At 40.7% G+C, this 106,252-nt stretch overlaps 4 protein-coding genes across 9 annotated transcripts; 3 read left to right on the top strand and 1 right to left on the bottom strand.

The window, feature by feature from the left end:
• Positions 1–5,754: 5,754 nt before the first annotated feature.
• On the top strand, positions 5,755–39,369 carry LOC135417906 (L-threonine ammonia-lyase-like). 4 transcript variants are annotated; one of them, XM_064662552.1, is made up of 12 exons: positions 5,755–5,976; positions 10,257–10,283; positions 13,498–13,840; positions 18,909–19,025; positions 19,928–20,169; positions 24,782–24,947; positions 25,403–25,499; positions 26,400–26,475; positions 27,184–27,309; positions 28,542–28,709; positions 29,020–29,077; positions 36,692–39,369. In XM_064662552.1, exons 1-12 carry the CDS (start codon positions 5,876–5,878, stop codon positions 36,788–36,790), a joined length of 1,620 nt encoding a protein of 539 aa, XP_064518622.1. In that variant the 5' UTR covers positions 5,755–5,875; the 3' UTR covers positions 36,791–39,369. The 4 variants fall into 4 exon arrangements, with proteins under 4 accessions (XP_064518622.1, XP_064518624.1, XP_064518623.1 ...); XM_064662554.1 differs by having other exon boundaries at positions 5,755–6,170; XM_064662553.1 differs by lacking the exon at positions 10,257–10,283.
• A 5,072-nt stretch (positions 39,370–44,441) lies between these two features.
• TMEM254 (transmembrane protein 254) lies at positions 44,442–51,358 on the bottom strand. Its single transcript, XM_064662558.1, has 4 exons — positions 51,224–51,358; positions 49,631–49,734; positions 48,368–48,427; positions 44,442–45,977 (listed from the first exon to the last, which is right to left on the bottom strand). Exons 1-4 carry the CDS (start codon positions 51,323–51,325, stop codon positions 45,857–45,859), a joined length of 387 nt encoding a protein of 128 aa, XP_064518628.1. The 5' UTR covers positions 51,326–51,358; the 3' UTR covers positions 44,442–45,856.
• Positions 51,211–65,119, top strand: LOC135417907 (diencephalon/mesencephalon homeobox protein 1-B-like). Of its 2 annotated transcripts, none has more exons than XM_064662556.1 (4): positions 51,211–51,331; positions 53,402–62,535; positions 62,748–62,932; positions 63,021–65,119. In XM_064662556.1, the coding sequence occupies exons 2-4, from the start codon at positions 62,493–62,495 to the stop codon at positions 63,960–63,962; spliced, it is 1,170 nt and encodes a 389-aa protein (XP_064518626.1). In that variant the 5' UTR covers positions 51,211–51,331; positions 53,402–62,492; the 3' UTR covers positions 63,963–65,119. The 2 variants fall into 2 exon arrangements, with proteins under 2 accessions (XP_064518626.1, XP_064518627.1); XM_064662557.1 differs by having other exon boundaries at positions 51,255–51,331; positions 53,448–62,535.
• Positions 65,120–67,615: 2,496 nt separating this feature from the next.
• BMS1 (BMS1 ribosome biogenesis factor) lies at positions 67,616–91,712 on the top strand. 2 transcript variants are annotated; one of them, XM_064662549.1, is made up of 23 exons: positions 67,616–67,724; positions 68,224–68,466; positions 68,830–69,020; positions 70,450–70,529; positions 72,047–72,235; positions 72,738–72,880; positions 74,107–74,228; positions 74,765–74,961; positions 75,672–75,808; positions 76,362–77,194; positions 77,975–78,076; positions 78,978–79,135; positions 79,675–79,756; positions 80,713–80,789; positions 81,830–82,012; positions 83,543–83,731; positions 84,378–84,558; positions 85,079–85,137; positions 87,468–87,590; positions 88,618–88,765; positions 89,637–89,812; positions 90,314–90,475; positions 91,183–91,712. In XM_064662549.1, exons 2-23 carry the CDS (start codon positions 68,291–68,293, stop codon positions 91,417–91,419), a joined length of 3,945 nt encoding a protein of 1,314 aa, XP_064518619.1. In that variant the 5' UTR covers positions 67,616–67,724; positions 68,224–68,290; the 3' UTR covers positions 91,420–91,712. The 2 variants fall into 2 exon arrangements, with proteins under 2 accessions (XP_064518619.1, XP_064518620.1); XM_064662550.1 differs by lacking the exon at positions 67,616–67,724 and adding an exon at positions 67,783–67,802.
• Positions 91,713–106,252: the final 14,540 nt, after the last annotated feature.

The following is a 106,252-nucleotide window of genomic DNA, read 5'->3' as shown; positions in this document are numbered from 1 at the left end:
ATAGGGAAATTGTGTAACCATAAGAAGGAAGAGAAGTGCCCATGAAAAGAGTTCTATTAAAAGTTGATCCAAGGTATGAAAAATCTTGTGAGAGTATGAACAAATTAACAGGTTAGCCTGATTAGCACACTCCACAAACTCTGGAGGCAGGGCATTAATTCTGATTGTTAGAAAACAGATGTGAACTCGACTACTGTGTTTTACCTATTATTTTTAACTTTTTTCTAATGAGATCCTTAAAGTGCAGTTGGCTCCATATTTAGGGGGGAGGCTGATAGTGGTTACACCTGCTATTAGTTTGCTGCATTTGCATGCATGATTTAGTTAGTGTTGGGATGAAACAAGTAGGAGAGAGAATTATCACCTGATAATTCTGAAGCAGCATCCTTGTAGGAAATCAGGATGGCATGGATGAAGTTTCTGATGTCAGATTTTAGGACATCCTTCCTTGCTTTAAGAGACCAGTTGGCTCTAAGGAAGTTAAAATATCTGTTAGAATATTCTGTCCAGATGTAGTAAAGTAAGCTTTCCATTATCTGTCCCAACCGTTCTTTAATTTAGACTCACCACTGCAACTCATTGTAATAACAGAAATCTTATGTCTTAATGCAGATCTGTGTAATTCTGTGTTTTTATTTCTGTAAATCCTATCTGTTTTTTCCTTCTGGATGACTACTTTTTTCCATCTACATAGTAATGAAGGGATGACTTTTTGTTTAATGTCTCTGCTTATTAACACTGAGAAAAGAGGAAATAGAAGACTAGAGGATACAAAACATGGAAGGGGAATAGAGGGCTCATTGCATGTGTTCGAAGAATGAGAAGCATCAGAGGTGAGGACAGAGGAGCCAATTGAATTGTAAGATGCTATAAATATTCCAAATTAATCTCTTTATCCCTAGGAAAGTGAATTAGGACAAGCCGATAGGGCAAAAGCTGGTGGTTTGAATTTAGAAGAAAATATAGCAGTCCAGGGTGCACAAAGTGTTCTGCTGGTGTTAGACACCAAGTCTGGGAAATGACTGCTGGGAGGGACTGATTGCACAGCTTTGATGGAGTTGGTGGAAGGAGAGCGTGGGAGCAGGCAGAGGGAGGCGAGATGGTGGGAGCAGCCCAGCAGAAGGGCGGGGGAATGGGCATGGGGAGCGGATTGAAGAACACGGGTAAATGTCCCCTCGTAGCTGGGGAGCCGCCTCTCAGGTGGCCAGTGAGGTGATCTATTTCTGGCCACCAGGTTACCCCAGGGGCCGCTCCGTCTTTGACTCAGGCGGCTTCTTCGCTTTCCTCTTCCCACAATAGCACTGGACAAAGCTGTGGGCAGGGCTGGGTACAGCCCAGGTGAGCTGATCTCCGGCACAGCGTGAACTGCAACCGAGAGTTCAGTGTTTTAATTAGGCTCAGCGGGAGGGGAGGGAAGAGGATTTAGATCAATGAATGTCTCGGACACAAGTAACAGAGCCCGACTGTTACGTACTTGACCTTGACGTGCTTAGTCTGTGGGGAGGCAGAGGAGTTCAGTCAGTGAGGATGCTGAGAGGGGCTGGGAGTGGCACCCTGGCAAAGCGGTCGTTTACGTTCAGCAGAAACCATCTTCTGTTCTTCACTGCTGTTGGATATCTAAGCAGTGACATGCCAAACACCTTTGAAAGTTTTTAAAGCCTCTGAAAGCATCATGGAGTAGTTATTTACAGATTGTGGTAAATCAGAATCTCTTTGGGAGTAAGTCTGTTTAAAAAAAAAAAAAAAGGTTGTGTTTCAGCTCACATTCACTTGCCATTTGAATGCTTGGTGATCTCTGTTAGTGAAAATAACTTCAATGATTACAGTAGTACTTTGGAATGATACGGTACCACTGTGATGTTCTAATGTGTCTGAAAGGGAGAAGTGAAGCTGCACAGTTGCTGTGCTCTGCACAGACAATGCAATATGGATTTTCAGTGACTCCCTGGGTGGGCTTTGGCTGACGCACTTTCACTCTATGTGAACACAACTGCGTGACAAATACTTTAGACCCAGATGGACAAAAAACACTGGAGTCAGTGATAACATAAGGTATCTCATGTTATTCAAAGGTATCTAGATACACTCTTTGCTCATTAATACAATTTTGTGAGGTGGGTTAGAATAGATTATTGGATACTTTCATGAATCTGCAATGCTAATCCACTGCCTCTGCATGTATTAAAAATGTTATCCTACCACTTGAAACTGAGATAAGCAGATGTCACAGAGTTAAATATCCCAAATAGCCACACAAAATGTTTTCATGGTCCTTATCAGTTATTTAGTCTCAGTAGTAGAGAATGAGAGTTTTTTTGGTAAGATAAAAACATAAGCTTTGTGCTGGAATTCCCAGTTTTTGCTCATCTGATGCTATTGGTCCAGCATCTTAGAATTAGATCTCTTACGGATATAAATACTGTTTTGAGGACATAATTTTTGGACCTCTAATGTAAACTTTTGCTCTTTGTCTTGTAAAGTATCTGCAAAATGTTTACCTGATAAACAGACACAGTCTGTCCCACATAGTAACTTTAGACAAAGCACACCCAGGCTTCCCTCTTCCCTTTTGCTCCAGCAAACATGTTCTTTGAATTGATGTGCCTGCCCTTTCTTTCAACCACCGCAAAATATAGCTTGAGGAAACTAAATCTGTTTCCACTGATTTCAATCTACCTTGTCAGCCTTTTCTCAGCTCCCTACAGATAACAAATGGGAATGTAAAATTCTGCTGCCATGGGTCAGCTGCTATCTGACAAATACAAACACTGGAGGCTGAAACTCTGGTCTGCTCTATAAATATTGATTTATGAAGAATCTGAGATGGAAGTTAAATTAGTATCCTAAATTAGAAGGAAATGTGAAGCTTTTTGGTGTCTATTCCTTTTTTCTTTTTTTTTTTTTTTTTTTAATTGGCAATTCTTTATGAATTGTCTGTATTTATTTATCCATACTGATTATCATAGTGGTTTACCACTGCATTTACATCAATACATTGCATAATCCTAAATGATCATTTTGGTTTTCTGAGTTGCTCTTCTCTGAGTAACTTTTATTGCTTTCCTTGGCTTAACTGCAGACTGTCTCCACCCTCTTTCCTTCTGCAAATGATCAAATTCTGTAAAGAATTCTCTGCTTTGGATAGACTATCGCTTCCCACCCATGCTGTTCTCACTGAGGTTGGAAATGTTATTAATCTAATTTAGTGTGGGGAAAAACTTGGCTAACCCTTCAAAATAGTCTTTCAAGTCCTGTAATTCAATAAAGTCCTTATTTACAATGGCAATAGCTATTTCTCCCGGTGCTGTCCAAGCTGAGTTCGCTCTTGTTACAAGAGAACGAAGCATTGTTTTCCATTTTCACAGCAAAATGGTGCTATTTTATTTTTCAGTTTGGGAAAAGTGCAGCATAACAGGTTTTCTAATGAAAGAAGCAGCTGTTATTTTCCACATTATGCTATCTTTTAACAACTTTTGCACCAGGGACCAAGAGAGGAAGGCAGGCAGTCATATACAACCTGATGAGTGTAAAACTGTTATTCTGAAACTTGGATTTTCCACTCCTTTCCAGTTCTAATCATGCTTGTTCTTACACACCAACACATGAACACTGAATTTCAGTTTTCTGCATTGATTAAAGTATGCGTTTTATTTCTTTCTTTGGACTCAAAATTCTAAGTACAAGATAATGTTTTGTGATGATGTGGATAAAAGCACTTCTCAAGAACTGCCATTTCAGATGTATACAGTGCTCCTGACCAAGGGTGGTTTTACTGAGGTCTCTGTTAGGTATGTCTAAAGCTGATTTCCTTACGCAAACATGCAAAGTGTGAGTGGTGGCAGTATGGAAGTTGTAAATGAAACTTTTGGAAAGCAATACAGCACTGAGGTGTTGACTGTCTTCCCTTAGGACCACCAAAGAGCAGGTGGGAGGAAGTAAGAAACTCTAGATTTGAAAAGAAATGTCATCTGGGGTGACCTGTAACTTAGTGCTGTCCTTGATGGTTTCATGGCAATTATCTTGGATATCACTTGACCATACCAGCAATGCAATTATATCTTACCTATCCCCTCCTTCCCTCCATATAAAAGAAAAAGTCAAAGCTGAAAGGTAGCTTTTCCTTCCTGTGGTGATTCTGGTGTTTTTCAAAGCACTGTGGACATGTTTGGAAGCGATAAGGGCTTTGAACGAGTGTTTGACATGGGCCTAAATCTGCAGCAGAAATTTCCAGATATCCTTTTTCCCTAGTGGGCTGCTTGTTTGGGGGTATTTTAGAAGGACAGCAATTCAGTGCTTCATATACTTCTGTCCTTCCCCTACTTGGTGAATTTTTTTCCAACTACTTGACGAAATGGTCCCCACAGTAATTTTCCTCATTCTGCATAGTCTATGAGTGTCAGTCACAGATCAGAGCCTCATTTGTGAGGAACTGAATTCATGTCAAGACTTGAGCACGTGCGTCTGGACTCCCAGACACCCAAAATCTAGGCTCTACCATTTTCAGTGCTTTTAGGTTCCACTTCCTGCCCACCATTGCAGTTCAGACATTTATGAACAAAGTGGTAGCTCCACTCACCTTCTCTCTGTGCTTCAAGGCACCAGTGACTTTGGCCTGAACTTAACTCAGGAGTAGGGCTGTAAGCGCTGGCAGCAATGTGCTGCTGGGCTGGGGACATTTATAGTACATGACACGACCACAACCTGTCCATCTACTGCCTGGAAAGGGAAGAATTAAAAGGGTTTTGGGTGGGAGAAAGTAGAAAAAATTGTCAATCTGGGGCTTCATCAGTACTGATGAAGTCAGGGGAACATGGGCCTGCCTCCCACACCAGCGTAGGGAAGGCTTCAGCAGCATAGCTCAGACTTTTCTAGAGATCCCAGGAGACTATTTGATCATTTATTCTGACTCCCCCATATAAATCAGATTACAGTATTTCTCACGATATCCTGTGGGGAGGGTTAGGTCACAGCTTGGGTTAGGTTTTATTACGTGTCTGTTCTCTGTCTTGGAGATTAAGATTTTGTACTGTACTGGCAGAAAGCAGAGGGTACTGAGGGTACACTCATTCCTGGAAAGGGACACCTGGTCCATCTTCAAGCAACCTGGAGCCTGTGTTCCATCAGGACTATATCCCTAAAGGAATAGTTACCACAGAAGGACCCCCTGCCTCATTCCCACTGCACAGCCATTCTGCAACTGGAACTGTGCCTTTTGCTAGTGCACTCTCAGGGCAAGGAAAAACAGATTTAGATGGGGTTTTACATACATATATATATACACACACACATACATATATATATATATATGTTGCTCCAGTCTTTTCCATAGATGGTCTTTTGTATCTGTATGATCTTGGTATCTATGTTTCTCTGCTACAAGGACTTGTGCCAAGAGAAGACCCAAAGGAATTAATCTGTTTCCTCTGTGCCTCAGTCATGAAGACCCGTGTCCCTTGGTGCTGCCTTACAGGACCCCTGCAGTGACTCAGCCATCACAAGCCTGGCATCCCTTTCCTGCCGCTTTGCCCATCCCGGTGCCTGCTGCTCGGTCGCGGGCCCTGCGGCAGGTCGGGATCATGCTCCACAGCTAAGCAGTAAGTAACTAAAGCTTCAAGTGCCCTGCTAACAGAGCGTCACCCAAGCATAATCCAGGCCCTGACTCAAATCGACAAGGACAGGTTGGGCTCTGAAATAATCTCTTTAAATAGCAGCAGCCATGTCTTTCAAAGGCACTTCCCCCCCAGCCAGCGCTGAGAGCTGCTTACAGCACGTCACCTGCTATTTCCCACCCAGCCAGTGCAGGGCTGACACTTCTCACAGGCAAGTGTGTCCCCTGCCAGCAGTCTCCCAGCTTTGCTTTGCACCAGGAATTACAATGAATTTTGCAGCACAGTTTCTCTACTCCAGGGTGTTAAAAAACAGAAGTCCCAGGGAACGCTTCAGGGAAGATGAAGACTACGACCCTTTCTGGCAAAGGTTGGAGAACATTGCTGTCTGACTTAGAGCTAGAGCTCTCCTTTATCCCCCTCAGGGGTCACGGTCAGCCCTTGGGGTCCACCCAGGGCCAGGCCAATGGACATGACAACCCCTGGACCCCTCCTGCCTCCTTATGGTGTCGTAGTTGGAGTTTTGCTTCGCCTCGTTGCTTATTTAGTCGCTCTGCTGTATAGGTAATGCTTTCTATTTCCTTTCCTTACTTTCTAAAAAAAAAAGAAAAAAAAAGCAAACAGGAAATTGTTTGTGATTTTCCAATATCTCCAAGGGTTCTGTGGGTATGAGTTGCTCTTGCAGTCATCCACTAGAAGAAGGGGAGATTTGAATACTTGTAGCCCATGGAGTTCAGCTTTTTTATTTCTTCATGAGCACAGTATCAGAAATAATCTTAGAGAGGCTAATGGACTGCTGAAAATTCATCTTGGGTTAGCCTGTGTCAGATCCTGTTATTACAGGTGTTCTGTGGTTGTCTTTGTTACGGTGCTTATGGTGGTCTTGAATTCCTGTTTTCAGGAGGATGCAGATGGAATTTAAGAGTCGTTTAGTGCCCTTGTGTAGCATGAACTGAGGGTGTTCATGCTACACAACCACATGGCATGGTTGTGTTGTGCAAACTCATTCTTAACCTTTTCTGTAGTTCTTTTCTCACCTAATTTTATTATCTGGACATCACTAGCAAGATTACAACCTGCTTTTGCCAGATGTAGTACAGATAAGAGACAATTCTTGTTTCCTGCATTTTCCCAATAGTCACAGATGTTGCTAATATTTAGAACACAAATTGTTTCAGTGGGTTCAATGCTGTTAATAAACCCTCATGGAACACCAAACGGGAAGACAAGACCACATTTCTGGACTGCCAAAATGGCTTGCCCAAAGTTGCACATGATGTGACCTGTTCTGCAGTGAACCGAGAATCTTAAACCAGTCCTTTCAGCATAGGACCACTCTTTTCTCTAGTTTGATTTATGCTTTTTGTTCTTTATTACAAGTGAATTATGGAGATGTGTTAGTCACCAGAAAAACCTCTAAACTCAGAACACATTCAGCTTAGGGAAAAAGTTTAATTACTGCCAAACCTTAGCTGCCAAACAGTGTGCAGTGTTTGATAGTGATCATTTGATATTCACAGCTGTGAATGTCCTTTAAGAACTTTCAGGAGGGACGGGTCTGTGTGAGGGATAGTTGGTTACCTCTGCTTCACCACCTTCTATGAGGGGTGGCCTTCTGATTTGTTCTTGCATTCAGATTACTTTTTCTAATGTTATGTATTTAGCAGCTGACACCCAGTTGCCATTGCCAGCAGTAAGCAATGACATTTATATAGCGTGTACAGAAGACTGGCAATGGATTATGACCACAGATGAAGGCAAATATAGTGCTAGGCTCAGGCTCAGGCTCTGCTAAATCTGACAAACTAAGGAGAGATTTTATCAGAGGTGATAATGCAGCTTGGTTATTTCTTGCATGAGCCTGAGCTTGTTTTGTTGCTGGTGTAGCATCACATGGTTTTGTCAGACCTGTGTACAGGGAGTAGAATTATAAAGGCCTGCTCAATCTCAAGGCTTGGTTATTATGCACCCATCAGTGCTGGATGGTCCCAGTGCACACACTTTTGTCATACAGGCTGGTTACTAAGCCCTGATCTCTTTGTCTTTAAGACACTCTAATAAGTCACCCTGCGGAAGTCTTAGGCAAGTCACTCGATCTGTCTGTGCCCCAGTTTCTGTCAATAAAGTTGAGCTAATGTTTGCTGAATTTGTCTCTCTGTTAGAGGAAGATGTTGGTGATTCCTGTGTGATTTAGGAACAACCACTTTGCACAGGATTTGGGGATATAAACGTCAGACACGCATTTTAAATTTCCATCCAGTTCGTGCCACTAGTTGGAGTGATACAGTCTCGAATGGGTGTTTCTAAGTACTAGTGTTACACAAAATACTGATAATTCAAGGAAGTAATGCTTGAGTGTAGTATTGCCTTTGATTTGTTTTAATTGTACTGTCAAAGAGAGATCTAGCATATTTCTTCCCTGTTCCTGCAGGGGTGTGCTTGTCACCCTGTAGTGCTGTGGAGGGTACTCAGACACTATACAGTGCAGTAACCTAGAATTCCTGGCAGTGAAGATGGTATCTGTTATGAAGCTCCTTGCCATTTTTATCTCAGCAAGCTTCAATTTTTCTACCGTTTCTCTTTCATAAAGCCCCACTTGCACAAGCTGCTGAGATGCTTCTAATAATTGCTGCTATTGCAGCATTTGAATGTGTTTGGGGACAGAGAGAAAGGTAGAAGTTAGTATGGAACACAAATGTTTAGGAGCTCTGGGGAAAGGGGATTGCAACAAACAAGGAAGGTACCAGAGGAGTGCTGGGACATGGAATTATAAGGATTAATGAAGCTGGGGAAGTTCTGGGTAAAAGGGATTTGGATGAGGGAAAGGGTCCTCTCTGTCATATCCTGGGATTACCTCTTCCTCACTCCTTTGAGAGGAGATCCCAGCTGCAGTCACATTGCAGTCAGAAGCTGAGCAGGCTGCTACCTGCAGCAGGCTGCTCCCCCTGCCTCACCCCCCCTACATGACACACCTCTGATCAACACATGGAGGAAAGAGCCAGAAGTGACTTTAAAGAGGTCACCTTTTGTTGTAATAAGTATTCTGAACTTGCAGGCATAAGACCTGAGCCCATTTATCCAGAAAGCAGATGACAAATATGTCTAAAACTCTATCTTACCAATGTCTGTTGGTCAGTGTGCTCCAGGAAGGTGTTCAGGGGGCCTGAAGATGACAGCAGCATATAGGTATGAGCTTCAGAAGCCCCTACACCCAAAACATAAAAGAAGAAGGAAATAAAAAATCCACATATAGAGAACATGCGTATATGTGTGCTGATGAGTTAATTACAGGCTAGCCCCTGTTCATTGAAACAGTTTGAAGGGGTATTCAAGCTTAACATTTTGCCACTGATCAGCCCAAGTCAGGCATTGAAGTTAGAAATTCTTGTAATTGCATATGGATAGATGGATGCTACAGAACTTGTACCATACTGTCAGTCCCTCTTAATGCTGCTGGAGAAATGACAAAGAAATGCCAAGTTTTCAGTCTTACACTAAAATTTGTTTCCTTTTGTGACAATTTCATTTCCATCTGCAAAGCAGTACAGTAACATGAGAATGTATGTCCATAATTCCAGCTCCATATCTGCCTGAAAATGTGTTGTTGTTTGAAAGAGGTACAGAGGCTGCCCAATGGGCCAAATGCTGACGTTGGGTTTATCTGCAGTCAAAATGGCAACACTGATCAGGCCAAAGAGCAATCTACCTCTGTGTACTCTCTAGCAGTGACCAGTAATGGGAGCTGGGAGAAAAACAAAAGCCACCTAAGATGCCTTCTCTCAGATGCTTTCGTGGAGTCTGCCAAGTGAGTGTTTAGGGGCTTCCTGAATCTCTGATTGATTCTTGAATGGTGTGTTTACTGGTCACTACTTCCATGTAGTTGCACAATTCTTTTAGGAGCCCATTTATATTGTTGTCCTTCATAGAATCCTCTGGCAATGAGTCCTGCAAGGTAATTATTTTCCCTAAGAAGGCAACTTTTAAGTCTTCTGCCTGATACTTTCAGGCATTCATATGATCTCCTCCCTAACATTTATATTGGGAGAAACAGTGACTAATCCTTCACATTTTGTTATTCCCTGGACGACTGTGACTGCCAGTTTTTTGCTGCTTCAGTTTTAGAAGTTGATGGGATCCTGTACATTAGTTTAACTTGTTTAGTCTGTGTCATGGATCCTGAGGAGGCAGTCTGCATGTGCTTCACTCAGTGGGGACAAGTAACTGTCCCTCATTGCAGGATAACTGCTTGGACACTTTTTTCTCTGTATAACAAAGGCAACAGTTGTGGTCTTTAGGTATAGCATGCACTACTGCTTTTTATCTTCCTAAATTATTTTTCCTGGGTTTATTATTTTCTTGATTTATTAATATTGTTATTTTTCAAAATTTGTTTTCCCTAGTGTTGTTTAACTTGATGAAAATTTTCAGTATGTTCAAAAAACCAAACTGGAAATAGAAAAATTATTCATTTCGAATTGTTGCTTTTTATCATTCTAAGAGCACGTTCCAGTACACACTGTCTTTGCATTGACTTTGAGACTTTAAAATATATAAAGCTATCTGCTTAAACAAATGATATTTTTTCCTGTGTCTTAATTATTTATGGAATGTCAGCATTTGGATCGTCTCTTTTTTTTTTTTTTTTTCCAGTTATGCTGAGCAGCTGTTCTCGAAAAAGTAGGTTTATAAACTGTATTTTCATGTTTGCTTTTACTAATCACTTTAAAGGTAAAATGTTGCAATTTATAACCACGTAACTAAGCTTACCAGCTGGGTATTTGTCTTATGGCTGGAAATAAACAGATTTTTTTAATGAAAACTTTCCTAGACAAACTCCAAAAAAGGAAAAGCTCCATTTGAAAGGAGCAATGTTTTATAACGCTGTGGTTTGTATTTATGTTGGCTCAGATCTTCATCTGGTGGGCATGATTGCTGGAATAGGGGCTATATTTTGTTACTGTGCATGGGAAGTCACATGCTGCCTTTTTGTGAGTACTTGCATGGTTTGCTGCCTGCTTTGGCTGTTCCTGCAAAATCTGAGTTAATCTCTGCCAAACATATGAGCTGCTTTTGAGGCAAGAAATTCTTTTGACCCAACAGGAGTTTTAGGGCTCTCGGAAGGTCTATGGCAGAGCCAGGTGGGCTCAATATGGAAAACCACCATTTACTAATGTCAATGAAAGATATGGGTGTAGAAGGAGAATCAAAATTATTCTGAAATAAATACATACAATACCTACATATACAGTAGCATGATGATATTCCCTTGGTAAAGAGGCTGCTGACCTTTCAGATGCAAATAGATGATGGTTTCCATATTAAATATTGAAATGGTAATATTTCAGATGTACTTTAAACCCAGCTCAAGCTTGAGAAGCTGTTGGACTTTTGTTCTTCTTCTCCAGTGGTCACAAGGTGTTGTCCCCATCAAGGTCCTGAGCAGATACTCACTGTTCATGAGAGTGGTGCTGCAGAGCAAAGACCAAGAATCTGATTTACTTCCCTCTATTTTTTTCTGTCCAAAAAAAAAAAAAAAAAAGAAATCCAAGAGTAGGACCAAAAAAATCAATATCCCATTTTGGTCTTTCTTTTCGCAGATAAAAATATTTGGTGGCACTAGGGTGGTGAGGCCTTACCCTGTTGTTTGTACTTTCTCACAGAATCCTGCTTCATCAGTAGAGCTATTGTGGTCATCTTTGGCTAGTGTTTTTTTAATGGGCTTTTTGTAGCTGTTGCAACAGATACAATGAAAAAGTGAGACTTTTTCTCTCATCTCAAGTGCTAGTCAATAAAATTAAGAACTGACCCAGAAAAATCATGATTTTTTGATCTGCCTATTTTTTTTTACCCTACAAACACCCTTTTAACCCATTTCCAGTGTAAGAAATATAATTCATTGCTAATGCTTGCTAAACATTTTAGATGAGATGTTCAGAAATAAGATGTATATGTTCTTTTTTTCGGAGTGGTTATGGGTTACTGTGATATGGAAAATGGGGTTTTTGGAGGGAGAGGTAGGGAATGAACTCTGACAGTGCTGTGGCCTCCTAGATGATGATGCTGTTGTTTATGCCAGGGGCTGTGCTGTAGCTGGTCTGTTACTTTACTGTGATCTTTACTGATCTTTACTGTGTAAAGCCGATCTGATTCTCAGCTTTGCATTAACCTGACTAATATGCACCAGAACTAACACTGGAAGCTTAACATCTTTATGAAATGTTTCAACCACCTAACCCCAGTGGAGCAGAAATGCAGAAAAGTATAGAGTATAGCTACCTGATAGTTATTTGTTTTGAAGATAGAATGCCTGCTGTTTGGGTGTGTCAGCTTGAAGATACAGTATGAGGAAAATATTTTAAATCACAAGTTTCAATATAAACAAGTTACGTGCATATACTTTATGTATCTAAGAATATTAGTGTTCTCATTAATTTTGGAGAGAGAAGACCTTGCCACGAATATTGTCTCCTGTGAGGGTATACAGAATGATTGATGCTACTTGGTATATTACTTGATTCAAATAACAAAACATTTTATGCTGCCCATATTGTTATGTGAATTCCTCTGTCGAACAATTGGAAGTGTAATAGGAAGCACAGCTACTGGCACAGATTATTCAGACCATTAAGAAAATGTATGATACTGCCCAAAGTGGGGCAATTGCTCAAAACCCAGCTGTTTCTAAATATTTAAAAATTCTCTTTGGAATTATAACAAAGGATATTACAGTACTGATCGCTGCTGTAAAACTAGGATAGCATTTGCTTTAGCCAGCTCTGCTGATAAATTTAACTGCATAACTTAAACATAAATTATTTTATGAAGAAGGTAAATATTTTTCTGTGGGAGATAATGGTGAAATCTCTGACATAATTCAACATGTTTGTTTTTTAGAAAACACTTTCTACCGGGTAGATTAATACTGAGTCATGTAGAGGGGCTTATACCATCTGTGTAATCATAGCCACAGACCAACAGTGGTATCAGCTCTTCTTCAAATCAGTGGTCTTCTGCTTAATGCTCCTTTTTCTCCACATTATTCTCCAAATTCCAAGAATTCCTAGAAGTTCTGCATTTATTTCTTAGTAAGGCTGCAATATCCTGCACTACAGTATACTGTACACTGTGGACCACAGAGTTAAGCATTTGAAGGTTGGAAAACTGGCAAGTTTTTGTAGCAGTGTTGTCTCTTCTAAGTTCCTTGGGGAAGGAGGTTTGTGTGGCATCACATTGCTGTCTTATCTACGTGTGTTTTTATCTATGAAGTGTTAACTCAGAGATCAGGACACCTTATTCTTCAGCTCTGTACTAGGATATAGCTGTTATCCCTTATCAAAGTAATTTCCTTCCCGCCATGAGGCGGCTGACGGCTGTCAAGAGCGTGCTCTGCAAGTATGCAAGGGCAGAGCAGCAGAACCTCTTGTGTACAACGTAGTGACATTTGTTACTGCTATTAATAGTTTATGGGAATGGTCTGCACAGCTATTTTGCCTTTTTTGAAAAAGATAGAGCTGCATACAGAAATTCCAGTTGGAATAATTCCAGTTATTCCAAAATTTCTGGAAGCACTGAACTAGGATCATTGCCAGTCGAGTGCTGAGTACTAAGGAAGGTCTGGCTGCCCAGACAACATAGAATATATATCTGTTATTTTCTTGGGTATGACAGTTTCCCAGTTTGTCCACACGTCAGGTTATCTGTGGCTTTTCTAACAGCTGGAAAGTTACAGTAGCTTTCAGTGTGCCTACAAGATAGGTAATATGGCAGTAATAAATTCAGTCTATTTAAGGCTTGCAAAGAGCAACTGAGATGTATATCCTTCTTAAATGCTAAATTGTCAAGCCTTTAATCGTCCAAGCTGTCCTAACAAGTTTCTTTAATTTGTTTTTAGGGATGACAATAAAATAAAGAAACAAGATGTCCCAGGACTTTGTGATCTTCACCGCTGTAAGGATGGGTTGATGAGAAATGGCCTTATTGCACAGAAACCACCCTCTATCAACCCTGAGAGACTGAAGGATTTTGGTGAGGAGGATTACCTGAACGGGGATGTGAAGACCTGGGAAATGAAGATAGTAAGCCGAAATGAGGAGTTACTTACGGATACCCTTTCCCGCATCCCTCCGTCAAGCAGTACAACCATCCTGTCAAGCTGTAACAAGCTGATTCGATTTGAAGATATCAGTGCAGCAGCCTTCAAAATCCAGTGTGGTGTTCAAAAAACCCCCTGCATGGTAGGGAGTCTTTATGGCTTTGCATTCTCTGTTTTCTTTTCTTGTTCCTTGTGAAAGCTGATCTGAAATGAAGGAAGAGCATGTGTGAGCTGCAGCAGATAGATCTGTGTAAGAAGACTCATGTTCATATTAGTTGTATTTAACTGTCAATTTTCTTCTTACCTGTTTACACTAACCTAAATCCTCAAAGATATCAACAACCTGTAAACAAAGGATAAACCACATTAGGCATAGACTTAATGCACTGTGGTATTATGCTCCCAGTGAAAAACTCCTGCTACAAGGAACCTGAGTTTGTGATGATGTTTGGTAAAGGTGTTTGGGTAAAGAGTCTTGTGGGAGGGTCTGCTTTGGAACCAGCCCTTATATTTGGAGATTTTGAAGGTACAGATTTCCCTTCTCAGCCTGGCCAACCTGGCGAGGCTGGATATGTTCTGTAATGAGGTGGTTCTGCCATGTGTGTCTTCAACAAAATAAGGGCGTGAAGATGGACACAGACAAATGTGTGCACCTGAGATCAGTCTAGGAATGAAAATGACTGAGGCACTCCTATCAATGTAAAGCTTTTGCTAAGGCATAAGAAAAGTACAGTGGCAAGCTATATAATTCATAGTGTATTTCTACTATTGGGAGCTCTTCAGAAAGTCTACTCTGGGCACTCTGTGGCTAATCTCTGTTCCCTTTGATGTGTGAAAAGAGTGTCTTTGCCAAATGGCAATTCCTAGCAGCAGCCCCAGATTGCTCTCCCAAATGAATTCTTCTCTGTTGCTGACCAGGACACCCCACCAGCATCAATAGCTGTGGATTGTTTTTCTGGCATGCACAGGGAAAGGACCTTGCAATCTTGGTCCCTGCTTGGGGTTAGCTGTCCCTGGAGTGAAGTGGTTGGGTCCTCAAGGTGCAGCAGTTTGCCCTGGTTCCCAGATAGTGCCTGCTGATCCAGAGATATCATAACTACTTTCAGTGTGATTTTTTTTTAGCCTAGAGTTCCCAAAATAAGGATAGCTGTGCTTTTTGTAGCACACTACTGATGAAATGTGTCTTGTGACAAAGGACATGACACAAGACCATTTGGGACAGTAAGGTGGCGTAAAAGGCTTGGCTGGAATGCAGGGAGTGAAAATGGAAGCATTTTGCATTCATATACTGCCTGTTTAGAGTGACACGAGAGTAAACAGTCCTGCCAGCTGCACCTGGGTTTCGTTTCAGATTGGAAAAGTTGGCTTGCTTGGAAAGGCAGCAAGGTGAGCGAGCAAACATATGCAGCAAAGGTGGTTGGGGGGTCAGTGCATGAGTGAACAGGGGGAGTGTACCAAACTCTTCATATTGCATCTTTTGTCACCAAAACTCTCACTATCATGCTTGAGAGTAAGACAGAAGTGTCAGTCTTCTCTTTTTGTGGAGAGACTTCCCAGGAAGAGAAGATTTGAACTTATATTGCACTGCCCTTCTCTCTATTTGGCAACTCTGGTCATATTTGTTAGATGAGTTTAATCATGCTGTAAAAAATCAGGTCTATGGGCAGGGAGCGGGAGAGTGTCATGGCTTAATTTGGAAAGCAGAACTATCCAACACTTTGCCCTTTGATAGCCATCTGTTCCCTGCACCTCATGGCATTGTGCACTTCTGCCAAGCAGTTACAGGATACTGCCTGAGTACATCTGCCAGTGTGAGACTGCAGCAGCCTTGGCCATGTGTACTGCTGAAGGACCACATTCACACCTTCAGCTCAGATGCATCACATCAATAGCTCAAAACTAGTAAAGTTTGTCTTGGCCCCATCCCTGAGCCATCTACTTGCTCCCAAGGTATGACATGAAAATGGTTGGTATGAAAATTAACCAACCAACACATCCTAATGCAGGCAAGACTGCACCATAGAGTCCAGTCCATCAGGTGTCTGTGTAACACGAAACTTTTCATAAACTGATGGTGCTCCTGCTCACAAATAGTTAAGCTCACTTTGGCCAGTTCACACCGTTTGTTCTCAGACAGCTTTGCCCCTTGTGCTGGTTTTTGGATAGGGTAGAGTTCATTTTCTTCACAGTAGCTGGTATGGGACTGTATTTCAGATTTTTTATGAAAATATTGTTGATAATTCAGGGATGTTTTTGTTACTGCTGAGCAGCTCTTACACAGAGTCAAGGCCTTTTTTGCTTCTCACCCCACTCCACCAGTGAGAAGGCTGGGGATGCACAAGGAGTTGGAGGGGACACAGCTGGAACAGCTGACTCCAACTGACTCAAGGGACATCCCATCCCATGTGACATTGTGTTCAGCAACAGAATTAGGGGGAAAATTTGCTGGGGGGCCTGCTGCTTGGTTGGTTGGTGGTGAGCAATTGTTTTCAACTGCATAAATTGTCTTTCTTGGGTCTTATTTACCTCTCTTTGTTATTGCTTTTAATGATGTTGTTGTTGTAGTTGTTAATACTGTTATTATTATTATTACTGTTATTACTGGGTTTATCTCAGCCCAAGAGATTTCTCGCTTTAACCCTTCCAATTCTCATCTCCCTAGCAGGACAGGGGGAGGGAAATGAGCAAGCAGCTGGGTGGGGTTTAGTTGCTGTCTGGATAAAACCGATGCCCCTCAACTTAAATAGTTCTTTTCTCTTGAGTGACCCTGGCAAATTTATGCAACTCATTTGTATCCCCTTTCTGCATTTACTGTGCCAAGCTAAATAGGCTCACTTTCTTTAGTCTCTTTTTATGAATATTGTTTTCTAAAATTATCAGAATAGTGGAAAACATATATCCCCCCCTTATTTTATTGTGAAAATAGCCCATGACTGTTGTTATTCAAAGTAATGTTCCTGCAGAAGTCATTAGTGCATTTCATGCATTGATTCAAAAGCACAGAGTGGTGTCAAGAAAAACACAAATAACCTTTATTTTAACTCACCGCTGAGAAGTAAGAGCCCCTTTCAGGGACATTTGTTCAGATTAAAAAAGTGAGTATGACTCTAACCCATTCAGTTAATTGACTGGAGAAACACATTGCAGGGTGATTCCTAATCTACGTGTAAGACCATGAATGCAGCATCCCGGTTCCTTATGCAGGAGTTTACCTGGAGATGAGATATGGCATCATGAGTGAATTGTAACATATCAAAGAGGTAGTGAGTATAGTAAAACAAGGAATTGACATTAATTTGGACACTTGGTTTGGTTACTGATTTAGGAACTTTAAGGGTTTTTTTATGTTAGCTTTGTGGATGCCAAATGGAGGCTGTGATGTGTGTTGTACCTTAGGCATGGTATCTGTAGTCCTTAGAAGATCACAGTGACAAAAGGGAGAACTTACAGGCTGGTTCAGTCAGTCTTACAAGGTCACACATGGGGGCAGTACAGCTGAATATAGCATTGACACCTGATTTGTTAGAAGTGATTGCTATATTTAGGCTATATGAAAAAAAGGCTCAGTTAAAGGAAGCAGAAAAGGATAACCTGAAGAGTTAAAACACTGAGTATCAAAATTAAAGAAAAATAACAATCTAAAGTACATCACCCCTGTGGTACAGAATGACTTAATGACACATTTTTAATTGTAGACTTAGCAACTTTATAAATTCACGGGATTCATCTTCTTAAATCCTTTTTCTTATAGTTCACTCTAGGATCCAAGATTCTGTACAAAAACAAGTACATGTGTGAAGAACTAGTAGTGTTTCTTGTATAGTGTTCTTGTTCTATTTTGCACAGGCATTCTCTGTAGATTAGGCTGTTTAGGGTATAAACTATTATCCTATTAGTGTACTAAGCACTTTCCATTGTTTCAGTTCTGCAGCCAGATCTGCAAAGGGGCAGCAAGTCGTAGCTCCTGCCAGGATTTTCAGAAGCAAAATAGAGAATTTGGCCCCACCTATGGGTGAGGAACTTAACACATGCTTGTAAATCCACTAAAAAGCCTTGAAACATTCACCTGAAATATTTAGTTTAACTGTATATTTTAAAGCAAATATCTGTTTCAGATATATTTAGTTTATATAAATTGACTTTGAAAGTCCCACAGTCTGAAAAATTTATTGGTACATATTACACTGTATGCCTGACACTGCCAGATACTGTTTGAGATAAATATTTTGTCATAGTGTCTTTTAATCTCTCTCTCTTTGTGACTTATCATAAATGAGTACTTGATCCCCTAAATCCCCAAGTCTTTGTTTGCTTTGGCAGCCAATAGAGGACATGGAGCCAATTAAGAAATAGAGATACAGTAAGCCCAGGGAGCTGGAACCCACAGGCTTACTGCAGCTCTATTTCATAAGTTATCTTGTTTAAAACTCTTGGCTTAGTGAATATGGTAATAGGAAATTAATATGTTGATGCATTCTGGGAGGATCTTATTATAAAACTTAATAAATATTTACCATTAAAAAAATATTTAAAAAATCATGCACTTGGGCACTGCTTCACATGTAATGTGCTTGCTAATTCCTCTCAGCTCAGGGATCCTTTCTGTTCCAAACAATAAGCTTTTTCAAACAGCTGCTGCTTACACTTGCAATCCCGGGAAATAATTTTTTAATTATTTCCATCATTCTTTGGGTAAGAAATGTCTGTACTAATGTTGTACTGGCCTTAGTGTGCAAAATAGGCAATAAGCAGTAGTGAATCAGTGGCAGAAAACATAGCAGAGCCATAGTGAGGTTCAAGGAGGAATTTTCTCATGGCTTTTCTATCTATTAGATGACAACCTTATTTTTTTGAGTATTCAACATCCAGTTCTGGCAAGTGCTGGAAGCACGGGCTTTTAAATAATTGAAAATACTTATTTTAATATCTGTATTTGAACAATAAGACCAAAACAAGTGCTCTTTTCAGAATTCATAGTGGCACGTGATCCATATTTCACTGCTGCAAGTTTGAATATGACTTCCATAAGCCAGAAGAACCTGGTAGGTAACAACACACTGCCATGTATTTCTAAAGAAACAGATGACAAATTTTACTTTTTAGAGCTCACATATAGCTGTGGAACACATGCCTCACCAGGCAGCTGATGAGGCGTGGAAGATTTTTCTTAATTTTAGCTACATTCCCATAATATTATTTATATCCTCCAGTATTCTAGGCTATCCAAGCAGTATGGAATGGACATCTACCTGAAGAAGGAGTACCTCCAATACACAGGATCTGTGAAGGAACGAGGCGTACTTTACCTTCTGACATCATTGCCTCAGGTATAACAAAATGCCAATGCTCAAAAAGAAATAGATTAGTTCTGCTTCACAAAAATGGAGCAGAGCTGAAGATAAATTTACATGTAATCTCCATGGAATCACAGTGTTTCTTGCCAGAAACCATTGTACTGAACACAGCGTGTAAACATAGATAGATCTGCAAGCATCTGAATGTAAAATACTACTTTAGTTATGACTGGCCAATCTGCTGGAGAAATGCTTGAGAATACTTGAAAGAAAATCTTGCAAAAAGCAAACACCAGCATTTTTCTGTGGCATTTATGCACAGGTGTTTCTGTGTGTACTGTGGTTCTGACATGTTGAAACCGCCAAACTCATGACTGATGATGAAATTGAGTTACAATGAGTGATGTGAAGGATCTAGATCACTGATTGATTTTGTAATGAATTTCAGTATCATTACAAAAATAGCTTGTTTATCATTTGTCATAGGAGGTTACTGAGTCTCTGCAGCAATAATAGTCATAACTGGCATGATACAGCAGCCCAGAAAAGTGACTATTCCTGCACTTTTATAATAATATAAACGAAATCTTCTGTTAAAAGGAAACCTGAAATGAAATAATGTCATACAGGCAGGGAAGAGTTATTGGTTCTAAAGGGACCAGATATCAGCTCTTCTGTGATCAGCTGGGTCAGCTATTCCCAACTGAACAAGAATTAAACCCAGAGGAATGCAGGAATGGGGATTGATTTTGTGCTATTTTAACTGTGTATGTAAATCTTGAAATCACACCAGACACGCATATAGTGTACCATAATATCATGATTTGATCAGCTAGTAGAGGGGAACAAAGGAAGTAAGATCATTAGAATGATCCATATTCATATGGGACAACTGCGTGACAATATAAAGTGCAATAAGCCACCCTCTTTTTTAGGATCAGCAAAGAAAAGGAGTGATCGTGGCTTCGGACAGTAACTTTTCCATGGCTGTTGCCTACCATGCCTCAGAGCTCCGTATTCCAGTCTTTGTCATCATGTCAACCAGCACATCTCCGGTCAGGGTGAAAATGTGCCGTGAGTACGGAGCCATGGTTATATCCTATGGAACCACAGCTAAGGACTCCCAGATACACGCAAGGAGGTTGGCGCAGGAGAATGGTTACCTCTACCTCGAAGAGTAAGTGGAAAGTCAGGCTGATTAGAAAGAATAGATTAGATGTTTGCACAGCTCTGCAAAAACAATTGGTTTTGTTAAATTGTGGTCACAGGTCATCAAAATGTTCCTATTACCAGGAATATGGACTGTTCCCAGGCACATGTGTCTTTCTGTTACAGCTGGGGATGGAAACCAAAATGAAACATTGTTCTCTTCCCCCAGATTAGGCAAACTTCCTTATTAGGAATTTCTATGGGCAAGTATGACACTGGATATATGTTAATTCTTTAGGAACTCTGTCAGAAAGCACTAAGGCTAGTGTTCATTTTTGGTCTCGCTGTTTGGAGTTAGGTGGGTAGAAGTTAATCTTTAATGCAAAGGGTTCAGTGGCATAATGTAGAGCAAGAGAAGGTTAATACTGTAAAATTTTCACATATCTGGTGTGAGAGACAAAACTGTGATTCTGCCTTTAAAAAAAGATGATTAAGAGGCTACTTCACACATATATTTAAAGTAATTAAGGATGAGCATAAGTCTAAGTTTGAACTATTTGAGGCCAGTGCACAAGTCAGATCTAATAAAAGCATGACTAGAATGAGATAAGACAGGCAAAAATATTTAGAACAGATAGATTTTCCCTTTTTTCTCTGCAGTCTCTTCTTCCTTCTCCTTTCCTTTTTCTTTTTTTCTTTTTTCTTTTTTCTTTTTTCTTTTTCTTTTTTCTTTTTTCTTTTTTCATTTTTTTTCTTTTTTCTCTTTTTTCTTTTTTCTTTTTCTCTTTTCTCTTTTTTCTTTTTTCTCTTTTTTCTTTTTTCATTTTTCTCTTTTTCTTTTTTCTTTTTCTCTTTTTTCTTTTTTTCTTTTTTCTTTTTCTCTTTTCTTTTTTCTCTTTTTTCTTTTTTCTTTCTTCTTTTTTCTTTTTTCTTTTTTCTTTTTTCTTTTTTTCTTTTTTCTTTTTTTCTTTTTTCTTTTTTTCTTTTTTCTTTTTTCTTTTTTCTTTTTTCTTTTTTCTTTTTTCTTTTTTTTTCTTTTTTCTTTTTTCTTTTTTTCTTTTTTTCTTTTTCTCTTTTTCTCTTTTTTCTCTTTTTTCTTTTTTTTCTCTTTTTTCTTTTTTTTTCTTTTCTTTTTTTATCTTTCTTCAAGTAACACTTCCTAAAGCACAGAGGATTGAATCATTAACATGAGGTAGCCAGCAGTCTCTCTGATGCACTGAGCAGGGATGTTATTCTCCCCCCACCATCACCACCTCTGTGCAGGCTTCATCCACCCCCTCATGTCTGTACAGCATCTCCTGCAGTGAGCGCCCGTTCCCCTTTGGCTCTTGGGCACTGCTGTCTTAAACATGGTAATAATGAGTAATGTTGCTTGGAAAGAGGATCCCGGAACGAGCAGAACAGAGGAAGTCCTCACTTCCTTCCCAGCTGGTGTATTGGGAAGGCCATATTAAAACCTGTGCTGTTCAAACAGTGCTGTTAGCTCTGCCAGTGACACACGGGGCTGGTTCGTGTGCCCTGTCTGTCACCATGGGCACAGCCTTGTCCCAGACTGGGACTTTCAAAGAAACACATGAATGAGGTGTCCTAGATCCCAATTAATTTTATATCCTTTTAGGCTCCCTTGAAAACCACAGCTTTCCATAACTTTGTGATGTCCAAATTCCTTGCAGCCATTTTTCAATGTGTTAACTCCCAGCTGGCTTCCATCAGCTATCACGTTTGCACATAAGAACTAAACTGTCTTATTGTAACTTCATCTTTAATCTTTCCCTCCTACCCAAATGATTATTTTTTACATAAGGTAGATATTCTTCAGTGTCCTGAAGCTCCAGGGACAACACATGTGAAGGACTTCAGCATCTAGCTCTGAGAAACTCTAAATGTACATGCTACCATTAATAATATTAAAGCACTATGATTTATTTCAGGTTTCAGATTGCAAGAAACAGAGTTATTCAGTCTGTTACTATGTTTAACTAAAACATAGTTTTAGTTGCAATTTTTCACATTTTGGATTAAAAAAAAAAAAATAAGAAAAAAAACCCCACAACAACTGCAAGCCTTTTCATGATGGGATGTCTGAAATGTATTTTGTTCGGTGTAGACTGGGAGAGATGTCCCAGAAAAATGTATGCCTATATGGATAGCCAGTCTTCTTCAGTGTTTGTCTGACACACACTCTTTGTCACTTGCCAAAGCTGTTTGTAAAACAACAGCTGATCTCCCATGCTTTAGAATGGAATTCTGAAATGTCACTTTGTTTCAGTGTGATTCTAGCTTCCATAAAATCCCTAGCAATTTGGTCTCTAGATCTCCTTACCCAATAATTCATTCTTCCCTTCCTGAAGTAGACATTATGTGACTGTCCTTGGTTGTACCTGCATGGGCAATGCCCTCTAGCTGGGTGTGTCATTGTCAGTTCTTCCCATTTCTTGAGTGCAATTAAAACACTGTGTTATGCAAATCACATGCAGTAGTTCAGTCAGACGTAGGGCACTTTTTATACAACTGCAACTTCCTGGGAAATTCCAGGAAGGGAATGTGATTTTTCAGATTGGAATTCAATCATTTAGTCTGCCTAATTGCTGCCTAGGTGACATGAAATTGTTCGTAAATATAGGAGTTCAGGACCTCATTATAAATGCAATGTGACTATAGCCAGTAGGTAACTCAGTACCTCTGCAATGATGTGAGAAAGATTCCTTTGTGAATCAGAGAGGTAAGAGTGCTGCAGATTGAATTACACACCTTCCTTCCTTGAGAGCCCATTTTTTTCTTGTTTAAGTCAATATTCAAATGCTGATCAGACCTGATTATTTGTGATTTGGTTAGTCTGTTGCTCTACCCGATGGCTTCTGAGCCCTTTACTTGGAACGGATGGGAACACTGCCTTCTAGCTGCCACACCGAGATTTTATTGGGAAACTGAAGCCTGACAGCCTGTCTTTGATTGCTGATATATCACACATTTCAGAAGACAAATATCCAAATTTCTAGCTCTGGCTCAAAATGCTTGTTTAAATTTACAGACTTTAGATTTATCTGCCCTTTTCCTTCATTTTGCTTCAATGGCATATGATACTCGAAGAGATATGTTAGCTTTCACAAAACAAAAGTAATCAGCCACAGTGCAAAGAAAATCACCCATTTTATTATGAAAACTGAAGGCTGATCAGTGAACTGGTGTTTTCACTGGATGTTCGCAAGGAACACGTTGTTATCTGAAACATTGATTCAAACTGCTAATAGTGCTCCATGCCCAGAGCAGTCTCCTCCAGACAGTTTTCAGTTGTTAGAGAAGCTTTACTCCTAAATTGAATATCCCAGATCCTCATTCATTTTTGCAGGTCCCTGTGGCTTTCCATATAACCACAGTAGAGGTAGCTCCACAAACTCGATTCTGAATCTTATTTGAGAATAAGACTCCAGAGTTGTTCAGGAAACCAGTGATATATCCGTCACATACAAGAAGGAGGAGAGAACTTCTTCAGTATCTTCATAGAGGCAATAAATTCTAAGGTTCAGTTACCCATCCCACTACTATTTCTTGCCTTTGTCTTTAGCTGTGCTACAGGAGTGAAAGTTCTTTACTCCCATCCTTACTTATGCAGTTATATAGTCTCTTGCCCTGAGGAATTTTCTCTGCTTTGATATATATGTGAGGTAACTTCACAAGGGCCTTGGTCTCTACCTTGCAGACATTCTGTGCTCCTGAGCTGAGCCTCTCTGTGCATGTCTAACAGTAATAAAAACACAGCTTCCTAGTACCCAAACATCCTTGGGTCAAATAAATCAAGTGAAGTCATTGGATCTATAATTCTGTTTGCATGTCTGTTTGCCTGAAAAAGCAGACCGTACAGAGAGCTCATATTTTTTTCTCATATATCATTCTACATTTACATCATTGCTAACTCATAAATAAAATGCAAAACAGCTTTTAGAAATAGATCCAAGTCAGTTGTGTGACTGTATAGTGGAGTTTTCTTCAATCTTTTGACTCTGTCCCTGTTCTGCTCATTATATTACCTTTGGCTGATAGTGTTTTACCAGTGAGTATTTTGGCACGACCAAATACTTCTCTTACCCTTCCACAGTCTTTCAGAGTAATGTGAAGATATCAGATATTGGCCCTGGACTGTGGAAAGACAACTCTGTAGCAATCTGTTTGGAATTTGTGAGGCTGAACACAGTGCTTAAATTTCATGAAAATTTCTATTTACCACAAACACTAAATGCACTAATAAATAAAGAGATTGAGATTTCCTTTTGAGACTTTGCTTTTAGTTTGGACTGCAACACTTAAAATTTGTGAAGCTGAAGGAAGTGACGGCAGTGGAAACATGACTTCTGCCCACCAGCTCTGTAATCACCTGATGCTGGTAACAACAGAGTTAAGTGCTCTTCAGCCTGAACTCTATTCGAGGGGCTTGTCAACAGCAGGAGTTTTCTCCCAGTAGGTAACAGCATGTGATGGCCCATCTGATGGCACCGTTCTGTTGTATCCCCTCCTCCCCTCATGTGCTGGTGATTTACTTTCACATATGTGTTCTGCTGAACAATGTTTTGAAAGTGGTGGATTGAATTATTATTGCATTGACAACTGTGACCCCTGCTGATCTGTGCCCTTCCTTCCCACAGGGAGGATAGTGCTGTGTACCTGTCAGGCCTGGGGACCGTGGGGCTGGAGGTGTATGAGCAGGTGCCAAAGCTGGATGCTGTGATTTTCCCTGCAGGAGGCCACTGTGGCTTGCTGGCAGGGTCGGCTGCTACACTCAAATACCTCAACCCACATATTTCTGTAATTGTAAGTTTCCTTTTACCTTTTAAGTGTTGCATTTGGGCAGCTTTCACCACAGATGCTTTCAAAAGACAGTAGTATCTAGTGATACACTTGCAGAGACTGCATATGTGGGGGACAGGAACTATCTGATCTTGTGGGGTTTGCCTAGGAGAGCCTCTGAGAGCCAGGGAAGCTCCTTTCTCTTGGCTACTTGGTTTGATTTCAGAAAAAAAAAAAATATGGGAAGATGTTTCCAAAACAAATGAAATCCAGCTCTGTGTTTTGAAATAATTTCTTACTGGAAAAATTTGGTCCTAAGTAAACTATGGAAAAAGTTTATTGGTAGCACAGTTGTTACGCAACTTGAAATTAATTGTTAATTTGAAGAGGAAACTTTCTGTAGGTTTTGGTGTCTACTTTGTTGGTGACCTCTATTATAACCGGTTCAATAAAAAAGTGACAATACTTGTCTTCCTCAGGGGGTTGAATCTGAAAGTTTCCCTGTATTGCAACATTCCCTAAAGGCTGGCCACCCAGCTGAAGACCAGGCCTGCAACAATCATCACTTTTATGGAGGTGAGAAAATGTGTTATTCTTTTGGAGGTAAAATAAAGGTTGTAATAGATTTCTTCAACTTTATTATTTTCTCCTTCAGTTCAAACATATTTTAAGAGAAATCTCTGAAAACTCAGAATTTAGTTCAAACTATGAGAGCAACTTCTGCCACAGTTTCCCCACCACCTCCCTGGAGTACAATGCTATTTCCAGTGCACACGAACACTTAGAAATATGAGAGTATTTGTCTGACCATTGTGCTCACAAGCAGTATCTAAAACAGTGAAATCAATGAGAAAGCTCTTGTGCAAAAGATTGAGTTGTGAAAAGGCAGGAAAATGGAGTGCTTAAATATTTAGACACACAGCGCTGTTCTCAGAACAACAGTGTTTATAAATGACACAGTTTTTTCCACATCATTTGCTCAAAAAAAATCTCAACTGTTAAGCAACTTAAGAACATTCTGTTTACCTGATGTTCAAATCCCTGGAAGTTCTGGGTTAAATGGGAATTTTATAAAAAACTTCTTATCCGTCTTGGTAAGCTCTGCCTGTGTCTGCACCCCTTTGCTAACTGTCCTGCTGTAGCTAACAAGCCCAGTGCCGTGCTTGGGTCTTCTCTCCTTCAAGCCTCATTGAACAGTGAAAAGCATTGGGCTGCAGGGTCACTCTCACAGTGCAACAGAGCCAGCGAAGTATCAGAATTTTCTTGGAGGGATCCAAAATGGCAAAATCTTCCTGTAAGATTTAGTCTTTCATTACCAAGCGAATTTTTGTCATATGAAAAAAAAATCAAGCAACTTAAGGTCATCTAACAGCAGTGTGCTGCATTCATTAAGGGCACAAACCAGCCAGGACTCCAAAAAATGTTGAATATGTCTAAAGCAGCCAGCTTCATAGTTTTTTCTTTTGAAATCTGCAGATGTGAGTGGAGTTTGCTTTGGCAGCAATTCTTTGCAGCTGACTGGGAAACTTGTGGATAAAGTTGTTGCTGTGAGGTAGGTGAAGAAAAACAGTGAAATGAATAGCATTAGATGAACATTGTTGTATATGAAAAATGCAGTGTACCACCAGGGTATGGTGGTTCTGCTTGGGCGATGGAGAGCAGGTTGGCAGGACATGCCACCTTGCATACACTGTGAGAACATGGGGATGGGGTGCCTTTCATTTCAAGAGGGGCACTGAAGACATTGAATCCAAACCCACATATCACAGAATCATTGAATATCTCATACTGGAAGATACCCATGAAGGATCATCAAATCCAACTCCCTGCTCCTCGCAGGATTACCTAAAACTAAATGATATGCTAAAAGCATTGTCCAGACTGGCCCTTTGGCCAACACTTCACCTGCTGCCAGTACCTGGCCATGCTCTGGGTGTAAAACTTGTCCTTGTTGTGTTCTACAACACTTGAAGGCAGCCCTTGGCAAAACTCTTTTAAATCTTCACAGAAAGGCCAAGTTTGTGGAATATACTTACTACTAGAATTCAGTTAATATTTATAGTAAAAAAACCCATCCTGTCTTTCAGTTAATAATGATTCTGAGATGTACATTCACCCCCAGCAGCACAGTGTTCTGTAATGCTACCTTGAGGTCATAGGTACCTGGGAAAATGGAAGGTACCTAGTTACACATAAATGTATTATCTTCTGATTTTGGTAGCTCTTTTGATTTGTTTTGACACAACTTTCCTGCTTTCAGGGAGGAGGACATCCTCATTTCCATGCTGAGATTGCTGGAGTATGAGCGAGCCACGGTTGATGCAGAAGGAGCCATTGGACTTGCAGCATTGGTGGCAGGGAAACTGCCTGAGTTGAAGGGTAAAAGGTACAGCAGCTGTTTCAAACAGGGAACCATGGCAGAAGCATGGGGCTGAGCACTTTGGTCCCAGGAAATGGTGAAAAGCTACTTGTTCTATGAGTGACAAGGCAGTTCCTGCCCCTGATCTGGCAATGGGCTTGTCAGTGGTGCATACTTCAGGCTGAATAGATCAGTCACAGGTCATAAGACTATGCTGAAGAAGACAAATGTCAGCCAGGAGACCTGAAAAATCTTGTAGTTTTCCTCTATTTTCAAATGGCTGGAGGAAAGGCAGTTACACACAGCTCCATGAGGCACGGCTGCTCCTGCCAGGACAGTAACCTGCTCTTGTCAGCCTGTTGCCTCCTCCCATTCCACTTGTGAAAACCAGCCCTGTCTGTGGTGAGACAGGAGCTAGGCTATCTTCTGCAGTCACCCAGTGGCATCTACCTTCCAGTCATGAGAACTGTCCGCATAGTCAGAGGGATTATCCTTGTGCTTGGTGTTGAACATGTGGGTAAGTGCTGCCTTGCCTCTCAGCTTAAGGATTCAGCACTTAAGTGGATTGAGCCTTGTCTCAGGACATAGTCCAGAATGTATTTAAACATACATGCCCTCAAGACAAAATTTCCAGTGCACAGCATGGTACACTAAAATACTGCTGAGGCAATTCTTCAGAAGAGGCTGACAGAGTACACACAGAGCAGCAGTGCATTCCAGTTCAGTACAGCTAAAATAAAAGGGAAAATGCAAAGATTCGGTTTTAAAGAGGTCAGGTTTGACTCTGCAGAGAGAGATTATCGTGGACTGACTATGTGGCTCTTCATTTGCTCTTCAAACATTTCTGCACTCATTTTTCAAGTTGAAGTGGATTTAATTAGTGGGTACGGAAAGCCTTGACATATATGTTGTCTGATCATTAAGAGGCCAAAACTTAGAACTTCCAGGGAAAAATTATGTCAGACTTCAAAACTTGAAACAGACCTAGAATTCTCCAGCTAATTACCTCTAGCAAATGTCAGATCTTCAGGAAATGCAAAATGAAAACATTTCAGACCAACTAATGTAGCCAGTTTCTAGGCTCCCCCTGCCTGCTCACAGATGATACTGAGCACCAGCAGCCCCTCTGACTTATAATACATATTTGTTGTGGTAGGTTCTAGCAGACCTTAAGCTGATATTGAATACAGTGTCTGTGATTTATGGTTCCTTTACAGACAAGTGCTAATCAAAACTCCTATTTTTCTCTCTGTTTTCAGAGTGGCAGTTGTTATATGCAGTGGAAACCTGGAATTACATTTGCTGCAACAGTGCATAGCTCGTGCCCTGACCCTTGACAACACGGTGTGCAGATTTTCCCTTGTGATTTCTGACTGCCCAGGAGACATGTCAAAGCTACTGGAAATTTTGGCTCGGGAAGAAGCAAGGTAAATCAGATTAGTAGTAGGGAAATATAATCACAGAATACCACAAAGATTATTAAAGGTTTGGAAACCTTTCTAAATGTCTCTGAAGGCAAGTGTGTAAGTAACTAATTAATCAAAGTTTTTTTCTTGTTATATTTCAGAAAGGTTTTATTTCCTTCATTTTTGTTCTGACCTGAAAGCACCTTTGTAGCATTGAATTGTGTCTAATTCAGAAAGAAGCAAAGACAGTTGCTGTCTAAACACTTACAGAAGCTATTTTGCAGTGACAGGGGATTGTTGTGATCTCTAATTTGTCCTTTATTTGATCTAGAGTTTTGGATATCAAACAAGAACGCACATTTGTGACGTCTGAGCTCTTCACTGTTGAGGTAAGATGAGATGCAATTTCAGTTTCTTTAGTAGTACTGGCCTCCCCTAGTTTACTCTGTTTTCCTATGTCTCTTTATGCTATGTTGAAGGAGTCTCATACAGTGTGCACAGTGATTTGGCGAGCAGTGTGAGAGACAGTTTCTTCTATGTTATACAGCACCCTGCCAAACACTTAGCAGGCATGTAAAGAACACAGGACCAGTTTTACCTGCTGTTGCAACACCCTGGGTGAAATACTCCAGCTGTTGTATTGCAATGTCTCTCTTGCAAACCCTCCTTGCTGGTGTGGCAGTGTGCCAGAGGTGGTGAGCAACCTGCAGCATCCGTCCAGAACCTGAAGAGCCAGCTATGTAGGCTGCTGTAATTGTCTGAGGTGTTCGCCTCAGAGATGTGGAGAACACCCTTACTCTTAAGGAACCCTCATTTTTAGCTAGGGCCTCAGTTTTATTCCTTATCCACAAAGAGCACAGAGCAAAATAATTATTCCTTTGTTGAGTGTTGGATATAGTAACAGTGAAGAGGTGTTAACACGACATCTCTTAAAAGGACCATTTTTCTCATGGCATATCTCTTACTTCAACTGGTTTGGCAAAGGTGTGGTCCTACTGATTTCATGCTACCCCTGTCCAAGTCCAACCTGACTCAGTTTGTGAAACCACAAGTCAAATTAAGGATCTTTGCTAAACAGTCTCATAGCTGAGATGCAGTAATGCTATTGAGTAAGCTAGTTCTTCGATTTTGGCCTTTATATCTAATTTCCTGCCTGGATACAGAAACCTGTTCTATATTTTCACTTGCGGATATAAAGAAGAGGTAGATTAAATTTCACTTTAACAAGAGTACAATAAAGTTCATGAACATTTTTCAGAACATGATATCATCAGTTCTCTCAAGTGTCTGGGACTAAAACTTCATTTTTCCCCAGTATGCCATAATGACAGGCCAGCTTACAGCTTTGGGTAACTTGGGGATAGCATGACACTGCAGGGGTAGATAAATCCCTCTGAGTGAGTGACTGACTTAGCTCTGAAAACCCTTTTCACTCAAGGTGAGTTTCAACAAACCCTGTAACTCTTCTAAAGTTGTCAGTGCAATTTTTTTGAAGTGAGGCTTGTAGTTTTTGTTACTGCTACTAAGTAAAATAAATGACATCCACTGTCTTGGTTTTCAACTGAGAATGTTAGAACAATTTTCCATTGCTCTTGCAGCCTCTCCCAACGAGGCAACTGTATCAGAACATGTAGTAAATACAGGCCCTGAATGAAAACAGTGCCATGTGCTATTCTCTGCCCTTTAAATACAATGTGCTTTCACTGATTGTCCACTTCGAGAATCTAAGTGTTGTACTACAGAAGGGTGAAAGGGAGGAATTTGCGTTCCTGAATATTTTAATTGGATGTTGGATTTGCATGATGTCTTTTAATCAGTCTGGGAGAGGCTATTGGATAATCAGATGTGAAGAACAAAGTAGTGACACAAATGTACAGACCTCAGTGCCTTTGGAGGCAGCTTCATCTGGTGACACCTAGTGAACTGGAAGGCTTTTCTTTGAAAACTAAAACAAGTGTAATCAAAAAGGACAAAATACAGGATTTATCTTTCAGCATCAAAATGAATTTGCTCTAACCAGACACAGAAAAAAATACTTATTTTCATAGTAAAGCTAATACACATGAGGGAGGTTTTGCTTTTTTCTTTGTTGTTTCTAAGAGCCAAAGCCCTGTGTCATCAAAGCATTTTAAACATTTGCTACTAAAGCAAACCTGAAATGAACTTTAGCATTTTTATCAGTGTAAATCTCAGCACATAAAATTAAGCATGCATTAAAATCTGAACCAAGAATCAAAATGACCATATATTGAACTGGTGGTAATAATAAGGCATTACAGCTATATCCACTCCATTCTAACTTTAATGCATACTTTTGACTGTGGATATAGATAAAGTGTTTGACAGAACAGAGCAGTAAGTGTAGTTGCTTATTCGAAGCACTAAATCAGTCCTGTCAAGATTGTCATCTCAGTATTTAATAATTTTTTTAGATTTACCCCTTCATTTCCAAAGAAGAGAAACTTGGCTTCTAGTCACTGCTTATCAGGAAGATAGAGCTGCTGGTTTTTTGTTTGTTTGTTTGTTTGTTTTTCATTCTAATGAAATGCCTTTCTCAGTTAGTGTTTATTCATCTAATTCATGCTTGGAACACTCTGTGGGAAGATCCTTGCTGATAGTCTGTCTTCATAGAGGAGTAAGGACTTTCCAAATGAAACTTTATGTTCAAATTGCACTTCTGGAAAAATAACTTTTGAAATGTTTTACTGGCAAAAATAAGAGATTTTTTTATTTAAAAAAAAGGAAGGAATATGGCTATATTAGATTAAACTGATTCTTAATGAAGTGCCTTATACAGTGGGATCAGCTGGTCATGTTCTTTGGAACAATATGAGAGTTTCTGTAGGATTCTACCTGCTCATTCCTCCAGTTTAGATTCTCTTCCGTTGTGACTTGTGGTGGATTTCTTTCTTTCAGAGGACTACACCCTACTTCACTCTTACCTGAGCAGTTAGGAAATTACTTTCAAAGTCCCTATATTGAAATAGATAACTCTTAGCAAATCATATAAATAATCAATCTGGTAGGCTTCATGTTTTATAGCTATTGAAGCAGGTTAGATGACTGGGAATATCTAGACACAAATAAAAATCAGAGCTAATGAAAAAAATCAGCTAGTGTCACCAGTTAACTGGATGCAGAGGTCTAAAGGACCTCCCAGTTCATGGGAGGAAGCTACAACTTGCCTCTGAGAACTTTCTCTATTCTCTATCAGTAATATTCCTCAGATTAAATTGGGACAATTGCTTCCATCTGTAAACCTCTTTATAACGTTTTCAATTCGTTTAATTTCATATTATTATTATTGACTCAGAGAGAAGTCAATGAGAAAAATCAATAAACACCTTAATGAGGTAAGGACAGTCTTTGCTATGAAGCCATGCGAGGCTCTGCTGTAGATCAGCATCTTGCCTGCTTAAGGGGTGTCTCATTTTTGGATTCAGGCAACCCAGTTGAAATAAAATATCTTTGAGCTCATCAATTTTCTAGAAAAGTCTCCTTCTCACCACAGAAACTGTAGTGTAATCAGACCGGCAGGTACAGGAGCATCCTGGAACAGAGCAGTGAAGGCCTGCAGGGTCTTGAAGTGCCCCAGGAGCTTTGTGGAGCAGCTTTGGTGGCAGTGCTCCCTCTGACCTCCCTTCTGTCTCATGCTGTGGGCTTGTCTGGTCTGTTCACTTCAAACCTCTAGGGAGCATCACTCTGCCATGGCTTTAAATAACTCAGAAGAGATTAGTTGTAAAAAGAAGATCCATCACATCACTCCTCCCTCTGACTGGGCAAGAAAATTCTAATTCATAAATCAAATGTTGCCTTTTCAGTAACACTGCTCATTATCCCAGTGGTGCTGGAGTTCCTGGCTTGCTCTGTGTGGTGTAATACCTTTTCTTTCCACATAGTTTATTCACCTCAGGCCAGAACTCAGTAAATTATTTTAGTCTGCTCTGGTCAATTTGAGTAAATTCCTTTGGGCCAACTTGTATTTTGTAAAAGGCTGGAGGGGAGTATTTTGGGCTAGAGTCCCCAGTTGCCAACATATTCCATGTTTTTGCCCTGAGAAGCAAATACAGAGGAGCAGGCAGCTGTACAGCTATGAGAAGAATGCTATCATTCCTAAAGCATTTCCTGCATGACCCTGGGCAAGGCTGTGTTTCCATGCTTCACTTCCCCAACTACGAAATGGAGACACTTGGAGTGGGAAGTTCAACAATGCATTTCTTCTGAGGCCTCCAAAAGAATTCGGTCATGGTCTTTAATGGCATTCCAGAGCAGACTAAACAAGGTACAGAATATCCTGCCCTAGTTGTAGAAATTAGAACCCTGCTCTGGGGAAGGTAAGAGCAGACCTGTTGGATTATTATCTGATTTACGTAATGTGTCAGTCGCTCGTTCGTGCTCCTGCTCACCAACCCCACTGCACCAATATGCCAAAAGATAAGGGCTCAGGTTGCACAACCAAGTGACAGCTGTTACATTCTTTCTCAAGCGTTCCATCGCTCTGACCTTGGGGACTATCTGGCAGCTGATCCCCAAACCATAAACTGAAGTGCTGTTCCCAAATAATCTGTAATGTTCAGTAACCTACACTGGGTGTTTACTGAATAAATCAGAAAATTGCCCAGTTGCTAATTTTTTCGAATAGAAATTAAACCCCTTGCTTTAAATATAAAACTGAAACTAGCCTATATAAATAAAGTTTTCATTCCTAACTCCAGTGATTTTCATTCAAACAAACCTATAATATTGCTAAATGTGGTGTATCATGAATATTAAGTTATGTGAATTCTCCAACAACAACATCTTAGAAAAAGATGATGAATATGGTGTCTAGGACTGAAGAAATTAAGGTTCAAAGGATGAGTCAAAGACATAAAGAACTGCACTAGCTAGTTAGGATCTACCTTTACATTTCTTCCCCTTGTGAAGTTATGAACTTTCCTCTCTGTGAAATCAATTTAATTCCTATAAGTATGTGAATTTATACATCTGGACTTTGGTGTTGCACAGTAATAACTTGTGATCAATTTTTTGCTTTATCTTTTTTTTTTTGCCTTTGTCCTACTCTCTCAATTATTCCTGGTCATTAAATAAAACCCACAAGCCATCAATATTCAGTGAAGTCTCTTCTGTCTTCAACTACTTGTAGGCTTGCTACAAAAAAATCCATCAGGCTACCTAAACCCTTAGGCTGGAATCAATCTTCAGATTACCTGACACAGAGAGTGGAACTCTAAATACAGTACAAGAACCATCTGGTTGGTTATTTTAGTGGTCTTACTGGACCAGACAATTTTATATTTATTTATTTAATCCAGCAGGGATATAATATATGGGAGAGAAATGCATAAAATGTACTCTGTTGTTGGTTTTGTGGGATTTTTTGATACACAGGAAAGAAAGGTCTACTGTGCATAGGTGACCCTGCAGCCAATAAGGGCTCTGCAGGATCAAAAATCCCATGTATAGTTCTGAGGGCTACTGAGTTTGAAGTAAAAGTGAATTTTAAAGTAATTTTTTCTCTAGTTGTCATAGGTTATCTTGCCTGGAGTACAAGAAACCTCAGGCAATAGGTTTTGTCATTTGTTCTTAAATAAGAGCGCTTTGGAGCCCTTACTCAGCTTGTCAACAGACAGACAACCTCCTGTAGCAAGTAGTACCTGGGTGACTCTTTATCCTAGATAGATATAAACTCATATACCTCCCCATGAATATGAGGATTGCCCTGTTGGTCACTCATGTAAATTATACGTCCCAGGTGAAGCAGGTAAGAGAGAGCAGTTCTGTGAAAATAAAACTGCAGTGTAAATTGGCTTAATCTGAGCAAGAAAATAAATTCTTGCCTTCCTTGCTGTTGAGATCTGTAGCTGCTGTGAGGTAGAGTGTGATTCTCTCTTCCCTCCTGCTGTGAGCAAATGTTCTCTGTTCCTCAATTTGACAAGTGTGAAAAATCGGGTAAATTTCTGGAGTTGTTTGTTGTCACTGCTCTTGCTGTTACTACTTTATGATAAACTACAAGGTATTATCTCCCAGATCACATGTTGGATGCAATGCATGCACAGAACAAAAGGACAGTATTTATCCAAACTGTTTACAAGGTCTCTGACTCTGATTTAGCCAAGGCTATCTGGCTTCAATCATTAGCAGAAAGGAAAGGGCAGAGAGGATAGTTAGTTCTATAAATCAAAATGCCTTCCCACGCTGGCACCCAGTGCAGAGCAACTGCTTGCTGCCAGACATTCAAGGTTGAACCTGGCAAGTTCAGACTGGTTCCAAGAGCAGCAATTGATTTACTCAGGACAAAGCAGGCATGATTGCTTTGGCAGAGGGAAAATGTTGCTTTTTTTAATTACAGACTCCATGAGAGATGAGTGTGTGCTCTTGAAGATATGGTTGCAAAGCTTTAGGGATTTTATGTGAACCAGGGAGTGGATAATGGGTATTGGTACATCGGTGCCTTTAGATATTTTTCCCGATCTTCGTGTTCTCTCATCTTCCCTCATTATTAATTGTCCTCTATGCCTGTCCTTCTCTTGAGACTAAATCCCACTTTTTTTGGAGGAGGAAGAAATTAGCATCCAATTTGCATTCCAAAGAACCAAAAGAATAGAACTATGTTCAGCACAAGAGGCAAAGAATTACAAGACCAGATCAGAAATGTGGCTTATTTCATGATGGATATTTAAGAAGCTGTAGCCAATTTTCTAATTAAGTGAGCTCATGGCTGTTTAGAACAACCTGGAGTGTTAGTGCTCTATCCTTTCATTCAACGGTTTTGCTAAAGATTTATTGTTATTTTAAGATCGTTCCAGGAAACATGAATTCACAAAGTTCTTATTTAGAAATCCGTTTGATTAGACAAAATTTCGGTTTTTGCCTTGTTACTTTCTGAAAAGGATGCAGCTCTGACAGCAGCATTATACAGGGCATCTGTCTCTAGCAGCCCACCATCAGTCGTTTCTCTATTCTCAGTAGATTTGCCTGTTATAATGAACTCTCTGTACTTGCACCATGACTCATCTTGGATCTTTCCTTGCTAGATTTCCATGTTTCTGTGAGGTCTTTTTTACCACGTGGTACTTTCAACATCAGTGATAATTCCAGTAGGACCAGCTGTGATGGAAGTTAGCAGTCTAAAATTGTGAGGTATAATTTTCCTTCTGCACCTTCACATTGGTGCCGCATCTTTGGTAGTGCCCAGATTTTCAAGTGATGTGGCAGAGATGTGAGTATGTAGAAAAGAGAGATTATAGAAGAATTGAAAAAATGACATTGAAGTTATTATCTTCAGTGGCTGCATGACAGGATTGTCAACAGTATTTGTGGAGGCAAGTGAAGAATTAAATAAACTTTCAAGATTAGTTTTGCCTGAGATTAGTTTGATTTAGCAGCAGAACACCCGTAACAGAAAACTAGAGGTGATGCAGTAAGCAAACAAAAATCAGAATAAAGCAAGAAGGTGCATGAGGAGATGAAACTAGTCAAAACATTGAAAAGATTAAAAAGTACAGGAGAATAACTCCATGAGTGAGACGAGGAGGAGGAGAATACAAAAAGCTTGAAGGATGGAGGCACTGGAACAAATACTTCCTAGAAATATGGAAATGTGGTGAGGTAAGAGTCAGAGGTGGTGAGGTGGCAGCAGTGCCACGTACATACCCCAGGGAACAGAAAAGAGAAGCTACTAACAGATGACTTCAGTGAGGCCAAGAGCAGACAAGCATTCTTGCCCAGGAGCCAGCAGAGGATCAGCCTGTCTTCTTTAAACTTTGAAGGCAATAAAGTAGGGCTTTTGGAAGGTTTTATGACCACGCAGAAGGACTGGATGAGCCCCAGATATCTGCAATGTCAGTTTTCTTACCTGCATAGACAGGAGATGTGAGGTCCAGAGGTTTTATGTTGAACTGATTGTTTTGTTTTTATGACTGTATTTTAGGATTAAGTTGGAAATGCCTTTGTCTGAGATTGCTGCCATGCATCAGGAATGGTCCTAATTCTTTTTCCAGGTCATCTGCACTGTAGAGACCAGAGACAAGATCCACACAGCCCAGCTGAGGAATGCGCTCCTGGAACGCTACCCCACAACTACCTGGACTCAGCGGTGATGGGCACAGCCCAAGGGAAGGGACCGGGGTCCTCTGACAAGTATTTTACAGAGCCCTAATCTTGAGGCTTTCAGAACACATGTTATCTTTCAAAGCTGAACAGTTAGCAAATAGTTTCAGGATATTTATTTCCTGCTCAAAAGGTAGTGAATGTCTTTGGGAAAAAAAGTTAAATGCAAGACTTTAGCTTAGCTAAGGGAAACTTCTAGTCTCTGCTGGTGTTGGAATTCAATAATTCTTTATCAGCTGGCTGGCTGGATTTTGGCTAGTGTGTAGAATCCAATGATACTCAGTAAATAAACAGGGAGAAGGCATTTCTCTTTACATCTGAATATAGATCTCTCAAAGGTCTTCTGATTTTGATGCTCCTAGTTAAAGTAATACAGCTCCTTCTGCTGGACTTTGCCATACTGCTAGTACAGAAATTTTCTGTTTCCAAGCCAGAAGCAGTTTTCCATTTGATGAATCTGCTTCAGGAGGTATATACATGTGTGTTTGAACACAATTCTGTTCTATCTTTGCTATCATGTGAGGAAAAATTATGCTAATAAAATGTGATTTAAACAAAAGCAAAAAAACTCATTGGAAGATAAAAGCCAATATTGTATTTTTTTTTCCCAAGGGAAAATGATCCAAATTACAAAATAAGATTCCAAAATATGTTGCAGAAATAAAAAAAAAAAAAAAGTGTTCTGAATACAATTAGACCTGATACACAGAACACAAATGTAATTCTCTCCTCAATTTTTGGAGACTCGGTATAAAAAGTAGCATATAAAATGGCTTGTGTTTCTATATAAAAAGGGATCTCTCCACCCATGTGAATTTTGTAACTAGCATTCTACTGATCATCTTAGTCCGTCTAAAACAGACTCTATCCATCTCACCTGATGGATTAAGTACACAGTTAAGAGTGAAATATATTTAAAGACCACATGTTAATAGCCAGAGGCAGTGCTGGGAAAAGAGGAAGCCTAAGTCTTAGGCACATGGCTAATACAATTAACAAAGAACACATTGACCTAAATACCATTTCATCACTACAGGCAGAGACCTACTGATAATATAACAGAGTGGGGTGGTAAGAAATGTAACAGAAATTCAGGCTCACTCCCAATTGTGTGTACAATGGTTGCTTTTCCATTTGGGCAAAATTTTATTTAAGCCCAGCTACAACAGAGCAAATATGCTGAATTTAATTGGGATTTACCAAAATTTTGGGTATAGGTATTTTAATGAGAGATCTTAATCCTGCTTCTAGCATCAAGTTTATAAATAGGTATATAAAATAAATATTATGTATTTAGCAGTGCCCTAGCAAAAGCTCAGGGGAAAATCCAGCAGAGTGAGCATCCTCACAGGCTGCAGGGGATCAATACTCTGTTCCTTCTTATTGTGGCTCATGAAGAAGCAGGAGTATAGAGTCTCACAGTGGTGGACAAAAAATAGAAGTTCACTGATTTGGTCTGGATTTGGAAGAACCATATTGGTTTGCACATGAAACTGAAAAGTATTGATGCCCCAAAGGTTAGTTTTGTTCCCTTCTTGCCATCCAGTATGATGGGTATAGGCTTTGGTCCTGCAAATCAAAGCCTGTCAGACACAGCTCCTCTCTTCATGGTCAGAAGAGTTTAAGAAATCTGTATGGAAATAGATGACAGACTATATATTACATAATTGCTACTTCCATTGAAACAAGCAACGAACAACATCATCAAAAATGTAAAATCACTATAAATAAGGGTATAATTACCCCCTCATGTCTTTTGCAAAAGTCTCGGGAAATTTTGAGGATGTCTCAGGTATCCACATGAGAAGAAAATGGGACTTAATAACCAATGTTCTCAGTAGTGACTTCTGCTGTCTGAGTACTTGGTTTATGGTCTTGTATTATCCTGGACTCTTTTTTAGAAGCTCAGAGCATTAACGACTTCCTTTCTAATCAGTCTTCACAAAACTGGGGCGAGAAGATGTAGCAGACAGAGGAACCAAAAATTGATGCGCTTGAAATCACCACAGGATTTTGAAAGTGTGTTGGGGGGTTGGAAGAAAGGAAAGTGATGTCTAGAAGCTACTTAAAATGTCAAACTTGATATGTGCAGTTTGGTTTTATTTTTATTGTTTTAAGCATGAACATACATAAAAGTCTAAATCACTCTCCAGTGATAAACACTTTATATGTGAATATAATGAAACAGAATTGATTATCATTCTGTATTGCCTTTATTCAAGTCCATTGGCTTCAAAGATAAAATTAATATCTTCCAAGGGGAAAAAAATATCAAAATTAAACGTTTAAAGGAACGTATGCAATTGGAAAGAGTAACGAAATAGCTGTGCTACTAACCTTTTTGCATTATAAAATATAATAAGATCTGTGGCATTTCAAAGATCTAATAATGTGTTTTTGAATGTTTTATTTAAAGAATTTTTATAGAATGTTCTTATGTACCTTGAAAAAATAACTTTAATGGCTATGTAAACATTTCTCAAATTATTAAATCAGCAAAACATAAATATAAGCATTGTATTTATTCGAAAAATAATTAAAATTGTGCTCTGCCACCTCAGCAAGGAAAGATTTGTCATTCTCTCGTGGTACTGACAGCAGTCTCATATTAAAAAAATCAGAGTTATTTTTTTTTCCTGTGTCTGTCCTTGACATTGACACAAAATCCCCATCGTTTGTGCACGGGGGGAGCTCTGAGCTGCCAAGGAGGTGAGCACAGCTGGGCAGTGTGGCTGCTCTTGCCCTGTGGAGTGCGATGGGAGATTTCTGGGGTGCTCCCCAGCATGGCTAGGTAAGGATCTCTCCTCACTGGCTTAGAAGGAGGTTCTGTTTCATGTATTAGCCCAGCTGCAAACACTGTCTTGCTTGTACCTGGCTGTGTTCCTGGGCAATGTGTAGAGTCTGGGAGCAGAGGTGTCTTGGGCTGGGCTTGTGTGCCTGAGTGAAGTCCGTGATGTCTGGTGAATTGGGCCTCAGGGATACTTATAGTAAGTATCATGAGCTTTGGTAAACCAGTCCCTCAATTTCAGGGTGCAGCAGACCACTAGCTAAAATGCATGTACTTATCTTCAGTGGAAGAAGATGCTTTCACCCAGGTAATTCCACCAGTGCTAAGCTTCTTAGCTTTGGGAGCTGCCCTATGCTTTCACAGTTTGCCAGAGGCACAGCATGACTTCTTCCAAGGACTGATGCAAACAAGGTGTACCTTTAATTGAAACAAAATCTCTTCCCACATTGATTCCTTAATTTCTTCAGCCAGGTCCTGTTAGCTCTGGATTAACATCTAAAGCTCTGCCAGTACGTTTGTGCAGCATCAGGAGCAGTTCATCTCCCAGTGCAGGTGGCATGTCCTCACAAGCAGCAACTTGCCTTCTAGAACACTGCTTATGCAAGATCCAGAAACATGTGTTAGATCTTCCCATCCTAAAATGCAGTAAGTGCATTTGAGGTGTTAGTATTAAACTTTTGCTAGACCCAAACCTAGGCATGTGGTTTAGTGACTGGAAAAGGAAACTGCAAGACTGTGAGGTTGGGCTGTAATTCCTGCCAGTCATTTATTTGATGGCCTTGGTTCTCCTGTCACCTTCTTTGCTGTTTGTTTACCAGCAGTCTGCCATGTATGGGATATTGAAGTTTGCAGAGTTTCCTTCTATTACAAACCTTTGCTTTCATATGCTTCCAACTTTTTGCTACATCTCAATGAAGGGGGAATCCTTCTGAATGCTGTACCCCTCTGAGCAGGTGAATTTCCCATGGTTCAAAAGCACTTATTTATTTTAAATAAAGCTACAGCAAAAATTGGTGGCTGTAGTTGGAAAATATTCTAACAAAATATGAATGTTTTGAAGTATGTCAACAGTGATCAACAGGGTCCCTAAGCCTGTACAGCTTTTCAGTCTGAAGAAAGGAAGAGTCCTTAAGGGGCAGAGCCGGATCAATCACACCTGAATGCATCCACCAAAAGCATACAAGGGGCTTGCCCTGTGCTGTTGATGTCTGAAAACTCTTCTAAATGCAGGTATTCTGATTTACTTGTTTGTGGGGGGATTTTTACAACTATGAAAAAACCCCTTTTTTTTTTACACTTTTGAAATTTTGGATAAGAATGTGGTTTCCCTTCTGATAAGAGGTCTAGAGAGTCTTTAGAAGGACATTTTACCTTGTATGGTTCTAGACTCGGTAAATTGGCTCCCTGTGTATTCCCTCAAGAAGCACCTAAGTGGTTTTTTTTTGTGAAATGGTCTCAAAGAACATTGATAAATGATACAATGATGTTCCTTATTCCTCTTTTCCTTCTCTCCTCTCCTTCTTCCCAGTCATGCATGTGCTGTAGTTATGTTTGGACTTGCAGAGGCTTTGTGAAGTCTAGTAGAGTATGTGAATTGTGCCATATTATTACTTCTCTTCTGAGGAGCAACAGTAAAGGAAATGCTGAGGGATTTTTTCTTTTGCTTTCAACAAATGATGGTAATTCCTTGAGCTGTTCATGCAGGTCTTGCATACAGGCACCAGTCTGAATAAACATCTTGCTTACAAGGTTTTGAATTACAATTGAATGTATAGGCTGTTGGCCATACAGCAAAAGTTTTCATTAAGTCCTCAAATGAGTGGAGTCACTAAAAAATCTCTAGAAATATCTCTTTATTTTATATGTGTATATCACCTACTGGGAGGCTGGGGAATAATTTTTATTTGTATGAAAAAATTTCTTTTGATCACCAATGCAGGTCAAGCTTGTAATGAACAAGTAAAAAAGCAAAGCATTTTTTAACTGGGTAGCCCTGTAAATAATGAAGTGAGACTGATAGCCTTGTTAACGAGGGCTTGTATACAGCAGTACTGTAATTAAAAAATGGAAATTGATGTTCCCCTCTCTTTATTCAAACATGCTGTATAAACAGAGAAGGAACCTACAGTTCAGATTCATTCATGGAAGCATTGCTGCATTGGTTAATTTTTTCTTTGTAAAGTTCATTTGCCTGGAAACCTTAAAATCAGTGAGCTAACAGTTGCTTTCCATAACTTTCCTCTAAAATCTATTGTATTTCTGTGGAAGGTTTGCAACTCTGACCCCCATCCCCTACCATCAAAGACATTGCCTATAGTGGTCAAATTTACTGCAGACTCTATGACAGTGACCATGGAGGCCCTTCCCTCAGCTTTAACTGGGCTCTGTTGCTCTTCAGGAGACCAGTGCCTGGCCCCAGAGGAAATTAAGTGTCCTTAACTAACCAACACTTGGGTATTTCCAAAGACTGGCTCATTTGACTCCTGTTGTGTTTAGAAAAGTCTAGGTCAGCATGGAATAGAGGCAAAGCAAGATAACATATTGTGATTCTGAGAAAGATTCCATCAGTCCCTCACAAAAATGAGCTACAGCCCTGAAGGCTTTGGAAATAGTTCTTGAAAACAGGTGGGAAACCTCCTACTGTCTCTGTTCAGACTCAGCAAAGTTTCTGAGCTGATGCTGCCTATCCTGATCCAGATTCTCCTCAACAGAGCTTGATTTGAGCAGTGATTTGCCAAACATGCTGATCCGGATTACCTGCCTTACTTTAAGGAGTACATTACACTTGTTTCCATGTATTCCCATATATTATGACTTAAGGGTGAAAAAGGACCTGGGTAGTTTCTTTGTGTTTTCTTCTTCAACAAAGCTACCAAGAAATCACAGTATAAAAGTACTGTTTTAAGTGAGGTGGTTATTTTGTGACTTGTATGAAAAAAATTCTTTTGATCACCAATGCAGGTCAAATAAATAATGACCTTTTTTCTTATATATGTCTAGAAAAAACAGGCATGATTGTTTTAAATTTTTTTGGCATCTACTTTACATTATTAGTATAATGCATACCCGGTCTTGCACACAGACTTTCATAGCAAGAGTTGTTTTGTTGTTTTTTTTTCTTGTTGCCAATTTGCAATGGATGTCTAAACAGTATTTATTTCCCTTTAGTGATGCCAACAGCCTAGCTGGCAGAAATACCCATTCTGAAAAACCTTCTGAAGCCCTTCTGTAAGTTTCCTTTCAGTGGGAAGTAATATTTTGAAATATTTTGTTAAGTACTTACGTTTGCAAGTGTTTTCTTTTGGCAAGCAGGGTGGGCTGGGTGTTGGTGTGGATGGTTTGACACACAGCCCAGCCTTTGGGAACACGCTTCTGTTGCTCTGCCCCTCTGTTGTGGAAAGGGCATTTTGATTGCAGTGGAAAGAGTTGCTCCATGTGATTAAGAGTAATCCTTTGTTGTTGCTATTAGGATAGCCTGGAGCTTAGCTTACACCTGGTGTAACCAGCACCGTTTTTCCAAAGAGCCCATCGTAGCCATGCACGTTATGTCTCTGTGAGCTGTGGCAGGTGCTGACTCAATTCGTGCTTCTGCTGATTCCTTTTAACTAAAAAATTTTGTGAGGTGTTATGGTGTGTTTATCTTATTGTGATGCTAGAAACACTACAAACACCTATTCAGAAATGGTATCTCAATATTATTTTGAATCCTGTCATTCTGTGGGTTTCTTCCTCAAGGCCAGTCAGCATTGCTTATCCCCTGCTGCTCAGACATTCAGCTGGGGAATCTCGTCTTGGAACCTGAAAAACAGGCCTCTGGTCTGCTTACAGCTCTGGGACAGAGAGTGAGAGTAAGCACTGCTTGGTTTTGTTTGGTTTATTTTTTTACACAAGTGTTAAAACTGAACTGCTGCCAAGCAAGGGTTGGGAAGAGAAAGTGTCTGAAGGTAGATAAATAGCTAGTAGTTCTATTTCTAAAAAGTTTGATAAGCAATGCCCAAGAACCTCCATGCAGAGAGCTGCTGAAATCTGTCATGCTAAACAAAAATCCCAGAGAAACTTCAAAAAAATGCTGCTGAAGTCAGTGTCTGGTTAAAACTTGTTCTAACTTGGACATACTTTTTAACCAAGGCAGTTATAAAATTTTTCTACTATAGCTTCCTTGGGCTCCACTGAAGAAGCTTTTGCCATTGCCACTCTCAAAGGAAGCCCTTCTAATTAAGTTGAGTCTAACAGCACGTAGACAACTTCTCAGAGCTGTGATTTACCTGCAGCCATTCCAGAGCCCAGGTGGAAGTGCTGTGAAGGTCAGCATGACAAGCGCTTGGTGTGCAGGCTGGTGGTGGGAGAGGAAGGTAGTGGAGTAGTTCTGACCTTATTTACAGCCTCACTGATGGAAAGTGAATAGTGGGAAACAAGGACAAAAATGCCTCTTGAGAAGAAAGAAGTATTTTGCCATTTTTCTTAAGTCTTGAACTAGCCCTTAGCATTATTGTTACACCTTTACCATTGTACAGGAACAATATCATGAAAATGCTAAACCAAGTTACTTCTTTTATCCCTTCATATTCTTAAGTTAAGGCTCATTAAGAGTCAATTAGAATTCATCTTGAAACAAAGAATATTATACCAATACTGCTTTTAGTGCCATGGAAACTTTTTTTTTTTTGGTAGGGATAAGCCCCATCAACACCTTGCCCTGTTAGAAATGCTGGACTGGGGTGGGACTTACTCTGTAAAGCATAGAGCCAGCTGATCCTGTATGTTCCAGGTGAGGATACTGCTATTTGCAGGTATAGAAATTATATATTTAGTATAGGCATTTATTGCTAGGATAAATTAAAAAGAAAAACAACTTCACTTTTTTAAAATCTTTATTGGGTCACAGACTATGATAACAAGTTACACAGTAAAATGCAGCTCAGGCTTTTGACACTCCTGTTGGATTTCTAGGCACTAAACACGAGTTTCTACTTCTCTACAAAATGTTAACCAGTTTACCATTAAACAAGAAAAAAACCCCGAAACAAACCACCATTTCAAACCCTTCAGTTCTTCATGCTTTCAGTATGCACTGAAAGCAAAAACTTTATGTACCTGTGCTTGAATAAGACTTCTTCATCAGAAGTGTTAGTCTGTAGGTACTGCACAAGGCACAAGGTTATTTGTTACTGCCTTGTGGGAGCTCTTGGTTAGAGCAAGAACAACCTATTCTTATCCTTTTTTCCAGAACAGCAGCACAACAAGTGGCATGGTAAAACTTCTCCGACACCAGTTAATACTTTAAATAGTTATTACTTTTAAAAGTGCTAAACCTAGACAGGCTAAATTCTTGTTCAAATATCCAAAAGTAAAAGACAGTATGATAAAAGATTCACTACACATACAGGAAATACTCTGAGGGTGCTTAAGATGATCTCCCAACCACAGATTTCATAACACCAGCACCTAGGAAACAGTGGTATATGTTTATTCACTACACTTAATTTCATTCTGAAATGTAAACTTTTCTGCTGGATTTTGGAATGATAATTTTTTTCCTTAGATAATAAATTTCTTCTCAAAAAAGCTGCCCTCCAAGCTACTTTATATTGTAATAACTCACAGATTAAAATCTTAATTCAAAAGATGAGGTCATGCTGCATGAATTTTAAGGCACATGTATTAAACCAAGTTAAAATGGTTTATGTACCCAAGCTCACTGCACCTCAGCCTGAGCTGAGACTTGGTCTGTTTGATGTGCTTGCAGCAATATAGTGGTCTGTCCTTTGTGGAATAAAATAAGTTGACAAAACAAAGTACAAAGACCAGGCTTTCACAACAGCAATGCCAGTACTGTAGAGGAAATACAGTAAATTTAAATCCTATTGCAAAACAGGTGCAAGTTGCCTTGTAGCTGTCAATTAGCTGTAGAAGAAAAATCCTCCTCATGGAAAGGTAATTTATCAACCACTACTACCAGCTGTCAGTGACAGAGTATACAGCCTGTGTCACAAACTGCAGAGAAGCAACTTTTGGCTTATTGCATAATAAATAGGATTAAACTTTGGCGGTGCCAAGACTGAAGGGCTGAATTTCTACTTATCTATCCACAGGGGCCTGTGAATTTTAATTGTTTTGCTTAGTATGAGGAGAGTTGCTTGGGTAGAAGGGCACTGCATCATGCAGCAGGAATGTAAATTAGATAATTACAGCACCTAGACATGTAAGTGAGGATCTTTTCTGAAAAATGAGGATGAAGAATGCGAGAAGTGACGTCTTCCACTGTCTTCTAGTACTGCTTCTTGGCTGAAGGTTTGTAAGCCACCAGAAGACCAAAGGAAGCATACCCAAAAAAAAGGGTCTGAACGAACCATTGGAACTGAACTGATGGGTCAGTGATTCCTTTAGATCTGCAACATTAACAAAAGCATAAAATGGGTCAAAAACTTATGTTCCTGCAGACTAGACTGTGATACTCACAAAATGAGGTTAGATATCTCTACCCATCCTGGATATTCAGACTTGATTAGAACATTTCAACTTAGCATCATTAATTCCAATCTACTGAGACTTGTTTCCTGTGCTAACTAAACATACTAGTTCCTGTGATTTTAAGCTACCTACAGAAAAAAGTTCTTTCAGACATTTCATCCTTATAATTTCCTCAACAATATACAAATTGCAATCTCAGTGTATGCTATTTGAAATGACTTATCCTATAACAAATCCTATAAGAAACTGGAGTAGCTTAATACTAATCTTAATACACAAGTCTGAATATAATTTCTTGTTCACTGTAGTCATTTAACTAATACATAGTAATTAAATATATATTTGCTTATTAATAAAACAATTACTACATAATAAATAAGTCAGTTAATACATACTACTGTATACAAGCAGGGCAGAGACCTGACAAATACTGTGCAATGCAGGATGGAGAAGCACTCTTATCTAAATTTGTGGCTAGAAAAATACAGGTAACAGGGCTGAAGACACCTGACTTAATTTATGAAGTAGAAGTTTTCCTATGTTAGTTAGTTTTAAGTTAACATGTATGAATTTTTTTGTCTTTTACAGAAAATGTCACTTTTTTCTCCACTTCATTGTTCTTGGGAAATACTACTACTGAAAGGAACACGTACAAATATAACAACAAAACCAAAGGATTTCACATTTCTAGTAAACAAACACATCAAGCATAGCTGTGCTCCAGCTCACCAGTTTACAGGGAGGCTCCCTCTACTGACCTTGTCCAGAACAGTTCAGCTGTCCATAGTACCAGAGCATCACACACACAAAACGATTGTCTAGCAAGTGTTAGCACAACATTTCTAGATGTTCATTCTTAAATTGTCTTACCAGATGTGAAAAACTTTTCTGTTTAGAATCACAGCTGCAGCGTTCCCAAATGAATGCAGAAACTGGAGAACTAAGGCTTAAGAAATCTACCTGTTTCTACAAAGTGAGCTTACTTGAATAGACCACATGCAGCAATACAGGCCAACAGCCAATGACAGTACTACTGTTGATTAACAAATTTGTATCTCCTTCCTCACTAGTTTTCCCTTGTGCCTCCTTTGTGATGTTGCCAAGTAGACATTACTTTTACATCAGTAAAAATGAATGGTGTTTGATGCTCATAGAAGTACAACTGCTGGTCACGTACAGCAGGGTGCCTGAAGAGACAATGATGGGCAGGCCATCTGTGCTCCTTCTTTCTTATGGGCTTTAACACTACTCTGTAAAACTTCATTAGTTAAACTAATTACAATACTCTGATGTGGTATGTTCACTGGTAGTCAAGTGTCCTCATACTTAAAAGAATCACCTTAAGGCTTTATACCCATCTATCTGCAGAACTAGACTTTTAACTTCAAAGCTACATAACTTAAAACCAGAGCCTCATAATAAAAATATTACTAACTCTCATTCTGAAGGTGGAAATCATTAATCCATATTCTACTATCTTGAGAACCACCTTAAACAGCGTTCTGTGAAACAAAATCCCTTTGCTTCCAAGAGCCGTTACTGGAGAACCCTGGGAGAGACAGCTGTGAACTGAACCACGTGAAGTGGAAAACCACCATTTTTATGATGGCAAACAGACTGGCCACCTACTGTCTAGAGCATGAGAACCAGTATCTGCATTCTTCTGAAGTACTACAAACAAAATTCAAATGATCAGAAGGACCACGTGTTTGGACAGCACACCTTTCCAGGTAAATTGTTACCCTATTGTAAGAATTAGTTGGCCTTGCTTGTATAGTCTGATTGTTCCAAGTACTTTATCCCACAAACCTGCAGATACAAGTAGATCTTAAATAGTCCCAAATGGAAGTGTCCAATTGTATTCTTACAATATAGATGCAATTGTTAAAGTGTGTAATTAGCAGTATTGAAATTCTGATGAGGTAAGATCTGATAAAGTTGTAACACCCGAAGTTATCAGGCTATTTCTACACTATCTATTGTTCCCTCTGCTCCCTGAGGAGCAGTGGTACCCCATGAACAGGGAGCTCAGAGGCAGACAGACAAGCTCTGGCAAACCTTGCTGCTGCCAGTTCTGCAAGTTGCCACCCCTTGGTTTTGCCTCTCTGTACAACAGTAATCACTAGAAGAATCTGCAGTAACCAGTTGTGGAGGTCAGCAAACTATCACTGCATCCAGAATTTTATGAGTATGCTCTGAATTCATACTGCTGCTGAGAACAACCAAAATCAGTCTATAGCTTCTGTCACTTGTACCAAAGATCCTTTTCAGAGAACCTATGTTGGAATCAAAGGAGGGAACAACTTACTGGCATAACTTAATACCGTAGAGGGCTTCTACTATGTGAATCAACCAGGATACCCAGAACCTAATGGAAAGAAAACATGTTTTATTTTGTTGAAAATGAGGGAAAAGATGGTTGTATCCAAGATGCATTATGCAGAGAATATAAACCTGGAAGCATAGAAGTGACATCTTACTTTAACGTAGAAAGGGAGGGGTATTTTTTATCTTAGAAAAAAATATGTGTGCACTTAAAAGAAACTGAAGTCCACTCAGAAAATCAGAGGAACTGTAGCTCATGTAATATCCCTCAACCTGCTATTTCAAGTATCCACTGCAGGCTTCCAAAACTTTCAGCACTTAGATTAAGCCAAAAAGACAAATGCTTAGTGAAAGCAGTACAAGTTAATCTTAGCTAAGCATGCAAAATCTATCCTTTTACTTACATGAGTATTTTTAGTGGTCCTAAGGAGCTACTTCAGTTTTTATAGATTTAGTTCTATGAAAACAGCTGTGTGTATAGATTCAGAATATATAATATGACTCGATGAGTCAAACTCGGTCTACCAATTTTCATATGGAAGCTTTTAAAAATAAAAAGTTACACAGGATATTCAGTTAAGCTCAATTCAATACATTGCTAAAGCAAAGATGAAGGTTTATCTTCTACATGATGCATGGTAAAATAAGTGAGAAAGCCCTGCTGATTTGTCTTTACAGGAAGTCAGCAAGTGACAGACCTGCTCACAAGGAAATATTTTCCAGCTCTTATGTTAATTAGGGTAACAAAACCTAAGTTTTGTAACCCAGCAAAACTCAGCGCTATGCAGTTTGTCCAGCAGGTTATTTCTCATGGGGACAGGATCAGGATAAGTGAGTACGAGGGTAGAAAATGTTCTTTAATTGAAGCTGGAAAAAGAAGAATCCTAAAGAAAGAACTGGACTACTCAAGTGACAACTTGAGAAAAGAACCACTTTTAGGAGGTGGTACAAATATAACTTCACAAATGGACAAACAGCTGTTGTCAAAAGTAGTATCTTAACATTTTTTCCCTTTCTTGCTATAACATCACTGATGCCAAATTCTAAGCTGAATTTTTAAACTTTCATACTGGTCTTAGCCTATGTAGTCTTCTACATACTTTTTATCCCACATCCTTAATTATAATGAGCTTGAAAGGAGAGCTCTTTAAATCTAATTAACGATTGGGTTACAGGAAAGCTTGTTAACACAGACTAAGCACAAGAGACAGAGACAGACAAAATAATACAGTCAAATATAACTTACATGTAGCATACCCACTTGTGGTGGTGTTCCACTAAATAATTAAGGAAGGTACCAAATATTCCCAAATAACTATAAGGTATAGTCGAAGGCCAAAGTGTTACCCACTAAAAAAAAAAAAAATTTAGTTAGCTTACTTCAAAGTAGAATTACTATCAATTTAACCTTTAATGAGCTTTCTTTTTGCTCTCCCCACCCCCCATGTCCATCAAACGTGGTTTAGGGCTTATTTATTCATAGTATTTAAACTCTTTCATTCCATTAACCTTGTCCAAGATCCATATTCTTCAACAAGGCAACTGGCCTTTGAAAGCACACTTACTTAAAAAGATTCAAACTATGAAATTTCTTTCTCTTGACATACAAGATGCCAAGGGATAAGCTTAAGGTTGCTGTCTGGGTACCAAGAGTGCGTCTGCACATTAAGTGGCATTTCAGTTGTAAGCTCATTACCCATTAGACATGGCAGCTGCAAAAAACACATTGTCTCTGTCCTAAAGAAGACAATTTGAGGAAACTGACCTGAAGAATTCAAACAATGACTAAACTGTTTAGTAGGAATAACTATCTAAAACTAGGGGATCAGTCTTTCTTCTTTTGTCCCTTAAAAAAGAAAATGCCAGATTTTCTTCTGTTTCGAACAGGGTGCAGAAGATGACTGCTGTCCCAAGACCAAAGACGCACATGGTTTGCTTCCAGGTTTCTTTCCTGTCGCCGAGCTGTGTGCAGTGTTTGCCAGTGTCCACCTGCCTTTTACCAAGCCGTGGAGGAGAAGCAGGCGGTCAGTGAGCTGTGCCCTGCAGAGTCCACTGGGGGTGTAAGGTGAACGCTAGGCTAGACCAAGGTTCACACTCTGTCTGGTATCAATGCTCCAGTTTCTAACTACACTTAAACGTAGCTATGCCAAGGACGTGGCAAGATGATGCATTTAAACTGGGAATTTGCTTAAAGCGCATTCTGTTTCTTGAAACAGTCCAAAAGCTGTTCGGTGAGCTGCCTGGCCTGCCTTGACCATCATTTTTTCAGCGGTGGTTCTTACGTTTAGAAAACCCAAACAGAAGGAAAACATGTGAAAGGATGACTTTGATAAACTTGTCAGATATATCAAAACTGTCGTTAATATCCCTGCTCCAGCAATCCGACTTATCTTGATGTCTGGTTTCAGAGACTCGCCAATTTTCCAACCACGCCGTCAGTTCCTACAGTCTGCAAATGCACTTTACGGACTGACGTGCCCCAGGGCTGTCCCGGAGCGAGCTGTGCCGATACTCGGCGCGGTCAGTTTTGGGAACGCTGGACCCCTCTCCCAGGGCACCGGCACCGCCAACCGCGCCCGGGATGTGGCCTCACCGCCACAGCCTCGCCTCCCAATCCCACTGCTTTCCCCCTCTGGACTCCCTCCGTGGCTCCCTCCAGCCTCCTCACTGCCTGGCCTGGCCAAAGTAGGACGCTTAGTTTCCTTTTTCTGCCGGCTTATTTTTAGGAAGAGCCCTTCCCGCGGACACCGGCACGGCGCAGGGAGCCTGTCCCACGCACCGCGCGTCTTCCCACCGACGTCCCGCCCGCCCCGCTCTCCCCCCCCCCGCCGCTCCTTACGCCGAGGAGGACCATGCCGAAGATGATGGCGACCATCCATATGAGGCGGGAGCGCTGGAAGTGGCAGCTGCCATCGAGTCCCCGCTCCGCCGCCGCCGCCATCGCTCGGTGCCTGCTCTGCCCCCGGCGCGGCCCGCGCGCTAAGGCCGCCGAGGGCGGGGCGGGGCCGGGCCGGGCCACCGCGGGCCGGGGGGGGGCGGCCTCGTCCACCCCCGGGCGGGGAGGGGGGGAGGGACACGGTCCCTGCCCCGCAGCCGGGGGGGCCGCGGGTTCGCGGCTCGGCACCGCCATGTGCCAAGTGCCACACTTTGGGTACAATAACCCCCCGCGGCGCTACAGGCTGGGGGCACAGTGGCTCGAAAGTGGCCCAGTGGAGAAGGACCTGGGGGTGCTGGTCGACAGTGGCTGGATATGATCCAGCAGTGTGCCCAGGTGGCCAAGGCGGCATCCTGGCTTATATCAGGAATAGTGTGGCCAGCAGTACCAGGGCTGTGATTGTCCCCCTGTCCCACTGTTGAGTTCACATCTTGACTGCTATGTCCAGTTCTGGGCCCCTCACTGTAAGAAAAACACTGAGGTGCTGGAGCGAGTCCAGAGAGGGGAAATGAAGCTGGTGGAGGGTCTGGAACACAAGTCATGTAAAGAACCTGAGGGAGCTGAGGTTGTTCAGCTTGGAGGAGACTCAGAGGTGACCGTAACTCTCCCTACAACTACCTGAAAGGAGGTTGTTGCCAGGTGGGGATCGGTCAGCCTCTTCTCCCAGGCAACAAGTTACAGGACAAGAGGACACAGTCTTAAGCTGCACCAGGAGAGGTTTAGGGTGATTAGACATTGGGACGGGCTGCCCAGGGAGATACTGGAGTCCAGCCCTGGAAGTTGAAGGAAAGACCAGACACAGTACTGAGTGCCATGGTCTAGTTGACACAGTGGTGTTCGGTCATAGGTTGGACGTGATGATCTCAAGAGGTCTTTTCCAACCTAAGTGATTCTGTGCCGAACGCGGTATGGAACAGCACAGAAACTGGAGAGAGCTTTCCAGCTTGACGCTTTGCCACTTCACCGCAGCGCTCCGCTTAGGGGTGGAGGAAAAAGCAGGAAATGCAGGAAATGGGACAATCTCGGCAGGTGCGGCCCGAGATGCACCCGCTGGTGCGGGGCACCCCGCAGGGACCGGGGCGCCCTCCCGTGGCACCGGGAGCGAACGGCACCGGGCGGGATCGGGAGGTGCCTCCCGCGGGAGTCCCGGGCCCGGCAGGGCGCGGGATTGTCCCTGGGGCGAGGGCACAGTGTCCCGGGGCTGTCCCTGCGACAAGGGCACGGTGTCCCCGCCGCAGCCCACCCGGGGGTCAGAAACTGCAGCAGCGCTCGCTACGGGGCTAAAATAATACTACTGAGCAGTTCAGTCATTAGTTGGAACAGTACATAATACCTTTTGGGAAACTACCAATTCAGATTGTATTAAATCCAGCATTTTCTACTCTATGCCCTTTTGGGACACTGGACTCGGAGATGAACTTGTCCAGAGAAGTCACCAGGACCTTGGGAAAGGTTCCCACGGGTAGAACTATTGGCGGATGGGATAAGTGTTCATGCTTTCCTTTGAATTTTGCTACCTTTTTGCTTGATAGAGACTTTGACAGTGTAGAGACAGTGAGGAATGTTGACTATGCTGTTCCCTCTCCTCGCCTGAAGGCTAAACACCTGCTCTTTTAACTATGTGTTAATGACGTGCCTGTAAAGCTGTTCTCTGCAACAACTAATGCAGCATGTCCTGACATATCCCCAGCATGAATCCTGTGTTTCAGAAAATGGTCACTATAGAAGGGTTAGTTTTGTTCTGTCCTGAGACTGTTCTGTTTCCCTGTCTCTATTTCATTCCGGGCTGTTCCTGCCCAGAGCACCATACAGGGGTTTTCTTGTTTGTTTGTTTGTTTGTTTTTCTGGAGATTATAGTAGGGTTTGGTAAGAAATTCCTGCAGTGGTAAAACTGTTCCTGGGAGCCCATCTACAAAACTCAGTGAGGTTGGCTATGTGGAATTCCACCTGCTTAATAAATTTCCCTGGTTTGCTTTGCTGATGCAGGAGAGCAGAGTGTGTGGCCCCACTTACATCTTAGTATCTGGCAGAAGTTTCTAAAATTCTATTTTTTTAAATTTTTTTATTTTTGTTCCTTTTTAGAACATTCTACACAGACTTCTGCCTGCCTGTAATTCCATGTCCAAAGGTTGTGCTGAGATCCTGAGATAAGCCGAGCTTTGTGGTAGAAGTGCCTCCGACTGCCCCACACAAGGAGAACCCACCTTGCCGCGCACCAAATACCTCATCTAAGGAAGTAAGGCAAGTGTGCGAGAATGAAATCCAAAAGCAACTCAGTTGCCGAAGGGATGTGCTGCTGCGCGGAGGTGACTGGAGAGGGCAGTCAATACACAGGAAAGATGCAGGCTGTCAGCAACCCGGCGCTGCGGCAGCATTTGCTTTGTTAGGCTGGGTTTGGTGGCCAAAAGTGGCCAGGAGAGGTCAGAGAGGGAATGTCATGTCACCCGTTCTGCCGCACTGCCGTGAGGACTGACCGCACTGTGATATCCTGGGCGGAGGAGGGGGAGCTGGCCTCCTCTTCCTCCTCTGTTGCCAAAAGTAATTGATTTATCTTTTATTAAGCGATATTCTTCCTGGGCTGGAAGAATGGTCACAAAACAGCTTCATGTGTGACAGCAGCCCCCACTCGCTGCCAGTGACACAGGCAGCTCCACCAGCCCTGGGCACGGACTTGAAAGTGAAATAGTTCATGAAGACAACCCCCTGCTCAGACCTTTTGTGGGGGTGGACTTCTGGAAGTTACATTTCAAATCCAGGACAATGGCTTTGACCTGACTTTTTAAAAGGCTCTTTCTTTTGACAAATATATGAGTCTTTAGAGTATTTAAGAAGCTGAATAGAGTTCCAGTTTTAAAAATTTAAAGCCAGAAGTCCTGTTGCATCATCTGGTCTGGCCAGCACAGGCGATTCAATTTTATCTTGTTTCTCTGAATTGACCTCAGTGAGTGACTTGCTTTTACTTAAAGCATACTTTTCAAGGGACATTTTATCTTACTTTGAAGGTGGCAAAAGACAGAAAATCCACTGCTTTCAATGATTATTCTTTCTTGTGTTTCTTAGGTTAGATGTACCTAACAACTACTTTTGAGGGATTAATTTTCCAGAGTAGCTGAAAAGCTTGCTGTTTCATATTTTGCAAATATTTGCATTTCTGCCCTCATATTTTGGACAGACCAGCTATCTTTGTGGCTTCAACACTGGGAATCTTGTTTGTCAGTGAATTGCTTTTATTGGCAAGTATCATCTAAACTGGAAACTACAAATCCCAAACACTGTTACGTGAATTATTGAAAAAAAATGCAGAACAAATCACTTTGCCAAGTTTACAGGGAGTTAAACTGTTTTACCACAACTTCAGAGATTTCTACTTTGGTTTCCTTTCCTTTTCTCTTAATCAGTGCCAGAAAGTGACTGAATGAAGCCCTGGCACCCTGTTATGAACTGGCAGCATGCTACACACCAAAATATCACCTGAGCGCAGACAGTGGGAAGCTCTGGCCGTGCTTACTAGAAGCCAGGTTTAGATTAATAGTTTGGAACAGACATGTCAGTTGTGACAGGATAACCACAGCTCCATGTTCTTTCTCAGGCCTTTCCTGTGCTAGAGAACATGCAGATACTGGTAGCTATCAATTGACACAGCTGCCATCACGGTGACAGAGCTCTGTAAGCATTTGAAGAAGACGAGCTATCCTAGCTTTGCCCGGCTTCAGGCTGCACAGATTGCTAAACTGAGTCTCTTTTGACAGTAGTCAAGGCCATAGAAAAGAGGGAAAGCATAATCTTAAAAACAAGCTTGAAAGGAAAAAAGCATACTCCCTCATAATTTCATACAAACATTTTTCTTTCATTTGCATCACTTGGTTTAGATTTCAAATTAGTTTGGTATTAAATCCATGAGTACTTATTGAGAATCTAAGATTAAAAGACATGTTTGCTACAAGATCAGTAGATAAGGTTACTAACCACATGATACCATGAGAATGGGACATGTGATCCTCTTTGACATTTCAAAGACAGCTACATTAATTTTTAAAAATGTTTTTTTCACTGAAGCTCTGTCCATAGGGTCCTGAGGTCTCCATGGTGACTGGGTGTGTACACTGAGGTGGGTTAGTTCTGCTGAAAACAATCGAATGGACCTGTGTATTCTTTCTGCCTAACCCCTGAGAAACAGCTACCTCATTTCCTATGATGTATATATCAATAGATCACTCTCTTCAATTTTCAAATACTAAAGTTTCTGCTGCACCTAGTGGTGGAGAAAACTTGTTCCCTCTTCGGTTTAGAAGCATTTGCTATCTCTAACTTAGAGATATTGACTATCTCACTTTCATTGGGAAGTACAAAGGGTATTTGCCAGGTAGTCTGCCTCTTTTGTTTGGTGTTCCTGGTAGATGCCAGAGACTAGATAGAGACATGTTAGCTCTTCCCTGTCTTTTAAAATTCCTTAAAATAAAGGGGGAGGGAGGATTAGTCAAATTCAGAACAAATTTTAGGGTATGAGTCATTGTACTGGAGTCAGTGAGGTGACTTCTTTAAACAGCAACTTTCTGTATAGGTAAGGATTAAGGGACTGGGCTTTTTTAGGAAGTTACTTGAAAGTGAACTGCAGCCAGTTTTAAACTGGATTTGAAGCTGGTATAAAAGAGATGAGATGCATTCAGTTACCTAAGTTACCTAAGGACATGGAATTATCAACAGGGCTTTTTATTATCAGGGTTAAATGACAAAATGCTACAATGAAACTAATGCAAGTAATGTCTGATTCCTAATGTAACTAGTTAACATGGCTGTTCCTCTATAATTTTTAATTTTTAATGGGGACTTAAAATTGTATCACCTTAATCTTTTAGTTCTAAGACCAGAGAAGCTAAGGAAAAGTATGGTCTTTAAAAGTATTTCATGTTGCAGTTTGACAGGCATTACAGTTTTGAGTTAATGGTCAAGATTTTCAGCAGATTCCCATACTTGCAAAAAAAATGTGAAGTGTAATGAGATGTGCATTAGAAGAAACAATGTAGTGTGGTAATTCTGCTTCTTCTTATAGTGAATAGTCTTTGCAACATGGAAGTATGTATCCTTCTCATTTGTAGTTGGATTCCTTGAATGTTTGATAAAACTAGTTGTCTTCTAACACATTTATTACATAATTGTAAGCATAATTCAAGCACTGGAAATTGTCAGCTATAAAGGTTCCAGACAAATACTTTATTCTTTGTAAGGACTAAGAACTAGGTAACACTTACAAACGTATGAATTTCTCATTGATTTTACTACAAATCCAGTCTGTACATTTTAGAGGCGAATTTTTGTCAGAGTTCCATATGCTCATCCTAAAAATATCACTGTAGCGGTTTTTTTGTTATTAAAATGGAAGAGAAAGGTGAAACAGCTGCTTTTGTCATTACAAGCTTTGGCCAATGTTGCATTAATAAGCCTTTGTAAATAGACAGCCAAGACTCACAAGTTTGAAGTCTGGGTTGCACAGAGATCTTCAGTTTTGAGCAGCTGTGCACTTTACAGTTCTGTATTTGTTTTTACCAATATCTGCTGGAAGTCAGTAACTCAAGTCCTACTGGACTATTTGGGAGATGAGAAGCAATAGGACTGACAAGGGAGGTTAGAGAAATAGTTCTTTGAACAGGGAGGAGAAGACTCCAGACAACTTGTCTCCAGTCCTAGCAGACTAGCCTTAAGGCCAAATTCACTCATCTTTAGGCAACTAGTTATCATAATCAGGTTCAGCAAGCCATGATGTTGTGGTTTGTTGTATTTCTATAGTATCATGTGGGTGCTTGTATTCTGTCAGCACAAGAAAAAGATAGTCCTTTTCCTAAAATGTCTGCAGTTCAGAGGTCTGATCCTCTCAGAGTCCACAAGTGTTTCTGGAGCTGATCAGTCATTGAGTATATGGTGACAGACACTTTCTTACAAAGGAAGGGAGACAGGGAAGGAGATGGCAGAGATCATGAGGAAAAGTATTACCATAAAGTAACATAGATTGTGAACCTGACTCTACTGGGCATGAAATACTGCTACATTTAAATGAAATCATATTTATCTCAGTGGTGCTGGAGCAAGAAACAACTTGCCAGACTTAACTGAACTCAGTAATCCTCTGGAGGCCTAGGCTAGATATCTGGAGGATATTTTATACACTGTTTTATGTTTCTTGAGGCAGGATTTTAGTGGCCACAGGTTTTCTACTGCATGAGTTCCTGTGTGGCTTTCCTACTCTGTGCTCAAAGAGGTCAAGAATACTCATAATCTGTTCATTAGGCTTATTAAAAATGGAAATCCTACTCCAGGCTGTTCCTGCACTGGTGTGGACTTTGCTCTGCTAATTTGCCCTTCCCTGTGGTCATCCTAATCCTTCATAGGCTCAGGCTCAGCCTGTCCAAACTCCAGATCAGTGCTCTGTGTGGCTGTGTGAGGTGGGTCTGTCCCACAGAACAGAGGTGTCCCTCCACCAGAGTAGGAGACATTGTATTGCATGAGACTGGGGGCACTAATCACTACCTTCCCAGCTATCTTACTTCCATCTCCTAAGACTTTTTTTCCACTGCCTAGAAAAAAATGAATAGTGTTGAGCACCACCAGGCTACCACTTAATAAAGACAAAATGTTTGCAAATACTTTGGTTTCAGTTTTACCTTGGTTATCACTGAAGAGTTAAATATCAGGCTAGCAGACATTTAGTCTTAGCAAGTATGACCCTTTTTTACCATTTCTCTAGATTTTAGATAATTACAATCAGTTCAATGGATTATTTTAAGAGTTAAATATAAGAAACACTTAAGTGTGAGACTATTCCAAGTTATGTGAAACCAGTCTAATGCCTTCTCCACCTTGAAATCTACAGATTTTAGTGGGAACTAAGTCAGAGCAAGACTGGTAGGTCTCAAAAGTGAATGATGTTTTCAGCAATATTGTTTTCCTCCACCCTGAAGTGTTAGTAACAACATTCATTTCACATAGGAGAAAGGCTAGAGCAATGCTTTGACATAATAAAGATGTTTACTGTAAGGGAAAGCTCAGTGCAGGTGATAGCTCTCTCAAGAGCCAGTTCTGAACTGGGGAATGAATTCTCTTGGAAAGCAAAGATTATCATAAATTTCACCCTCTTTTTGCTCAAGGTCCAAAATATGCCTCTACCCTGCTTTTCCTGATGACATATCATGGAAGTGTGCCTGTCTGTACATTGAATTGTTTTTCAAAACAAGAGAGGCTGCTGTAAATGCCCCTTTCCCCAAAGAGCAGGTGAGAACACAACCTCACTTGTCTGCTCATATTCTCTGGAGGGTTCCTGGACACATCTGGCCGTGACAGTACTGAGCATAGGGTGAAATCTTTGTGGATGAGAATCCATGTTGCTTTGCTGAATTCTACCATTTTCCATTTGAACATGAAATCTCTTTGCAGTTCTCCGGGGTTGTTTTGTAGCATTTTTATTTCAGTAAGAGCTGCCTTTTACTGCCAAGCCCATAATTAAAGCCGTGGTAAGTAATGGGCTGCAAAAGGTGTACCAAAAGATAATTAAAGATGCACTGCAGAGCATGAGCATCCTTTTTATGAGGTGTTAATGTCTGAAGACCAACCAGTGACATTGATTTTGCCTCCTTCAGGATGAAAGTTCTGCTTAAACATCAATAGCACTGTACTGCCCTAGAAAATGTTTGATGTAGGAATTTCTTAAAGGGTGTTTGTCCTAAGACTCCCCAGGCAGGCGCCTGTGACAGCCCATGCTGCACTGGGTAATTCGGCATCCCATTCATGCTAGCAGGATTTGCTAGTCACCTTTGCAACTCCTAACTCAAGAAGGGCTGCTCTGGAGGGAGAGAAGTGAGGTTCTCCCAATGCCCTGGATTAAATAGATGCAACCCTTTTTTTTGAGAACCATTTTAAAGAGCACTGTGACTAGTCATTGTCTAACAATGATGTTGTCTCTCCCAAATGCACTTTACACACATATCTTCCATTTCTGTTCTATTTTGAGTATATTCCACATGTGATTTGGACTCCTCTGTAGATGTACTTATACCACAACTGGCATAAAGGAACCTTGACAGAGTGGGTTTCCACACTTGGACTCTACTTCAATCTATAGCAAAATGACATGGATTTTTGTGGAATTCTGAAGACAATCTATGAACTAAAGAGACACTGGTTTTGTTAAGCATGCTGCTTTGGATATACCTATTTCTTTCCCCACACTCATCCCATTCCCATATTTGTGAAATGAATCAAAAATAGGTGGCAGAATACTATTTTTCCAATAGAGTTTAGAGAGGAGATGCAAGAGCTCACAAACAGTTGTTTTGATTATCACTGACATGCAGCAGCTCAACGATGCCAAGGGAATTCGGGCAGCAAGAGCTGGTCCGTGTTGTTGCCTGGATTAGTGTTTGTGGCAGAAATTAGCTCTTGTGTTAGGCCAAGTCCATAGGTCTCAGCAGAAGAGGGGCAAGAGGAGAGGGAGGAAAAGATTGCTATCTTCTTTCCTGGAATGTCACTTAGTAACAAAACACTCTTTCAATTAGCATTGCAAAGAAAATCTTTGAAAATGAAGGGTGCAAAGAGGCTGCCTGGCAGAATGCCTGAAACAATAACTCCGGGAAGTGTGAACTGCTCTCCATAGCTAGAGGATGTTAACAAAAGCCTAGTCTATCTGACCCGAGCTAATAGTCGTGCACAGTCACTGTTAGCAAGCAGTGCAAGTCCGTGCAAGTCTCTGCTGGCTCCTTCTTATCTCTTCTGCACTGGTTGTGTCTATAAGGTGTGTATGTGTGAGTGGGAGGAGATGATTTCCCTGTTCTTTTGAGATCGGTATTGCAGGCTGCCTGCAGGGGCAGCTTTGTGTTCTAGTTATCTCCATGACATGATGCTTTCTGCTGTGAAAATTGAAAATCCAGAAAGAAAACTGAAGATATTTTTTCTAGTTTTTCTTGTGGCCAGACTGAATGAGTGAAGTATCTTTGTACACTAGAAATATCCTTGGTATCCTTGATCCAGTTTATCAGGCACCCCATGGACAGAATTGCAGAGAGATGGAAAAGTCATATGCAATTCCATACTTTATTGTGCCAATTCAAATCGAGACTCCCCCATTCTCTCTTACCCTCTGCTCCTCCATCCCGTGCTGGTGCTTGCCAAAAACTACACCGGCCAAAAAGAAAACCGTTGTCTTTTTTTTTTTTTTTCTTTATGCAATGGGCAGCTCTGTGAGCTCTTGGCTCATTTCTGGGCAAGTGTACACTGGAGATGGTATGTACAGGATTGTGTGCAAAGCCATGTGGAGGCTTAAAGACAGGTAGAGTTGAACTCTGCATGCTCAGAAAAAGAAGCAATAGCTGAAGTTGGCTTTGCTGTAGAGAAGACTGTCAAAAAAACTATGCCTCCAAGCTTTATGTCTGCTTGTTGTGTCTGAGCCTTTGTCTACATAAGTCTCTCAACAATAAAAGTGAAATAAAGCCAAAGGACTAGTAGCACATCTTGACTCTACCTACAACTGCTGAACCACTTTGTCACCCAACACTTTTCTCCTTTCTCCCACATAACAATGCTCACTTTTACCTTCTATATGGACAGGAAAAACTCCAAACTATCCTGGAACTCTGGAGGAGAAAAGAAATCTTGTGGGATGTATCTGTGCTATGACAGTTCAGGCTTATGGGGATAATATGGTAGAAGAAAGGGGAGAAGTACTGAGAAATTGCTTCAAGCTGTTGTTTCCAGATGTTTTGGACTACTTGGTGCTATCATCCCTCTGGAATTCTCACTGTCTTCACATGCACTTCTGCTTGAAAATATTATTAAGGTAAAGTGATTTCTGAGGGCATTTACCTTGCCTTATGGACAGGGTTGCTAAAGGAATCCAGTCTCTGAAGTACTAGATTGACAGGGGCTGACTGTCATCCCTGTCTGGAAGGTCATTAATTTTTTGTTGTGAAGCACTGCAGTGGTGTGGGTAATGTTAAAACCCTTGTGCAGCTCAACCCAAAGTGGCTGCATGGATGGTGGATACACTGGTCTCTGCAGAACGCAAACAGTATGTAACAGCTGACAGACTTTGTCCCTGTACCCTTTAGCTTCAGAGCAAGCTGGACAAGGTCCCAAATCTGAAAAATGAATGGGGGGGACATGGTGAGATGAAAAACATATGAAGTAATGATGCTGCTGTTCTTGAACACCTTCAGTGATAGCCATTAATGGCCTCATTTGACAAATTATTACACTGACTGATTTGCTGCTGTTCTGACATCTAATCCTTTGCAGCGTTGCAACTGTTGCTCCAAGTCCTTTATGTCACTCTTGGCTCTCTTAAACAATATTTCTGGACTCTCTTTTAGATTAATATGTCCATCATGATTTCACCTTGGGCTGATAGCACAGACCTTGCTTGTTCTGTACCTGACTTGGATGAGCAGAGCTGTCTAGAGAGAAAAAAAAAGCTGCCATAGGAAAGGAAAACTTTGTGCTGAGCTCTTCAGCATGCACTTGGGAAGGAGCCTGCTCCATCTCCCCTGGGTGATCCCCGAGTGAGCTGGGGGAGGGCTTTGTCCTTTATTGTGAACAGCGGGTGTTAATGCAATGTCTAGTAAAGCCACCAGCATTTTATTTACTGCAGTTAAGTCGATGAGAAATGTCCCATGGATGGAAATAGGAGCAGGGTAACCAAACGGGGAAGACAAGGACTTGTCACCCGGGTGTAGTAAGAGCTGGGATGGTTTCCCATTGGGAGAAGGGCAGTGTGGAGGCCTCCCTGCATCTAGAGGAGTACTGGGTTTCCAGCAGAGCGGGCCCGCGGTACAGAGAGAAGGGGAAAGGGGAGCACTCTTAGAGAGCTGAAGCAAAGGTGAAAGATTCTTTCATTGAATTATCCACCCTCCATTTGAATTAAAAAAAGGTGGATGGGCTGGTGGTGACAGCGGGGGCTTCGCTGGGAGACGCTTTGGCTCCTTGTATGGGGCGAGCCCTTATTATGTGTATTTTGGTGATGGGGTGACAATGGAGGTGTGGGAGACGGCTCTGAGTCACCCGCGGAGCCCCGGCGGCCCCGGCTCATTGGCGGGGCCGGGCCGGGTGGGTGGGGGTCGCTCAGGGCCGAGGTGAAGGGCTCATAAGGCGCGGAGCGGCCAGAGGCGCCCCACCGCCCGCACACCTCGGCCCCATGGAGCTCGCCAGCCTGACCCCCGCCAGCCCCGGACCTGCCGGTGAGCAGCCCTGGGGCGCGCAGAGCGGGCGGGCGGGCGGCCGTGGGCTTGGTGGCGGTGTTGGTGGTGTTGGTGGCGGTGTTGGTGGTGTTGGTGGCGGTGTTGGTGGCGGTGTTGGTGGCGGTGTCGGTGGCTGTGTCGGTGCCGGGGCCGTTGGGGCAGAGATCCGCCGCCCGGCCCCGCTGACCGCCTCTCCCCGCTGTCTCCCCCAGGAGAGCCCCGGGCGCGCCCCGCCGGTCCCGGCGCGGGGCGAGAGGGAGGCCGGCGCAAGAGAACCACGTTCAGCAAGGCACAGCTGGAGCTGCTGGTCCGCGCCTTCGAGAAGGAGCCATACCCCGGCATCGCCCTGCGGGAGCAGCTCTCCGACCTCACTGAGATCCCCGAATCCCGGATCCAGGTGAGACGGGCGGGCCGGGAGGACGGGCGGGCGGGCAGCGGGGTGGCTTCCCGGTGGTCCGGGCACTTAGTCTCTGCCGGTCCCGCAGGTGTGGTTCCAGAACAGGAGAGCCCGGCAGCTGAACCGCAAGAAGAGCGAAGCCGCCGCCTACCCCAGGCCGGGCAAGGCAAAGCCGGCCCGGTGCGGCGGCCAAGAGCGGCCACGGGCGCCGCAGGGTCCTGGAGCGGAGCGGAGCCTCCTGTGCCCGCAGCCAGGCCTGCCAGGAGGGAGCCAGAACTTCTGCGGACAGCCGCCGTCTTACTCGGGACAGCCGTACTCAAGGCTCGACATGCATTTCAGGAGCTTGGATAACACTTTTGGAGCTCAGGGTCAGACCCCAGCTCACTTCGGTTTGGACTGCGTGGGAAAAGGGGTCCCACTAGGTGCGGAAAGCATGGGGAGTCCCCCTCAGTTCTCGCTCCCTGTGCAGCAGGCACAGGACTATCCGCACCTGAAGAAATCTTTCCCTGAAAACTACTACTCAGATGCGGATGTTTTCCAGATTTGTATAGAAGATCACCAGTACCTGGCAGCTAAAGAGAACATGTACAGGAGGCCTCTCTTTAACTACATCAGTGCTAACCAGGGCCTGGGTGTTGAGAACTATTCATGTATCAAGTCAAACACTTCTCCCTTTGCAAAGGGCTTCGCTTTCAGTTATGGTGAAGGGGAACCTAAGCTCGAGCCGGAGCAGATGAGGCACAGTTCACCTCTGCTTGAGGCTAGTAATGCTAGTCCTCCTTTGATACTTCCAAAACATGAAGGGGGGTATCAAGGGACACTTGCCACTCCAGCCACATCCTATGGGCAGCAGGTGCTGGAGACAGTAAATGACTACGACTCTCATTGGCTGGGGATGAGAAATGAAATTTTGGGAACAGGGTTAGATTCACTGTTTGAGAACGAGCAAAATGCACAGCAAGGTGAGCAAAAAAGTTTCCTTTTTGCTTTTGGTGGCCAGAGTTCAACCTGTCATTTGAGTCACACATGAAACTGGCATGCTTGCCTGATGAAGAATTAATGTGATTTTTTTGTTCAATTGGCAGTGTTGTCCTAAGTGACTAGAGGTTTGCAGGTCTAAGTGTGGAGTGCTTGCTCTGAGTTTTTTGCCCTGTCTGGAAGGGAAAGAAAGATAAGCCACATTAGTAAGGGCTACAGGAGAATAAACTGCCAAATGTGTCCCATCCCAGGGGAACTGTCACTAAGCTGCTTGCAGTATTCCTGCACGTTTGGTTATTGGCAGCCTCATGTTAACTTGCATGCACAGACTGATCTTCACAAGTATGTCAGTACTGAAGATTTCTCTGTGTTCAGACTGTGCTGGATTAATTCTGCCAGGAGGATTGGGATTATGGTGTTGCTTTTGTGGCCTTACTGCACTGAGTTTTGTTTCTATTCTGGTCATAATTCACTTACTTTAACTTAAGAAATCTGTAGAAAACAGACATTTATAGCTTTTAGTGGAGAAAGCATTAACACGAGAAGGGGACAAGCATGGGAAAAACAGCATTGGTGGTGGCAGGGGGTGGCTCACTGGGTGTGTCTGCATTTTAGGTGTGCTCCTGACAGAGAACACAGATGTTTTTTCCTGGATACTTAATGTGTAGTGTTTTCATTTAAAAATGACCACACGTGTAGCCTTTTAAAGGGCAATATTTTTGTGACTTCCTTTTGTATAATTTGTTTGCAGGTTGTATTCTTTTTTTTTTTTTTTGGTTGTTTTCAAATTGTAATTTTCTATTTGCCAAATGAAGGTTTTCTGCCTTCATGAACTTGTAGAATTGCACTCAGAGAAGAGAAAAAAAAATTAATTTCATCTTTGCATTTGCACATTGAGCCTGTTTTTAGAACTCTCAAGATCCATGGCTGTCTGGAAGAGCACTGTAATCATGGAAGTGTTCTTCACATGTGTCTCGGGAGACTGCCATGGTTACATGTTAAAGCAATATCAGACCTACAATGCTGAAAACTCTACGGGTAAATCCTTTTTTGTGTTTAAAATGTGGCTCTTTTATGTTTTAAGTATGCCTAGATCTAAATACATATGTTATTAACTTAATTACTTTGTTTATAGAACAAAAGAAACAATGAAAATAAAACTTAACCACAGACCATTATTTTATTAATAAAGTTGATATCCCTGAAGAAGCTGTCTAAGGAGATGTGTATACAAGAAGTCCAGAAAATTAGGTCTGACTTTTGTCAGTAGTTTTTAGCTGTGCCTGTAACTTTTCTGCCTTGACCTGAAGGAATGTGGCACACTCGTGTATCACAAAAGAACCATGGCTTCAGACAATAGCTGCAAGGCACAAGAAGTTGCATCTGAGAGCAAAGGCTAAAGAGGTGTTTATATTTATGATTATATATATGACTCCTTTAGTGAACTTTTTGAAAAAAAATTTCATTAAGACTCATTTCTTTATTTACATATACCCTCTCCCTCATAAGACCTTCTTAATGAGAAGGCACAGACAGAAAAGTAGTAATTTTACCCATGAAAAAGACAAGAAAGCGGTACTCAAAACTGTGTAGCAAAACAGCTTTACTTCATGAAGAGTGAGGTAAAGAGGAAGAGAAAAAAGCACATCTGAAAGAATAATACACACCATTAACCAACAAGGCTGGGATTTGGTTCCTCTCTGGGGTCAGTGGGCACCTGGCAGGTAGCACAGGGTCTTCCCATGGTATCCTCCCTGCTGATCTCAATGTGTGATAACCAGCACCCTCTTATCTCATGGGGTCTCAGGCAAGGAATGGGAAGGTCACTGTTACAGGTCTCAGGTGAGGCTGGTCCCTGCAGTGCATCCAGCTGTTTCCCTGGCACTCTGTAGGCATCCTATTCTGTCAAAGCTGCACTGAGGCAGCTGTGGTAGGTGTTTGGTGTTGAGCTGTCAATCCTGGCTGCTCTAATAATACTGGGTATTCCATTATAACCCCTTCGTCTGGTATTCACCTTCCCTTATTAGCAAACCCACATTTCTACCGCTGAAGTCAAACACACTCTGAACACTTCCTGTGAGCAAGTACTACAACAAAAAAAATCATTTTTCATCACAGAGCTACCTACTGCTCAGAGTAGAGCTCTTCTGTAAACTACTGGTTTTCTTTATTTTGTTACAAGTTGCTTTTAACACACCTATCCAGCATATATTTCACAAAGAAGAAAAATCTGTGCAGAGTCATTGGATGCAATACTCTTGTGATGTTCCTGTATACTTTCTCTCCTTGCTGTGAGGTAGAGAATGCCAGAACAGAAATTATATGCTTATTCAACACATAGGAGGCACTGTCACAACAATGGTATCAGTACCTTCCCCTGGACTTGCATGCCAACAGCATCTCTGCTGTCATGTTAGTACGTGATGCTAAGGAAGAGGTGGAGCAGGAACCAGGTGTGTTCAGTATTGGACTACTCTTCTGCCTGCAAACCACTCCTGTTTATATGAGAAGAGAAGATTTTGCATGCTAAATATTGAAAGCTGTATTTTCTTCCATATAACTTATCAAAAAGAGATATTGAGGACCCAAATTCACCAATGTGGTTTACAGTCAGCCTGGGCCTACCCCACTGCTGGCTGTTCCGAGTTCCTCATGATGCAAGATTCTGCAAATCACATTCCCTTCTTCTCCAGCAGCAGGACCAATGTGACAGCAGCAAGTCCTCACTGGAAGCCACCTGCCTGGGAGACAGGATCAGGCCAGCATCACAGAAGGAGCAGTTCACGACCTGGACACCTCTTTAGCAGACCTGTGCCTTGCTGCTGGTTCATGCCATCGGGCAAATCACCCCAGAGAAGGCTCTTCACTTCATTAAGCAGGGTCTGTGTCTTTAACTCTCTTCAGGGGGACTCACCTTCAGGCATGGGCACAGACCTGAGATAAAACAATGACCCACTTCTCACCCAGGCTACCTTGCCCCAGCATGTCTGGTCCTGTCCCTGTGGGTGGAGGGCTTAATGCCTGCAAAAAGCCCCCATCCAAGGCGTTAGTGATAGGATGAGAGAATGTAAGCTGCACCAGGAGAAGTTTAGGTTGGAAATAAGGAAGAATTCCTTAGCAGAAGGCATGATAAGGCACAGGCATGGACTGCCCAGGGAGGTGTGGATGCCATCCATGTTTATACCAATTTAAGGACAGACTGGACGTGGCACTGAGTGCCCTGGTCAAGGTTGTCAAGGTGGTGTTCGGTCACAGGCTGGACTCCACGACCTCAGAGCTCTCTTCCATCCAGCCTGGATGTTTCTGTGATTCTGTGGCTGCGTTCGAGTTCGCCGCACTTAAAAGCCTTTCATAGGCTTTTACCCTCTGACCTGTTAGCCCTCCCACGGCCCTTGGCAAGGATCCATTTTTTTTATCTTTTTCACACGCATTGCTGGGGCCACACCAGCCGCTTCACACGGGGGCTGTCCCGAAACCCCGGGGGGGCAGCGGCGGGGGCCTCCGCGCCTCGGTGCTGTGGGGCCGGCCCCGCCGGGCAGCTACCATGGGCTTGCGGGGAAGTCATTTATTCACAAATAAGCTAAGAGGTGCCGGTTCCCGCGGCTGATTCCCTGTTCCCAGTTCCCGGCTCCCGGGGCCGGAGGGACACCGTGTGCACCGGCAATAGCGCTCCGCCGCAGCCGCCGCCGCGCCCGGAACTCGGCGCGCAGCCGCTGTTTCCGGGGGAGCTCTGGAACGGGCAGGTCTGTGGGAGCACACGTGGAGCGGGCGGCGGGACCGGAGCGGACCCGGCCCGGGCTGACCCCACAGCGGTGTGAGTGCGACGGCATTGCATAGCTGACCCCACAGCGGTGTGAGTGCGACGGCATTGCACAGCTGACCCCACAGCGGTGTGAGTGCGACGGCATTGCACAGCGGTGCGGGTGGGACACCACTGCACAGCGGTGTGGAGGGGGGACGCCATTGCCCAGGGGTGTGGGTGGGACAGCACTGCACAGGGCAGGTGTGCGGTGGCAGCTCGTGGGCAGCGGCCCCGTGGGAGGACCTGGTCCCGCCCTCAGGGCCTGCGGTGTGCCCGGCATCCCCGTGCCGCGGTTTCGGGCCGTGCCCTTCGCCTGCCGCCCCGCCGGGGCGCTGCGGCCTGCCCGGAGCCCCGCGGCCCCGGCGCTGCCGTGCGCTCTCGAGGCCGCGCAGTGCGAGAACGAGCTCCTTTCCCGAGCTGCTCAGGTGGTGCTGGCACGGTGAGCCCTTCTCCCGCAGGTGTGTTTTGCGTGTGTGCTCTGTGTGCTCACTGCCTGGTCTTCCTGTGCCAGCTGAGCCCAGAACCGCACAGAGGAAATCTGCGTTTTACCGGTTGTAAACAACTGCTGGAAGAGTGAGATGGAGGAAAAAGAGAAGAAGAAACATCGTGCGAAGCACAGCGGGCCAAAGGCAGAGAAGAAAAGGAAGCGTTATCTCAACGACTTGGGAATAGGAGATGAGGAGGATGCACGGAAGAGAAACCCCAAAGCCTTTACGGTGCAGTCTGCTGTGCGGATGGCCAGGACCTTCCATCGGTAGGAAGTGGGAATTGGTTATAGAGCATGCAGGGTCAGCTGGATGGACAGGTGTTGGGTGGGGTTACTTTGTTGCTTTGCCTGGAAGCCATTCTAATTCTAATTCACCAGGTTGTGTTGTAGTCTGTGCCTGTGTCAGAAGTGTGATGCTTTCTGCATCTGTGTTACATGGTACAGCTGTGTTGATCAGTGATAAAAAAAGGTATAGCTCCTTAGACTCCATTGGAGTTCCACATACATTTTAGTATCTGGGCTGAGGGTGAACCTTTGTTTCCAAGATTTTGCAAATACTGAAGGCTTTCAAAGAATAAACATTGCTGTTTATTACATTCCTCTATTTATTTATTACAAATTTCTTCTCAGAACTCAGGACTTGAAGACTAAAAAACATCACATTCCTGTGGTTGATCGCACTCCTTTGGAGCCGCCTCCAGTGGTCGTGGTTGTAGTCGGCCCTCCCAAGGTTGGGAAGAGCACTGTGATAAAATGTCTCATTAAGAACTTCACAAGGCAAAAGCTGGTTGAAATCCGGGGTCCTGTTACAATTGTTTCAGGTGAGAACAAAGAAATGGAAGTGCGTATTTTGTGCTCCTTATTTGTCTTGCTTTTAGAGCTGGGATGTGTCCATGTTCTTGTAATTTTTGGTCATTTTGAAAAAATCATTTGGATGTGTGATCAGGCATACTTACTAACAGTAAGTTATTACTTACTTACATACTTATTAACAGTAAGAGTGAGATTTGGGCTTTGGGGGACTTGTCACTCTGAGCTTGATTTTCATTCTGCTGGAATCCCAGTTCTCTCTTGGTTTTTTTGGTTTTTGTTTCTACCTTTCTGACTTTTTTCCCAGTTTCTTCCACCCCCCAAACCTTTCACAACTTTGCCTTTTCTAGTGGGTTCTGTTTTCCCTTTTGAACTGTTTTTCTCTGGCTTCATTTTAAGCTCTAAACATGTTTCATATTCTTTCAGTTTCGCTGTCCTTGTGTACCTTTCTTTCTTAAGCCAAGGATTACTTTGCCTAGCCAGTTCCACTTACATTTCTCCACCTCACCTCTTGGTCAGTTCCTTCTCCTTTTTGTTAAATTTTCAGTCCCAGTTTCCATTTGTCTTGGTTTGTTCCCTTCATGTGTTTCCCTAAATGTTACCAAGGGGATCACTGAGGTTCTATGCACAGCTCACAGCACTCAAGGCACAAATTTTTAAGGGAGATCTTGCTTGAAGACAGATAACTGTATGTTTGGTGCAGGTAGACTCTTCAGAGACTTTAACTAACAAGTCTTGTTTTTGCAAGGAATGATTGACAAAAATGGGAAAGAAAAAATGGAAAGAAAATTCACGTTTCATTTGATTTCCTAATTGGTCTACTGGATCTCAAGTGTTGAATTTTTCAATTGAAAAGATTAAGAAATAACCCATGATACCTGTTGTCTGTAGTTGCTTAAAGTTGTTACTAATGTTGTCTTAAGTTCAATTACCTGACTTAAGTTAGTCAAGCCAAGTTATCAGTGGGTACTTTTTTTCTCGTTTGAATACATGTTAATAAATTTTTTGCTGTGTTAATCCTCTCTTTTTTTTAAAGGCTAGAACAGAGTGTATTTTTTCCTAATAATATCAAAAGAGCAAATATATATGGTAAAATAAAATTCACAGTGTTAACTGGGGTGCTAAAGACAAAAGAAGCAGAGATTTTTTTTTTCCCAAAGGTAAAAAAACCCATTTTTTTGCTATTAACGTTGTTTTTGGAAAAGCCCAAACAACTCATTTAAAACCATCAGGTTGAGTACATATTTTCAAACAAAAAATTGTAATTTAGCAAAATTAAAAACTTGTAAAACCAATTCTACAGTGGTGCATGTTGGACGATCTACATGTTAGACAAGAATTTGAGTTCCAGATATCCTTCAGGAATGTGACCACTGAAAACAACGTCCTAATTGGTTTGCTCCCTCTGTTTCAGTTTTTGATTGTTAATTCTGTTTTCAGGTAAAAAACGCAGACTAACTATTATTGAATGTGGATGTGACATCAACACAATGATTGACCTGGCTAAAGTTGCTGATTTGGTAAGTTAGTATTGCCACGTGATTTTTACTATAATTATATTGAATATACTACTTTTGAGTGAACTGCACCAATGTCTGATTTCTCTACCTGTTGCTATCAAAGACATAACTGTTTTTGGTTTCAGAGGAACAGGACTTAAGCTTGTTGACAAACCTAATATTCTGGAACAACCCCTAGGACTTTCCTCATCCTGGGGGTGGGGGAAAATAAAGTGTGTGGTGATGGGGAGCATGTGAAAGAAGGGAAATGCAGCTGAACTTCATTGCCAATGCAACTGTTAAACTTTTAATGGAAGATCTTATAATGAGCCAAGGTCATACAGTGACTTTTCAATAAGGGATTTGGTTAAACCATATAAATCTGAAAATTAGTTTTAGTCAAGAAGTTTTCAACTAATGTCTAAAGCAATATGTGTTTTCTAGTTGGTTTTGGTATTTTTATGCACTCTGATGTCCCCATAGTTAAAGATCACTGTGTGGCAAAACAACTGATTTCAGTGGAGTGTGGTCACCATTGTAATTTACTTATAACTTTTGGGTCAGGGGATTACATCAACTGATCTTGGGGATCCAGGGCACAATCCTTAGAATTTTACTTTATGTGTGGATTTGGAGTATATTATTGATAGCTGATAGGGGTTTGGGATCCTTGTCTAAGTATTAACTATATAAATATCTAAATACATGTGCACACTGATCTAGATATTGTTCTACTTACATGTTTTCTGCCTGAGTAAGGGAGATGCATTAATGCAAATGCAAAATTTTTCTGTTAGTAGATGTGACAGATGTTTGAGGTTCTGTGTGCACACAGTGATGCTGAGACTCTATTTAGTTTTATTGTTGGGCGGCTGAGATTACACAGTTGCTTGAAGATCTCTGTTGTCAGTTCCCCTGTGTTTGAGTTCTTAATTGTTGAGACCGTGATACGACTTTGCTTCCATTTTCATGTGATTGTTGGTTGCTGTTTTCCTGTGTCAGTGCATTTTAGTGATGCTTAACAGTAATTGCAAGGTGTGAAGTTAGTTTGTCTCATTTTACCGAAAGAGCCTAAAGGGCATTGGTGCATCCAAGACACAGATATAAGAATTTCATTAATTTTCTAAGATGTTCCTGAATATATTGGAAGATACTCAATTTTGCATATTTTAAATTTACAAGGCAAACACTTCTTCAGATCTTATTACAATACTGTATGTTATTGCATTCCTAGACCAGCCATGTTCTTCTATATTTTTTTTAGAGACAATGAGCAAATCAAGTCTATATAAAGGAGATTTGATTGACTGGGAGAAGAGATTTGATTTCCTAAGCCTCATTAACTTCTAAAGCAGCTAAAATCCATACTTTAATTAAAAACCAAAGTGAGTTTTCAGGTTATATGAAAATAAAATACAAAACCTTTTGCAAGATTTTGGTTCCCAAGAAGCTTATGACTTTAAAGGTGTGGTCTTTGAAATTAGCTCGTGTGGGCCCCATGGAATTTCTGTAGTGAAATGTGGATGTTGTGTTTTCAGGTTCTAATGCTTATTGATGCCAGCTTTGGATTTGAGATGGAAACATTTGAATTCCTGAACATTTGTCAGGTACACGGATTTCCCAAAATTATGGGAGTTCTTACCCACTTGGATACATTCAAGAACAACAAACAGTTAAAGAAGACTAAGAAGAAGTTAAAGCACAGATTCTGGACTGAAGTGTACCCGGTAGGACATTTAACATTAATTTTTTCATATATTTTGCTTTATGGAAGCTAAATTAAAAACAGGGCAATACTTAAGGGTTTATTATGTTCTTACATCTTTTAAATAATACCGTAAGTGAACAGTGTGGGTATTGTATCAGAGTATGTCATCTTTCTTCTATTTGCAGAAATACTTGTGTGATTATTCTTTATCCCAGTGTGATAAGCTACTAAACATGCTACCAGTGAAAGGTCTGTTACACAGGTGCTGTGCAAGAAGGATCTGCTTGTAGGTCTGTATGAGGTCTTCTGGATGTGAATGGTTTTTTCCTAAGATTTAGGGGGCAATTTTCCTGTTGAAGTAAACTAGTCAGTTTGATCTCTAGAACCAGTTGTAACCTGCAATATCCAACTATGATTTACAAATTAGAATTGTTTTTTTTTTTTTTGTTTGGTTGGTTTTTTTTAGTTTATTAGGTATTAAATAGCTGTTTAACGTTTTTATGCCTTTTAAATGTGTTTAGGGTGCTAAGTTGTTTTATTTGTCTGGGATGGTTCACGGAGAATATCAAAAGCAGGAAATTCACAACTTGGGGCGTTTTATCTCGGTTATGAAATTCCGACCTCTTACTTGGCAGACGTCTCACCCGTACGTTCTCGCAGACAGGTGTGTCCTTTTCTCTCTCTTCTTCAACCTCAGTGCAGGTAGCACCTGCTGTTTGAAAAAACCTGTAATGTTAGACCTCAGCTCTGTGGGTGAATGGGTGTTTAGTGTTACCTGGGTGGCTTTGGGAAGTGAAAGCCTCCTCTGCAGGTTTGTGCCGTTAGCTTTAGCCATTCAGTTTTCTCTTGTGTCAGACCATGTATATATCTCTGGCACATTGTAAATACTTTTGAAACACAAAAACAAAAATTAAAATAATCCTACTTGTTGATGATTATATTGAATGTATGTGGAAAAGGAACAGCATTCCAGCAATTAAACAACAGCTGGCGAATTAGTCCCTTCCGCTTCATCTCCATGTCTGGTATTTAATTCACAGTCTCTTTGGAACGTGAAACTAATCTTTGATGGTGGCTGTGGCTATTTGGGACATTACCTCACCTTTCATGTTTTATTACCAGAATGCTTATAATTATGACTAAACTCCCATGAGAATCCAAGGTGCCTAGAATGAGCCTCTTTCAAAGCTCTAATTCTTTCGGAAAAATTGTCATGAAAAGGTCCTGCAAAATGCACAAAGCAAAGTGAGAGAAAACATACAAAAAAAATTCGGTGTTTTTTCAGTAACATTGTTTTAGGCTGTGTAACTGTTACAGTTATTATGATAGTTGGGTCAGTTTACAGCTGATGTGCAGCCAGGACACCTGTCCCATTCTCTTCCTTGACTGTGTGTTTGTGTTGCCTCCCTTTTGCAGTGTTGGAAGGAGTTTCCCCCTCATCTGCCTGCAAACAGTCATTTTCTGTGGTAGCTTTTGTGTTGCTCACTGATATTATTAGGGAAAAGAGATATTGTGTGGCTGCAGGGAATGTGACATTCAGCTGTTTGACCTCTAATGACAGAATTAATTTGAGGAGAGTTGTGTGTGCAAAGTATATGAACAGTAGTTAAAATGTACTAAGAAAGCAGTGCACGTTTAGTGAAATGTCAGTAAATCTTCTGGAAATACGTTATTGAACATGATCGTACAACTTTTAAAATACAATTTTAGAAAGCTTTTGGAAGATCTTTTTCCGTGAATTTTTTTTTTTTCCTTATGATCATTCTATTTTGCTTACTGGAGTCTGCAGAGCATGCAGTGGCAGCTGTTCTCTTTTCTTAAATTACCTTTTTTCAAAAGTTACTGTTGCAACTGCTGGATATTTTAACTTTCATTTTTGATGTTGGGTAGAATGGAAGAGTTGACAAACCCAGAAGATGTTCGAATCAATCCCAAATGTGACAGGAAGATATCACTTTATGGATACTTGAGAGGAGCACATCTGAAAAACAAAAGTCAAATTCATATGCCAGGTAATTTATCAGATTCTAAAAACTCTTTCTATACTGATCTATGAATAACAACATGAAATGATTTGTATCTTTAAACTGTATGTTGTAAAATAGATTTTCCACATTTCTAAATATGTTATGCTCTTGGAAATTATTTTTCATAATACAAGTTTTTGTGAAAATAAATCTTGTAATTAGCTTTGCTTTTAATTGGGCAGTTTTGTCGCAGTGTTAAACACAGTATTCACAGTGTTTAAAGCTTTTCAGAAAAGTGAGTTGCTGGTTTTCTCATTTAAAAACAAGGAAACAAACAAACCCAAAACTTGGCAGGATTCTGGCGAATTTATGTATGCTTCTCTAAGTTCAGTAGTAAGACAGGAGAGTTGGATGTTTGGTACAGAGCTTGCTATTGATAAATTACTGAATGCCATAATGTTTTTGTTTTGGTTTGTTGGTTTTTGTTTGTTTGTTTGTTTAATCTCTTCATGGTGAGTTGTACATATTTCAGAATTAAAACTTTGTGCAAACCTTGTTTCTTCCTTTGTCTGTCAACCCAGGTGTTGGAGACTTTACTGTGAGTGATGTGAGTTTCCTACCAGACCCCTGTGCTCTCCCTGAGCAGCAGAAGAAACGTTCTTTAAATGAGAAAGAGAAACTTGTCTATGCCCCTCTTTCAGGAGTTGGGGGCATTGTATATGATAAAGATGCTGTTTATATTGACCTTGGTGGAAGCCATGCTCACGAAAAAGAAGAGGTAAGAGAACGCTGATGGTGACTTGAATTCTTGTGCAAAATGTAGTTTTTATCCTTAGAGTCAAAGTAAGTGTCTAAAAATAAGCTGCTTTAAAATAATCCATCCTTATCTATCCATAGTGGGTAATTACTTTTTTTCTCCTCCAAGGATTTCAGAGAAGGGATATTTCAATTATCTGCTATTGTGCAAAACATTTGGAAGATTGGTTAATAATAAGTACTAAAGTTTGTGTAATAACCTTCCAAACATTGACATAAGATATATGAAAACTCCTGGTACTGGGGTATTATCACCCAGGGCATGGTGATTGTGGGAGAACACTTAGAGGATTTGACTGGTCAAAGGGAGAGATGGAAAACATTTGCCTACAAACAAATTGAATTCAGCTTTTTTTTTTTTCCTGTATTCTGCTAAATGTTAAATACCTTTGGGTCTGTGATAATGTGTACTTGCTGTATTTACTGTAGTGGTTGCATACTGTGAAGGAGAGTCCCTCTTTAATTTTTCTTGGTTTGGTATTGTGTATATTCTTGAAATGTGAAGCGGAGAAGGGAGACCTTACTAGTCTGAGAAAATGTTTATATAAAATGCTCTGCATTCTTTTCTTGCATATGCGTATTTCTGCTGGTGTAGGCAGATAGACTCATAGCTGTTTTTTAGACATTTGTTTATTCATTTTAATTGAGAAGTAAAAAATCTTGGCTTTCCAGGAGGAAGTGAGACCAAATCACGAACTCGTTCAGAGCCTCATCTCCACACATTCAACCATTGATGTTAAGATGGCATCAAGCAAGGTCTCTCTCTTCATGGACTCTAGACCCTTAGGTTCAGAAGATGTAGGACAAGAGTAAGTTTTGAATGCTGAGCAGTGTTTGAGTGTGAACGAATCTCTAATTTCAGGCTCTAGTTTAGGAAAAATTCTCAATAGAACATAGTTAATAGAATGGCATATTGTCTAATTCTTCCTCTTCTGAGATTACTCATATGCTACATGTGTATTTTGAGATAGAAATAATTGGTACTAGAAAGTTTTACAAGCAATATAGTCCTGCCTTCCAAGAATTTCTTGCTGATGTAGCCCAAGTAGCATATTTCTGTTTTTCTTCAGAGTTTTAGAGAATGTCAGTCATAATCTTCAGTAAAATTAATTGTATAACCTATTTTCATTCCATGGAAAATGAAGAAATTTCCTGGAATTATTTATGGCTACAGCACAGGGTGTATTCTTGAATTAAGAGGCACTCTTACTTAAAGAACACCATTGCCTTTCTTAATGTTCTCCATCACCTCGCTTTGTTTGAAAAAAAAAATAAAATTGTACAATTATTTAAAAATGCCGTATCATTAAAATTTTATTTTACTTTACCATCTTACTCCAAATGTGATCTTTGGGAAAACAGGTTTGTGATGCCAAAAGAAGAGAGACAGCTTGATTTGAAGACTGGAAGAGTACGTCGAAAGGCCGTATTTGAAGAAGAGGAGAAAGAAAATGATGATGCAGTAAGTGATGAGGAAGATGACCAAGAAGAAGAAGAAGAAGCAGCAATGTCTGAGGATGGAAGTGACGGTGATGATGAAAATGATACTGAGGAGGAAAGTGAGAGAGAGTTGTTAAGGGAAGAGATGACCATTAGGAGAGCCAAACGTATGAAAACAGAGGTGCCCAAGGAAGAAGCTGTGAATGAACTGCCAGCATTTGCAGACAGTGATGATGATCTTGAGATGAGTTCTGAAGAAGAAGGAAAAACTGCCCCTGAAGGCAGTGAGATAGAGGAAGAAGATGATGATGAGGAGGAGGAGGATGATGAACAAAGGACTTGCAAAGATGAAAGCTCAGATAGTGAATTTGAGGCTGCAAAAAAAAGAGCTAAATCCAAGCAGTATGATGTAAATAGTGGACATACAGAAACAAAATCACAGACCTCAGATCACAGTCTGAAAAGAAAAGCAGTGCTCACTACAGATTCGGGAAATTGCACAGCAGAAGAGGCATCAGAATCTGAGGTTGAAAGCTCTTCCCTTGATGAGGGTGATGGTGAAGGAGGATCACATGATGAATTAGAAGTTGAAGAGTCAAATAGCGATGGGTTTCAGCACAGTCAAGCAAAGAAAGCTCATAATGTTAGACAGACTAAACTTAAAGCTGTAGAAGCTGAGGATGATGATGTGGAGAACCTCCTGAGAGAGGAAGAGGAGTATGAAGAAAAAATAGATCTTTCTGCTGACACAATAGGTAAACTATAAATGTTCAATTTTTACAGTCCATTTTTAATTGTATCAGTTGGAATTAGTTGTTAGTAAATACTATATAATCTTGGCTCTCATATATATATATATATTTACAGTTGTTAAGTGGCAAATGTTGAGTTAGGAAAGCTAGGAATATCTGCTAGTAAGCCTTTCACTTGTAATGTAGAGTGCAGGTCTGAGGTTTCCTTCCTCTAAAACAGAGGTGATTCATTTTATAAACTTCATTGATTTTGCATATACTTCTCTTTATAGCTGTGTGTGTAAAACAAATTAGGATGGTCTATTACATCTAGAAAGATTAAAATATTCTTGGAGGAGTGTTACTAAAATGCATTAACAACTCATTGAACACTGGAACAGGTTGCCCAGAGAAGTTGTGGAATCTCTATCCTTGGAGATACTCAAAAGTCATCTTGACATAGTGCTGAGCAACCTGCTGTAGGTGACACTGCTTGAGCAGTGGAGCTGGACAAGATGACCTCCAGAAGTCCCTTCCAGTCTCAACCATCCTGTGAAGAAGATGTGTATCATAAACATAATCAAATCTGTCGCTATTGCCAATAAATTCTTAAAATTTTGTCCTAAAATTAGGACTTGCCATAAAAAAAAATCAGTGATCTAATTTATTAGCCACAATTTATGTTTCTGTGTATATATGGAGTATGAGAAAAAGAAACTGTGGGTTGTGTCTACACTCCCTAAACCTTTTGTCATATCCTTATTTAAATTATTTTTGTAGCTCCTAATTCTTGTTTTTATTCAGGTGCACTTAAGTGGAAGGAGGACCTTACACAGAAGGCAGCTGAGGCCTTTCTAAGACAGCAACGTTCAACCCCCAATCTTCGTAAACTTGTATATGGAACAGGTACAAATCTGTTTGGAAGCTTGTCTTCATATATGGTTACTTTTTAGCTGTTGCCAAGTTTTCAAGTCTGAATATTTGAGCACTGTCTTTTGGTGAGAGGCTTGAGGAGAGTTAATTGACTTTTTAATTGTAGACACTAGTAATTGAAATAAAGACAGTTTTTTACTTTTCCAATAAACAACATTTTGAGCTCATTTTCCAGACTATTCAGTTATTACTCATGTTTTCTGCTACAGTTATTTCAGTTTTACAGTTATTTCTGCTACAGAAGTTTGATCATTTATATAATTGTCTGCTAGATACTGTGCAAATCCATTGTGGTAATTGTGTTTCATAAAGGGATATTGTTTGTTGGCTGTTTTCAGGAATTTCTGTCTCACAGTGACTGGAATATTCTCTTAGGCATGACTTAGTATTATCATATCGCTAATGAGGTGTTTGCCAAGGAAAAAAATAGCTAGCTGTCTTAAAAGGAGGAGAAAATGACTATTTATGTGATTTGTCCAGTTTGAGGCACAACTTTTCCTGTCATTGTATGAATGTACAAATCTCATTATGCAAAACCTTGTAGATCACAATGAGAATTTGGCTTTTTTAAACATTCCCTGGTACAGGACTAGGAAGATTTTCTGACAGATTCTTGATTTACAGACAAGCTTAATGTCCTTCCTCTTCACAGATAATTTTGGTATTGTTCCTATTTGTGATATTGAACAAACATCCTGTGTTGACTTACTAGGCAATGTTTTTTTCAGATGATCAGTGTACCTTTTTCTTCGGGCATCTTTTATTTCCTCAAACTACTGCAGGTATTGTGAAACATAAGACAGAAGAGAAGTGGTTAAAGAATGTAATGCATCTGCTGTGGGGGAAACCATCACAGGTTATATGTTTGATTTAGTTGTAGAGGATGAGGACCATGAGAGTGAGGATGCAGACGATGAACTTGGAGGTTTGTTTCGTGTCAGCCGTCCAGACAAAGAATCCAAACAGAAGGCTAATGCTCTTGACTGCTCCAAATTTCTGATAGAAAAGCCGCAAGATTGGGATTTAGAAGAGGTAATACCATTGGATAATTGTTTCTGCATATCCTGTGGTGGTTATGTCCTGGCTGTATCTCATGAAGTACTGCTGAGTTGTCATTGAAACAGACCTATGGGAGCTATGGCCAGAGTGTCTTATATTCCGCTATTTGCTGTCATTAGAAGTAACAGATTCCAAGGTCTGTGCTTACAGGAGTGGAAAGTTACAATAAATCAATTCAGTGCTTGGCTGTCTTGAATATTTAGTGGATCATAGTTTGCTGTGTGTGTACCAAAAAGTAAAATGCAGAGGAATCCTGAGTGAAAATTCAGTGTAGGGTAGAGACCTTGTTAGTGTAAAGACCTTTGTGCAAGAGTTAAGTTGGTTTTATATTCCTGCTTTTGCTGAGGCATTGTGTAGTTTTGGTAATGGTGTCTTGGTGTGGAGCTGCATGTGAGAATAACAGATTGTCTCAGAGGTGGTATCTCTGATGGGGAAGTGGGGAATGTATTGGAGAAGGTTTCAGCTGGTGACAAGCTGTAGCTGTGCAAGGCAATGACACTGTTATTTTGCAGGTTATGAGCAGTATTCGCGACTGCTTTGTTACTGGGAAGTGGGAAGATGATAAAGATGCAGCAAAACTGTTGGAGGAAGATGGTATGTGTAAGACTTCTAAAACTGATTCATAAGTACAGGATTTTTAAGGAAAGTATGACTTTTTACTTAGGTATGTAGAGTATTTTACCTTAGCGATATACTTGCAAATCTCTTTCAAACTATTATATAAATTATTACACAGATACTAATATAATTACACATTGCTGTAAATCTCTGTATAAACAAGTGGCAAGTACCACATTCTGAAAATTTACTTTCTGAAAAATAGAGTATATAATTTCAATTATGATATGGAGTCTTTGGTCAACACTTGGATACGCCGACTTTGAATTATGTATCTGAGTTAAGCAAATGATCCTCCATGTATATTTTATTCTTTTGGATAGTCATGGTAGAAATAAACAAATTTTTCTTTAATGGAAAGCCAAACTTGCCATTCACGTTTGGCTGAAAAGTGAGATCTATCTTCAGATGTTTTATAGGTGGTTTTTTTTGTGTTTTGTTTTTTAAATTAGGAAATATTTAGAAAATTTTAATAATGTGGCTGTATCTTGCATGCAACATAATTGTGATTAGACAGGTTTTTGTAAGCATTTGTTTTTAACCTAAGAATTGTCAGCTATATTGATTTTTTTTTTTTAATTAAACAGGAGCTCAGTTGCTCTGCTGGTGTCTTATGTCATTAGAGTGCTAACTAATGTGCTGTGTGGTCCTTTGGGATGATCTAAACTTTATTTACATTTTTTAAATCATAGAAGTATTGAAAGGAAAAAGGAGGCAGCACTGGAGTTCAGCTGAGAGCTTTCAGCTGAAGCTCTAGAGAGGGCAGAACAGACTTATAAAACTGTTGATGGGAAGAAAAAATATGTGTACTGAAACTAATTTACCGAGCAGTACTGAGAAATGCACAAGACTGAAAATATGAGAAATGGTATGGAACAACAAAACAGAATGGCTAACTAACAGTCAGATGTCTTGGGTGTTTATTGTTGCAGAAGAACTGTATGGAGACTTTGAAGATCTTGAAACCGGTGTTGTGCACAAAGGAAAGGGTGCTGCTGAAGGAGATGAGGTCTGACCTGCATTTTTATGTTCTTTAGCAACATACACGTGTATGAGTTTCTGATCCAAGTGATAGGCATCCTATGTAATAAATTCAGTTTTCATAGAATCAATAGGAAAGAAATCAGTGGTAACAAGGAAGAAAAGATGAGTATTACCAACTTTGGAACTTGTAAATATCTAGAATGGCAAGTTTCTAGTCTGAGTCTGAATTTTTGTTTAAAGTTAATTATGTAGGAGAAGTCACCTCACTTATTTAACAGTAGGTGTCAGGCTTAATCAAGAGCTGGAGGATCCGGAGGCATGAGAGAAGTATTTTAAAACCAAATGTAATCATAACTGTTTGTACTGTGTCATTTCATCTGATGCAGAAGATTATAGCACTCTCTTTAAACACAAAATTGTGGGAACTTGACACAATTTCCTAGTCATTCCTCTTATCTGCATAAAGGAGGCTGGTGGAAGCAATTTTATACTGTGGCTTGGATATCTTCCAAGAACAGAGCTGTAGTTGTCTGTGAAAATACAAACTGAAAAATCAATTTTTTTTTTGGACTGAACAACTTGATGGCTTTGCATTTAATTGTAAAATTAAGGGTAATGGCACAATTTTGGCAGTTTTCAAATGGTCTGTGAACAGACTTCCTACTCTCTGGCCTCTAGAGTGCTGCCTTCCAGCACAGTATTACTCAATGCTATCAACAATTATTTTTTTTTTCTCTTGCACTATGTATGCTTATATTAGCTGTAGAATAAGAGGTAGGTCAGTTCTAGGGTCTGTTCCCTTATGTTAAAATGAATGTTAAGTCAAAAAATTTTTCTCAGTGAAAAGGGATAAAATTAGATCATGAGATCTTTCAGTCACTGCTGAAGTTACGTCTCCTTGTATGACTAGCTTACTAATTTCTGTCTCAAATGGAAATATTTTTCAAGTGTCTAATAATTTGCATTATGAAGAAGTATTACTTAATAGTGTATATTTAACTGTTGATCAGAATGGGTTGTTTTCTCTGAACCATGTCACATGTTTGACAATTTACTGTTGTTTAGTCTGGAAGTGAAGAAGAGGAAGAAGACGAAAAAATGTCCAAACCAGAACCTGAGGAGGAGGAAAAGAAAAAGGAGCGCATGGACAAGAAACGGAAACTGAAAGAAATGTTTGATGCAGAGTATGATGAAGGGGACGCCACATACTTTGATGATCTTAAAGAAGAAATGCATAAACAAGCACAGGTACAAGGTGTTAACTTGACAATTTATGTGGCTATATGTCTTCAAAAATACCCCAGAGAGTTTGCCCTCCAAAGGTTTTTTCGTGGAGACACATGTGACGCTACTTCAGAAAGTACACACAAAGAAATACTTGCTAGTGATTTTTTATGCTTGAACTTTTTGATTCTGTTAGCTGGAAAGAAAAGCCAAACAACTGAAAGCTTAATTTAAACTGAGGGCAGTAGTTAAATCACTGAATAAGCCAGGATGTGTCATCTAAACTTCATCTACTTTAAAAGTTTGCAACTAAAAAAGAAAAGGCATCCTTTTATGTGTAGGAAGGTGAAAATCTTTCCAGTACTAATTTGTGCCATGTATTTTCCTGGTATTATTTTTAGTGTGATTTTTTGCAATGTTATTAGTGGATAAGTAAGTTCTGTGTAACAGTCTTTTTCCTCCAACTGTCAAGTTATTTTGAGGAAAAAATAATTATGACTATTGCTCTGTTTGTGTGGTAGAAGTTGTCAGTGTAACTGCATCCAGAATTTGAGGTGTTGATGTTGTTCCAGGCCTTTCTTTTTTTAGATAAGAACTTGCAACCTTAAAAGTAGCTTCTTTCTTTGACTGACTTGGAAGAACATTGCCTTCTATTGCTAATAACTTCAGTGTCTTCTCTGCTGGCAAAATTTTGCCCTAAATAGTCATTAAATGGATTGTTACCTTCTTGCATTAGCCTCTGTCATAAGTGATCATATGAGCTCTGGTATGCTGATTTACTAAGAGCTTTGAAAGCATAAATAAGGACATTCCAGTTGAAGAATAAAAGAATTTACAACTGTTCACTTGAGGTCTGTTACAGAAATACATATCAGCAATACTCCTGCTGTGAGATGGAAGGGCAAGGATCTCAAAACTGAGGATGTGCAAAGGCTTCTAGAAAAATAAACTTGAACAAATTTGTGCTGTATCTCAATACCTTGAAAAGGGAAATAAGTAGTTATTTTGCTGAAATATGGTGTCTTATTGGTATCTGGGCATCAGAAGCTAGAACCTCCTTGTTATTCACAATATCTACATTTGTATGGTACAGAAGAGCTTTTGATGATGCACAGTGTGAGGGTGCACAAAAATATTTTTTAAGCTGCTGAGTAAGGTAGGAGCCCAGCCTCCTCATAAAGTGACACCCTAAAGATGAGGACATGATCTTTAAAAGGTACTTGGGCTCCTAAATAAAAAATGTACCTTTGGCAGCTGTATTTTTAAAACCCAAAGTCATCGTTATGAAAGGTATAACAGAAGTCACTCAATCATTTGCTTCTCTTGGGTACTGTCTTTCAAGTAGACTAACAGGCCCACTTGGGATTTCAAATTGGAAGGAATTCATGGTGGCAGAGATCTTGCTCTGAATAAAAAGTCACAAAACGTATCAGATCTTTCCCAAAAAGATTTATATAAATGTTAGCATGTTTTAAATAGAACTGGCACTTCACGAACGAGTTGTTAATACTGGAATTTTGTGAAACACATGGTGACTTTCTCTTTGTCACATAGCTTAATCGAGCAGAATTTGAAGATCAAGACGATGAGACCAGAGTGCAGTACGAGGGCTTCCGGCCCGGGATGTATGTTCGAATAGAGATTGAGAATGTGCCATGTGAATTTGTCCTGAATTTTGACCCTCATTATCCTATTATCCTGGGTGGTTTAGGCAACAGTGAAGGAAATGTCGGATATGTGCAGGTATGTAGCCAAAGAGGTGAGTGCATTTTGTATCAAAACAGGTGTGCTTCAGAGTGTCTGGAGTTACTATTTTCTGTTTATTAAAAATACAGTAAACCCTGAGAGAAACTTTGATCTGTGTCTCTCAAATAGGGGATTTGCTTTTGACACAGACTGTAACTCTACAGTAGCAGATACTGGATTTTTACAGGCTTAATTGGATAGCCGGAAAGGATTACTGTTGTTTAATGTTAATCTGCAGAGGTGTCTCAGGACTAAGGTCTGATACTGTGATTAATGTTCATCTGCAGAGGTGTCTCAAGACTGATACTGTGATTGCTAAATTGCGAACATAAATTGTACTCTGAGCTTCATAGTTTATATATAAGTGACTATAGAAAAGTTACTAGGATATTTATAGATATATTTTTTTAATACAATAATTCCTTATATGCATACAAACATGACTTCAAAGTGAGTGAAAAACTGATTAATCTTTCCAGTCAACCCAGTGTTAGTGAGAATGTTTGAAGATAGAAGGCTTACTGAATAAAAAATTCTAGTGTAGATAGAAGTTGCTTTCAGTCATTGCTGAAAATGAAGGCTTGAATCTCAGAATTCATGTTGCCATGATGTAATAGGATTGTTCACCTTTTCTTCTAATTAGTTGCGCCTGAAGAAGCACCGATGGTATAAGAAGATACTGAAGACACGCGATCCCTTAATCCTCTCGTTGGGGTGGAGGCGCTTCCAGACGATCCCCATGTTCTACATTGAGGATCACAACGGGCGTCACCGGCTCCTGAAGTACACACCACAACACATGCACTGCGGGGCAGCCTTCTGGGGTGAGGGCATTCTGGAGTTACTACCCTGTGTCACTTAATCACTGTAATGTCTCAAGCTTACAGGATGTATCAGGAAATACAGCCGGTAGCTTTTGGAATAGGAAGTCTTTAAGTTTCCCCATGGAACATAAAATGACACCAAATACTATGGGAAAATAGGCAGTTGCCTAATATTTGTGAGTTATTTCAGTGATTTGTGAATTATTTGGCTTTTAATCAAATTCTGAGCGTTCTCCTAAGTTGTATCATATCAAAGAGGATCCTGAATTGTTGGCTGTGTGCAGAGAAACACTTGCTCACATTCAGGGCCTAGCCATTACATGAGTAACTTTGTGTTAGCTATTCCTTTAACTTTCATGAGACTTCGTATGTAAGTAATACTTTGAATGCTTTAAACTTTTCTTTGGTTTTATTTATTGAGAATCTTTGGCATGTATTTCTAAGTTTTCCGACTTTAAATAGAGGCTAGATGTTGTGTAATAAAGCTTTTCAGAGGTTTTTTAATTTAATTTTCTTGCAGGGCCCATCACTCCTCAGGGCACAGGATTTTTGGCAGTTCAGTCTGTCAGTGGCACAACGGTATGTTTGTTATCACAAAATGTTATCACATTACTGCTTTCTCTGGGTATTTGGGTAAAATACATAGATTTGGGGAAGAAGGTTTACCTATGATAGAGCAGTGTAGTTGTAGGAACTGAGAAAGTAGGTGGACTCAAGCTTTTGAAAGGTGTATTGTGATAAGATGGGACACTGTATGGAGAGGGGTTTTTTAAACAATTTTCATCTGCTACACTGAAAGAAATATTGCTTTATTATTTTCTGTGGAAGGATTTATACCTACTTGGTTTTAAGGTATACTGTTGAAAAAGTTTGTCCTCAGTGGGATTTCTCTGCGTCCTGTGAAAATGTTTGTAGATACCTGAATAAAGCTTGTGAGGGACTTCTAAGAGACCATGTACTCAATAGATCAAGGGCTAATGGCCTCAAACTGGAAGAGAGTAGGTTTGGATTAGAATTTAGGAAGAAATCATTTAGTCTGAGGGTGCTGAGACACTGGCACAGGTTGCCCAGAGAAGGTGTGGGTGCCCCATCCCCAGAAGTGTTCAAGGCCAGGTTGGAGGGGGCCCTGAGCAACCTGATGTCATGGAATGTGTCCCTGCCCATGGCAGAGGTGTTGAAACTAGATGATCTTTAAGATCCCTTCAAACCCAAACCATTCTATAATTCCAATTTAAATAGTGTTAAAGCAGTATTTGCCAGGTGCGATCTTTCTTGCATATATGTTACTCAAAGGAGATTTATGTTTGCAGGCAATGTAATAATGAAAGCTTTGCATAGCATTGTAATGAGCTTGACAGTAATCAGAGTGGTGATTATTATCTCCTTCCTAAAATATGCCTTGTCCTGTTGCACAGCCATTATGTTATATGTATTAAAAGGCTGTTTTCACCATGTGTCCGCAGCATAATCTAGTGACTTAGAGCAGTGCAGAAAGCACTTCCCCTTTGAGACTTTCTGTCTGAGTAAGATTCTGTTTCATGAAGAGAACTCAGTGAGATAGATAACAAGGATTCTTAGATTGCTTCCAAGGTAATTAGAATGGCAGTTCTGAAAATCTCATTAGTGAATGATAGGAATGTTATGTCAGCAGCACCTCAACTAGTCAGTACTAGTCAATTTACATTTTTCATGCTGCTGTACTCCTGTAAAGGTTAGAAATTCTGAACTCTTAAAAACAGTTAAATATGGAGTGCAGGTCTCCCAAAACATTCTTATCTCTAAGCTGGAGAGATACTCATTTGAGGGGTGGACTGTTTAGTTGATGAGGAGTTGGTTGAATGGCTGTATCTGGAGGGTAGTGGTCAACAGCTCAGTTTCCTGACGTACACTGGTGACAAATGGTGTCCCAGTACTGGGACCAGCACTGTTTGATGTCTCCATCAATGACATAAACAGAGGGATTGAGTGCACCCTCAGCGAGGTTGCAGCCAACACCAAGCTGAGTGGTACAGTTGACATGCCAAAGGGATGGAATGCCATCCAGAGAGACCTTGAGAAGTGGTCCTATGGGAACCTTGTAAGGTTCAACAAGACCAAGTGCAAGGTCCTGCATCTGAGCTGGGGCAACTCCCAGTGTCAGTTCAGCCTGGGGATGAAGGAATTGAGAGCAGCCCTGCTGAGAAGGACTTGAGGATGTTGGTGGATAAAAAGCTGGACATGAGCTGTCAATGTGCACTTGCAGCCCAGAAGGCCAACTGCATCCTGGGCCCCATCAAAAAGCAGCATGACCAACAGGCCAAGGGAGGTGATTCTCCCCTTCTATTGTGCTCTCATAAGACCCCACCTGGAGCACTGCATCCAGCTTTGGGGACCCCAGCACAGGAAAGACAGGAACTTGTTGGAGGGGGGCCACCAAGATGACTGGAAGGATGGAATACCTCTCCTCTGAGGAAAGGCTGAGAGAATTGAGGTGGTTTGTCACAAAGAAGAGAAGGCTCTGGGGAGACCTGATTGCAGTACCTAAAGGGGGCTTATAAGAAAGATGGGGGTAAACTTCTTAGCAGGGTCTGTTGTGCCAGACAAGGGGGAATGGCTTTAAACTAAGAGAGTTGATTGATACTAGATCCAGGGAAGAAGTTTTTTATAACAAGGGTGGTTAAACACTGGAATAGGTTCACCAGAGAGGTGGTGGACACTCCATCCCTGGAAACATTCAGAGGATTGGAAGGGCTCTGAGCAACGTGATTTAGTGGAAGATGTCCCTGCTCATTGCACAGCTACGTGACCTTTAAAGATTATCTAGGTGACCTTCCAATCCCAACTATTTTATGATTTTGTGATTCTAAATGGTTTCTTCGCTTTGTGATAAATATACACTCAGCAGTATCTTTCATCTCTGCATGTTTCAGCCTGACTTCCGGATTGCTGCCACAGGAGTTGTGCTCGATTTAGATAAATCCATAACTATTGTAAAGAAATTAAAACTAACCGGTTTCCCGTTCAAAATTTATAAGAACACTTGTTTTATTAAGGTAGGTATGTAGGTAGGTATACTGCAAAACCACGTGTACTGATGTTAGAAAGGAATGAAACTGGGATTGTCTTTCCTGAGGCAGAAGTTCTGCATTATCATTGCATGCTGTTCTGGATCTCAGTAGCCCTTCAGTGTGGTCTCTAAAGATACCGATCATTAGTCAAGCAATATGAATTATTATGAACCAAACAAAAATTCTGCAACAGTCACTTGGCTCACATTCAGTGTGATTTTTTTTTTTCCTTCCCCACTCCTGCTTCATTCCTAAAACCCACTGATTAGCTTCCCACAGTGGTAGATACCTCTGGAGGATGTGAACCTGTCCCTGGCATCATTCAGGCAGTTTGATCCCACTAAATTTCAGCTCTGGAATCAAAGATGATTTCTAACAGTGCTTAAGACTTCTCAGTTACAGTTATAAAAGTGTTTGGGTAGGAAGTGTTGCAGAAATGAATGTTCATTGACCTTCCATCTGTCCTTGGGCTTTCAGGCTCAGGAAGAAGTTAGGTTTTTCTTCATTTGGGGCAGCAAGTAAGTAAGCAGTGACCCCAACAGTGAAGCACTCAAGTATTCACACTACTAGGCATAGACAGATTTTTTCCTTGATTTCCTTGTGATTTTTGAAAAAAGCACAAACCTTGGAGAGCTGTATTGTATTAGAGTCTCACAGCTAGCAACTTCAGGCAGCTTGCTTGCTTTTAAGGTATTCTGTGTTCCAGCAAGTTACTATAAAGAACTGTAAAGCTTCTCCTAGAAGTGTTCTGGTATTCTAGAATTTTAGGTGTATGTATTTAATGCTTAGAAACCTTGCCTGTGATACGTGACTCTAAGTAGATTACTTCCAGTAGCTTACCTTAAAGTCAGCTCAGTGTGTTTTTGGTATGATCAGCACTCTTAGTCTAAACACAATGTTATGTTCCTGTTTCTTTATAAGATATGCTTGTAGGACTTAGTTTTTGTGGCCTGTGTTGGTCACAGAGAAAAACTTAGCCTCTTGAATGATGGTGGGTAATTCACATTTTCAGGGGATGTTTAACTCTCAGTTGGAAGTGGCTAAATTTGAAGGAGCAGCGATCCGTACTGTGAGTGGTATCCGAGGACAGATCAAAAAGGCCCTCCGAACTCCCGTGGGTGCTTTCAGAGCAACATTTGAAGACAAGTTGCTGATGAGTGGTAAGTTGCACTTTCCATGTAAGTTATCACACAACTTTCATCCTTCTTCACAGGTTGGAAAGCCGTGTCTCACAATTCTGGAATCCGATAATTAAGATGTGAATTCAGAGAATGGGAAATATCTGGTGACATGCAGAATGAAATTAAAAAGAAATGCATTTTATGTTAGATTTCCTTCTGTTACACTCAGAAGTCATTTAGTATGCAGATGAAAAGGTTTGAGTTGAAGACATATATCTTCAAGTGTTTTAGTGTTTTACACAGCACGATGTGCCTTTCTCCTTGAACGTGATGAATTGAAATTAGTGGTAAAGTGCTAGAAGGACGTATTTCTGAGAAATCCAAAGACTGGCATTGTAGCTGCAGTTAACTTTTTACTGTAATCTTTTGGGGAAATTATGCAGGGGATAGTTATCTCCTCTGTTTGCTGAGGATCACAGTGATGTTCAGAATATGAGTTCATGCTTATTTGGGTTTATATGACCTGTTTTCCTAAACCCATCAAAATTACGGATAGTGGAAAATAAAAGCAAATTAGTTCTTTTATAGGCAGAGGAAAAGAAAATTGTTTTTTGTCAAGAACTGTACAGGCACATATACATATATGAACTCTTTTACTAGTAGTTGAATATGAATAGTGAATAGGATGGTATTCAGCTGCCTGCTCTTCAGGAATATGTGCTGTTCATGCCTTTATGAGGTTTTGCAGAATCCAACTGTACAAATAGTTGCATTGCTTCTACCAAAAGTTGAAAACATTTGGTATATATACCAAACCATATACTAGCACATGGTCTAGGTATCTGTTCTATTCAGGCAATCTTTGTGTGGATGTTGTTTTAGAGCCAAGTAATGTTTCCTTTTCTTTCAGATATTGTCTTTGTGAGGACTTGGTATCCTGTTTCTATCCCAACATTTTATAACCCTGTAACATCCTTGCTGAAGCCAGCAGGTGAGAAAGATACTTGGAGTGGAATGAAGACAACAGGCCAGCTGAGGTATGAGCGAGGCATCAAACTGAAACAAAACAAGGATTCTCTCTATAAGGTATATGTCTGTTTGTTTTGTTTGGGGTTTTTTTAACTAGTGATCGTAGTCAAATTTGCACTGTCTCAGACCTGTGCAAACTGAGAGCAGTGTAAATACACATTCATACATATGCATGTGTGATTTCATATTTTTATCCACGAGGCACAGTCCTGGCATGAGATGGGAATAAAACAGTGGAGAGCAGATTGTTGTGGGTCAATGAAAGTTTATCAAGTAATCTGCAGGGTAGAAGTCTTCTCCAGAAGCTTACTGAGTCTTACTAGTAATTGGAGTGAACATACCATTCACAAATCAGTGCAAGGATGTTGGAAAATAGGGTTTGGGTTTTGGTTTGGGGTTTGTTTGTTTGTTTTGGTGGTTTGTTTGTTTGTTTTGAGGGGTGCTGTTTCTTTCTGGTTTGTGGTGTTTTGTGGGGTTTTCCCCCCTGAAAGATGGAAATTAAAATAAAAGCTTTTAAAGATCAACAATCTTATATATGTTCTATATTCATTCTTTTAGCCTATTGTGAGGGAGAAGAGACATTTCAATAAGCTGCACATTCCTAAAGCGCTGCAGAAGGCACTGCCTTTTAAGAACAAGCCTAAGAATCTTGAGAAGAAAGGCAAGACTCCAAAAGACCAGTGGAGACCAGCTGTTATCAGGGAGCCTCATGAAAAGAAGGTAATTATCACTTATTCTGAAACAAGGACTCATGAAGGGTAAATGTGTTGTTTAAAACATTTCTAACTTTTGTTTGGCACTTGAATCTACTGCTAGTGCTAAAGATATATATGCTCCTAGTGAAAAACTATCACCTGCAATTTGTTCTGTTCCTGTTTGGCACACAGTATGTATATGGAACTGTCACTGAGTGGATGGTGTCTGTTTTTTAGACTAGTCGGTCACCTGAAGCCTAAATATGACTTTTGTCCTTGTCACAGCACTTGCAAGGTATTTCACTTGGATTTAGTGCTCTCATATTATGGGTGACAGAAATTGGCAGCTGCAGTTTTTTATTTGACTTGTCATTGCCATGTATTATTAACACAGACAGGATTTGAAGGAAATACTCTGCTTTGAAAATTGAGAATTAGAGTGCTTGCAAAGGCAAGATCCAAACTGCAGTTTAAGTGTTCTACAGTAGCAATTAGGCATAGCCTTTTAAAAGGTATCTAACCAAAATCAGGGTTTATAAAAATTAAAGCTCTTATTAACTTCCTAACAAGATAACTAATTAAACCATTTTGAAAACTAGGTAACAGGTGCAGAGATGATTAGGAACTTGCCTTGAATCTCTGTTTCATTATATATGTCTCTGCTGAGGTTAAACTGTTTCTTACTCACCAAACTGATCTATGTCTATATTGATTGTCTGTTTTCTATTTTAGATATCAGCCCTACTCAGTGCTCTGAGTACAGTGAATAATTACAAGATAAGTAAAGCCAAAGTAAAACATCGGGAACAGCTTAAAGAATATCTCAAAGTTAAGCAGAAGGAGGATGAACAGAAATTCAAGAGGCAAAAGGAGGCTAAGAAAAAAGTCTATCGCATACTGGGACAAAGGGAGAAAAAGAGGCAGAAGTCAAGCTTGAAAGGATCTAGCAAGAAAGAGAAGAGTATGTAAAATTTCATCCGATTTCAGGCCAAATGAGGAAATACAGTAGATGTGTAATTTTCTGTTGAAGAAACAAAAAGGCCTTGGACTACACTAGGTGTGCTTTCAAGACAAGGAAGAACTGCAAATATGACCTTGTTCACACTCTTGAATACATTTGGCAATGTATATAAATAAGATGTAGAAGTATGGATTGTGGGTTTTATACATGAATATTCTGGAGGACTTTGTATTTCAGAGTATTTCTATGCATACTGCATATTCTATCTAGCCAATAAAGTATTTTAATGTCAATTACAGAATATTGCTTGTTTGTGTTTTGTCTTAGTACTAGTGGACTTCTGTGGGAGAATGTCTCGAAATATGTTCCTGTGTTGGCAGTACTTTAAGCAATTTTGCCCTTGGCAAATCTTTTATTAAAAGGTGTGAAGATAACTGTTACTGGGTAGGAGTTTTGGAAATTCTCTGTCTTTGATGTGCTGGCAAATGCCCTCAGAGTAGCTCGCTCCTGTGCTTAGATCATCAGGTCCTTCATGAAAGCATCTCAGTTTTTTCCACTTCTCACTAGGTATCCAGCAGATCTTCAAAAAGTGTTCCATCCAGATCTTCTGTTTCTTGGCCAGTTTTAGCACACTGAGGCTGTCAGTAGATCCCTCAATGACTGCAGCTTTCTGGACAAACAATATCAGACCTTTCCTAATTGCGTGTAGCTACTCTGTGATTTTCTGTGAGGGTAGTGCAGACAGAGTAATTTGCTTCCTTTGGGAACATCTTCCTAGGTCCAGCCAACTTGGTTTGATAATACAGTATTAGACTTAAGATGAATGGAGAGAAGTAGTAGTTGGTTTCAATCCTGTTAACTGAGAGTTGAAGTCTTTTTTTGCATGACAGAAAGCTTTAAACAGTCATTCTATTGGAAGAGCAGAGGAATTTATCTTTTTTATGCCATATGTGGTATCAAGAAGTTACTGTAATGTACCTATTTTTAATACTTCATCCTCAAACAGGCAGTGGGTCAGATAACATCAGTAATTTCTTGGTCCCCTTCCTGAATGAGTTTACTCTTTGTCATCAAGCTGAAATTCATTATTATTACACTGCAGTAATATGTGCTATCTCAGATGTAAGATCCCATGTGGTGTCAGGCTGCCTCACACAAAAGCTTTTGGTTGAATGGGTTTGTAGACTTTTTTTGTGATCATTTAGTATTTTGGGGTTTTCTTAATTAATCTCATAATGTTCTGTGTACTGATATTGAAATTATAATGCATCCAACTTTGTCTATACGATATTAGGCTGACACCTGACTCAAATTAATTTGTCAGTAATTTTTTTTCCCCTGTGAGATTCAGATGAGGTCATGTGAATATGAAAACATGATTTATGTTTGAATAATTGAAGAGTCTCTGCTGAATAGACAACTGCTGTCTTCAGAGATTTACAACAAAGCTGTTGGCATTTTGCCCCACAGAGGAGCATAGGATGGTTCACCATGACTTTGTTCAGCAGGGTTGTTTCCTCTTCTGGCTAGGTTGTATCAAACCATCAGAGAAGTGTTTGCTATTAATCCCACTTTTATGCTATTGTGAGCAAACTTCCACCTGAGTTGCTATCTGCATCTTCCATGTATTCACATGTGACAAGTTTTTATGAGTGCCTGAGAAGTTGCCACTGCACATTTGCTATATATATGTAATGAAAAATAATTTAGATCTAGTTTGTCCAGAGACAAAACTGGGGAGATGGTGGACTTCAATCTTGTTTTCATTGTGGAGAGAACTACTCAGCAAATAAAGCATGAAAATGGTTCACCTGCAAAGACTCTACAAGATACTTGTTCTGGATTATACTTATTTTTGGGGTTTTTTTGTACGGCTTAGGTAACCTTCTTCAGTTGGAGAGAAAATATTGTGATTTCCCATCAGTGGGATGGGGAGCCCTGACCAGGGCCCCTGTATCTGCTGACTGCTCCTGGTTCAGGGATGTGCAGCACTGTAGGGAAGTGCACCCCTGTGCTTTTGGCTTGCTTTTAGCATGGACTCTTTCGGCTGTGCCCCCTGGGACCAGGAAGGGCAGTGGTTAGCGTGGAGGGGGCCGTGCTGGGCTGAGCACTTAACACCCCCTGACTGTTCTGGGGAGAGCGAGGGCCTTGCACTGCCTAAGGAACACCCAAAGCTACTCAAACCCCCAGTGCCTGCACCCTGTCCACAGACATGTGTTTTGTACCACTGGGCCTTGAGCAGAGGGGAGGTCAGTGCCTGCCCCACATCCCGTATCCCTCACCACAGCCTCCAAGTAAAACTGCTGGCTAGGAAAACAGGAACAATATTTACTGCTCCTCTTCAGCTGCTAAACCAGCCTGGGTTATTGGACGGAATCGCTGGCAACAGTCCTGCACTGGCAGGTGGTGAAATAAGGGGCTGAACTGTTCTTATCTTGGATAAACCCAGTCAGCGCTGCGGGAGGTGCAAATAATTAGCAGTTGTGTTTGTGATTAAGCCTGAGGCAAACATGAAAACCTGTAACAAAAGCAAAGTCTTTTGTACAGTGATTTCCGTGTTAAAGTTAAAAAAAAAAGTAATCTGCTGGTAGAAAGTACCATACAGGTCATCCGTGTGGGGTAATACAAAATGAACTGTATGCCAAAGTATTTCACCTAGAATAATATGCTGACTAATTGCCTGTGAGCAAGGAGATTTCAACAGCTACAGTTCACCCTATAAGGCTGCAGAAACCTGTAACTTGGAAGAGAAACTGAAATTGCAAAGAAATAGGCATTAAAATTAAAAATAGAGAGATGTGAGGGGTTGATGGGCAGCCAAGAGGGCAGTTGAGTTGCTGATGTTATCCTCTATCTGTGCAAGGGGTTAGCAAAGGCTAATGCCAGGTGAAGGGCAACTGAGTACTGGCTTTGAAATAAAACCTTTACTAGGAAGCATAAAGCTAGATGAAGAGTATTTTCCATTTTGGGATAACTACCCAGATTCACTTTACTAGGATTAGACCTCATTCCTCCTAACTCAGTGCTGATTCAGTATGATTTCAAGCTGGAACTGGTGATACATATACTGGAGCAGATGCAGTCTCTGCCCTGTCCTAGGGGCTGGGTTATGGTGTGGGTGTGTGTCAAATGCACAGTCCAGCAGTTTGCAATGTGTCTGTTGGGCATCCTCGTACCCTGGCTCCAGCTGCTCACTGTGTGTTTGGGTCACGTTTTCAGGTCACCTTGTTCTTCAGCTGTGGCAGAAAACTTCTCTCTGACTGACTTAAGAAGTGATATAAAATACATGTGAAGGTAACTGTATAGCTGTGGGAGGAGACAGAAATCATACCAAGGCTAACCAGCTTTGAGAGAATTATTTTATACTGTTTGCTATTTTTAAATGGAATTACATCTTTGTAATGGTTTGCGAATAAAAACTCTATTCACATTGTATTTCAAACTAAGTTAATGTGATATTGTGTCATGGCTATTGGATTCAATTGATATAATTAAAATAAATATGTTAGACTATCAAAATACTTTTGTGCTGTGTGTAATGCAGTGTTGCTTGCTTATACAAATCTAAGGTCAGACTTCATTGCTCAGACTAGGCTGTGTCTGTGCTAGGTGATGCCACTAAATACAGAGGTCCTGTTTTCTCCACAGCCACTGTTGACCCACAGCTCTGAGTCCACTGGCATCAGCACATGTTCATTGCCACTTCACATCAGGACTGTAATTTGTTCCTGGCCACCAACAAACTGCAAAGAGTCTCAGGATGTTGTAGCATTGGCACAAACTAATGCAATTAGACATATTAGATATGGGTTTCTCTGCAACCAATTTTAAACAGCGTCCTTGCTGTAACTTTAAAGGTCAGTCTTGATGGGGTCTCAAATTCACAAACACCAAGCTTAATTTGTTGTCTATTTTAATGTATTGTCCTGAAGTTATTGGGTTTTGAGAACATAGAATCTATTAAGAAGCTTAATAGAGCAGCTCATTCCAATTATAAGAAATGTATTGGTGGAGAAAATGGAAATGCATGGAAGATCAATGTATTAAGCAGTTGCTTGAATGGAGGAAATAGAGGAAATAGATGAAAATTAACTCTCTTTAGTACAAAAAAAATATTTGCTTCTATACAGTACTAAAAATGTTGGGTTGCTTATATTGTAGGGGATGATAAAGCATTTCTATGCTGACTGTGTAAAATCAGATAAAGAACTATCCTCAACTTTTTCTTTCATTCATTTCTTTTCCCGCAAGGTGTTGCTGGGTATAATTGGATTTGTTTTGTCTTCAAATTTTTTTTTTCTTCCCTCTGGGTTATGTTTTCCTCTTTTGGACGTTCCTAAATTCCTACAGCAGAAGACTGTTGTGTTGAAAACTTACTGGGCAGCAAGATAATTTAGCAGTGAACCTGAGATGGGTCATGTGTGACGATGCAGTCTGGAGGAACTGGCTCTTTGGCTTCGAATTTCTGTTGTTAAATGCCAGGTTTCCAGAGTGCAAAATCAGGGTTTCAGAGTATGGCCTAAGGATGTGGGCATTTGGATAGTCATCCCAAGTGAATGCTACCAGTTTACTTTAGTCGGTGTCTAAAGGAAAAAACACAGGGGAGATATTTTTGACTCGGATCAATTCTCTGCTCCAGTTTACCACGTAGCACAGCTTGGTGTGTCAGCTGCTTTGGCAAAAACTCATGGAGGCAGGAAAGGGGGAAAATTCTTGAGCTAGTTTTTGGTTTTACTACCTCATTAAACTGGCTGTAGCCCCTCTTGCTCAGTACAGTTACCACTGAAACACACGTTTGAAGAATGCTATTGTAATTATTTTTTACTTAGTATTAAGGACAGGTTTCATAGAAACTATGAAACAAGCCTGTGTTACATAGAAATTAAATATTAAAAGCTAGTTGAATTATTTACAGTATTATTTGTTTGCTAATTTCACCTCTTCTGGTATAAACAGGTTGCCATTTACGCCTCATTTTAAATTATCTGTGGATAATATCTGTGAAGGAGTTCTGAGGTTTTTTTAAATAGGAGAAGATCATCGCCTGAATGTAAGCAAAACTAGGTAAAGACTGGCTAACTCAAAAGTTAACTCAAACACAAATTATATATTTGCAGTAGGTTTTCACTTTGAATTGTCTGAACAAATATTTGTCTTGTTTCCCCATGAGAAGAAAAATGCCAAAGAAAATCAAAACTATGTTATAGGAATTCTCTTTTATGCTCAAGTTTTCAGCTTGTGTTTTTAGTGTTGTATGCTCTTTCAAAAATTATCAAGAGAGGCTGCAAATTTTACAAGACTGCAGACTGCTAAAGATTCAGAGGTCTTTGGATCATGTGATAGTTTCTAGGGCACATTGTTCATTACAGACAGTAATCAACACAGGGAACAAGATGGATTATTGAGGATCTTGATAGATGACTCCGTGTTCTGACACTGGTCATAGATTGAAAAGAAAGATTGAGATCTTTATTCCTGAAAATAATAAAACCCCGACTTTGAGAGGATTGCTTGTATGATTTAAATGAAAATCACTTTTTTTGGAAGAGGATTAATTTCCAGCCTACTGGAATGTGTGCATTTTTAAATTATTTAATCCAAATTTTCCTGCTTGTTCATCTGTTTTGAACATTCATTGTTTAAGCAATTTTAAAAAATCTAATTGTCAATAAGTTGTTTATCCCAGAACTATATAAAGCAATTTAATTCACTTGGATTTACAAAAAGGGTTTTTACAAAGTTCATTACAAAAGACTCTTCAGGAAACAAACAGATCATGAGTTTAGCCCTCCTCTGCCCATGATGCTCCATCTGTCTAGACTGTATCTATTCTAGACACGTAATAACCTTTGCTCATATTCAGGAAGGAACAGACCTTAAAAAATTACTCCCAGAGTTGAACTGCATATGTTTTTGGGTAGTTTTATATTCTATAAGTTGTCCTTTCTGACAAAAATGTGGTGAAAACATATGTAGATGTGTCAGGAAGATTAAAAAAAAAAATAATTTGTGTTGCAGAATTCCATTTACAAATACTGGACATTGTGCTGCTTTTGACCCTACTTGTGTTGGAGCTTTTGGTTAATGGGGGCTGGTCCCTCAGGACAGTGTGTTTTGAGACAAGTAACATCTGCTATGTCTCTTCTGTCTCTTGAGAGGTGGTCTCTGCAAACCCCACAAAAATCAGAGCTTGGCTTAAAAGGCACCTTTCCAGAATGCAAAACTGTTTTGTACAGTTTCAGCATCAGTGTTTAGGAAGGAACAGCAAACAGCTGATCACTGAGTTTTGCCTTGCCCTGATTGGGAGAACATAAAACTGTTTGCACCTGTGCCAATTTGGTAGCCCACATAGATGAGAGCCCTCCTCCCACCTGTCCTGCAGAGGTGGTGAGTGGTTCCAGTGTCTTCCTTGCAGATAGGCAGGAACAAGGTCTGGTGAGGCCATAACTGTACTGAGACTTCCCAAAGCCTCAGCCCTGCTCTGACTTTGCCACCTTGTCTTGTACTTTGACAGTTATGAAACAGTTACAACCTGGGGGCTGTAAAGCAGATGCTGCAATATCCCTGAGTGTGCCAGAGGCTTTACCACACGTCCAGGCTGCTAGTCTGATCAGGCTGGGCTCAGAGATGGAAAAAATACATGATACACTGGTTGAGGTGGGTTTTTTTTTAATCTTTCTGTTGAAGAACTTGCTCTTGCTGTTTACACCAGCAGCAGGACTTCTTTTCAATTCTAGCTGTTCCCAAAATATGGGAAGTAACTCTGTGAAGAGGTCAGCAGCAAATCAATTGCTTCCTCACCCACAGAAGCAGAAGTTTGCAGCTGCCTGTCTCAGATCATCATTCCTGATTCTTGTTATTAATTCTGCCTGAGATAACTATGCTGTAAAATATTTTGCTGAGATATTAATGAGTCCTGTAGAGTTTTTATACTGCAAAAGGGAATGCTCATATTTTGGGGGAAAAAAGTGAGGAGGGCTAATGGCCAGACCTCAGAGAATTATTGCTGCTTTGGAAGCTAAATACAAAGGACCTAATTTTCTCCCAAGAGTCAGGTTTTAATTCTGTCATTCACTTTTTTTTGCTGTTAGCTCAGTTTTCCTTTCTGTGAGTCTGATGTTGGAGTATATCTGCATGCACAAATCTGCATTGTCATGACTCTGCTTTGCCTCACTTGCACTCCTAATACAGGGCTGCAGGGTGGGAGGTGCTGCTCAGCTCTGTCAGTGCAGGCTGATGCTAATGAGGATGAGGCACTGACATGCACTGTGGTGCTTGCCTACCTCCACATCTGTTGTGAAGCTTTATGCACTTTTGCAAAGTGCTTTAGGAGTTGTGGATGAGAGCTGGTCTCTCTTGGAGGGACAGCATGAAGGCCATAACTGACCTACCAGTGGCATTGCCAAACTATAACAGCAGGTGTAGAAAAGCACAAGTCCTTGGGCAGTGTAGGCAAGCCTTGTCCTAAGCTGAAGCAATTCTAAATTCAGATATTTGAAAGGTCCCATGGTACTTTATAAACCCTGTAGAGCACTCTCCAAAATCTGAAACTCTGTCTCCTCTTGCTTTGAAGCCAAGAACACTTAGAGCTAATTCTCTCTTCTTTGCCCTTGCCATTGACCTCATTTATGGAGATGAAAGAAGGAAAAACAATTAGCTCACCGGGAAATTCTATTATGTGGAAGGGAGGTGGATGTTTGATCAATACTCTTGGGTTATGGTCTCAGCTGGAAGGGCAGATTTTTGTCTCCCAGATGGAGTGATGCCTGTTAGTCCCTGAGGCTTTGCAAGTGGGAAAGATGGTGATCCAGCCTTTCACTTCTGGAAAACCAAAATATGCCGCTTTTATCCTCTCAACAAGTGAACTGGAACATATATTGGAAACAATTCATCCTGTTGTTTTAAGGGTAAAAGGGCTCATTAGGGAAATGTGCCTTTATTTAACCATGCCTAATTTTGTAAAGCAGAACCCACCCCAGCCTCTTGCTCTCCCAGCCCAGAAGTGATTTCTCTTTGACTTTCACAGGATCAAGTAACTTAATCCATTCAAACCTGTAAGACATTCTCTGAGATCCTTCCTTGTTCCTTCACCTTGCTGACATGAGTGGGGCCCTGGTGTGTGGTGTACACTGGACAGGAGTACATCCTGTGTCACGCCGAGTGCAGCCTGAGCGATGGGCTTTCAGCTGGGACTCCAAAGCAAACTCTCTGCTAAACCAGAGCAGGTGAAGCAGACCTGGTTGCTCTTGAGTGTTAATGTTCTCGTTGGAACAAATGAGCATATATTAGGAGAGGCAAGGATAAGTGGACTCCTGCCTTGGAAGGATGATTTGAATCAGTGTTTTTTCCTAACCACTACAGAAAAGTATTAGTTTATCTCATTTAAGGTGTGTTATTATGTAAAGACAGATATGTCAATATTTGGGAGTTCAAGGTTTAATTTCTAGTGAGAGAGGTGTTGATAAGCTTTAGATGGATAAGTATGGATAATTTGCTGTAAACTTAAAAGCTTAAACTAGCACTATAATGGTTGGGAATTGTTGCACATCTGCTAATGTGCTCTAACATACACTTAATATTTTCATGCTACGACTTGCCTTTTGGAATGGATAATTTGCCATACTTAGTAAAGCAATTAGTCTGCTGAACCTCCTATTTTTCTTCCAGCCATAGCTAATACGGAGAGTTGCTATATTTTGCATTTTTATTCTACCTCCACTCTAAGAGTCTCAATGGGTTTTACTTGTGTAAGTGTAAGAAGCCTCTAAGCTACTTTGATAGCAGAGAGATCATAAATTATCTCTTTTTGCCAAGGTGGGAAACAGAGCAATGGCATGAGAATGTCCTTTAGTGTTCCTGGTACTGGATTTAGAACATTGTAGCTGAGTCACAAAGCAGTAATTCCATACATAGTCTTTATCCTGTAAGTTAAAATGTGGGGTATTTTTTTTAAAAAAAGATTTAACTTCATTTTCACAGGTTTTATTCCAGTTCATGTATCTTTTTATTTCTTTTCCCCCCATATTCTAGGGAATTTTCTAGGGTTCTGTGATATAACAGATGAGACACAGGCTTTTCTGATTAAGAAGAGTGATAACTGATTTGCTACACCTTGTTTTGCAGGTGTTTCGGTATCAAAGCTGCTCAGTGTCAGGTGGCTGAAGTTGGTTCATATAAAGGTTGAACAGAGTCAGGAAAGCTGCTGCACTTGGAAGATGGTGATGGAACCAGGTAAGAAGGAATGGTCTGTTGCACTACTGGTTCATTATTGTTGCTGGAAATCTTAAAAGCCATTGGCTAATATAAGGAAAAGACTTTCTAAGTCAAGTATGCTGTTGTTTTAATGAATTTTCTATCTATACTTGCTATGTGCAGTGCAAGGAGATGGATGGGCTGGGTTGATTTTTTTTGAATGGTGCTGCTTGCTTAGCACTGTGGTCTAGTATGGGGTCAGCTGGTTGTTGTGTCCCTGGGGGTGGCAAGGGCTGGAGCACCAGGTACTGCGTGCTGTGTTTCTGTAAGCACTCCTCAAGAAGTCTCAGCTCAGGCTTGCAGCCTCTGTCCATTTTTTTCAGCCCTTGCCCCTGGAGTTTTTTGCTGTCAGTTTTAAAGAAGATAGATAGCAATGCCTGTGTGCAACAATAGTGGTGATTTGTTCCTGCTAAAAGTGAGGTTTCTGTTGGGAATCTGGTCTCAACCCTGGTATGATTTCCTTCTGCTCATCAATGTACATTAGGCATGTGACCTCTCCTGCTCTACAGTTGATTATTTCATTATTGTTTGGACTTAAAAAATTATCTGTCACTAAATATAGCAACAGATCCTTCCCTGGGTGGTTTCTGGAGTAGGAAATTTGTCTGTTTACATCTAAGAAGTTCTGCTTCTTGGTCAGATGATACAGCACAAGATGCTCTCAACCCAGCAACAGCAGGGCTTTCTAAAGTGTTCTCTGAGCACGTCTGGGCATGCTTTTCTTCATGGTCTGGCCCCATCTGTGACCAGGAAATGGAGGTGAGCTGTTATGTAAACTGGCTCAACAGGGGGGAAAAAAGAAGTGGTCCATAAAGGTTATAGTGTTCAGCTGTGAGGGTACAATGACTGCCCTCTCTTCTTTTCTTGTGGGGAATCGATGCTCAGTGCCTCGGTTACTGTATGCAGTGATGTTAACACAGCAAGGAGAAGCTGATCTGGGCAGAAGCCTGCACATTGTTTTGGAGTGTGGGTGCTCACTATGGATAACATCAAGGAGGAGTACCGCTGCCTTCAATGAGCAAAATGGGCATGAGAAAGTAGTTATGCTCATGGGCTGCAGTGCAGTGACAGGAGCACTGGTCAGACAGCAGGATAAAATGGTGTATGAGTTCTTACAGTGCTGAGTTGCAAATAAAGGTCTGATCCAGCCAAGCAGCCTTTCTTGCAAGACTGTTTCTAGGAAATGTGGGTGACCTTGGAAACAGAAGGGCTCTCTCTCCAAGAGGGCTGCTCAGAAAGCCTTGCAGTATTGCAGAAGAGGCATTTTGCAATGCACCAGGTGGTGGGGACCAGCACAGGCTGCAATCAGGACAATCTGGAATACCAGGTGGCATGCTGAAGCCTGGTGCCAGCACAGGCTTGCTATCGTTCTCATCAAATAATTCATTGGTGATCTTGCTAATTTGAAATCCAATCTGTGTTTTGTATTGACTTAAATATCTTCTGCCAAATGAGTGGTAGTGTGAAAATCTAGCATTAATTGTTTGTCAAGATGCAGCTGAAGTAACAGTCAAAATGAGTATGACTCACTTGAAAGAAATGTTTTTCACCTTTATTTCCCCTCTTCCTCCCTCTGTGTTTACCCTGTCACCCTTGAGAGCTACGCAAAGGTACTGCTCAGGCTGCTGGAGCTACTGAAATACTCTGAGTAGCAGATGACAGGTTTTCCATCACTGCTGCATTTCTGGTGCTCGGGATCTTTTACTGGATGTTTATAGTGGCATTTCACAGTGCAGTGAGATTCAGTGACCTTTTGATGGGTCATCAGCATGGGGTTTATTCTCGCTTTTCTCACAGTTGTGAAGCAAACGCTGCTGGCACAGTTTGCAGGTAAGACTGCACTGCAGATGAATTTGATGTGATGGGACTGCTGCAGTCCAAATGTACAGCAGTCTCTAAAGCCAGGTAACTTCTCAAGTCTGGCTTGTGATATGGCAAAACAAGGTGAGATGTTTCTGGGTGCTTATTTTCAATGAGTCGAGTATTTTGTCTTCTTGCTACAACATTTTGAATCTATTTCAGGGGAAAATAAATAACTTTAAAAATGTGGGTCTATCTATGGCAGAAGTAGCACTGAATAGAAACAGTGTGAAGAAAAGAGTAGTGTTTGCAAGCTGTCAGAGAAACTTTCCTCCTGATTGATCCTCTGGGTTAGCAGAATGTGACAACCTATAGCAACAAAAGTGAACAAGCATGGAATAAAATACAAGGTCTGATTAAAAATTTATTAAGTTGAACTCCAAAACCTCAGAAGGGTATTTGTGTTGGGATTTTTTTTTTTCTTAGCAGTGTTTCTAAACAATCTGGAGTGAATTAGGCCCCTACAATTGGAAATTTAATTTGGGGTCATCTTTAGATGAACTCTAAAAGCATTAGACTCTGCTTGGCCAGGATCTCTGCTTTGGGCCTAAGCCCAGCATGTCATCTCCAAATCAATTCCAAGGTCCCTTTCCAGCCCAAGCTACTATTGATTATTTCTCTTTCCTTTTAACAAAAAGTCATCTCCACAGTGATCACATTATATATCTTCGTCAGTAAATCAGTGGAGGCAATTTCAGGCTGGAGGAAGCTGCTGCATGAGGAAGCACCGTGGCTTGTCTTTGGTGCATGTGCCTGGGCTGGCTCTGCACTCCCAGCCAGGACACATCGCGGGCTCATGGGGCTGCAGCTCCTCAGGAGTCGTGCAAAAAGCAGCGTGTACATACCTTAGGTATCAGCTCTTCTCTGTCTTGGGTCTTGGAAGCAGTTTTACCTTTTGATTCACTTTGGAAGAGGAGTACAATCCTGGAGAAAGAGAGCTGCAGTTTGGTGGATTTTGCTTCAGATGAGCTGATGCATATCAGAAGTGTTGTGGGGAAGCGCTGTGTCACCTGGGTAGTGACAGGCTGTGACACACGTGGCAGGAAGTCTCACTCTTGACCCAGCTGCGGTTGTTCCTCTGTTGTATTTTGACAGAAGATCGATAATGTAAAATGGTGCTACAATAGGGTTGGAAGACTAAAGGTCTTTGTGTAGTATGAGTTTTTATAGGCTTAATTCAATTTTTTCAAGAAACAGTTTGGTGTTGGTTTTTTTTTTCCAGGTGAAAATACTTATTTTTAGTGTAAATTGTCATTGGAATCCTTTGTGAAAATAACTTTAAATAAGGGATTGATGTGAATACAGTTTAAGTCAAGGCATATGAAATTAGAATAAATCTCTTAAAATAAAGGCCAGGTGGCAATACAAGCCGGAGCAATGATGCCTTGTGTGCTACTAACTTTGTTAGTGCAGTTACCAATAATTACCACATCCTTAAATGACCATATTGTGTTCAGTAGTGTCAGTAAGGTCAACTCACAGTCATAGGATGAAAGGGGACACTCCAATAACTCTTAATGTGCATCAAAATGAGAAGATTGATATTGACAAGGTGACCTCAGCTCCAAAGGGGCAGTTTATTTTGAATGCCTGTAGTTTTTTTTTGTTTATGATTGACAGCCTAAGTGGCATGATTACTTTCTTTCTTTCTTTTTTACCTTGTCTTGAAGGAGCATGACAGTTCATACTAGCTATTCCATATAGCACAGCTATAGTGCAAATAAGTAAAGACTAGTAAGATTTTATGTAGAGAGTTGCTGCACCCCAGTGCCCACTGTCCCCCAAGTGCCCTTTGGTGGTTCTCTGGATGACCCCGGCTCTGTGTTAATGTCTGGCATGCAGTTCCGCAATTAAAATGTGGCCTGACATCAGTTCCGAATTTGTCACTCCTTCAATTTTTCATGTCCACCCAATTCATTCTCTTGTCCTCTTAACCTTCTCTGTGTCAGATAACTGTGTGTTTTATGCTTCAGTTGCCATCAGTGGAAAATTTGCTGCAATTTACTTTATCATTTATCATATTTTTCTCTTTTTATGTTGAGTTTTTTACTTAATTGATATTCTGTAAATTTTGGAACCACCAACACTCTTCTGTCTACTCCATAATGTTTTTACTCCGAAGTAAAGTGATTAAAAAATACGTTAAAGTTTTGGAGGAAGAACTGCATATTCTCCTTCTTTGCCTGCAAAACACCTAGCTACATGCAAATTTGTAAGCTTAGTTAGGTAAATGTAGGCCTTGAAGACTGTTCTCTGATTATACCAGGCAATTAAAAGTTCAGGCTTAGCAAACACTGTTGCTATCAGCAGAACAAGAAAGCATTTTAAATAAACACAGTGAACATCTCTAGGATTTGACTGTTTGACAGTGTTGGATATGGAGGGAGGTTATGCTGTTATTGCTTAAGTAATCAATGCAACTGTTCTGAGACACATGCAGGAGAAACAGAAGTTTTGAGGTGCAGCAAACTTGTGAGAAAAACACAACTTTCAGTAGAGGGCTCTTTAACCTCAGCTTCCTTGGATGTTAAGAACATTTGTACTGCATTTTCTCCTGCAGAACATGGTGCTGCAACTGTAGAAAACACTATGCACTGGGTAAAATAAATTGTACAAACAGAAGGATACACCCTCTCACCCTGCCCACCCTCCAGGCTCTTGGTTTGTTATAACACAGTGTAAGATATATTGTAAGAGTCAAGGATGAGTATTTCTTTTTTTTGTCTGTTTTACAAATGTGATGCAGCTCTGAAGCCATTTCTGGTGCAGGAGTTGCTGCATTTGCCTTATGTGAATGAATGGCAGAGGGATGCTTGTTAGGAGGAAAATCTAGAATATGGCTGCAGAGCAGTAACTGTTCTCAGAGATGGGAAAGGTGAGGAGGTGACTTGGCAGACCTGGAGCTGTCAGAACAGGCAGACAGACCTTCTGTATTTGTTTTTTTCTGCTCTCTTCTTTGTCTGTTTGATGTTGCACCAAAACTGGTGATCTCTGAGCAGGAGCAAAGGGTGGCTGGTGCTTCTTGTCTGAGTGTTGGGGTATCAATGATGCCTGATGTGGTATAGGAAATGCTGTGGCTTATGTTTGTTTTTTCATAAGTATCCATGTTGCTGTGCGTCCAAGTCCATGAAAATTTGTAATGAATATTGCTAATAGTAAATAGCAGGAAAATGTAATTCTTTTGTCTTGGTATATAATAATATTGTTAATTTTTTAAAAATTTTTTTTGATATCCAGGAAATATTTTGCCATACTAAAGCTTTTATGTCAGGAAGAAGAAGGTACTTTTTAAACTAATTTTTACTGTCTTCTCTGACTTCCTATTAGTCGAATCACTGGGGTGAAAACAGGAAACAAAAAACCAAGAAAAAAATCTTGATACTTTGACTAACTTATAAAAATAAGATATTAAATTGTGAATTTGTAATATTTTTACACTGTTTTTTTTTTCCTTAGATATAAAGATTTATTCTCCCTGGAGTGTAATAAATCTGAGGTGGAAACAGGTCAGCGTACGTTCATCTGTTGCCTCTGGAAAATGGCATTTGCAGAGCAATGGTTGGCCTGGAGACTCAGCTCCTGTGTGGGTTAAGAAGTGTGAAAGCAGAGCTAAGTCAGGGACTCTAAAGTGAGCCACCTGTCTAGCTGAGTGGAAGTATTTTTTGTCAAATACTTTGAGAAATGGCTCTGACTTCAGTGAGGGATTTTTACTGAGTAGGTTAATATTGC

Source organism: Pseudopipra pipra, chromosome 8 (genome assembly GCF_036250125.1).
Source record: "Pseudopipra pipra isolate bDixPip1 chromosome 8, bDixPip1.hap1, whole genome shotgun sequence".
Taxonomy (NCBI): domain Eukaryota; kingdom Metazoa; phylum Chordata; class Aves; order Passeriformes; family Pipridae; genus Pseudopipra; species Pseudopipra pipra.
Note: the sequence above shows the minus strand (reverse complement) of the source record. Positions and strands in the feature narration are given on the sequence as shown.

Excerpts from the sequence above, each read along its gene's own strand:
- TMEM254 (XM_064662558.1), bottom strand. The coding sequence starts at position 51,325 with ATGGCGGCGGCGGCGGAGCGGGGACTCGATGGCAGCTGCCACTTCCAG. Across the intron at positions 49,735-51,223 it reads TCGGCATGGTCCTCCTCGGC|TGGGTAACACTTTGGCCTTC; the intron begins GTAAGGAGCGGC and ends TTTTTTTTTTAG. Across the intron at positions 45,978-48,367 it reads TACGGTATTAAGTTATGCCA|ATCTAAAGGAATCACTGACC; the intron begins GTAAGTTGTTCC and ends TTAATGTTGCAG.
- LOC135417907 (XM_064662556.1), top strand. The coding sequence starts at position 62,493 with ATGGAGCTCGCCAGCCTGACCCCCGCCAGCCCCGGACCTGCCG. Across the intron at positions 62,536-62,747 it reads CGCCAGCCCCGGACCTGCCG|GAGAGCCCCGGGCGCGCCCC; the intron begins GTGAGCAGCCCT and ends TGTCTCCCCCAG. Across the intron at positions 62,933-63,020 it reads TCCCCGAATCCCGGATCCAG|GTGTGGTTCCAGAACAGGAG; the intron begins GTGAGACGGGCG and ends CCGGTCCCGCAG.
- LOC135417906 (XM_064662552.1), top strand. The coding sequence starts at position 5,876 with ATGAATTTTGCAGCACAGTTTCTCTACTCCAGGGTGTTAAAAAACAGA. Across the intron at positions 5,977-10,256 it reads TACGACCCTTTCTGGCAAAG|TTATGCTGAGCAGCTGTTCT; the intron begins GTTGGAGAACAT and ends TTTTTTTTCCAG. Across the intron at positions 27,310-28,541 it reads CCTGAGTTGAAGGGTAAAAG|AGTGGCAGTTGTTATATGCA; the intron begins GTACAGCAGCTG and ends CTCTGTTTTCAG.
- BMS1 (XM_064662549.1), top strand. The coding sequence starts at position 68,291 with ATGGAGGAAAAAGAGAAGAAGAAACATCGTGCGAAGCACAGCGGGCCA. Across the intron at positions 68,467-68,829 it reads ATGGCCAGGACCTTCCATCG|AACTCAGGACTTGAAGACTA; the intron begins GTAGGAAGTGGG and ends ATTTCTTCTCAG. Across the intron at positions 79,136-79,674 it reads AAGATTGGGATTTAGAAGAG|GTTATGAGCAGTATTCGCGA; the intron begins GTAATACCATTG and ends GTTATTTTGCAG.